Genomic DNA, 121,896 nt, shown 5'->3' with positions numbered 1-121,896 from the left:
CCAAAACCAGCTTTGCTGTCTACAGGTGAAGGGCTATTGACCACAGCTGGGTGGTGTCCTCCAGGGATGGGGATGTCATCCTGCCAGTGATATTTTGAAACTTGGATGGCTGCTCTGAGGGTTAGGGGCCAGCAGCAAGAGGGGTCACCACCATTTTGGGCAGAGGTAATATATGAGGCTTCATAAGGGAAGGCAGCAGGTACCCTGACTGGCTGGAATATGTTCATGCCTCCATAACAAAGAAAGACTGCATCGTGGGTGGTTTTCTTTGCCAGTTGTGAGGCACGCGAAGCCACCTGTTAAACTGCTTATCACGCGAGTTTTCAATCGGAGGAGGCTTAGAAAAGAAAAAGTCCTGCTTGTGGAGAATGCGGGCATCGATCCCGCTACCTCTCGCATGCTAAGCGAGCGCTCTACCATCTGAGCTAATTCCCCTCCTCACTAGCACATTCCCACCCCCTCCCCGCGCGCCGCCGGCTTGTTGTCAGGCAGTTTGGCGCCCGCACTGCCCCCCGAGGGGCGTGGCTCCACGGGCTGGCCAATGGCGAGGCGCAGGGGTAAGGCTACGGGGAGATTGACACCACAAGCTCCCATCCCCTCCTGCCGCGGCCTCCTGCCGGCTCCGAGCGCCTCAGCTCTGGATTGGGTGCAAAGGGTTTATTTTTAAAAGGAACCTGCTCCTTCTATTGGGCGAGGGAAATGTCTGTCAGGGTGACGTTACCTTGTTGCTAAGTTGGGAAGCGAGATGCACCCGCCCCTTGCGTTGACTGGCCAGCAGGAAGCCGAGAGCCCGTCCCCATCCCCTTTCAACCCTGTTGCAGTCGCGTAGCTGAGTGACTGACACCCGCCGGACTGCCAGTGAGAGGCCGGGTTCCGCACACCGCCCAATAGAAAGGGGCGAGCCGAGAAGGAGGGTGGTGTCGGGGCCATATGATTGGCAAGTGGGGCGGAGCGAGAGGAGGGCTCGCAGGAGCTGATATGTCCGCCATCTTGGAGCGTCGGTGATGGTGGCGAGCGGTGGCTTTCCCGCCTGAGTGGAGGCAGCCGGGGGCCTGTGGCGGGGGAGGACGCGCTTGCCGAGGTACGGGCCACGATAGCGGCGAGCTCTCCCCGCTACCGCTTCGGGAGTGGGCCGGCGCTCCGGTGGCGGCTGGGGCCTGGCTCACCTCCGCGCGGGGGGCTCCGGACGCTCCTCATGTAGGGCCTGGCGTGGCCAGGCCGGGGGCTGCTGTGCGCGGAGTCCCCCTTTCACACGCCCCCTCTGAGCCCGCGGTCCCCGGGCCAGGCGCGGTGTCCCGCGGGGTGCCGCGGGCCTGGGCGCGGCGGGGAAGGCCCGCGCCACTCCGGAGGCAGCTCTGCCCGCCCGCCGCCTCTTTCTTCCCGCGGTCGTGACGCTCGGTTCTCTGGCAGCTGCTCCGGAGCCGCCTCCTGGCGTCTGTGTCGCTTCGCCCCGGGTGGGGAGCCGGCCGGGGGGGTAGGGAGGCCGCTGCCCTTCCACCGCAGCTTTCGGGCGCGGGGTGCTGGCGGCCGGGCGCGGCGCGGGGCGGAGCGGCGGGGGGTGGCGGGCGGCGCGTCGTTCCCCGGTGGACCGGAGGGGCTCTGAACTGGGTGTTTTGTCGAGATGGGGGAAGCGGCCTGCGCTGCTCCGTCTCCCGGCAGGCACTTGTGCTGCTGCTGTAACTTACAGAACTTTATTCTGGTTACTGCTATTTTTCGGCTAATGAAACAGATAAGCTTCGCTGATAGCTAATTTTGCATTCACTTTTATTCTTTAAAATTAGCGTCTCAGTATTTCTGTGAGGGCACTGCCCTTTTTAAAATCTTTTTTTTTTGTTTGTTTCTTTTGGGGGGGTAGGTTGTAAGTGTTTGTTTGTACTTTTTAACAAGGCAGCTTCTTTCAATTAGAATATTTTTAAGAGCATAGCAGTGTTTGGGTAAGCTTTAACTGCTGTTAAATACATTTGGCAAAATCTGACTTTGAATCTGCCAGTTCTATTGGTTTTGTTTTGCTTTAGTTGCCAAGAACTTCTTGAAGTGTAAGAAGGAATTAGTGTTGTAGTTTTGTGTCTTGTATGACAAATACAACTGGGGCTAAAGATCATCTTTGTCAGGATAAACGTTATTTAAGTTGGAACAGCAGGATACTTTGAATAGGTGTGTTGCTATTTTAAAAAGTGCTCTGAGTGGAAGAATACAGAAAACTTAGAAGTGGGTGGATAGCTCTAGGAACTGTTCCTTGTGAGGTGTTGACAACTTAAAAATGAAAGGTTGTATTACTGCTAGTGATATTACTTAAGTTTAAAATCTCCTTCGGTGGAAGGAGTCTAAATGTACTCTAACACTGTACACTGATGAATATTAAGCTGGTTTAAAATTTCCAGGTGGTATATAAAGTACCTTGTGAACTGCATAAATACATGTGTGCTGCTTTATATTTTTTCTGAAATGCTGAAAGATGGGAAGTCTCCCTGTTTCAGTTTTCCAAATAGATTACTGCAGTTATTTGAACGGCAGTGTGTATTTTTGGTACAACATTGTAGTAAGAGTGTGTAGTTGCTTAGCTCTGTGTTATTTATATTTTCAGTAGTGAGGCATGGGCTAATTGTAACTTGCAAGAGTCTTTATTATACAAATATAAAAGAACACTACAGGCTTATCTTTCAATATATAACTTATTAATGAGACTTAATGCAAATTTGATATCCAGTCCGCATTTATTTCTTGACAGTTTGTAGTTCTAAGTACTTGTTCACCTAAGTAATTTGTTTCCTCCATCTATGATATTGCTTGAACGTAGGTGATGCTTCTCATTTGCTTTCTGTGTGAAAAGCAGAATGCCTATGCAGTATTGAGTCCTGCACTTCCTGAGTTACTAAAGTAATTTATCTTCTAATACTACTAGAAGACTTTATTTTGGCCAGAAGAATTGCTGAAGAGGCCTGTTTACAATGAACTTAAGGGAAACACTGAGTTAAAGTGGAAGTTGTAGTTTAGAAACTTGGGAAAAGCAGCCTGTTTAACAGGAATGTCTTTAAGGCAGTGCATTATAGCTTCCTTGCAAGCAAGTTAGATTTATATATAAAATGCTGTGACTGCCATATCTTTGGATTCTTTTAAGTATAAATCAACTAGCCATTATTATTCCCTTATGGAATTAAAGATATTAAATAGTTTGTATCTCTCTTCGCAATACTGCTTGGAAACTGTTTGCTCTACTTCTGTTGACTTGCTAAAGTGAGAAAATGTGACTGTTTCCTTCAGAACCCTTCTCTGGCGCTTAACAGAGGTGATGCTGTGGCCCATATACCAATAAGATGATTTTCTAAGTGTGAAATTCAAGTGAATTAATAGAACGGAATCCGAATTTAGCAGTATTAAAGCAGAAAATTATGTATGTAGTTGGTATTAACAGATGGTTATAGAGGGGACTGTCTTGTTATGTCTCAACAGCTTTGCTTCTCTACTCAGCTTAAGCTTGAAATGCATGTACTATGAAACGCAAAAGAGCTGACTGAAAAACAACCAGTATGGGATTGAAACAGTCAGAAGGGAGAAACCCTTTGAAGAACTGTCTCCCAATTTCCTTTCTCTCCATTGATGTCCCCTTTTGTCAAAGAGCTTAAAAAGCCTTGAAATATTAAAACTGCAGTTAAGATCACTCTGTATCAGTATATTGAAATAAGACACTTTGAGTGTTCACTTTCAGTGTTCCAGCATACTACACAATATATTCATTAGTAGGAGGCTTGCATATTCACTTCTCACACCTAACTGTGTTAATTTATGGCCTTTGGAAGTTATGATGGAAACAGCTTTTCTGCTTGGACAGAAGAGGCACTAGTATGAGCTTAGCGATCTGTTTCTGTAGTAAGGTAGGATGTCTTAAACATATTGTCTACCATCTAGATTCGGCTCTCATAGTAGCACCTTCATCTCTGACCCTAAAGATTGCTGTGTACTCTGTTGTTTCAGTGCCAGATTTAGGAGTAATGTATTACCTCAAAGTAGACACCACATCCAAATTCTAGAAGACCAGATGTGTGATTGGGTTGTCCTAAGAGCAAGATCTGGAGCCATTAGTTTTGGCAAAACTTTCCACAATAATAAAGCAAGTAGGGATAAATGAGAAATAATGTCTTGTTTGTCTCATCTTATTTTGTCAAGTTGGAGGAAGAGAGCAAAGAACTCTGTAAACTATTTGGTGATCACATTTGATCCTGGTATATTTTTTTGGGTGGGAGGCAAGCCTGAAAGATCAATCAGAAAATATGTAGAGAATGTGAACATAGTGTTGAAAGCTTTGTCTAGCATGTTTAATTGTGTTTTTGTGGTGTGTCAGGGTGCCAGCATCTGTTTTAGAAACCATATGCTACTAAGCAACTAAAGTAAAATGTTTTTCTACTCTTGGATATTATATGCAGCTCTATAGCTAGCTTGGGACACTTCTCAGGAAACGGGATAGACTGAATTGCTAGGATCAGGAAGACATTTGGTATAAGCTGTTAACAGCTTGCTTGTTTGTAGAATAGTTCTTCACACAATATTGGGAAAAAATCTGTTACTGTAAAATAGAAAACTCTTTATGATCTTTGTTTATTTAATGAAGTGCCAAGAAGCCTGTTTGAGGTGGTATATGTGATTTGGAATGGGTGAAAAAGTTCCCAATGACCCACCCCTCTGACTATTCTTTCTTCTTGCAGTTACTCTGTATACTCATCCCCCTAATCCTGTTAAATGAATGTATCTTTTCCTCTTCCATGAGGCTTAAAATGGGATGCTTAGTGCCAGAATCTATGAAATATGTCGCATGCCCGCAGTGGAAAAGAATACCAAAAGGACCTCAACGTACAGCTGTATGGAACTATGAAGCCGTAATACACTCTGCTGGAGTGGTGGTGTATAGAATCGGTAAGGTTGGAAAAGATCCTTAAGATCGAGTCCAAACATAAACCTAACACTGCTAAATCCACCACTACGCTATGTCCCTAAGTGCCACACCTACATGTCTTTGAAATACCTCTAGGGATGGTGACTTAACCACTTCCCTGGGCAGCCTGTTCCAATGCTTGACAGCCCTTTTGGTGAAGAGATTTTTCCTAATATCCAATCTAAACCTCTCCTGATGGCACTTGAAGCCATTTCTTCTCGTTCTATCGCTAGTTACTTGGGAGAAGAGACCAACACCCACCTTGCTACAACCTCCTTTAAGCTGTAAAGAGTGATAAGGCCTTGCCTCAGCCTCCTCGTCTCCAGACCAAATATCCCCAGTTCCTTCAACCTGTCCTCATAAGACTTGTTCTCCAGACCCTTCATCAGCTGCCTTGAGCTGCTGGAGCGTGTCCAGAGAAGGGCAATGTGTTTCTTGTAGTGAGGGGCCCAAAACTGAACACAGTATGTGAGATGTGGCCTCACCAGTGCCAAGTACAGGGGCACAATCACTTCCCTACCCCTGCTGGCCACACTATTCCTGATACAAGCCAGGATGCTGTTGGCCGCCTTGGCCGCACTGCTGGCTCATGTTCAGCAACATATTGAATATGTTGTTAGGCATCTTGGCAAAACAGCTAAGATCATCTATGAAATTGGTAGTGAGGATTTGGTTAAAGATATGAAGGGAGGTGGAAATGAGTAAAAAACATGTATGTATGCACAAGCATAACCCACCCCATAGTGAGATTTGAGGGTTAGTTTCCTTGGCGGAATTTTTGAGAGCATTCCCATTTCATTTTTAATGAGATGACGCCAAGTGTTTATATACAGTCTAAGTTGTGCATCTGCAAGGAACATGAAGTATATAGCCTAGTGGTCTCCATCCTGTGTCCACTGGCTCTTCTGGAAAATAAGCAGTCAAAGACTGTAGGCCAACTCTTGTCAGTTGTGCCAAAAGATAATGTTAAACATAAGCCTTTTTATGATGACCAAACAGGTCCTGGGTGAGGATCCTGAAAAGGCCATGTGATTTCTAGTTTGGTAACAAAACATGGTTGGGATTGAGGATGGAAAATGCCATTTTTTTTTTAAGTAAAAACTAGTGTATTTTTTCCTCAGTTTATTAAATATGTTCTAGAATATAGCAATTCCAGGACTAAAAGTGTTCTCATTGTTACTATATTTCAAGAGTATCCTAGGCTTCTTTTACCCCTGCTATGCAGTGGCACAGTCCCTTCCTTCAGTGACCATAGGCAGAACTTCTAACTGGATCCAAGTATATAAAGTCAGATTCTATTGTGCAGGTTTAACTTATAGAGGTTTTAGGAATGAATCTCATTATTTCCCAAACTAATAGTGGAGAGGAAGACACTTTCTGTAAACCTATGCATAAGACCCTAGTCCCTGGTTAGGTGATGCATACTTCTCACTTGTAGTAGTGCCCTAACTGATAAATTAATCAAAAACAAGTTAATACGATTCCAAGTAGTACTTTATATGGTGGCTTGTAGGCAATGCTAGTACAGATGTGACTACATCTTTTCTTTATTGTACTGTAACTGGTTTGAGTGGTTGAAATTGAGCAGAAAACAAGAGAGTAATAGATGTTTCTAAAGGCTTGGTTTGCTACAAATTGATATTACTTCAATGCCACTTGCATTGTGAAAGGAGTATCAGCCACTGCTACCACAGGGTGGAATTTTGTGTCTTCGTACCAGAGTGGTTATACAGTTAGTGTTTCTCATATAGAAACTGCAAAAATACAATGCGATTTGCTTTTGTGTAAGTATAGTGGAAATCAAGCCTTGTGGAGCTTTTTTTCTTTGAGGTTTTTTTTTTTCTGAGAGTTACACTAGGGCAAAAATCATAGGCAAGGTCTTGGTGGAAAACTCTTCTTTTTTTTTGAAATGCACAGTAACCTTACCTTTAAAGCAGATGTAGGGCTCACTTCATATTTGGTTTGTTCTTACCATGTACTACTTTGACCAGCCTCCAGTCTAAAGAGCTCAGCTGGAAGCTTTAGGACTGGTTTGAACTACAATAATTCACATTACTACTTCTGTTACTGCCTTGACAGACTTGCTAGATATCCAAGTGTTTTTGGAGGCTAACTCTTCTAGAAAATACTAAGTAATGAATTACATTTGTTTGAGAAATTTAGCTGCTGTCACCAAACATCTTGAAAAAAAGATGGAAAGTTTAGAGACTGCTAAAACAAAGCTGTAGTGGTGGCAGGAGCAGACCCACTTCTGGGTAGGTGGGTTTCCTGCTGATGTTGTAAGTGGCTTGTATCTACAGGAAACTAACTTCCATTTTGTGTTGATATTGTTCAGCATGCATTCCAGATAGAAGTCCATTTGAAAATTGTGACAGTGTAGTGGTTGTATTCCCATCTTCTGTGTTTACCCTCCTGTGTTCTTTCTGGAGGTTATGAAGGAGGTATTTGTTACTGCTCATGGCAATTCTGAGGGCTAATTTTGTTAAGTGGTTTTTTTTTCCCTGCCTGAGAGTGACACCTCTAGAAATTAGACTGAACTGGCTGTGAAGTAGTCAGCTCTTCCTTTTGACTGTGACAAGCAAGCGTTCATCAAAGGATCCTTCTATGTGTGTACTTGATGCTGATGATGGGCTCTTTGTTATAGCTTCAAGTCACATTTAATGGCAAAAAAATACTGTATGCTGAACGTTGTATTTAGATGAAATTTGTCTGCTAAAGGAGGTGATAAAGATAACATTAGTGAGTGGTCTGCAGTTCTTAATGGTCAACATAAAAACGTAAATGTGTATTTTCATGGTACTTGCCTTTACTGTAATGATTAGTGTGCTGTCTTCTTAACAAGTTGTGCTTCAAAGAAGGGAAGTGGAGGAAAGTTTAAAGGCAGTGCAGCTAGAAATCCAGTAGTTGGTGAAAGATGGTGTAAGACCACTGCACAACTTGTTGACCTCTGCAGGTTGTAAGAAAAGATAATTGTCATGGCTGTGAGTCAGTAGCATTCAGTGCTTAATTTTAATTAACTGTTAGATGCTCGCAAAACTTTAGAATTCCTTTTGACATACTGAGTCCTTCTTGTTGCTTTACTAGTGATGTTATGGGATGTATGTCCCCATTTAAAAGGGATCTGTTCTGCCATCAGATTTTGAAAGCTGTGTCTGTAATTCTGTAGCTTTGTTTTCTGGGCTAAGGTTCTCTTCTGATGTCACTTATAATCCAACAGTTTATAGATTTCACTGTGAGACCAGTAATGTGTGATTGGGGTTGGAACTTACAACTTTACTCTTTCTCAACCCATTAGAGATGTTTACCTGTTTTTATTTCTCAGTAGTTGTGCCAGGTGCAGTTGTCTATTAAAATGATTTCAGTCATAGATGGGCATATAGGTTTTTCTCCTGTGGGTGTCTGGTCCAGTATGCTCTCCTGCTGTATTTAAGTATTATTTATTTTTAAAGAAGGAGCCACACCTAGCTTGGATGCTCTGCTTCAAAAATGCACTTTATAAATAAAAATTAATCACTAACTCTGCAGATACTGAATAGGGAACTTAGTTTCCCGAATTGGAATTGTAGAGATGAGACATTGAAGGCAGGCAAAAAAAAAATTCTGAACCAAGATGATCAAAGGAGTGGGAAGCCTGATATACAAGGATAGGCTGGGAGAACTGGGCTTGTTCAGCCTGCAGAAAAGGAGGCTTAGAAAGGAATCTCATCGCCATGTGCCAGTACTTAAGGGGCAGCTACAAAGAAGATGGAGACTCCCTTTTTACACTGAGTCACATGGAGAGGACAAGGGCGAATGGACACAAGTTGCTCTTGGGGAGATTCTGATTGGACACCAGAGGGAAATTTTTCACAGTGAGGACAGTCAACCATTGGAATAACCTCCCCAGGGAGGTGGTTGGATACCTTCAAGAGTCATCTGGACGTGGTGCTGGGCCATCTTGTCTATACTGTGCTCTTGCCAGAAAGGTTGGACTAGATGATCCCTGAGGTCCCTTCCAACCTGTGATTCTGTGAATCTCTTCTGTATGTGGGTGTCTTAAAAAAAAAAAAAAAGATTCAAAGCCTGAAAAGCATATAGGTTGTTTGATATCTTTTTGTAGTATAGGAAACACCTGTTGGTGTCTATCTTTTTCATTATAGGAAACTGGCTTCCTTTTAGGGCATAACAGAAAGCAATGATGTTAATGCTAGTACAATAGCTTTTTCTTTGAAATACACTGGTCTAATCCTCCCCTTCTTTGAACTTGGAAATTCTGAAGTTTAACTCTCACTCCTCAGAAAAATAAGCTAGCTGTAAGGCTGGAGACTAGAATGCAGTGGTGTTGTTTTTCCCCTCCCATGTTGAAGTTGTAGCCCCATGCAGCCAAGAATGAAATTACTGATAGAGTTACAAACTTTCTATTGTATCTGGTACTGATCTCGTCTTCATGAGAGGGAGGGATTACAGGTTATCTCAAGGTCTATAATTTCTTTAATTTATTGGAGATTGTGAAGATTAAGGTCTTCCCTGGATATGTGAATTGGTAACTATGATGTTATATAGTGGAACTACTAAGCAGCAGAATGCAAGTAAAAATGGTAAATGTGTTTTACTGTTAAGTGGGTTTTTGTAGAGAGAAGTGATCTCAATTTTTTCCTTAATTATAGGAAAAACTGCAAGCAACAGCCAGTGAATTCATCCACCCAAAACGAAAAGCAAACTGGCAGTTGAAAATAAAGTTGGAGAGGCAAAGAGATGAAGTTGTCTCTTTTTTTAATTGCCGATAAACCACCTGTAAACTTTTGTTTCTAGACTTTCAAGCATTTTAAACTAAGTTAATTTCTGTGCCACTTGCCACACTAGTGACATGACTTTATGGAATGGAGATAAGGCTTATTTGACAAAATCTGTGTGGAACCTAAGATGTTACTTAAAAGGACAGAAGGCTGCTATGGTTTAACCCCAGCTGGCAATTAAGTACCACCTAGCCACTTGCACACTATCCCCTGGTGGGATGGGGGAGAGAATTGGAAGGGTAAAAGTGAGAAAACTTGTGGTTGAGATAAAGACAGTTTAATAGGTAAAGTAAAAGCTGTGCATGCAAGCAAAGCAAGGAATTCTTTCACTGCTTCTCATCGGCAGGCAGGTGCTCAGCCGCCTCCCGGAAAGCAGGGCTCCGTCATGTGTAATGGTTACTTGGGAAGACAAACACCATCACTCCAAACGTCTCCCCCTTCCCCCTCCTTCCCCCAGCTCTATATGCTAAGCATGATGTCATATGGTATGGAACATCCCTTTGGCCAGTTGGGGTTAGCTGTCCTGGCTGTGTCCCCTCTAAGCATCTTGTGTAACCCCCAGAGCACTTGCTGGTGGAGTGAGAGGCAGAAGAGGCCTTGACTCTGTGTAAACCCTGCTCAGCAGTAATGAAAACATCCCTGTATTATCAACAGTGTTTCCAGCACAAATCCAAAACGTTGCCCCATATTAGCTACTGTGAAGAAAACTTTATCCCAGGCAAAACCAGCGTAAGACTTAAGTTCAGGTCTTAAGTAATTTGACTTAATACCTTGCTGAGCAGAAACTTGCTTTTTAGGGCTAAATCATGTAATGCTGTTATAAATTAAAATGGTAAATTTTATTTATATATAATTAAAGTTCTGAGCTAGCATTTAAAATTGCTTGCTTTCTTTGAAACTTTGTTCCTCAAATCCCTTGAGTAGGCATAGGGCACAGAAGTATCAATGTAGTTTTCAGTTACTATAAAGTATCGGTGTGGTTTTTGGCAACTATTTGTCTTGCACTTGAACTAATTATAACATTGTTATTTCAGTAAATCCTAGTTAAAGTAACACTTCTTGGTGAAAGTTGAGACCTCTTCCTGCAGTGGGAGAAAACTGTTCACAGATATATTGGTAGGTAGAGAAGGGATTTATGGGAATGAATGGATGCTAGAAGTGTTTTGGTGAATTACTATGTAGCCCTGTCTTGAAATGGCATGAAGAAAATGAGAGCGGAAACATAGCCAATTGAAATAAGGGTCATTCTGAAACAATGTTGTATCCCTAAACTGTGGTGTGTTGCTTGAATGGCTTTTTTAAACTCTGTTTGCATGCATATATTAGTGCGCTTACAGTATTGCACAGGTGATGACCACTGAAGTGTAAAGACTTAGAATATGAAAGTAATCTCCCTTTGAAAGCAATTTTCTTAAGAAATGCTACTAAATCATTGAGGTAGACTTGCTCTGTAGTTTGCCACTTGCAACTACAGTAGAGTTTTGAAAGGCACTGTGTAACAAATGTCCTTTTCTGATGTTCCAGAGAGAAGCACTGAAGTAGAGCTTTAAAAAGATAATTTTGAAGATTACGGAGAAAACAGAGTAGGTTGGTCATTTCTGTATAAAGCTGTGGCTTTCTCTTTGTAAGTAGGGTGCGTCTTGCAGTTGGAAGAAAGTGGCTTATTCTGTTAGGCAATCTTGATTTTTCTAGTGTTGTCCACCAAAATAGGAGAGTTCCATTGGGAAAACGTAATCTGTTCAGCGGAGGCACTAGAGGCATCTGCGCCTGAAAAATATGATGTAATTGCAATGTGCATAGTTTGTAAAATGCAGCACAGCAAAACTCAGGTTACTGAAGTAGTTTGCTCCAAAATATAAATTATGTGGGGGTTGGGGAAGGAGGAAGAAAGATTAATATTAACTTAATAGCCACTTCACTCTTTTATGTGCAGAATGCTTTCCTAGTGATCTTTCGTTATTTTGATGGGTTTCTAATTTCTAGAACTTATTTTTGCATATACCCAAATAAAAATTATAGTAATTAAATCTAGGTGATATTTGGTGTATTCTTCTAATTCAAAGCAGTTTTTCCTTAGTTTTGTATGCTGAGTATCTCGGAAAAGTAAAGCTAGCCATGCTTCAAAACTTTGGCGGGCTCCCAGAGGCTGCTGACTTCCATTTCTGAACTGCAAATGATCTTAAGTACCTTTTTTAACAAGACTAAGATTTTTGCATAAAAAAGAAAGCTCTTAATAGACTTGAATGCACTGTCCATACAGAAAGAACACTCTGGTGTTCTGATTAGATGTTGCTGAAGTAAGCAGCTTTTTTCTACCTCCATAGATGCACCTTGAAATTTGGTATGCATCCAACTTTCAATGTCTCATCAGTGTGGCGAGGAGGAGGATGAACTTGTTTATCTGAGCAGTTAAAAGTTGTTTAGAGAAAATAGGTATGCTTGCATGGTACACTACAGTGCCTTGCTAGAAATGTCCAAGTCAGTTATGCATATGCTTTTGTTCAGTGTGCCATGCCGAGTAGTGATTTGGGTTCAGAAGCTGGGTGGCTGGTTAGCATGCTGTTGTACTTGGGTTAATTAAGGGAAGTGAGAGACTGGACTGAGTAGCTTTGGTCCCACAGTGTCTGATGCAGCTGTATTATCTTCTAATAGCACTGCTTCTGGTACTACCTTAGGGAACTCTTTATCATACTATTGCCAAGTGTTGGTAAGCATGTGAAAGCAGTAGTCTTCTCATCTCCAGCCTGCTTTTTTTCAGCAATGTTCCATCTGTTTGGGGCAGAGTGAGTGAAATGCTGAAAGTTAAAGCTGTGGCTCGAGTCATGCACAGCACCAGTGCAGCCATGGTAACTGTATCCCTGTGATCTAATGGTAGTGTCTCAGACTTGTAAAAAAAAAAAAAAATATTCAAACCCACACACTTTGAGAGTCCTAACTGGGACAGAATAGAATAAATGCTTAAGAAACCTCTGCTAAAATTCTTATATTTAACCTTAAGGTTGTCTCCTTAAGTTACAATAGCTTTTCCTTAAATGTTCAAACAAAAAAGTGTTCTGCGACTCAGTTGGTCAGCATTACTGATTTTTTTACATTTCCACAGCTGTAGTGAGTCCTGAATTCCTATACTTGCAGATTATCAGGTGGTTGAGAACAGTAGAACTGATGTTGAATTGTCCAAATTCAGCCTTACATGTCTTGTTCTTATTTATCATCAAATTCATGAGAACTTTTCCTCTGCAATCATGCAGCAGGCCTAAGGTGATAGAATTTGGGGCAAAGATGGAAGAGACAAATCCTGGTTGCCCTGACCCTAATGGTGGTGTTCCCTCTTCCTTGGCCATGCTGGCCCTGGTGATAGCACTTTTGAGCTGTTTCAGCATGTGACTTGGCAGAAAAACTCCTTCCCTTCTTCTTCCACCAACTGCATTTGTCATTTCATAAAGTACATTTTTCACTTGGAAATGTCTTGGCAGAAGTTTGACTAGTGTTGGGGAGCCAACAGGGAGACTGCACAGCAAGGGCTAGTGCAGGGCTTCTTTGCGTAGCCTCTTCTACGCTCTTCTAGCGTAGACTCTTATAGTGCTCCTGTCAGAGCTTGGGTGGAATTTCAATCCTGGTCCTCATTCTGAGTGTGGATGGTGACATTTCAGCATACAAATGTGCCCTCTAAGCACACTAAGTTCAAAGGCTTGTTTAAATAGAAGTTTTTGGGAAAAGATGTTCTTGCTTAACTTCTGTAGTAAGCCCTAAGGTACGAGTGTTCTAAGGAGGACACGGTATTATTTTTCCCACCAGACATTTGGAGAGGTGGGGTAAGGAACAATGATGAGTCTTAAATGATGATTTCACAGCACTCTGCCTTGAGCATTAACATTAAACAGTTTTGTGTTCTGAGATTGTAACTTCACTGGGGAATCTTTCTGGGCCAATAAGCCAGTGGAAAAAGGGGAAAAAATATGCTATTTTCTTAACTTAAGCCCAGTGTTAATAAAAGCACTTATACTTGTTATGAGTACAGTATGGCCCAAAGAGGGAATAGAACTAAACCATGCAGTGGCCTGTGCTTTCCACTTTTAATTGTGGTCCAGGCACCTTTATTGTTCCTGAAGAAATGCTGGTGTTCTGCTAGTGATTTTGTCAAACTGTCCCCATGATGGGGTTGTGGGGCCTACATAATGAATCTGGAATTTTTTTACTGTGTTTTTCTACATCGCAAAAACCTAATCTTATGTGGCAACTTTATTTCAGATATAGTAGGTTGTATAAGTTACTGTTTTGAATGCATGGAACGAGTTAATGTAAGAGCAGCGCTATTCAGTAGTTTGCAGTTCTTGCACTTTTTTACCAGGATGCACAAATGTTGTATTGGTTTCTGTAAGCAGAGACACCTGCTTAGTTTCAGTGTTTGCCCAAGAGATGCATGGGAATGGTTTTAGAAGTAGTCATGTTCCAGTCCATACAGAACTAATAAAACTTTTTTAGCCCTGTTTATGACAGCTGGTCACATAGTGGGTAAAGTCTCTATCTAAAAAGTGTAAATTCGTCAGGTAAGACTGTAGAACCAGCTCTATGATGCTGTTGCACTTCACGTGAAGATGGATGCTACCTTGGATAGTTGTGCCTTGCTTTATTTTTCAGGTATGTCAGATAAACGTGAGCATGGGTATGTTCTATTAGTCGTGATGAGTTGTCAGTTTTACGTTTGAGTATAATATGTATACATGGCAATGCTTCCATCCTGCCTTTGCATCTTATCTTTAGGTTTAAATTTTTGATACTTTTATCATGGCCCCACTTCTCTCTGACAGAAGTACCATGTTAGTGTGGATGAAATATTGCTGGACTTGAACTTCATCCAGTCAGTTGATTCTTTTCTTATTATTTTAGGGAAAGAACTCTTGTTTTTCTTCTCTTTTTTTTTTTTTCCTTTATCCATACTGCAGTCCCTTTCAGTGCCTAATCTGTGCTGTGGAGGAGAACAATCTGATCTGATAAACCATCTCTACTACTGAGTGGAAGTCATGTAAACCAAACACTCTGCTCTTGTAAATTCTGAGGTAGGCTGAAAAAGTCTGGTTTGACCAGAGCAGGCTCCTGGTGGAACACTGTTCCCAGGGTATGCTATAATACTTGCACTGCTAGTATCTTGTTAATTTTGATTACACTGGTGTTTTTATTTTCCTGTATAATCCTACTCTATTGAATTGAGAAGCTGACTGTTCTGGTGCTAAACAATGGTATTTAGACACTGAAGTTCTCTTTTCAAACAGAGAAATATCAGACATCCTTGTAAGGGGAGTAATAATAGTGTTTTTTGCTTGGATAGTTTTACTGGCAATTGAAATCTCTGTGGATAATATCTTAACAATTTGTAAACTCTTCTGAAAGTGCATTAAGCTAAGTGGACTTCATAGTTTGCTCCCACATGACATAATTGAGGAAGTGACGTTCTTTCCCTGCTTGGAACTCTACTTCTGAACACAGGTGTGTATTTGAAATGCAGAAATGACAACCAAGGAAACTTTACTAAAGCAAAGTAAGCCCAGTGAACTGGTTTACCTTTTCTGCTGTAGTTAGTCACTTGACTCAGAAGGGATTGGCAGATCCGCTTGACATGTAGAGCGCAAGGTCTAAGGATGAAAAAGGCATGTGACCTTTGAAAGTATTATGGTCAATGTATTACACTGACCTTCAGTTAATATGTATATTTGTTACTAAAATAGCCTTAGAGGAAGCTGTTTAGTCTTTGTGTTCAGTAAGGCTTGGAGTCTGTGCCATTGTGAATAAAATGTAAATGTGATGGCTTCTGGTTCCAGAACTGTTGGAGATAATAATCATCATAGTATTTCAAGCCACAAAACTTACTAGCCCTAACAAAGCTAAGAAAAAAAACCCTTTTATTGAGTGGTTTTTAAAACTAGTATGCAAGAGTTCCTTTTAATTCAAGAGGAATTTATTTGTAGTATATGTCTTTCGGTTGACAGACATGATCTATTAAATCATCTGCAAAGGTCAAGAAAGAGCTTTGAAGACGCAGCTTCTTATCTTTAACATGGAAAGTGTAAAGTTAAGTCATTCTTCTCTTTGGCAGAATACTTGAAATGCTTTTGAGGTGCATGGTTTGGGCTTTTTTAAAGCTGAAGATATATTTGTGACAAGCTCTGATAGCAGAGCTTTTCAGCCAAATACTAGATTGTCACTAACATGAAATAATGAACTACTTCAGCCAAATATTTGCTACCCTTCTTAGTTGGTAGTACTGCTACTTTTTTTTTTTCCCCATTGACAATATTACCCATATTCCCAAAAGAACAGAAGTCTTGTCTTCCTTGAAACCTGTGCTAAAAAGCAAAATCAAAAAGCCCTCAGTAACTGGTGGAAAGGGAAGGTAAATTTTTATATTACAAACTCATCTTACAACTGCAAGAAACAGCTACATCAGAATTTGATTTGGTATTGACTAAAGCACAGATAGGTTAATTCTTTCAATGTTAAGCAAAGTAACATTAAAGAGCTTAATTAGATATCCATAACTGGCTTCCAAGTAACACTTACCTATCAAAAGCAGAGGTTGCCTTAAGGATGAATTTTAGGTGACAAGAGTGCTGTCTTGAAACAGTTGGTTACTTTGTAAGTCTATGTGGACTGTGTTGGTTTTTTCAAAGTTAGACTGATTTCGAATTGAAGCTGGCTGAACTGTTTATACAGACATGCAAAAAATAACTGGCATCCTTAATGCTTGGATATTTATTTCTGTGCAGGTTTATGGATAAATCAAATGTTAATACAACAAGAGAATAGTTACAATGACAGAAAAGACTGCTGCAAAAAACTCTGGTAATGGGTATTTCAGATCTTCTAGATGAAGATGTTACTGTATATGAAATTGGTAATAGTTTATTAAAAAAAAAGTCTGGATTCATGTTAGGTTCCACAGTCAAGTGCAGATTATAAAGGCATTTTTATTTTAATGAGGCAATGAAGTTTATCTCCCAGAAATAAAGGGGGATGTTTAATTAAAGTTGGTTTAAAAATAAGTCTTTTGGTATGCTGCACTGAACTGACACTTTTTTCCTAGCAAGTTGTTTCCTTCTTCAGTTCATGTCTTCTTCCCTGCAAAGCAATGCTTAGTATTCATGCAGTTATTGAGCTATTAAATAGAACCTGTTAACAGTATTAAATTATAAAATGTTTTTTTTGTCGTTGTAGGAAGAAATCTGCTTCATCTAATTCAATCCTAATTCAGTCCTGCTAATCTGCTAATACTGTAGATTGAGATTTTTTTGCTGTTGCCAGGATACCCTGTAATGGGCAAGGAGCCTGAGAGAATACAAATCATTCTGTTTTTTTAACTTTTAAAAAACTTTTTTGTGTTTAACAGGTAAGAAACTATTAAACTTCACCTACAGCAGTAGATTTAGCTTCTGCATCTATAAAGCCTTATCTTAAAATTTAAGTGGTTCCTGAATGCTTTAACTTTTTCATGTCCCTGATGTCCACTAAAGGCATTTACCTGATTTCTGTAGGTTCACATTTACCACCTTCTAAGCTGCCCTTCCTTCTGCAGTTCAGACTTGGTGGCTATTCCTTCCCTTTCCTTGCAGCTTTTCTCTGACTACTTTCTAGCTGGCTGTTTCTAACTTTGTCTTTTAAATCACTCTGCTGCTGCACTGCTTCTTTCTTTGTCCTGCTTCAGTCTTACAATGAGAATCAGGGGTCACCTAGACACACTGTTGTGGTTATTCTATTTGTTTTACAGGGAACATGTTTTAAAGTGTTTTGGTTTTGTGCCAGGAGGTGTATCTGCTGCCCAGCCTCCCAATTCTTCGGAAGAGTTTCAAAGCAAATGTGTTCATGAACTGATGTATATTAGGTATGAATGATGTTTAGCACTACAGGTTATTATATTGAAGTATGATAATACTGTCTTCTGCAATTGAATTTTTAGTACTAAACTGCATGTTTTAGTATAAAATTGTCTTCTGGGTAGCTATGTGTTGTTCAGCTTGCTTTTTATAATATTATGGAACCATCTGCTTTTCTCAGTACATAGCTATCTTCATTTCTGTTTTGAAGATAATTGGGAGAATTCAAAACGTGAAGGATCTAACTGAATTCTGTAACCAATGGATATTTTAAATTTGTAAGTGTTTGGCTGTTGAAGTGGAGTTACTAGAAAATGATTTATCTTTTGTACCTGGGCAGGGATGATCAGTGTCTAATTGGTAGTTATTGCAGGTAATTAAGATCTATATTTATTAACACTTATTAACCTGTGGTTTGAGATAGTGTAGGAATTGACAAGGATACACTTGTTGCTTGGTATAAAATTACTCTTGTAACTTCATTGCAAACTGTAGATGTCAGCTGATTTTTGTACTTTTGCTGGAAGGTTATGACATCTTGAATTTTGAGGGATTGGTGTCTTTGTGTAAACATTAACTAGTTTGGACTTATGTACTTCAGCATGTCAAAAGAATGGATTATTGGGGTATTCAGTCATAATAAGGGTGTGTGTATATATGCAAGCTATAGATATATATTATGCATTATGTAAAAATACATATTTAAATCTGATCTAGATGGAAGTGCAACTAGTGTACATAAAGGGAGGCTAATGTGATAAGTAAGGGTGAAAGTGATCTCGCTTCTGTCTCAATTCTTACCTGTTCTGCACCCAAGCAGGCTCCCTCTTCCCTTGTCTGATAGGGGAGTGAAAGTTGCTACTTATTAGATAATTTCCTTCCTTGTGAGGAGGAGGTGGCAGCTGATAAAGAGGATGTTATGAAAATTACTGTCTTCATACAGTTTTCTGACATACTTCTCCCAATCAAGAAAGGACTACCACATGGTGTTTTTGCTAGCATTTCACTTATGTAGTTACCTTCTGAAAGTATACTAGTGAGCTGAGGAGCATTTGTGCTGTAAATGAGTTTTAGGGGTGGAAGGAACTGTACATTAGTCAATGAAGACGCTGAAGTGTTTCTCTGGTATTTGGAAGAAGGTGTAGTGTTTTGTTTCATCTGCAAATAGTTTTTTGGTATGTAAACAGTTCAGTGTCCATACCTTATGTACAAGGAATACACCCCCACAGTTCCTGAACCTTACAACTTAATGGTCTTGCTATGATGATTATAGAATCATAGAATGGTTTGGGTTGGAAGGGACCTTTAGAGGTCTAGTCCAACCCTCCTGCAGTGAGCAGGGACATCTTCAACTAGATCAGGTTGCTCAGAGCCCGGTCCAACCTGACCTTGAACACTTCGAGGGATGGGGCATCTACCACCTCTCTGGGCAACCCCTTCCTCTTCATAAAAAAATCTCTTCCTTACATCTAGTCTGAATCTACCCTCAGTTAGTTTAAAACCATTACCCCATGTCTTATCACTACAGGCCCTACTAAAGTTTGTCCTCATCTTTCTTATAAGCCCTGTTTAAGTACTGAAAGGCCATAGTAAGTTCTCCCTGCAGCCGTCTCTTCTCCAGGCTGAATAACCTCAACTCTCTCAGCCTTTCCTTGTAGGAGAGCTGTTCCAGCCCTCTGATCATTTTTGTGGCCCTCCTCTGGACCAGCACCAACAGGTCCATGTCTGTCCTGTGCTGAAGGGCCCAGAGCTGGATGCAGCACTCCAGGTGCGATCTCACCAGAGCAGAGTAGAGGGGCAGAATCACCTCCCTTAACCTGCTGGCCACACTGCTTTTGATGCAGCCCAGGATATGGTTGGCGTTCTGGGTTGCAAGTGCACATTGCAGGCTCATGTCCATCTATTCACCCACCAGTACCCCCAAGTCCTTTGCAGGGCTCCTCTCAATCCCTTCATCCCCCAGCCTGTATTGATATTGGGGGTTGCCCCAACCCAGGTGCAGGACCTTCCACTTGGCCTTGTTGAACCTCATGAGATTCACATAGGACCACTTCTTGAGCTTGTCCAGGTCCCTCTGGATGGCATCCTGTTCTTCTGGCGTGTCAACTGCACTGCTCAGCTTGGAGCCATTGCAAATTTGCTGAGGATGCACAAATTCCAACTGTCTGTCATTGATGAAAATATCAAACAGTACCAGTCCCAATACAGACCCCTGAGGGACACCACTTGTCACTTATCTCCATCCAGACATGGAACCATTGACCACTACTCTGGATGTGACCATCTAACCAATTCCTTATCTACTGAACAGTCCACCCATCAAATCCATATCTCTCCCAATTTAGAGAGAAGGATGCTGTAGGGGACCATGTCAAAGGCCTTAGAGAAGTCCAGACAGATGACATCAGTGGCTCTTCCCTTGTCCGCTGGTGTAGTCACCCCATCATAGAAGGCCACTAAGTTGGTCAGGCAGAACTTGTCCTTGGTGAAGGCATGCTGGCTGTCTTGAATCACCTCCTTGTGCTCCATGTGCCTTAATGCAGCTTCTTGGAGGATCTGTTCCATGATCGTCCCTGGCACAGAAGTGAGGCTGGCACATACCTCTTACTACATCGGGCTGCTCAAAGCCCCAGCCAACCTGACCTTGAACACTTCCAGGGATGGGGCATCCACAGCATCTCTGGGCAGCCTCCTCCAGTGTCTCACTGCTCTTATCCCTAGAGGCTGTTCCCTCAGCCTGCCCCTGTGTGCCACATGCCCTGGCCCCATACCATCTCAGGGGCCCTGGGCTGGGCCCACACCCCACACATCTTTCCTGGACTAGGGAGACCAGGAAGGGACAGAGGAGTCCACATGCAGTTGCTAAAGTACCAAATAAGAGAAGAAGAAAGCATTTTTACTATTACTTTCTTGTTTTATTGTTTTGGGTTTTTAAAAACTGTTTACTGCCCATCCTTGAAAAGAACTAGCTAGAAGGGACCTTAATGCTGCAGGCCAGTACTTCTTCCTGGCAGAGCTGCAGTCTTCTGCTTCTCTAAAGGAACAACTGTCTCTAACTTCTTTGCTTGATCTGTTGCTATTCTTCATGTACCACTGCGGAGTGTCTGGCTTCATCTTCAACCACCCATCGGGCAGCATTCTTGTCCTCAGACTGACGAAACCCACCTCCAGGCTCCAGGGACCTTGGTTGCTCTCTGAGGGACTCCTTCTGTTGCCCAAGTGCAGTAGCCTGGTGGAAGCCAGGTTGTCTCATCCCCTTTTCTTGGGCCTCAGGGCAGAGGAGATGGCACCCCTTCAGGAGGGGTGGGGGAAGGGGTAGGCAGATCGGAAAGAGGAGGTCTCACCACCACCCGTGGCAGTCAACAAAATATTTGTTAATGCTGGGAGATGGAACGTGTGATCGTGTGGGACAGCCAGGCATGGAGGCTGGGCCTCCCAGCTAATGCCAGGTGTGGAGGCTGGGCTGATGGTAGGGTGCTGGCTGGATGCTCCTGCAATGCTGCGTTGGTGGTGTCATGGAGGGGAGCCCTGGCATGCTGCAGTGGTGCCAGGAGACCCATCTGGAGGTGGATCATCCACTTCTGTCGGTTCTTGATCTTTCGGTGGATCTACCTCCATGGGTGGCTATTGCTACCATATAGCTGATGGTGTCCCCGCCTCTGATGCTGCTTCCTCTTTCTACATGTCTTCTGCAACCATCTATTTGTCTTCCCATGCAAAAGTGGGCAGCTACCCGCCTTGCTGCTGTGGGACCTCTTTGTTCCAATGATCCCTGGAACCCCAGGGCCTCAAAGCTCAGCAAATTGTGGGCCAGCTGCTGGGGTCCCTGTATAAGGCCCAGAAGAAAAGGCAGTGAGGTGGCTCATGACATCAGGAGGCCACTGTGATGGGGATGCATGTGGCCAAACATGGCTGTTCTAGGAGTTGGGAGGGCTGTGGCCTGAGAGATGGCCTCATGTGGGAGAGGGAGGAGGGTCAGGGGGGTCCGAGGGCCCCTTTCCTGGGGATTGCTCCCCTGTGCCCTTCTGTTGCCCCTTGGGCACAAGAACTGCCCTTCACCTCCTCTTGTGTGTCTGAGCTCCAGCCCTCTTTCCATCCTGTGCTTGGGCTGCCCTGGATGAGTTAATGGTAACGTATTGCAGGAGGGTCAGGGGTCCTCAGTGACACACATCCACCCCACCCCCCACCCCCCCCCCCAACTTGGCTCCCCACAGGTAGTACAGCCCTTTGCTTGATAGCAGCTGAGAGGGGGTAAAGCATCCAGATATCCCACAGGTGGAAAAGGGAGGTGCAGCTGGCCTGCGCAAGGTCTCCTGGCACTTCATGAAAGAATTATTGATGGGTTTTGCTTCCTTTTCAGTATCTTTTCTAGTTTGCTGTGCCATTTTGGGAATGGGAGGACAAGGCCTGTGCACAGTATTTGAAATATGGGTGCAGTATGTATTGAGTTGTTGAGGTAAAGGTGTTTGTATTTTGTGTTCTATTTCATTCCTTTTAATTTCAAACAGTCTATTGGCTCCCTCCTCTATAAAGTTTCTTTGAAAATTCTAGCTTATAATCATAGAAATCTAATATTAGTGTAAGTAGTGAAGTATTTGTCAAATTAATTTCCCTTAGGGCTCACGTTCTTGGCCTGAACAGGCTGTTCTGACACTTAAGAGACTGCTGCATCTTACTTTACATTCCCGTGAGATTTTTATTCTATGTCAACTTGATCTTACGTTTTGGTTTAGGAAATGTAGAAACTCTACCATGAAAACTCTCCTGTATTGCTGGATGTAATGTGAAGTAATGCAGTTACATCTAGGGACTTGGAACGGTAACTTACAACTCTCTAGCTAATAACACAATGAACTTCACTGCTTTAATTGAAACTAAATTTAATTTCAAATAGGCTATTGGGTAACTGTGGTCTCTATTGTATTATTTGAAGTATTTAAAAATAAAAGTAAGGAGTAGTTAAGAGCAGAGTTTTTACACTGCTTAAAAAACGTACTATTTTAATGGGAAAGAATAATCCTTATTTTTCCCCTGAACTTCCAGTGCAGAAGCAGCAATGTAAATGCATTGCTGTATATGAGAGATTTTCTTGCATTCATCAAGTGGAAAAAGTGGGGAATTCAGTTATGGCATAACCATGTCCTGCTGTCAATTACCATTAATTTATGGATAAGAATGGTTTTGGTCCAGATCTTCAAGCTAGAATGCAGGTGTCTTATTTTTCATATTTTGTTCAAATTGCTCTCGATTCCAGACTAAATCCATAAGTGCTTAATTTTCCCATTTAATAGGTCTTGGGATATTTTAATGCTTTGAGGAATTGTGCCCCAGCCTGCAAAGGAGAGGCAGTTGTAGACAGCGGGTTTACAATGGGCGATGCTCTGGTTGAGTGAAATACTTTAAAAAGTAGCCACAAGAGTGTCATATCTGTCAATTTGGGTGACTGGTAATTCTTTTTAGCTCTAAAATTTTTTCAGATATGCACTCGTGCTTAGCTTTGTTTGAACAGATGGTCCATTTCCAGTGTCAAAACAAGCACTTTATAAATGCTAGTATGGTGTCTTATTACTGTCCATCATTTGGAGAAATGAAGGGGGTGGAATGACCAAAACAAAACAAAAACCAAACACAACCCACAAACAAAAAACCCCACCCCCAAACTAGAAACTAATTAAATATACCTAGGGACTAACTGGTTGACCTGGTTGAGGTCATGCGATGCTGTCAGAAGGTCATGCTTAGCATTTTAAAGAAATGTATTCAAAGGTCTTTAAAATGTTGGTAAATTACCTTCATCATTACTTTGTCCTTCCCTAAACATACCTACTATTACTTGCATGGGAAATGCTCTTTATCACTAAGAATTAAGACCTTCTTGAAAGCCTGTGGTGGTACCAAGAACTCCTTCAGTGGTTGCTCTCCTTGCATCTAACAACTAAGTTGTCTTTTGCTAGTTACTATGCAGGAGTTGTAAAAACCTGTAGCCTACTTCAGCAAAACATAAATTAGTATGTGTTTCAATCATGGAAAATTTTGTTGGCACAAAAGTAACTTGATTTTTTTATCTGTAGTATCTGTAGCGCTTGAACTCTGTAGTAAGAAAATATGATGGTACATAAAGAAAATTGACAGTGATGTTCTGAGTTCAGATTTTTATAATGCAACCCTTATAACTCTGTATGTAGCATTTCTCAGACTTTCATATATTACAGAATCTTCAGCTTGACACTGATAACTTCTTTTTGAAAAGAAAAAAATTTCTTCTGCTTGAAAAATGAAACTGGGTATTGCTGTAAAATCTGCGAGGCTCCTACCAGAAGCTCTGTGTATATATATGCTTTAAACATGCAGTTGTCAGGTAAAATAGCCTTCAGCTGGCTAGCTGAGGTCCTTTTTGGTTTTCCTTCTGCACTGGTCTAAATCCTTATGTCTGCTTGTACCTACCAATACTCAACTGTTAGGTGGAAGTATGAGGTACCAAGTTGGAAGTAACTCCTAGTACAGTGTTTCTCATGTTTGTTTTAACTAACTATGATCCTTAAAAGTTTAACTTGAATCAACAGCTTACTGTAATAGTTTTCTTATTTACTGAAGGGACTTCTGGATGCTTTAAAGTACCAACTTTTTTTGATGGAGATGTCAGTTAAGGATTTGGTCTCTAGAAAGAACCACAGACTAGTTACTGTTAAACAAAATACCCACAGTGTGATTTTCTTCAGCTGTAGTGGGCAGAAGACTTCTTTAAGTCAGGTGCTTACTACCTGGAAGGTTATTTCAGCATTCATTCAGAGAATAATCTGTTAACAATATTAACTAAGAAAACAAAGCAATATTTTTCTGAATGCGAGGTGTTCCTTAGGATCCTGATTTTCTAGACATAAGGCCTAATTCTGACTTTGTTAATGGGACTGAAATTTGGAAAAGCATGAAGATAAAAATTTCAGGAATGGTAGGTTTTGGGAGGGATGGTAGAACAGTAGGCTGTGGGAAGACTAAAAATAACTTCTGTTTTTGAAAATTCCCTTCAGAACTATGGTAGGTTGATTCTAGATTATTGCCAGTGATAATGCCTAAGAAAATTCTCTTCTCTTCAGGGTTCCTGGACTTCCTCTTTGGCACATTTTATGTTGTTTATTTTTCCTTATTTCAAAGGACCTGGGCTCCTGTTGAAAAGTGATGGAATAATCTCTGGCCGGCACCTGACATGTTGAGGGAGCACCCCCTAAAAGAGATTGCCTGGGAGACAGTTTGTGAAATAACGCAGTAACATGTTTGCAGTAGTATGCTTCTTTTTTTTGTTGCTCTTTTCCATTGTTGAATTTCTCTTGAAATAAGTTACTGAGAAATACACTGAAGCTTCTGAAATGAGCTTTAATCACTGCAGAGGGATTTACATCTGGAATTAGCATTGATAGTGTTTACTTGCAAAGATGCTACTTTCACTAATTGGGGCAAGGGGAGGGATTTGATATGCTTTCTAGAGGCTTAGGAAAAAACCAAGCAAAAAATACCCTGTGACTTCAATAATGCACTAGTTTGACTTGCTTACAGTAAGTCTGTGTGTAGCCTGAATACCCACAAGCTAGTGTGTTTACTAACAACTTCGTATAATTTGATTTGATCAGGGGTTTTCAGCCCTGCTTGTAAGTTTACTAATACTTTTAGTAGAAAAGAATGTTTTTTTGTTTTTTAGCCACTTAATACTTGCATGGGGTCTCAGATGATTATAAGTACTGATACTGCAACTGAAATTATCTGTACCTTTTCCTGATTGATTTTGTTGGACTCCTCTGTCTTTAAACGGAAAGCTATACAATCTAGGGGCAGTTATATATGCTTGTAACTTCTGACAAAAGGCTAAGCAAAGTGAGGTGGTATTAAGTAATCAGTGTGTAATAGTTAAAGCAACAATGAAACACCTACAAGCAATTAAAACTTATCCATAGTGACAATACCAGGCTTTTCAATATTTAGGCCAAATACTGGAAGTCTTGATGATGAAGAGAGTAATGAGTGTTTTGCTGGATCCTTGGACCTGTATCTGTTTTCTGACTGCTCAAGTATTAAATTTGACACTTCACTGTTCTAGTAGCCATAGTGTGCATGCTGAATCCATTTTAACTTGGAAATAAAAGCTTAAAGCTGTCTACCTCTTAGTTTGTATAAGACTTAGATATGGCTATTTTAGTTTTTGTAGGTTTTTATAAGAGTGTATCACAAAAGCATAGTTTGATTATTGACTTTAAGCTTGCTCCTGCATACCACCTGCAGCTTACAGAAGGATTCCTGGTAGAATAGTACTATTCCCTTACATTCTCTGTGATAACTACATGTCCTCACAGCTGATGGTGTTGCAAGTGCACAGCAATAACAAATGTATCAAATTAATCCTTCACACATAGAAGGCAGTTACTAAAGGAGCAAAAGTGTTTCTTTCTTTATGTAAATCAGTACTACTGCTCAAAACCATGCCACTTCCAATTATAAGGACAGAAAAGTTTCTCTTACTGTTCTCTAGTATCTGTAGTATCCCTTTCAATGCACTTAAATTCTGCATTCATGTAAGACCAGTTGATACTGTGTGAGAGGTTAAATGTCGTGTAAAAGCCCTGCTTTGGAGAGGGGGAAATGGAGCAAACGCTTGAACTGAGCTTAATGAGAAGTGAAAGCAGTTTGGATCTATCAGATTGAAATATTATTTTCCTATAGCACAGTTGTCTCAGTAGCAACTGCTTGCAAGGTGTCTTAGAGCAACAGAATTAACATGGAGGTTCCAAAGCATTTTATAAGGAAAGGTTAAGTTGCTCATCTTTATACATTTCTGTTATGGCCTCTTACAATGTTTTAGTGGTTGGTGTTACTGCCCTTTCACATGTTTGCATAAGATATATTTTATTGTCCCTTGTTCTTCCTCCCATGTCAAGTTTGTGGAGGGAGGTACAGTGAGAGAGTAGGTCCTGTGTTGAACCCTTTGTGTGCTGTCTGCAAGTTAAATCATAATTCTTCCACCTTTATAGGTGTTTTCTTCAACAGTAGAGGTGGTACTCTAGTGCACTTATGCAGTGCCCATCTTATGTTCTCCCAACTGCTGAGCAAGTTCTGACCTGGTGCATAGCTTAAAAACAAACGTTGGGAAGAACAAATTCAATATATTGAAATCGAAAGTTATGATTTTTTTCTTTAATGCAGATTAGCGTCTTCCTGTCGTGTTGCCTGGAGCTGCCTAACTTAGTCTTTGGATGTTAGAATATTGGCTATTGATAAAGGTATAAAAATTACTATGGAGTATTCAGTCCTCTTTAATCCAGCCTGATTCTGTAGCTTTTTGATTGTCAGCATCTACTGTTGTCTCATACGAGTTCTAGAAAGTTTGTATGCATGCAGGCACCTTTAGGTTAGAAGCTATGAAATACCACTGTGAAGTGTTACTACAGATGCTGCTTAAATAGACTGTAAACTTAATGCTTTGTGTGTATTCTTATACAGACCAGCATGTTTTGGAAATTTGATCTCCATTCGTCATCCCACATAGACACACTTCTAGAGAGAGAAGATGTAACACTGAAGGAATTGATGGATGAAGAGGATGTTCTGCAAGAGTGCAAGGCTCAGAATCGCAAACTTATAGAGTTTCTGCTGAAGTCAGAATGTTTGGAAGACTTAGTTTCATTTATTATCGAAGAGCCACCTCAAGATATGGATGAAAAGATTCGATATAAGTAGGAAAACTTTTGAGGGTGGGGGACACTTGGGAAGGTGGAAAGAGGGATATCTTACTCCAGTTAATTTGGTAGTGTGTTCTGAATCCCTGCATGCTGGTATGTAGTACAATACTGGTATATTTAGGATAAGCTTGTTTTCAAGGGGCTTTGTAGAGCTTTTAAATAAATCATTCTAACATTTGCGTCTTTTTCAAATGGAAATCTCTTATCCACAAATGCTTCCAAAACCAATTGCTGTCCAAAGGAGGCTTACAAAAAAAAAAAATCAAAACTCACATGAAGAGTCTTGTAGATACGCTTGTTAATAGTTGAATAAATAACCCTGTCTGGGTTGTATAGTTAACTGCTTAACTTTATTGTATTGATGACTGATGAGATGTTTTGAAGATGCTTGTTAGAAGGTCTGTAGCACTCCTTAGAAGAATGTATTTAACATCTAATTGCTGGTGTTTTCCTTTGCAGAGCTAGAACTGTAAGAATTGGGTATGGCCATGACCTCAGTTAATTTGCTGAGAAGGTCCAAACTCAAAAGTCAACCTAACAATTTGCGTAAAAGCACTTCTACCCTTTTTGGCCCATTTTAGACTTGTCTATGTAGAAAGCTGCTTTTTTTCTTAAAACAGTATGTAAAAAAAAAAAAAAGGAGTTTAGCTTAGTTCACACTAGTTGCATCACTTCACCATTTCTGGTAAACCAAGCCTCCTGGAAGTGTTTTTAGTAGAGTTTGAAATTGAATTATCTTTCACTTAGAAACCTTAAGCTGCTGATGCTGTCCAAAATTACCTTTAGTGTGAGTAGGTGATAGTAATGTCAAATGTGGGAAATTACTGGTCTTGATGGCCTCTTAGTTTAATTACTCAATGTTCTGAACTGTACTTCTGACTGTCACGAAGCAGTGCTAGCTAATTTTGCAGCCTTTAGCAGACTTTGACTAGTTTACTGAGTTTCTACATAATTTTAGATATATGTAAAAAAAAAAAATCCTGAAGGTATTCCTTTTGACCTTTTTAATATAATCCCTGTTAGAAAGAGGCAAACGCACTGCTCCCTCCCCAGTGTTGGTCCAGTACTATCAGTCTGCTTAACTTCTTGGTAACTCTTTTCCCTTTAAAAAAAGAAGTGGCCTGTGAAATGAGTTCAGTACTTGAACAGATGGACTTAACAATAGAACAGATGGATTTAACAATAGATCTTGAAATAAAAGCTTGCCCTTTCCTTACCCCTCTTCCCTAGTGTTGTGCTATTGCTATTGAAGAACAGAGTAGTCCATTTCTTAAACGAAAGAAAAGAGCTTGTAGGCTTGAATGTGCAGTTTGCTACCTTGCAGTCATTTGCTGCTTTAATTAGTGCAGGCCAACCCTGCTTGAAAACTTGGTCAGAAGCCTTACCAGGTTCTGAATTCAGGCCTGGAAGTACGACAACTTGGAAGTATGAGTTATGGATGATTTTTTTGCCTTTTCCCCAGATATCCAAACATATCGTGTGAGCTGCTTACATCAGATGTATCACAGATCAATGACAGGCTGGGAGAAGAAGAATCCTTACTTATGAAACTGTACAGCTTCCTCTTAAATGAATCTCCTCTAAACCCTTTACTGGCCAGTTTCTTCAGCAAGGTGCTAAGTATTCTCATAAGCAGAAAACCAGAACAGGTGAATATTTTCAAGCTCTCCAATTTAATAAATGCTCTAATAAAGTTGTAGTACTCAGCAATGCTGCTTTAAGACTGCACATTTGAGGGATAGCAGTGGAGTGAAAAAAGTGTTCAACTTCCATATTAGCTGAAGACGCTAACTTTTTTATGGTATGCACATGATTCAAATACATCTTACTCATCCAGATATATTTTTTATGCTTTGATTCAGATTTGCCTGAGCTACTGTGCAGTCAGTGTGTGAGTGCTTACCTTTTGGCCTAGCTTAGCTCAGTATTTTATATGGTGATATTTGAATTAATTCTTTTAGAGGTGGAGGTGAGTGAATTCAGTCAGCAGGAGTGGGTCTGATTTGGTGTGAATAATTGTTATACAACAAGGGGAGAGACATTTGGAATCCTTGTTCAGAAATGTTGTTGTACTCTGTGTGGCCCAATACTGCAAACAGCTGCAATGAACTGGCTCTCATACCTGAGCAAATGAAGGTAGCGACTCTGTTCTCTATCTTTAATTTAGCAAGCTGTGTATTTATTTGTTGTTACGTTATGGTTTTGCTCTGTTGAGCTTTGATCACTAAGCAGGGGTGAGAGTAATTCATACCAAAAAGGAAAGCTGACTGTGCATTGGATTATAAGTAGTTTATGGTCAGCAAGTTGGCCTTGAGAGGAGGACCAGGACACACCGCACATAGTATGGATCTGTCCTGTGCCACTTCTGCTACTCTGTATGTGTGTATTATTTTATTATGCCCTGTACTACAAGCTTTAAGTGGTAAAAGTATTTAAGAAGTTCAAATTTATTTTCTCCATTTGGTAGGAGACAAACTAAAACTGCTTGCTGCAATTTACTATGTAAAATACAGATAAGCATATGTTAGCTTGCTTCTTTTTAATTTCTAGATTGTGGATTTTTTAAAGAGGAAACATGATTTTGTAGACCTCATTATTAAGCACATAGGGACCTCTGCTATCATGGACTTGTTGCTCAGGCTACTGACTTGCATAGAACCTCCACAGCCCCGGCAAGAAGTGTTAAATGTAAGTGAAATGTCTTGAAGGATTTTTGTCTGATGTCTGAGCTGTAAGATGGCTTATCTTCTGCTGGTTTTACTAAGTTTATTTCTTAAATGGGCTCAAAGTAGATGTGCGGGGTTTTTTTCTTGGAGCTGCCAATACTTTTCTAGTGGAGTCACAGCTTTGGTGGGGACTACCCAGAACCTGAGTGGCTGGACTACTCCCCTGGTCTTTAATATCTAACTTAAAACTGCCAGATGCAGTTATGAACACTCTTTTTTTTTTTTTTTTGGCATCAGGAAGTTTATTTAAAAATTATACCTAGGGCTTTCTTTTCTTCACTTGCTCAGAAACACTGATTTTACTTTTGTCCTTTTTACTGAAGTCCTGTTAGTCCTTGTTTAGAAATATTGGCAGTATGACTCGTGGCAGTTGTTGAACAACTTATTTTAATTTCATTAATTTTAATTCATTAACTCACTTGGATAATGTTCTTACTAACACCCACAAACACTTTTACAGTGGCTAAATGAGGAGAGAATTATCCAGCGGCTTGTGGAAATTGTACATCCATCTCAAGATGAAGATGTAAGTATTGGTCTGGCACTCTTCTGGGTCTGTCTGTTCAGCAAGTTGCTGTACGACGTAGTGTTAGAACTTGTAATTTTACTGTTTTCTGCTTGCTTTTTTTTCAGTAAGCTGATAACAGTGTTTAAGCGTGGTAATTTTGAGAGAAGGCGTGTGGCTCTTCTCCCCACCCTGTTCTTTCCACCTCCTTTTCTCCCCTCCCCCTTTCACATTTTTTAAATTGAGTCTAGCATGTTACTACTTTTCCAGTGAAAAGCTGTTTTTCTGTTCCAGAGGCATTCAAATGCATCACAGTCACTCTGTGAAATTATTCGTCTAAGCAGAGACCAGATGTTACAAGTACAGAACAGTTCAGAACCAGACCCACTGCTTGCAAGTCTAGAGAAGTAAGTTGGTTTGCTGAACTTCGTAATTTTTTCTTCAGTTCATAAATAACGTGATTTTTTACGTTTTGACCTTGAAATCCTTCAGAAATGGCAAGCCTTGCCTTTCAGGTGAATTTTCTTGCCTACCTGTTCTCTGTTTGTACGATTTTAAAAAACTCAACAAGTAAGCAGAGCCCACCTGGATGACTTCCGTGGGGGGGTTTGTCTCATTAAAATAAATTCTGTATTGCTGAAGTTAGTGGGATCAGACATGTGGAGGTCAGCTTGATATTGTGCAGGGTACGCATGGGAGACTTTGGGTTTGATCTGTTATTTGTTTTAAGTTAATCTAAGTGTGTTTCTGGTAGAGGAGATTCTCCTGTATTCCCTTCTCCCCTTTGCTGCTTTTGGGTTTAGGCTTGTGTGGCTGTTATGGTAAGCTAAATCAGGTTTTTGGTCTGACTGAAAACTTCCTTCTTGTAGTGTTGGTGGTCAGATCAAAGAACTAGATCTAGGGATATATGGTTGGGGCAGAGAGGATGGGAGTGATTGTCCTAGTGGTACCTGCTAGCTTGAAATAGCTACTAGTTTTCTTTGTATTATCCCATTATTTCACATGGGCAAATGGTAGCTACTTCTGTTTAACAGCTGTGTCCCGAAGTAGTGCTATATCTGATGCCAGTGCTTTCCTTTTCAGACAAGAAATCATAGAGCAGCTGCTGTCTAATATCTTTCATAAAGAAAAAAATGAATCTGCCATAGTCAGTGCAATCCAAATACTCTTGACCTTGCTTGAGACAAGACGACAGACGTAAGTGTTCTTATTTTGCTTAAATTATACTTGCATAATTTAACTAAACTACTGATCAGCAATAGCAAGTGTCTTCCATGTACGTACGACTGAACCATTTTTGTGGTCTGTTGTAGCTGAAGTAGAAGCAAACCAAGCAATTGATTGGCGTTACTACGCTTTCACCAAATGAGTGGTCTTTCTGCAGTTTTTTTCTAGAAGCTAGTTTGAGTGCCACTTGACAGATCAGACAAATTATATTTCATCCATTAGTTTCTGGATACAGCGAATAGATTAAATATGTACAGTGCAGTGGGTGGGTATTGACTTTTAAAAAGTTATTGCAACTTCACTTTGAGAAACTGCTGAACAGATCTGTGGTACATTCAACTTATATTGTTCAGGATAGATGAGTGAAGCTCTTTATCTGCCTCAAAAGAGGAAATAGAACAGCTGTAATATTTAATATCAAAACCATATTGGAGACTTCAAGCACAATAAACCTAAAAATGGTAGGGCTAGTGTTTGGATCTTGTTGAACCATTACTTCACACTTCATTTATATTTGTAACCTTCTGTTACTTGCCTCCTGCTCTTTCACATACCTTGAGAACCGTGACACTCAAAATCATACCTTAAAGATGTTTTACAACTAGTTTTGATACTATCAGATTTTGCTTTTGTGTGTTTTAGATTTGAGGGCCATATAGAGATCTGTCCTCCAGGCATGAGCAATTCAACATATTCTGTCAACAAAAGTGTTTTAGAAGCCATAAAAGCACGCCTTTCATCCTTCCATGAACTCCTACTTGAGCCTCCAAAAGTAAGTGAGACCTCATCTTACCAAATTGAAACAAGACTGTTACTGTGTGACTGTATCTTAGGCAGGTTATGATAAACAAAATCTGGTTCGACAACTTTCGGGCAAGTGCCCAGGCTCCTTCCCAGCCTGTTGTGAGCTTTGCTTTTCGTTGTTGTCCCTGACCCAATATGTTATGCTAATTGATGTGCTTTTCCAGCATGAGCTTTAATTGGCAGAATAGTCTTGATGCAATTACTTCTTCCTGAAAGCAGTAAAGTGGTTTGCTCTATATTCTCAAGGTGGGTCCTGTTTTCTGCTTGGAAATCCTATCTGGATAAGGAACATGGACTATGGATGCCTCAGTTGTTTGGAACTTTGGCATGGCCCACATGAGGCCTGCACAATTCATCTAGACTGGCCCAGGACCCAAGTAGAGTAGCTCCACGTTGTGTACCCTGTGCTCTGGGCATGTTAAATTCTTTGGGCTTTTAAACTGATTTAAGCAACTTACCTATGTCATGCTGTTGCAAAAGATAAATACAAGGTGTATAAATAGGGGGTTCACCTAGAATCTGTTTATATTTTTCCACTCAAATTTTCACTGGCAGAACTTCAGCTGGAGTACTGTACCCTGAAGTGGGTCCATAAGAGAGAAGGACCTGTGGGTTGAAGTGAAAACAAAGACCAGAGGCATATAAAATATTAGATGAGGGGGTGTCAAGGTAGTGTTAAAGTTTATTTTAGCCTGGAGAAAATTAGATCTCAAGATTTCAAAACGCAGCAGAGGTAATAAAATGCAAAGAAACTGTTTTATCTTTATTGCAACAACATGGCAAGATACAGGTCTATATTACAGTAAAAGCAGGGTCACATACGATACATGAGTATTTTCTGATGGTTGGATGTACTTAACATTTGAATAAATCATCTAGTGAAGTTATTGAATCTGGTCATCTGTTGGTTTGAGCACTAGTTAAATGAACCTCCTTAGATTTTTGCCTTATGTGAGGAATGGAATAAATGAATTAGCAGGATGTCAGTCTCTGCAAGGGTGGTGCTGGTCAGGCAAAAATGACATCCAGTGTTACAGAAGGCAGTAGGGGCCTCCTTGTCAAAATATGTTTGTGCCTTAGGATAGGAAGACACTTTCATTATGCAGCAAGCAGGGGAATTCATATTTGCTACTAGATTTTTTAGCTGTTTGGTAGCTAATACCAGATTTTTCTTATTGGCACGTAGTTATGTGACAATAGTTCTAGTTTGTTAACCAGCTAAAATTTCAATGTAAGAACCACGAAGCTTATGGCTGTAATACAAGGATCCATAGTGCATGGAAAGAGATTATTGCTGTGTTGGAAGTAACTCTTTCAACTCCTTCAGAGACTACAGATGGAGCTTGTTTAGTGTATAACACTAGAATAAGGCACCAGAGAAGCTTGTTGCTTAATGAAATTGATTTCAGGTATATGAAGTTAGGGTTTTTGAAGCATTATTTCGAGACTGTCCACTATAGCTGTACATCGATTAACCGGTGAGAAATATTTCCTAGGAAGTCTACCCTAATTCCTTGGGTAGAATGCATCTACTTTAAGATCCTGTCTGTAGTTAACAATCAGTTTTTACATTGTTGTTTGTTTCATATAGCTGCTTTTAATGCTTCCTGTCTATGGAGTTAAAATAAGCTATAGTGTTCAGAACTAAAATCTTTTTTGCAGGGTGAAGGTAAGGCTTGCTGAAGGACTGATTGTATGTTTTTTTTTTTTAAGCACTACTGTGTCATTGTGCATAGTAATGATGAGCTGGTTTTTTTAAAGAGATTTTAATGGGGTTTATGTATGTACTTTTTTCAGAAAAGTGTCATGAAGACAACCTGGGGTGTATTGGATCCACCTGTGGGAAACACACGTTTAAATGTGATTAGATTAATATCTAGCCTTTTACAGATGAATACAAGCAGTGTGAATCAGGAGCTTATAGAGCTTAACAGCATAGGAGTAATATTGGTAAGAACTTTATGCCGCTTTCTTTATTTTTATGGATTGCTATTAAGATCTTGTCTGTTTTTTCTGTCACTGCAGATAACTTGTAGTGTATTTTCCAGCCTAACTTTTCAGCCTGTTTGTGTTGTGGCTTCTTTTGCACTGTTTAAGAACTCCTAATATTGGATTTTACTGTTAAATTCATCGTTCTGAAGTAAGCATTTTCTTCCTATCACTTGACTGGTTCTTATTCTCTACACCTTCATAAGTACATGAAGTGGTTTTCTTAACAAACTTAGGTTTTTCATCTGTGTTCTCAAATTTTCAGCCATGTTCAAGGCTTCCCTGCTGTTTTTGTACTTTTCCTAAGCTGTTCCCTCAAAACCCCTATTCCTTTCTTAATAATATATGGGACATAAAATGGAATTTCAGCACTGTCCTATAAGAGGACAGTTACTCTTGGTAGCTCATACACCTTCAAAGCAAGATGTTGCACAAAAAACTTTCAGTCAGTTAACTTGCTGCTTTTTCCTAATGTGGAATGTGTACCTTGAGTAGTTCCTACTTCAGCTATAGCAAGACATACTCTTTTGTGTTTAGGTTGACCAAAAAATTCAAATGTTGGTATGAGATTAAAAACAACTATCAAAACATGCTAGAATTTATACTACAGTTTCTGAATACAACATGTAAACTTTTTCTTCTAAGCAGGCAGTTGCAAACTTAAAGTGAAAATATTTTCTCTGCCCCAAATTGTTTTATGTTAAAATACCTTTTTCCTTCAACTAATTTAATACAGCTATGGTTGTAATGTCTTCATCTCAATTTCGCCACACAACTTGGGTTTGTGGACAGGTGCTAACTTGCATACAGCGAACTTCACTGTAACTGAAGATTTCCTAGATGTGTTGTCTAAGGGAATGTACATGATATGAGCATTTGCATGTTCTTATAAGTAGATTATTTTGTAAACTAAATTCAGTGAGGGTTGAACATGCTTTTCTGTAGCAATTTTTACATAAAGAGGAAAAGTAGTTAGAGCCATATAAACTTCTCAGTGCTTCACGCTGTTTGCTGAAACAGCACGTGGTTTACTGTGCAGACTTGACTGTTAGGAAAAGTGTCTAATTCCAGTAGCATATCTTTATGAGAGGCTGTCATTAGTTTAGGAGGACTGAAGGAAAATTGGAGATCTTTAGCCATATTTTGAATGAGACTTAAATTGTTTAATACCGTTCCAATCATTGCACATATTTCCGTAACTAATTTCATTTTACCAGTGACAGTGATCATTTAAGTTTTGCAGTAAGAAGTCCAGAATAACCAGACATAAAGCTTGGGAAAAAAAATCTTTCCTATGTTTAAGAGCAAAAATGTGGAGAACAAGGAACATGACTAAATAAACACTGCTAATTGTATCTGAACCTCAGTATTTGTCTTGTGTGAGGCATTTAATAATCTTAAATGGCATCTAGATTATCTAGGTAGCCTTCTGTAACAGAAGAATAAAATTAGTAGACGACAGGTTCAAAACACGTAGAAATGATTTGGTAAGGAATCTCACTGAAGTGAGGAGCACGTTATAAGTGGTGGTGTAGATCCTAGAAGGTTAAGTGAACTCAAAGAGAAGTCTGTCAAGGGCTACTAAGGTCAAATAACACTTCTGACTCTGGGTGGCAGCTAGCAGAAAGAATGTTAAGTGGGGAGTATCATTCCTCCCTGTCTGTCTTTTCTGAAAGTGCATTATTGGTTATCCATGGGATAAATCCAGTTACAACTGACTTTTTGTTCTGACCCCATATGATAGCCCTTGTGTTCAGATACAATAGCAAGCACGAGAATTAACATATTTGTAGGTCACAAATTTTCTCTTGCACAATAATACTTATTGAAGAACTTAAAGAACTGGTTCTTTTGTAGTCATTCAAATGACTTGCTAGGGTGAGATTATTGGTTATGTTTAATGAAAAGACCTTGGTTTGTCTAAACCTTGTTGAATTTGTTTTTCAGGACATGTTCTTTAAATATACATGGAATAACTTTTTGCATACTCAAGTAGAAATTTGTATTGCATTGATTCTTGCAAGTCCTCTTGAAAGCACAGAAAATGGCACAATTACAGATCAGGATTCCACTGCGGACAATCTCTTATTGAAACATGTAAGTTGCGGTTTTTCAGGGAATCTATTGAATTTTCTTGCCTCTGGGCTATCGTAGTAAAATTGGGATATATTTTATTTATGTATAGAATGAATATGAATATTTCTCTGTTTTTTCTTAAAATGTCAGTTTGGGGTGTTAAACCTGGGAGTCCTTAGAGGAGATTTTTGCTACCCCAAAGTGAGTGTGTGTGCAGAGCTGCAAATATGTATTTTCCTTGAAGGAGAAGTTCTGCTTATTTTTAAGAATTAAAATTGCTATTTCAATAGCTTTATGCTACTGCAACTCAGCAGATAGAAAGAAGTAGAATTAATGTAGGTTTAGCTTTTAGGTTTCTGATTGCTGGTTCTGAACTTTAAACCTTTTGAGAATGTTCATCCTAAACCTGAAATTAGTTGGCATGTAAGACTGTGTTTGTTAAAATCAATTGTAAAATGTGTTCTACTTTACTGTTACTAAGCATATTTTGCTCTTTTGATAGCTCTTCCTTAAGTGCCAGTTAATAGAACGAATACTTGAAGCATGGGAGATGAATGAGAAGAAACAGTGAGTAACTAGTTTTCTCAGTCCCTGCAATTGTCTATATAAGACTTGAATTGTGAAACAAATGTATGACTTATTCATAACTGATCTGGCCAGTTCTAAAAACACCTGTAGGTTAATGTTTGCATTAAAGCTTTCTCTCACACTGCTTTTTGGCGGCATTCTAATGCATTTTCCCATGACTCTTTGAGGAGACACTATTTGTCATTCTTGCTGTGTTTAAGATATTACTATGATCTTCAAAGTCTATCCATATCCAAGCACAGAAACATATGTTAAGTTTTGAGAGGACAGGAAATATAAGCAATTGAAAATTATTTATAAACACATCAAAGTATAATACGTATTGGGGAGCAACAGACTCTGAAGTAGTAAAAGCCAAGTCCTCAGCAATGGGCTACCTTCTAAAAGTATGTGTTTGTGCAAGAACAAGAATGAAAGTTTCAAGTAGCTAATGTTGCTGGAAACTGTGTTCATAGCAGGAGAAAAACCCCTCTAGCTTCACCTGAGGTGGTAAAACAGCTCTCTGAAGGCTCGTAAGTTTGCCTCAGGAGATGGTGAACAGTAAATGTTAGCTCTAACTTACCAAAATACTGAATTAGCTGACTGGGATAGTGTTGCTGGTTTGCTGGTGTATTATTTGAGACAGTTCTACTTCCCAAAATATGCCTGTTACTATTTGATGTGAATCAGTAAATATATGGCTAATGTAACTGACCTGAAAATAAGGATGTTCAAGTAGGTGAAGAGGGTGCTACAAAGAGGAATGTGACTTAACTGTAGAAAACATGCTCTCCCAAATGTATTTTGTATCATAGTCTCCTGAGGTTATAGAGAATTGTCAACTTCTTCACAAATTAGACTCTCAAAGGAGAGAAGTACGGAAAGCTATTTCCATAGATCCAACCTAGAACTATCCATTGATTGAATAAGAATGTTCTTGATCCAGGGCTTACCATAGGGATGGATGAATTAAATACTTAGTCTCATGTTTGCAAATACAAATTTGGAAAATATTGTTGGAAACCTCAAATTGTGCTTTTGTCTGGAAAGAATTTATTTTAGTTTGTGAGAAATGAGCAGGCTGTAAGTAATTCACCCTGTTATCCAATTTTGTACAGGTATGACTGCAAATATAAGTTTTTAAGAAGAGGTATTATTAGCTTAGCTGCTTCAGGAAATGGATTTTTCTTTTTATGCTTTTGTATTCTGTCAATGTTATTTTGAGCAGCTCTAGGAGCTTGAGAGTGGCTGCTTTTTGCTGGTAAATATCTGACATCTGACATAGTAAAAAGCTGTTTGATTCACTCGGATTGATAAGCATTTGCTAACAGGAGATACAATCATGCTCTAGCCTTTTTGGCTAGGCAATGGCAACTCAATCCACTTCGTCTAATGCAAGTGCTTTTTATGGCATAGCCTGTATTAGAAATTATAACCTTTGCCACCATCACGTGTTGCTTGTTTTGAATGTACTTGTTACCTAAACAGTCAAGGAAGTAAGACAGGAATCTCAAGCTGTTTCTGTAAACAATGTGATACTGTTTCATTCATGACATCTTGCACTGACGTAACATCATTTCAGTTACCTCCTGTGTTAGATGATGATAGTGGTGGAAAATCAAGTCATGTGATTTGTGTTTGCATAACATAAGCTACTTCCTGAAGTGCTGTCACTTTACAAAGATTTCAGTCAAGTTCATGGGAGGTTGGTCTAGTGTGTCTTTCTGAGTGTGTCTTTCCTGGTTTGTTTTTTTTTTTAAAAAAGCACAGAACTTTAAAAAGCTGACACAGCAAATGTCAGGTTAGTTTGCAGCTAAATGTTAAAAATTCAGTCCAAGTCAGAGCTCTCGCTTCAGCTTTTAGGTCAGCTCTAAATTGGTTCCAGCTGATCATAGCTACTCAAAGCACTACTCTAAATGCTGGTGATTCCTGTTCTGACAAAGCAATTCTGTCACAAAAATATTCAAACCACCTTGTAATTGTACCTCTGGTATGCGCTTAAATGTTGTTCCTAAACTCCAGGAAAGCACTGATCCTGACTTAAATTTCAGTTGGTCATACCATTCCATCCCTGTAGGCTAAATGTAATGTTAAGAAGCTCTGCAGTACAAGGACACACATTGGATTTAAGAATTTTTGTTTATGATTACGGACTCAAAGCTCAGAGAATGTTCCCTGTATTGAGGTTTTGGAAAATAGTGTCAGCAACAGGAATTTCCTAAAATCTGTGGAGCTGTTGTTAATTGTCTTTATCAAGGTAGTGCTGTACATTTTTTCTTTCTACACACAAACGTGAAAGCAGAAATAATCTGTTAGATACTCTGCACATCCTTCTTAAAAGACTTAACAAGCAGGTAAACTACCAAACTAGCTCAGTGTAGTCAAACCAGTTGGTATCAGGAATTCTTCAGTATTTTTGTGAACCTTTGGTTTTAGGATGCAACTCTTCTGCTTAAGAATCAATACGTTATTTGTGTTAAGTAACTTCTTGACTCTGGTAGAGTGTTTTATAACAAAATATAGTAGTACAGTTGGTCTGAGTGTGGGCAGTTGAATTCCTTTTGTCTCTTGCAGGGCTGAAGGAGGAAGGCGGCATGGCTATATGGGTCATCTTACAAGGATAGCAAACTGTATTGTGCATAGTACAGATAAGGGGCCAAACAGTACACTAGTCCAACAGCTCATTAAAGGTAATGTTAATGGTCTTACGTTTGTCTTCGTGGCTTTCAGTATCAAATTTTGAGGAAATGAATCAAACTTAAATTAAGGCAGCAGTTGAATAAAAGAAGAAAATATTACTTCTGATGCATTCAATTTTAAACCAACCATTCTTAAACATATGCTGAAGTCCTTTTTAGTTTTTTTCAAACAGTATCAAAACTCCCTGGAATAAATGTGAAGAGATGCTCACCTGCTTGATTTGGACTTGTTTGCTACATGGAGCAATCCTTATGGACTTAGGAGGATGTATATGTCCTTTGCAGTATTTCTGGTAGAGCAGGAGAGAAAAATTAAAAATTAAGTGATGCTCTGTTGTTGATAATATTAAATTGGGGTTTTTGTTTCCTATGCTAGAGCTTCCAGAGGAGGTCAGAGAGCGATGGGAGACATTCTGCACAAGCTCTTTAGGAGAAACTAACAAGAGGAATACAGTGGACCTGGTAAGTAGTGATACATAAGGTATCAAAATTTACTTGGACCCCAGTTTCTTTTTGTCATTAGCACAGCCAGTCTTCCCAGCTACCATGTACTTGTGTCAACAAGTACACCTTGTTGCTGAGCTATGGAACTGATAATTCTTTAGTTTACTTCTCAACTAAAGCTGTATCATTAATATTTTGTATGGGAATCTTCTAGTAGCTCAGTTTGTATTATTCATCCCAGACAATCGCCAGGAAGGAAGACTTTTTTTTTACAGCTTCAGGTTAGTGTCCTTGAAAACTCCTGTCTGCTTGAAGCATACAAATTAAAACTGCAGAAGCAGGTGTTAATTGCTTTATGTACAGTATGTAAATGAGCCTGTAAGTTTAATGCAAAAATGCTACCTGCATCCCACTGCATGTGTTAGTGACCTTGCTTAAGTGAAGTAATTTTACATACTTCTGTTGTACACCTGTTACATTTCTTCTGCTCATAGCAGTAGTGATTACACTTCTACTTAGGCTTAGCTTTTTTCTAAGTGTATGAAGAGGTTTTGTGTAATCGTGTTAAATATACAGTTTTAAGAGTAATCACTTGCAGAGGCAGTTTCCAATGTCAACAGACTGATTACTAACATACCTGACTTCTCTAGGAGTGCAGTGCTTTGCATGTGGCTTCATTACCTTGTGCTGATGATATATTAATTGGGCTATTCCAGTATAATATAGCAACTGGAACATAATGCTAATGTGATGTGTGTGGCAATAGAAGCAACAGGAAATTAATCTGAAACTGTGCAATTTGTGGAAATGACCAAATGATCTACAGATGATATTTTTTGCGTGAGCCTGTGAATGCAAAGTAGTTAATAGTACTTGTAAAATAACAATGTTTTCCTCTTGCTAGAAACTAATTCTTGGTCAAGGCCAAGAGAAGAGTCATCTAAAGAGGCAGAATTTTAAGTTCATTTATAATTAATAACATCATAATTGGCTCTTCAGATACATAATCATTTGCTTGGGTGTACTTGATGTAATAACAGTTAAACATCATTTAAAACATGTCTCCAAACTCCACAGTCTTCAGCTGAATAGAAATACGAAGCATTAAAAGAAACTCTTGTATCTAAAATGCCATCTGGAAGATACAGTGTTGAATTTCTAAAGTTATCGGCTTTATTTCTGCTTGTGTGATCAATTCTTATAAACATTGGATTAGCATTTAGTTCAAAGATAAACAGTCATGGAAAGTGCATTGTGGTGTAAGAGACAGTAAAAAGATCTCGGAAGACTCAGCTTGTTGTTTTACTCAGTCAAGTTTAAGTTATGATTATTGCATGGGTCTATGCTGAAAGCCCAGCCCCATGGTATTTCTTCCCAGTCATACTGTCCTCTAATATCCATGCTTTTGATCTGTGACTTGGTCTCCATAAACCTGTTCTCTCCATCTATAAACCTGGATAACTTGATATGTCTGAGTGAGCTCTTCTGTAAGCTTATGAAAGCATCCTCGTTTAAAACAGCAGCTTACTAGAACTACTGTTTATACCTGAAAAATTATATACCTAATTTGAAGTGCAGATTTTCAGTGTCCCCAGTGCAAGATCTTAAGCACACCTTTCTTAATATTCTGTGGACTTAGAGTTATATTTATTACTGGGTAGATGAGTAGACTGATTTATTTGATTCAAGGTTTTCCTGTCCTAAGCAAGCTGTTGAGCAAAATGTAGTTATGGGTGATATAATAGTTATGCAAACAGTTCCTGACCTGAATGACCAAACTGTGGTTTACTGTTTTACTTGATTTCCTTCAGTCAACTTCCTGGATTTACTAAGCTTAGATTATCTGATCTTTATGTGTATGCATACTCTTACAATGTGAAGTTCATTTTAAAATATGTAAATAAGTTAGCTGTGTGAAGGCTACGGAAGTAACTGATTTTGTGAGTACTTTCAGTGCTTCAGTGATTTGGTGCTCAGCAAAGAAAGGTCTCTTACTGTAATGGCACAAGGTATGTCATCCTGGGGTCCCATGCATAATGAACTGCTTCTGCAGCCATGAGACTGTTCTTGTATCAGGGAAGTTGACTGTAAATCTATCAACACTATCCCTTTCATTCTCTTTCTCCCTCTCTAGTCTTTTCTAGCTTGCAGACAAGTTCTTGTGGCATTTTCTAAAACAACAGTAACTGCAGACTTAAGTCTGCTACGTGATTGCTTCTTAGAGTTTCCCCAAAACACTTTACAGGAAGCTTTTTTTTTGTTTTTCCACTGCTAATTGTCCTGTTAGAAGGTAGGCAGTGCTTTGCTAAGCTTACCTACCTACACTTACCTAGCTGAAGATAAAATACATGTGGAGTAATTGTTCATTTTCCCTTTAGACAAGGTGCATTAATGAAGCTGGTACAGTGAAGAATGCTATACAATTTATGATGCTAGGTTTGTACAAGAGAGACTGTATAACTTCAGGTGTGTCTTCATGGCAATATCCTTCCAATATTAGTCATGATATTGAATGTTTGTGAGGCATACTTAAAGACTAGTTGAGGAGAGTATAATTCCCCTAAGACTAAAAATAACAATCTACAGGACAAATTGTTTGTTGTTGCCTTAAAAGTCACCGTATGGTTCCTTTCCCTTAAGGAAAATCCTTTTCAATATTACTGGGAAATGAAGTAGAAAAATGCCACACATTAGAATGAATTATTTGCAAAAAGTGCTTGTGCTGTGTGTTAGTGTTAGAAAGTGACTGGTCTGAACAGTGAGGAGCTTAAGTAAAGCATTAACTACTGGAATTTGCAGTGGTCATTGCCACTCCCTTACCTGGCATAATTCTGCCATTTATTTATTAGGGTGGAATAATGCTAGTATCTTCTTTCAGGTTTGTGCTTCAGCTACAGCAGCTGGCAGAAAACAAGAGAAGCAACTAATGTGTCTTAGGCTTTATGTCCTGTTGGTTCCCAGAGGGAGAGTTTGAGGGAGGAGAAACTGTCTCGCTAAGAGTTCTGAGCTTGTTTCTGCTATAGCAGTAAGGGCAGGATTTCTACTGGGGATTAACTTGTTCATTAGTAGTAACTAAAACTGTATAAACAACAACTTGGTTTTTGGTGTCATTTTGCCCAACAAGTTGCAGTTGTAGAAGGAGTAGTTGTATTAACTTTTGTCCTCTCAAAATGTTGCCAATTGAGGGGCACTATCTAGGGCAGCTCAGCTTGTGGTATGGAATGCCATATAGTTAACTTGAAGTGTGTAGACTTTGCAAGAATATTTTAATAAATATACACTGAGCACTAACCTTCAATGGACTTGGTCTGTCATTTGATAACAGTTCTTCTCCAGACACACCAAGCCCAGAGATCATTTGGTACATTACTATTCTTCCCACCTATTGACAGTTTTAGTGTTAATAGGTCAGGTTTCCTTCAGAAATTCACTAACTTGAAGTTGGGGTACTTCTAGAATGAAATTGCAGCATAAGGCTGAATGGTAGATGTGCAAGAATAAAACCTCCCAATTTTTTTTTTAAGTAAATGTTATACTAGCAGAGTTAAAAGCATGAAAGCACAATATACTTCAGGTAAAAACTTTCTTCATTTCTCTATCTCCTGCATGTGTGTCCTGACTGTAGCATTGTGGGAGCATAGAGAGGCATCTGTCTTTTATGAAGCCTTGTATGTGTTTCAGTACTCCTTTTGTATAGACTTGTACTTTCTTCAGAAAATAAGAAGAATCTATGAGCCACCTGACTTCACTTGAGAATCTGTAACATGGAGCTCTGTGGGTGTGTAGAGTAATGCAATATGTTATAGTGCCGTATAAATTTTGTCATCTGTAGATGTGCTTTATATTAGTGATCCTTCAGAGTATGTGTTAAGGGTCAGCTGTTGCTACTGTTAGTTCAGCTAATTGCTGTCCCAGCTGAAATTGCTCTTGGAGTGCTGTTCTGTTTGAACATGAGTACTTCTAAGAACATGTTGCTTAGATAGCAGTGTCACTGAACAAACTACTCCCACTAGTTCTATGTCAGATCATCAGAAAAATATCTTCTTTCAAGTGTGATGTTCAAAACAGCAGTTGCTGTGGCAACAACTCCATGTTTGTTTCTGCAAGTACACATTGGTTGTGAACTTCTGAAGATTAACTCTTTTGTCTTTTTGTAAATGCTGTAGATACCTAAGACAGTTTCCTTTTCATTTTTATATATTTTATATATAGGAAAGAAGGAGGATCTCTATGTAATCTAGTATTTTCGTGGCTACTAATTCACTTGCGCTGTTCAATATATTTCATGCAGTACAAAGACACGATGCAAGTTTTGTCTCATTTTGCTTTAGATAACTGTCAGCTGTAGGACTGGCTTTTTTAATGTTAAATAGTCATTCTGAAGTAGTCAAAAGGTTTGGCATTTTGGGGGTATCTAATACTCGTGTGTGTTAATGTGTTAATGCTATTGAAATATTTCAGTGACTATTTTATGTGGTATAGCGGTTGGGAAAACGAAAAAATTCAGTTTCTTGTTTTGATATGAAACTGAAAATTCATCTAGATAGTCTGAGTATGCTTGAGTGTCTGTCCTATACTATGCAAATGACTGAATTCCTTTGTATAGGTTACTACCTGCCACATTCATTCTTCCAGTGATGATGAAATTGACTTTAAAGAAACAGGTTTCTCACAGGATTCTTCCTTGCAGCAGGTGAGTTGAATTCTTCTAACAGTGTAAGTTGTTCTTTCTGTAAAAATAAATAAGAAATTTTTAAAAAGCAGTGGAACTTGTAGTTCTATCACAAGTAAATACAAATCCAGAAAGTTTAAAATAAAACTTAGACTTTTGTGTGCACACAACTGTTTTATCAAACCCAGGGCTATGGTTTTTAACACAAGTCACAATATCTTGGTGTGTCTTCGTTTTTAGTCTTTGATCATGCAGTGTATGCAGATCTCTACTCATTATGCCTAAGAACACATTTTATGCACCAGCTGTCTAGCTACGATGAACAGTTTCTATGTTAACTTTAGTTCTTAGTAGACATAGATGTTTGAAATGATGGCTTCTAATTGTGTTTTCTAGCAAGTGTGAATTCCTATGAAAGCAAATATGGGTTTGTTTGGTGTTGGTAATAGATTTTTTTTCTTTTTTAAAAAAAAAGGACCCTTATTTTGATGAGGAAACAATGAATATTGGCTATTTGTTACATGCTTTTACTGTTCGGCAAGATGTCAAGCTCTGCAGCTGTCACATCAATATAAGTGAAGAGCTAAGTAGGCTCCTGTGCCAGGTTGTATCTAGCAGCTTGAATGTTTTTAACTTTATAAGCCCTTGATACATGGCAAGCGTACATAGCCAAATCTCCCTGAACTAAATTTCCAATGAACTTAATCACTTATTTTTAAATTCAGTGTGTGCCTTTGACAACTCATTTGTGAGTGTTTCAAAGATGAGTATTTATAATTTAGTTTAATGAAGAAAAAAAAAATTGAGACTGCCTAGGGAATCCGCAGATCAACCAGACTGAAAGCTTAAGTCAAAGCTGTGTCCACATTGAAGTTTTGATGCTATCATAGCTGACTAATTGATAAAGATACTATTTAAAATGGTTATTAAGAGTGTTTTGTGATAAGCAATTATGGAGTACACTGCCATTTTGAAGAAGAATGACAGCATTTCTGTAACGGGACTGTCCAATCTGTAATATGCATATCTCTCATTTCTTTCACTGGTGGTGAAAGAGCAGGAGCCATGCGGCACAAGATTGTAGATAGGTCACTTGTAGGGAACACATTAGTTGTCTGGGTTATTAACCAAAATCTTTCAGCTCACTCTAACAGCTATGTCGTAACTACTTAGTCTAAGACTGGCTTCAGTGCATCTTCTATAGATTTTATTAAAAGCAATTGCTTACCTAAGTTTGAATTGTGGGTGGTGGCTTAAGTTTTACGAATCAGATGCATTTGTCTGACTTGGTGATTTTGTACATGTGAGGTGCACCTGAATACAAATTTTAGAGCTGCTACAGATAGCATGCAACTTATAATGAGGAAGTAAGATCTTCAAATATCTCTGTGCTTTTCATGCATCCACTTGATGATCTGCCATGCTGAGGCAATCCCAGCAGTTCCAGGTAGTTAATCTGGAGAAATGCAGATGGTCCAATGCTCTGTTTCTTTCAAGTTTGTCACTGTTTTCTTAATCTTTTTTTCCTAAGCCAGGCTAGTGAAATATGCAGTCTAAAGTAGTCTTGTGAAGAAAGCAGGATATTAGACAAGATAAATCACTGATGGGAAATGCACTGAAATTACTTAAAGCATTCTCCAGCTGCAAAAATTAATTCATAAAGGTTTCTCTGGCTTCAGCTAGTATACCCTATTCTAGACCTATAGTTAGAGGAAACATAAGGTAAACTTGAAAAATTCAAGTAGACCCATTAGGAATTGGATAAGGGAGGAAAATACTAAGGAACCTATTCATCTTCAGTTTATTTTTGTCAAATTTAACTTCTGCTTTTATGGAATTACATTTGCTATGACTTCTTTCTTTTGACATCAAAATCTAGTTCAATACTGTGTTCTTCTAATGGAGACCCTTTGTTCCAGAAAGGAAGGGTTCTAAAGATACGCTTTTTGTGTAGGTTTCTGATCATCAAAACTGATGTCTTTGAAAATGTGTTTCATCACCTGGTTCTGGATTGTAAGGTTTCTTGTGCCAGCAGTATTTAATGTGCTGTCTTACTGTGGTTCTGGAAACTTTTACTCCAGGAAAGCATTATCCTGTTCTCCACCAGCTTAGTAGCACTTTTTGTCTCTTTTAAGCATACTGAAAATATATTGGAGAATGGGATAGAACTGTCTAGCGTCTGAGATATGCAAGCAATTCATAACGGTGTTTTATATACTTGTAGACAATTTTGATGTAGTGCTAAGATTTCACGCTAGTTATAAAGCTAGCTGATGTCATAAACAGAAAACTAAGGCATGAGGTTTGTCCTGGCGGGGGGTGGTCTGAATGGTCATACCTTCTGTAAAACAGAACAAGTCTAACTTCTTTTGGGTGTTTTCTTCCCATAGAAGTAATTCATTAATGTCTTTCAGTCACACGTGCTTTTTAATATCCATAACAGTGAAAATATTTTACAGCAGAAGAGCTCAGTAACCAGTGTAGAGCAAAGTAATTATCTTATAGGGAGGACAGTCAGTAATTGACTGTCTACCTGTGTCATGTTGATATACTAACTGTGTTAGTATCAAATCCTAAAACTAGCAGATAGTAATGTAAAAATTACATCAAAAACGTAAGAAAGGTCTTGCACTAGCGCGGTTAAGCATAGTGACCCTACCAGTCATGAGGGTTTTTCAAACCCATTCCCAGCCCTGGTAGTGTCTTGCTGTATACCTCCTCATCCTTCTATATCTTCTCGCTTTTACCTCCACTTTTCATAATGCCTTAATCCAAACTTGCTTTTTTTGACCATTCTCTTGTTCTCTTCCCATATTCACTTTGTTCAGCTTTACCGCCTTCTTCAAAGGTTTTGTCTCTAAACTGTGCCCGTTTAGTTACCTGGGCAAGAAGCCAAGAGAGTTGATGTGACAGCTGTATTTCCTAGTGTATCTTAGCATTGGCTGACTTTACACATGGATAAACACTATTAAAAGTCCCTAGAGAATGTGTGATAATTCAATTATAGTCCTGGGAAATAAGGACTGCCTTATGGATAGGAGAAAATGCCTATGTGTACCTTAATGTGTGTATACCCATCTGCTGCCAGTTGACACTAGTGTCTTTATTAAAAAAAAAAAAGCAAAGCACAATTGAGTCAGTGACGCTGCACTGAGATAAAATGTTCAATAGTTTCGTTCTAGCTGTTGAATAGCCATTGCTGGTGTGTGTGCCTGGGACTGATATTTCTAGTGATAACTACATGGTAAATATCTAACTGTTCATTAGTATCTATATATGATGTACTTTTCTGGTTCTTACCATTTACAACTTCATGTTATTTTGAACAAAGACAGCTTTTTCTTTTATCTAGTATACTGTGTTTTTTCACTTCTTTGGGGTGCATTTGGAAAGGTGCTGGTTAACATGGTTAAACTAGAGATTTAACTTTCTTATTGAGAGCTGCTATTAGACTGGCTTTCAAGTCAGTAAATGTAAGTAGGTGTGTAGTTAGTGTTACCATTTAAAATCCAAATGTTAGGACAAATAGTTTTCCTGTCCTTTATGTTTAGACTAGAGACTTGTATTTCTTTGGAGCAAAATGGGCAAATAGGATTTAGAGTATTATTAGAATCATTATATCACTGTCGTTGGTCCTGGGGTTGCCAGGCCTTTTCTGATTATCAGATGCAACAAATGACGTCCAATTTTATTGACCAGTTTGGCTTCAACGATGAGAAGTTCGCTGACCAAGATGACATCGGCAAGTGAGTATAATGCTATACTGGCTTTGACTACAGTCTTGGGAGTTTCTTTTCTTACTGTGTATTTGGCTGTGCTTTTGCTGAGGATAAATACAAGCGTTTACTAATGTGAGGCACTTGCCAATCAGTCCTTTGTTTTTGTACCATGTATGTGCATTGATAGAAGCCTCCCTGAACAGTTTACAGAAGAAAGCAACAGGTTATCTTCCATTTCTAATGTCCTGGTTGTGCCAACATGAGAGCACAATGCTTGTGAATAAATAACTAAACTAAACTCTGCTTTTGAAAGCTATGTCTGTCCAATGACATGGTATTGTTGGGGGCAATTCAACTTTCTCAGTGCCTCAAGGTGATTTCCCCCCCTCGCTCCACTGAATCTGTGTGCCTGACCAGACGAATAGCTCTACTTTTAGGTTTTCCTAGAAAAAATGACAGGGACAACATGTCTGAGTGTACTTTTCTGTAGGGGACAGTAAGGAAGGGCATTGTAAATCTACCTTTGTTTTCAAGGATTAAGTCAGTTACCCTATTTGTAGAAACAACTCTTAAGTGATGAGGAAATGAGAACAATCACGGTGAGGTTAAAAGAAAATGAAAACAAACCCACCAAAACAAAAATGCCCCCACCCACCCAAAAAAACCAAACCAAAACAAAAAACCCCAACAACCCAAACCTGAGCTCTTTCTTCAGGTCCAAGTAAACTGATGCCATAATGGGACAGGGAAAGAATGGGGCTTCTTGCTGAAAATAGAGTTAATCTTGATTTTTTAAGAATTCATGGATTGGGTTGCAAGAACGTGCAGATAAGAGTAAAAAGTGTTACTTGAAGATGGCTTCTAGAAGGGTAAGATACAATAAAATGTCTCAGCGCTCTTCTGTAAGATCCGTTTAGTAAGTGACGGTTGACTGAAGCTTGCACATGCCATTTAAGAAGCATTACTGCCTTTTTACACTGCATGATCTGCTGAGATTACAGATTAAGATGATGGGAGAGGAAGTAACTTTGTTAGAAGCAAGTGGATTTTGGCAGAGGTAGGAGTTGAAATTCCTTTAAGATTGTGCCTTTGGTAGTGTGTGGTCTTGGTGGAAAGAAGGCTATTTGTGTAAGCAGATATCTTGATTTATGGTAGGCATACTGACAATGTACTCATGAATTGAATTAAACTGTAGAAAAAGTTATGCCTTTTGTGCAAGAATCAAGTACAGCTTAAATTATCTGCTTACTGTTGCACAGTAATTCAGTTGGTAACTTGCACAGTAATTCAGTCAAACTTAAAACTTGTGTTCTTTTAGACTACTTACCTTGTTCTCTACTTAGTATTGCAGTGAGGGTTAGAGGAAGAGTAGTACGGGCTCTGCTGAGTGCGCTGCTATATTTGGCTAGAGCAAGAATGTATTAACTCTTCTGAAAGTCTGGTAGTATTTCCTGTCTCTTCCTCCTCTTGTTTCTTTTTGCTTCCCCTAAAGATTTCATTTTCCTAATGCTATTTTTAGTCTAAGACATATTTGTAATTACTTCAGTGAAACTGCTCAATGGCTTAATATGTGAAGATGTGTAAAGCCTAATATTTTTCAGTTTGGAAAAAAACTTCAGTGATTGGTTTAAAGAAAATATAGAGATTCTTTTTTCCTCTTCAGGAAACAGAGGTTGATATTACGTTTTTCACTTTCTTCCTGTTGAGAAGGTCCTTCTGTAGAGTGGTGAAATTAGAAGGTATAAGAACTGCTAACAAAGGATTTTAAGCTGTTTTGTGGTAGGCCATAGTCAGATTAGACATTCTTTAGGCCTACATTTTTGTCCAGCATGTAACAGTACAGTATTTAAGATTTGCATATATAATTATGCTTGCTAAGGCTTGTTGCATCTTCACAGCTAACTATAGGCTAGAGATGACATTGTTTTGTATTTTTGCTTAAAATATTTCACAGTTAGAAAAACTGTGTGAATGCCAGGCCTCCTCAATGTGGAATTTGACTGTTTTATGTTGGAAACTACTTTGTCTTTAATCTTACATTTTTTAGATTGTTGGAAAATGAGAACTAAGAAATGGTATGTCTTCCTGTCATAATACAGCATCTTGTTTTATTGGCTACATCTGTTTTTTTGTAGTGTTTCTTTTGATCGGGTCTCAGACATCAACTTTACCCTCAATACAAATGAAAGTGTAAGTATGTGTTCCTTTACTGTCAGAAAAAAATTACTGCTTTTTAAACTTTGGTGTGACCTCAGAGTTTTGCTGGTGGTTATATTTACTCCTTTGATGTGTAATCTTTGGAAATAACTACCCTACCTTGATCCTGTATAATGACATTTTTCTAATTGGAATACTGATCACAAAGAACAGTAGTGTCTTAGAATTGCTTCTAATTTCTATGGCCAGGTTCAAGAACAGGCTTGGATCTGATCTGCGCATATTGCACACTTGAGTTTTATGGGTAGAACCTATTTCAGTCTTCCAGTGAAATTGTGGTGACGGGAAGTAAAGACAGACTTCAACCCTAGACATTATTTGTCAGTTGAGCTGAAATGAACCCCACAACAGAAAATAAAGCTGGAGTACTTGGTGGTCTGGTTATATGAAAAGCTATTCAATGCAATTCCTGTGTGCTGCTGTTGTGGTGTAGCCCCAGTCAACAACTAAGTACCACACAGCTGCTCGCTCACTTCCCCCCACCCCAGTGGGATGGGGGAGAGAATTGGAAGAGTAAAAATAAGAGAACTTGTCGGTTGAGATAAGAATAATTCAGTAATTAAGACAGTAATAATAACAAAATAAAAAAGAAAATAACGAGAGGCAAAACTCAGGGTGGGAAAAAACCCCCAAGTGATGCAATAGCTGACCACCCACTGACTGATGCTACTAGTCCCTGAGCCACGATCACTGCTTCCCCCAGCCAACTCTCCCCTGCTAGTACACCCAGCATGATGTCATATGACATGGAATATCCCCATTGCCAGTTTGGATCAGCTGTCCTGGCTCAGCCCCCTCCCCTCCCAGCTTCTTGTGCCCCGGCAGAGCATGGGAAGCTGGAAAAGTCCTTGACTAATGTAAGCACTACTTAGCAACAACTAAAACACGCGTGTGTTATCAGCATTATTCTCATACTAAGTCCAAAACACAGCACTAAAACAGCTACTAGGAAGAGAATTAACTCTATCCCAGCCAAAACCATAGCAGTATCTACCCCTTTTATTCCATACCATTTATGTCATGCTCAGGTCCCACACTATCCAATACAACCTCATTAACCACCACTCCCCTTCCCATCCTTTGATATAATACACAGATATTGTTCCATTAGTCTATGTCCCACCCCTGTAAAATGTCCACAAAATGTCTGTGGAGTTCATTTAGTCCACGACTTTGGGCTCTGTCTGTCACAACAGTCTCTTTCAGGGCAGGAGAGGTGGTGTGTGTGTGGTGTTGGATTGTTGCATGCTGACGTCAGCCTGTGTTCCGTCACTGCTGCACTTTGCTCGGTTAAATCAAAATTCATTCTCTGTTAATTTGGAAGATTCCTACTGTGATACCATTGGTATGGCATATAGCAACCACAGAAGTGATGGTATACGATACTATACAGCAACTGACGTCATACCATTCACCTCTCTGGCTATTATCACCCAAAATCAAATCCCCTTGAGGTACATGTCGGACTTCTCCATCCTCCCGCATCACCCACCAAGTGCACCCGGGTCCTAGAGCAAAAGCAATCCCACAAATGGGTTTGCCTTTGCCCAAGACAGGAATAATCCAGACTGTTTGCCCCAGCATGTTTTTTACATGCACTACAGGGACTCTATCCCCTTCCACAGTACCTAAGTGTGTTGATTGGGCAGGGCTGTCTCGACTGGCAGATCCCCTAGTGTTGGCAAACCAGGTGGCTTTTGCTAAATGTGTACCCCAGTGTTTAAATGTCCCACCCACCCCCCGTACTGCTCTCAGTGGAGTCTTTAACAGTCCATTGTATCGTTTGATTTTCCCAGAGGCTGGTGCTTGGTAGGGGATGTGATACACCCACTCAATGCCATGCTCTTTGGCCCAGGTGTCTATGAGGTTGTTTCAGAAATCAGTCCCGCTATCTGACTCAATTCTCTCTGGGGCACTGTGTCACCATAAGACTTGTTTTTCCAGGCCCAGGATAGTGTTCTGGGTGGTGGCATGGGGCATGAGATATGTTTCCAGCCATCCAGTGGTTGCTTGCACCACTGTAAGCACATGGCACTTGCCTTGGGAGGTTTGGAGGAGTGTGATATAATCAATCTGCCAGGCCTCCCCATATTTATATTTCAGCCATCGTCCCCCATACCACAGAGGCTTTAACCGCTTCACTTGCTTGATTGCAGCGCACGTTTCACATTCATGGATAACCTGTGCAATAGTGTCTGTCCATGGTCAAGTCCACCCCTTGATCACGAGCCCACCTGTATGTTGCATGTCTTCCTTGATGGCCTGAGGTGCCATGGGCCCATGGAGCTATAGATAATTCACCCTTATGTTGCCAGTCCAGATCCGCCTGAGCCACTTCAATCTCAGCAGCCTGATCTACCTGCTGGTTGTTTCGATGTTCTTCAGTGGCCTGACTCCTGGGGATGTGAGCATCCACATGCCGTACCTTTACAACCAGGTTCTCTACCCGGGCAGCAGTATCTTGCCACAATGTGGCGGCCCAGATGGGTTTGCCTCTGCGCTGCCAGTTGCTTTGCTTCCACTGCTGTAACCAGCCCCACAGGGCATTTTCCACCATCTGTGGGTCAGTATTAAGACAGAGCACTGGCCACTTTTTATGGTCAGCAATATCTAAAGCCAGCTGGATGCCCTTTACTTCTGCAAACTGACTATAACTAGCTACGGTGAAGAAAAGTAACTCTATCCCAGCCAAAACCGTGGCAGCTGTTCTTGAACATGATGGAAACTCCTAGCTATTCTTTAATGGTCTGCTCAATTTGTTAGCAGCTGAGTAAAACAAGCATCACAGAGTGTTTTCCTGGCAAGCTTTAAGTTGTTAAGAGATTCTGGTTTTCTGCTGCTTTTAGAGAAATGTTTTTCCCCCACTGGTGTTTAGATTCTCTTCAGAACAGTCGTATACTTCCAGAATGTTTGCTAATGTAAGTAGAATGATTAATCATAAATAAAGATTTTATTTATACTTTTTGTTGTATTTAGGGCAATATAGCCTTGTTTGAGGCATGCTGTAAGGAGCGGATACAGCAGTTTGATGATGGTGGCTCTGATGAAGAAGACATTTGGGAAGAAAAACACATTGCATTTACACCAGAGTCCCAGAGGCGTTCCAGGTAAGAAGTGTGATTTTCATCCAGATAGCAGTATAGTGAGCCCTCAGTACTGAGCATGTCTTTTGGTTCAGGCTGACTGTTAGCACAGGCTGTCCAGCATAACTAGCCATTTCTAGTCTGTAGAGAAGTGAGTAGAGGGTTGGCTCTAGTGTCTATCTTCCAGCCATAATTTGCAGAAGATTGCAACATCTGCCTTGCCAACTCAGCCCTTATTGCACTTCAGCTTCTGAAGCTTGTTTTTTCCTGCTGCTTATTCTTTCCTGCTGCTTTAAAACCTGCTCAGCCATACTTGCTTTGGAGAAGGCAGTTCAGGTCCACACCTCTGTAGACCTTGCTGTTGTCTCTACAGTACCAGTGTGGTTGTCCAAACTGCATAGGAGGCTGTGTTGTGAGGAAGGAGCATCTGGCCCCCAAAACTCTGGGCTATGCAGTCTCCCTTGATATGTACTGAATTTTGTCCCAGAGTAGTCTTGGCTCTTATGACCTTCTCCATGGCTCAAGTCACAAGTCTGATCTCTTCTTCCCTTGCAGCCCTTGAAATGCATGTTGCTAATACCTTCTGTTCAAAATAAATTTTTTTGTTTGATGTTGTGGTTTCTTAATGTGACATGTTTCAGGGTCATCCTTACCTTCTCACATTACCTTGCTTTTTATGTTAGTTGCACTCGGCAGGAAGGGAGAGATACCCATAGGGTTTAAAGTATGTATGCCGTCTATTTTAACTGGACTGGAATACAGTTGGGGAGATTGTAAAATAGATTTGTTAGATTTGTGGTTAGATTTTAAAATAAATTCAGTTGTATCTTGTTAGATTAGGGTTGAGGAGAGTGTTGTATTTCAGTGCTTCTATTTAGTGTGAAGAGACCAACAATCTCTGTATGCAGATCTCATTCCTTGTTTTCCTTTTCTGCTTCCTTTTGCATGGCAGGAGTGAAACCAATTTTTGTCTTCTACTTGCAAATGGGGAGAAAAAGATAACCTCTTTACATGATCAAGTGAAAAACCTTAAACCTTGGTTTTTGAGGGAAGCATGAGGGGAATACTAACAGCTAACAAATTATACCTCAGTTACTCTATTGGAAATGATAGCTGGTGTAATCCTCTTTAGCCTCAAACTCTTCAGTATTTTGTTATGTCCAGGGGCTGATACTAAATACAGAATGTAAATTATCTCTTTGTATTTTTAGTTCGGGCAGTACAGACAGTGAAGAAAGTACAGATTCTGAAGAGGAGGATGGAACAAAACAAGCGTTGTTTGAATCACACACCAATACAGAGGACAAAATGGAAGTAGACTTAAGTGAACGTACGTAGCTTTTCTCCCAGCTGCTTTGAGTTACAGGAAAATGTTAGATCTAGCAGTCTTATTTGGTAGGACTTCTCATTTACCATTTTTGTTCCAACTGTCTTAATAAAGTAGTCTTTCCCACTGTAAAGACTGCTTGCAACAGAGCAGAAATGCTGGGAAACTTGAATTCCTTATGTGTCTTGAGTCAAGTTACTTAGTCTCTCTAAAATTCATGTTTCTGTTCTTCAAGAGGAAGAAGAGGAGGTATCAGAAAGGAAAGGGTGAAATGTAATCTTATCTATATATCTTGAATGCCTGCAAAACTAACAGGTGGTTAATCTTCAAACCTAGAATATGGTTATCTTTACTGTAAGTCCTTCAGACCAACTTTTCACCTAATAGTGCTCTTTTGAAAGACTTCCTACAGAAGCCAAGTGGATTTGCATTGGTCTGGTTTCATGTGTGAAAGAAAGATGCGTGTCAGTAGACTCTTATGTGGAAACTTAACTAAGTAATTGGTTTAAAAGACTGCACATTCAAGTCACAGTTAACTAAACTGGCTTTAGTTAAACTGGCAATATCTGTAGGTAAAAGCCCTGTGTTTATCTAGACTGTAAGGAATTATATTAAAATAGAAGGAAAAGTTAAGGGTTTTCTTTTCTTTTGTCAGATTGGTGTCGTTGGCATCTGTGTGTCAAACAAGTTTTGATCCATGTGGGTCTCCTCCCATATCTGCCTGGGTTGGAATTTCTAATTGCTAGTCAGAGCTTCCTTTTCAGCCTGTTTTTTTGTATGTAAGTGTTAATGAAAAACATGTTTCCCTTGGGTAGGTGAAATATTTTTAATTGACCTATCCTAAATTAGATGCTGTTAAGTCACAGTTTCTGCAAAATTTAAAATCCAATAAGTATTTTAAGTTGTAAAAAGCCTTAAACTTTTCTGAAACTTAGCAGTGGTGTTAGTGCATGAGAAATTATTTAGAGACTGCCCATGCCTAAGTTGACGTGCTCATTTTCTGTGTTCAGGAAAATGTGCATAGGAAACTGAAAAAGGGATGAAAACTCTCAAGACTTTTTAAATATAGAAATCAGTTTTGAAAATTATAATAAATGTTGATGTTAGTTTAAAGAATAAAGTGGGATTATGCTTGCGATCTAGTATGGTTTATTGTTGTCGTTCTTCAGATAAGATGTATCGGTTTTTAGCAGAATATTCTGAGTTACTGTTTCTAAAATTCTGCCTTACTAGCAGAATTTCCCTCTTAGGCAATGCATTCATTTTTTTTAACAGTATGTAAAGGATTCTTCTGCATGTGCTTTAAAGTCTAGTTATGAATTTTGCTGCTTTTTTTGGAATGTACATATAGAGAATCAGTGTGTTAAGCATATGTGCACTCATGTTCTTTATTTAAATTTGTTCCTAATGAACTTGTTGATGTTTTTTCAGCACCAAACTGGTCAGCTAACTTTGATGTACCCATGGAGACTGCACATGGTGCCAATCTGGATTCTGTTGGGTCTGATGTGTGGAGTACGGAAGAACCTATGCCAGCAAAAGAAACTGGCTGGGCTTCATTTTCAGAGTTCACATCTTTGAGGTAAGAATGTTAGTGATTCAGGGCAAGCTCTTCACTAAACATGTAATGGCGGTTGCTGTTTGGTTTCCTTGGGGTATCCATATCTACCCAAGCCTGTGTTGGTGGTGTTCTGGTGGAATACAAGGTGTGTAGTGTCTGAAGGGCCCCATGTGCTATAACAGTATGTCTTTGCGTGATCTATCTCATTTTGTAGGATGGGTGCATCCTAGTGTGTCGTTGTTCTAGGTGGGTTTTAAAGAATATTTGGGTCCTTTTATATTTTATATTGGTCTGTGACCAGAGGTTGGACTGTGAATTTTTTATTTTTACTTTGTAGTGTAGACTGAACCCAGTGAAGGGTTAATGTGAACTGTGGAATGTAAAGGTCATAAAACGTCTATGATGATTCTGTTTTATGGATGTTATAAAACAGGTTTGGTATTTTGTTTTGTTGTATGGTCTGGTTTTTTAAACCCATATGGTTATGCAGCTGTGATGTCTATGTTAGGCAGTTCTGCACTATTTTCAGAATGCCTGAGATGTACTTTACTCTCCCGGCTTGAACTCTATATAAAAGAACTGAAGTCCTCTGTGTAAGTACCTAATGAAATAGATGTAAATTTTGAGTTGCAAAATACTAGCAGTCAAGAACTGATTCCTTCTCCAATCAGAAGACTCTTCCATATTATATATGTGTGTGTCTCAGTTGTCTGTCTGGGCACTAAACAGCTCGGATATAGAAGTACAATTTTTCCAACATAAACCAGTGTATTGTTTCATGCTTGAGGCAGGTAAGTCGATAACAGAATTATGGGTTTAGAAAACAAAGATTTGGAGTTGGCACATTAGTGGATAGAAAAGACGTTTTCTAAATGGTGAGAAGTGTTTCAAGTGGCCAAATCTTGTCTCTTGAGTTTCTTCAGAATGAAAAACTTCTAGCCGTACTGTATATACGATTAAGTAGTAAAATCACTTCTGTTGTGGATGATGACTGTGTTGCAGTTGAACCATTTTCAAGAGCCTGTTTAGAAAGTCAGTTAAAAATGTTGGAAACACTACATGGAACCAGGGATACTTGACACCTTATTTACCAGGGACATCTCTGCTACTACTTGTAATCAAACCAAATAAAACAAGTAACAATAAAACTGCCACAAAACATGTACCCAGTCTGCTTAATTCTGGTGGATTTCGGGTTGCTAAACTTCCATTTAGCATGTCTTCCCAAGACTCCTACAAAAAAACACTTGCTGTCATTAGTTTCAGTAGCGTTCTAGGCCTCATAGCTTTGATACAGAACTAAAAATACTGTTTTAAGAACATTACATTGTGGTATTCAGAAATGTTTCTAAAGCTTTTTTACTTTGTATTTGAAGCTCAAAAGATTCCTTGAGAAGTAATTCTCCTGTGGAAATGGAAACAAACACAGACCCTATTGATCCCTTGAGTGCAAATGTAACTGCTCTTGCAACACAGCTAGAGAGTAAGTACACTGCATTCAGAAATGCAAACAGATTGGTTTTTAAGAGCTGTACCTGAGAAAGATCTCCCTGAACTTTAAAATTTAGGTTTCCAGAGATGTGTCATCTGGCTCTGCTGCTGTTCTGCCAGGTGACGAAAATGACTTGTCAAAGAATTTCTGAACTCTTAGAATAGCTTCCTATTTAAAACAAACCAGTGTTACTGTTACCTCTAAAAAGCCTGCACATCATGAACAGAAAAACATTAAAGAAGCTAAGCGTGTTGTATTAAAGAACCCTAACCTGTGTCAGCACTTAGTTATCTGAGCTGATGCCTGAGAAGGGTGGTAGCCTGAAGTCTCTTCCTATGTGGCCATAGGCCAGTAGCCTCAATGTGTTCAGATTTCCCCTTCCTGCTCATCCCTTACCAAGTTACCTTCACTAGGCATGCACTAATTCTTTCTTCTACATGTATGATCTTGTTGAAGGCCAAACACGCTGATTAGCTTTCTGTATATATTACTAGTAGACAGAACAAGAAGTGCAGATGAGATGTCCAGGGAGACTGGACTTCCCAAAGGCTTGTCTGCACACGGAAGCTTGCTGTCAAATATGTACTCTGTGGGCTTGTGTAATGAATTTGCCTGTATGGAAGAACAACAATACATCACTATAATCCTGCTGAAGTCCTGTTCAGGCAAACCTGTTGCAGTAACTATTGGCAATCTAAATCATTTAAGTGGCTTGTAAAACGAAAAAAGTTACAGAATGTGACTTTTCCTTAAGCCACCTGTAAGAAATACTTATGGTCTATATATGTGTATAGTGAGGGTTGCAGGAAGGTGACTTTCTCTGTAAGGAAGAATTCAAGAAGTGTACAAAACTGCAAAAACATCATTCTGGTTATATTGGCCTGTGTGTGCTCATGAAATAAAAACATAACCAGTCATGTACTAAATTACTTCTGTATATCTAGCCCCAGGAAGTGTTGCTATGGAGGCCAGCTCAGATGGAGAGGATGATGTAGAAAATGCAGACAAGGTAACTGAAACAGTAATGAATGGCAGCATGAAGGAGACACTGAGCCTTACTGTAGATGCTAAAACTGAAACAGCTGTTTTCAAAAGGTGAGAATACCTGTTTATTGTCTTCCCACCCTTGTAAAAGAAGCACTGTTGATGGAATGCTATGTGTTATCAAAGAGTTCTTTGCAAGTGATAATTCCTGAGGTTTTAAGTAGAAACCTTCTTCCAAAGTAATTGTTTTGAAATTTTACTTCCGGTTAGTTACTATAATGTACAACTTTCCTTATCAAGTTTTAGTTTCAGTGGAAGACTGACTCAGTAACTTTTGACCCTGATGCACATCATTGTGCACTTTTTATGTGCTATTACTCTTTTAACATACAGCTAATTGCACATCAAAGCTAAGCTTTTTAAAATTTTGCACAGAGTAGTTAGATTTGGATTGGAATTCCACCCCTCTCATCCAGGAGGATGGAGGACGGAAGTTGAAAGCCAGCCAGGTACTCCTCTTAAGAGTAACTCATCAGACAGTTGGGGTGATTACTGGTGGTGGTATGGATGGTGGTGTTAAATCTGTCTGGACTTACAGGTGGCTCATAGAATTCTAGAATAACTGGAAGAATAAACTCCTTAACTTTGTTATCTTCTGATACAAAGTGTTTAATTCAGGAATAACTGTCTTACAATATGGTTATATTTCCATATTACATATATAAACAATGTGATCCTTTTTTGGGAGTAAAGCACACTTCTGTTTTGTTTACTTGAGATCTCATCCACTAAGATCTTGTGATCTTAGATTTAATAATCAGGTGGTTTTTATTTAGTATCAAATCTTTATGTAGATAAACAGAGACTACACACTGATCTGCAAGAAGCTGGTATGTCATGTGCCTCCCCCCACTGCCCCTGGTCTTGACAAATCAGAACATACTACTAGCATTTTGACATGCAACCCTCTTCTCATTCTTTTAGAATAATTTCTTAGTATATGTCCCTATTCTAGCTCTAAATATTGAAAATAAATTATCCATATGTCTTGGAAGTGGCTTTAAAAAAAATCCCAGTCCATTTCAGTAGAAAAAAATTTCCCAGTGTTAGTCCTTAAAATGCCCTTTTAAATTCGTTTTACTTTGTCCCATTAGTGGTAGTAGATAAGTGCTATTCATTTTGCATGGTTCAGGAATTGAAACATAACAGCTTTCAGTCATTCTTGCTTCCATCTTTTTGATTATTGACGCAATAACAACTCTAGTTTCTTTTGGCACCTGACTTGACTTCTGATGTTTTTTCAATACGGAGGAGGGAGCATTTATGGCTGCACGGCACTTATGGCTCAAATGGCATTGTTGGAGAAATTGAATCAAAGCAGTTTAGAGGAGGATTTGACTCGGTGCAGACTGACGTGGCATGGAACCACGGTGCCTTGCTGACTTAGTAAATGATGCATCTGCTGTCCAGCTTATTCTGTATTTTGAGCAATGCTTTCATATGGTCTGCGCTGCTATTGTGTTAGATGTTTAAAGTTGCATTTAGTTATCCATGGTGTTTTTACACTTCTCCTTAAACTGCTTTAGTTCACACGTCCTTTAAGTTCTGTGACTTCTGGTACTGGTGCAAAAACTAACATGAGGAGGCAGCATGTGGTGGCAGTTCCTGCCTGCTTTCCTGGAATTTACCTGCTTGAGCTGTGGAGTAAGCACTTCAATTTATATAGTTAAAAGGACACAGAGGTACAAAGGGAGGCAATACCACAGAATTGCCCAGGCCAGAAGAGACCTCGAAAGATCATCTGATCCAACCTTTTGTAGGAAAGGGAGCCCAGATGAGACTGTCTAGCACTCTGTCTGATTGCATCTTGAAAACGTCTAGCAATGGGGACTCTGGGACATTCATTTTGAAAGGGGAGGTTAAGGATATGTAGAAGGAGGCTGAAAGGTGAGGTCTTAAATATGGAGACTGTTTTACTCTGATAGAGCTATGTGGCCTCATACTGAGTCAAGGCTTACGTGGCTTTCTTTAAACCCAGTTTTAAATATGCCAGAACAACAAATGGGAGAGAAAAGTAGTATGTCCTTTGGAATAAATATTTTTAAGAATGTTGGGGGCAGAGGAAGGCTAGATTAAGGAACAATTAGAGTAACAAGAGGAGGTCCTACTCTGTCTGGCCTGTGTACCTGGCTAAGCGGACACTTCCTGACCTAAGGTTTCTAAGACTAAGTTTCTGCTGATAGAAAATTGATGGTGTTGAAGTCCATGTTGAGTGGAGGAGGAGCATCACAACCACAGTAGTTCATTTGTGGAAAGCTGCAAAGGGCAAAAATGTGGCTTCTAAATTTAGTTAAAAATGGAGAATGAGAAGGGAAGAATGATAGCAGAGACCCTTTTTTTGAAAAAAAAAAAAAAAAAAATAGGTCAGTTCTGATGCTGATGGTGGCAAGTATTTTATTTTGAGACTATTCAGAGGGTATCAAGGCAAATGAGATGGGGAGACCAGGTGGGGAAGACTGGATCTTGATCAGAGATTGCAATGCAAAAGACAATATTTTTACAGGCTCTGCAGATATAAGGAGGCATGGGAGGAAAAGAGGAGGACTCATTGAAATTTAAAGGATCCATTGAAAGGAGAACTGTAAGAATAGGAAGAAGAATCAGCAGAGGAGAGTGGCTTTAAAATGTTCCTGACTTTTTGCATAAATAGATTTATTGCCACAGAGATATAAGATTGATGTTTGCGTCTACTTCAGAGCTACCTTATAACTATCTCTTGCAGGTATATGGTCAAATTTGTATTTTAGTGCTCTCATAATGGTGTGGCTGAGGTGGGAAAGGGTGGAATAGAAAGACAGAAAAGCTTTGATTTAGAGGCAAAACACAAGTATTTGTTTGCTAATGACTTTTGAGGCTGCTTAGTTACATGGTAATGTGTTACAGTGTGAGTGTACTGCTTTTTCACTGAACTATGTTTCATTTTGTCTCTGAGAGGAAGTTTGTGAAATAGATTGGGCTGCAGTCTTAGTACTGCGTAACCCATACATTGTATTTCACTGTAGAGTTATTAGGGAGTCTAATAAAGATGGTGATGAGTTAATGATTCTGCTGATGTGTTTCATGGACAGACTTTATTAATGCCAGTTTCTGAGGGAATCTTGAATTCCTTTTATACTTTCTTCCTTCCATTTTTGCATACTTCTGGCTTCAGAGTGTTGAAATCTTACCGGTACGTATAGTAAAGGATCCATGACTGTTACCACTTCAGGCATCACACGCATTCCCTCTTTCCTTTCTGATGTTATTTGTAATCACTGTATTTCCCGCCCTTTTATCCAGTCAAGGTTTAATGGACATGAACACCAGTGCATTATTAGGTGTTTGCAACGTCTAGAGCCATGTGCTTGATCATCATGTTGCAACCATTACATAAAATCCATTTGCATGTGAAATATGGACCTGTCTCCCAGTTTTCTCCTGTTGCCTGAGATTTCCCTATAAGTAAACTTAAAATAACTTCACTTCTTTCCTTTTTTTTAAGTGAGGAAGGAAAATTGTCTACCTCACAGGATGCTTCTTGTAAATATGTAGTAGAAGAGAACACAGAAGTTGCAGAAGAGGCTCCTTCAGCTCTGCAGCCTACTAATAGCAGTCCAGAACAGAGGTAATTGCATTCAAGGATGCTTTCAATCCTCTAAATAGCAGTTTGCATGTTTTTCTAGTAGGATTGATCTGAAGAGATTAATGAATTCCTGTTAGTTATCACCTCTGAATTTAGTTCAATGTAAACATGTGCTTGCATCTATTTTATAAAATCCTCACAATTTAAATTTTCTGTTGATTCCAAGACTCTTGAGTTGTGAAAAATGTACTTGCCTTGTATTCTTTGTCTTGCAGGATGTTGTAAATATCCCCATTCTGTTTTGTGATATGTTACCAAGTTAGACTAGTGTATTGATACCCCTATGTAAGTGATACCTTAAAAAAAAAAAAATTAGGGGAATAAGTTTGACTTTGTCCTGAAAATTTATGTAAGTTAGGTCTAACATTTTTTCATTCTGTATTCTACACTGTGAAACAGCTTGGTGGGAGTCCAGTAGTGCAGCTGTATGGAAAGGAAATGGTGCATTAAGTCATGCTTGTTTGATTGTGAGTCGGTTATTATTTGCACCTGTGTCTTCATCAGGTACTAATTTGAAAATTTGTAGATGTGAGAAGACTTTTTCGAAGTACATAAATAACTTGTTTCAAATAAAATTTGCTTGAAATAGGGAGCAGCCTGAATTGCTCAGCATACTTACTGGAGGAAAGAAGAGACATTTTCCTTTGGCAGCCCAGCAGCTAGTGCAGTCTCAGAGAATAGGAATTCAAGATGCAGTTCTGAGGGGAACACCACCAGAGAAAGCTACTCTTGCATAAATTTGTTTCTCTTAAATTGTCAGGTAGTACTGCTTTCTCAGAAAAGGCATTTAACAGTATTTCTCCTGTTTCATTTCCTGTTGAAGTACTTGTTTGGGTTCTTTTCCTCCCAAGTTACAATGGTATGGCAACATACATGATCAACTTGTTTTAGTATGGCTTCACCAAAATCAAATGCTCGTAGGGTGACATTAATCACCAAATGTTAGAAATGCTTAATGCAGATGTTTCATATCTGAGCTAGTTTCTAGACTTAGAGCAGGATTCATCTTTATCTTGAAACCCTAAAACAATGAAGAGCTTAAAGCAGGTGAGATGATTTTCACCATTGAAGGCAGTGTTCCATTATGACCTTGCTCTGGAACTTAGGTATTCATAAGTACTTTTTTTACTGGTTTACTGGCTTCCTAGCAGAACTAATGGCGCGTTGAACATCAGGTACAATCCCACAGGCTTGATTCTTGGTGTTAAGGCAAAGTCTGGTATGCTGCCATTTCCTGTTTTAGATGTAATTCAAGGGTGCCCAGAGGAACTGTGCTGTCTCGAAGAAAATCCTTGTAAAAGCAAAACCTAAATGTGCATTTACTAAACCCTGAGTAGTCTGTAGGGTCTGCTCCTCTCCTTGCCAGGCAGGGCTTGGGGGTCAGAGCTGTGCATGCTGCCTTCTTGTTGGGGAGCTGAGGATGTTCTGAAGGGAGACAGGATTTTGCTTAATTAAAAGCAATTCCAGGAGTCACTTTTGCTTTGCAATATAAAAAGGGTATGATTCTGAAAATCAGAATTCAGAATACATATATACACACACATATTTTCTGGATCTGCATTTAACTAGTTTTAATAGTTTCACAAATCCTGTGAAAGCAGTAACCATTTTTAAGACCTGATGGGTGCTATGTTATGTATCTAGCTTTCTAGTGAAGACAAAATTGAAATGCTTTTATAAGCAAAGATTTAGAGTATAGCTCTACATACAACACAGAACTCTAGTCCATGTTCTGATGCAGACTGAGAAAGATACCAGCATGTTTGACAAATTTAGATTGTTTTCTAGACTTGTTTATGAGCCAGTATGTCATACCTCTGTGGTGTTACACTAAAACATTGCTACCTTTTCCTGTGAGCCAAAACTTTCTACTCTGCATAAATTCCACAAACTTAATCAAGAAGCAGATTCTAATCAGAAAAAAACCTACTCTGTACTCTTAGCTAAATGGGAAACCCAGAAACTGTCTTTCGCAGCTTCTTCTATGTCTAGAGGTACTGGTTTTATTAAGACAGTATTTTTAATGCGGATAAGCATTAAATGGTAGGGGAAAAGTCTTTGGGTACTGTGATTGCCTTTTGAGTAAAGACGCTTGTCTAAACCAACAGAGGGCTCTCGGAGCTAGCAGTTTGCTGGATTGCTTTTGAGTTGCAGGAAAACTCAAGGAACCCCTTTCATTGAATCCTGCTGGCTTCACCAAAGTTCAGTACTTTCTCTAAAGGTGGCTGTCACAGCAGATCCTCATAGAAGCGCAGCATAAAGATAAACATAATGGTGCTTTTGGGGCTCCATGCATGTATGACTAGTGGGAGGAGTCCCCTAGGTAGGTCTTTGGCTGGTGGCCAGCAGTAGCAATCTCTGCTAGGAGCCCTGTTCTGTCACAGACTTTTTTCCCAGTTAATAAGTGACTTACTGCTGTGCGGACGGTCAGGCTTCCTGTCCATGCAGCACTTGTTTCTTACCTTCCAGGTTTCTCTAAAAAGTGTTTACTTTTGTCTAGTGCTGTCTGTCTTTTGTCTAATGTGTACATATGTTTTTTTAAAAAGTGTTTTTAGACCTTAGCAGCCAAAGACTTAGCTAGGGGACTCCTGCTGGTCATGTGCATGTAGAGCACGGACCCAAGAGTGGCTTCTCTGTGATGTACACCATCAGAGAACAGGAGTTACAGGTAACTTTTCTCATGTGTAGTTCCAAATGGTGTTTATATTCTTTAAGGGAATCTTCAGATGTATTCAATAGACTTGCACTGAATGGAAGTTGAGATTTTTTGCCTTTGCTTGCAATTCTTAATGTTCTCATGCGCTACTGCTTTGACCTCTATTTGTGTTAGTCCACAGCAACTGAGCCCATGTTTACACTAAACTTCTTATCTAGAAATGTACATACTGTAATTGTTTTCACTTTTGCAGGTTTGCTTCTTATTTTCCTCCATACTTCCTGAACTTGTCATGCTAATGGACTGACATTCGAAGTATTTGTGAAATGGCAGTTTGTAGATTAGAGTAGTAACTAGAGCAGTGTTTTTTAAGATGCGGTTTTTCCTATTTTGTCTTAGCTGCCTGCTTTCAGATGCAACTTTAAATACTCCTGGTATAACATTTCTCCTCACAGAATAAGATTTGGAGAAGTAGCAGAAATGTGCTTTTTATTAGTGAATCTTTTGTGGAGATATTGCATCTCTAGAGATCACTTAGTAGCTCAGTTAATAAAGATCAAACACCCTTCAATGGTGTGCTTGCTTAATTAAAGTGCTAAGCTTAATTAGGCAATAAGGACTCCAGAAAATAAATGGGATGAGCATGTTGTTAGCTTGTGTTTCCTCTGTATAACTCAGGGCTCATGCTACATGTGATCTGGGGTGTTGGTTTTTGGGGGTTTGGTTTTTTGGTTTTTTTGCACCTACCTGAATTTGTTTTGGATCCGTCTTGTTTCTTGTGTACTTATATCTTTTTTTGGCCTCTTAGGACTGATCAACCCACCTATTTAGGAGAGGCATCTGTTAATGGCCCTGTATGATACGTGATGTCTACTACCTTGGCTGAAGAAAATGAACTCATATCCAGGTGTTTGAGTGTTTCTTGAGGATTTCATCTAGACCCTGTTGAAGCCAGTCACTGCTGCACTAATTTCGCAAGGGATCAGGACCAGCAACATTTATATTCTAGATTTTAAGACATTGTACAGAAATTCATAAGTGTAAAAATATTGCACATTGAGAAATACCAATAATTTTTGCGTATGTTTATATTGTATTGTTCTAAATAATGGGTGGCCTGTGAAATAAGATCCTGCTACCCATGTAATGACAGTAGTGTTACTATAGTTAAAATGGCTGTAAGAATAGTTTTATAAAAAAGTGAATACACAAATCTAATGTATTTGAGACATAACTATTTGACAATTAGTGTGACCAAAGTATTTAGCAGTTTTCATACATTTTTCACCTTGTAAAAAGAAAAGAAAAGAATTCATGTTTCTTCTGAAACTGAAATGCCCTATAAATGTTATTTTGGTTGTTTAGCTTACAAAAGTGATTTAAATAAGAATTTTTTGGTGTTCAACATTTTACAACAGGTTTTTTAATTGGTAATTGTTTTCTGTATTGTTTAAAACAGATCAAAAATGTAAGTCTATTGGTAGAGATTTTAAGTATTTATTGCTACAACTTAGTTGACAAATTGATGTTACTGTAAAGCCATATGTTCTGTTAAGTCTTGTTTGCTTGAAACAATACCTTACAGGTGAAACACTAGAATATTTGAAGTGCACATGGCTTGTTGTGTTTAAGTGATTCACCTGCCTTTTAACCCATTCACCAAGATTTAGTTTAATACTGAGCATTATACAATGGAACATTTCAGAACAATCTGCGTATTTAAAACGCTATAATCCTTTTAGACAAGTCAAGTAAATGAAATGCTCGTGCTGCTAATATAATTACAGTACATGCATTTTAAAAGTATATAGTGTTTTTAATACAAATTTTGGCAGCAGAGCATGTTAATTGTTCCTTTCACTGTACTGATCTGTGTGAGGCTTTCATTTGTATGTTCTAAACCAGTTTTTTCCCAGCTGGTTTGTGTATATATATATAGTGATTATGGAAACTAATTCTGTGTAATTTATAATTTTCTATGTCAGTGTAAAATTCCAACAGCCTTCTCAAACAGAAGCAATATACTGTATATTGCCACATCGTCTGGTGAAAGGGTTAAAGTACTTCACCTCCTGCACTTTTAGATGCAAATCCATTTTTGTTTCTGTAATAGTTACATTCATTTATTTTTTACATCATTTGTTTTCCTGACCAGTATTTAAAGCCAAAAGGATACTCTAAACAATGGCCAATGATTTATATTAGAAGGCGTCCCGAGCAACGTGCCTAAACATTACATTGCATACAGAAATAAAAAAAAACCCCACACATATGTATAACGGCATTGCCCTTCTCACTTCTTCTATTGCATTTGCTGCAGCAAATTTCAGTGGCACTCGTCATTGCAAATTGTTACAGACTGATCAGTTGTGTGAAAGTGGAGGGGGGGGAAAACACAGCATCACAGGTGGAATTGGTAACTATGGTTGCTCTTTTGTTTGTACTTTATAAATGATGGAATCAAGTTGGTTTCTAAGTTGTTTCTTCTTTGGTTCAGAATTGCTTCCAGATCAGCTTGACCAAAAATATTTTGTATGTTAGCTTTAAGGTTGGCAGCTGTCCTTTTATCACTGTCTGATCTGTTATTGAACAAGCAGTTTTGGAAACAAAACCACTCATTTCGACACATCAACTTCAATCCAAATAGAAATTCCAAATACAGGAGAGCAGTATGTTGGCTTACATAAGCTTATAAGGAATAAAGCTTTTTGTCCTTTTCAGTGGGAGCTATTTGTCCCTTGCCAACAAGTTGAATTAACTTGCTATGTAGCCATGAAAAGTGAAGAACATACTGGCGGCAAATCCATTGAAACTATTTCAGCCCTGTTGCCTGCAGTTCGGCAAAGCCTTCTAGTATGTTGTCCTTCCTTCTGTTAATGAACTGTCATATCCATCTGCTATCCAGTTCATACTGAGCGCAAAATTGAAAAGTTGGAGTATTTTGTCCCCCTTCCCTCTGTTCCTGATAGGTAATACCAGTTGAGTGGAGGTGTGAGTAGTGGTGGTGACTGGAATTCACCCTTCAGTGTAGTTTACCTTCTAATTAAAGGGTGCAGTAGAGGTAAATTAGGTTGGCTTACTGATTGGCTAATGCTGATTCCAGTGGTCTTGAAGGTTCTTCCTTACTGTTGTGTTTATTGTTAGTTTTAAGAGCTTGTGTGGGAGGTGAGTTAAGCCTGGGATTTAACCTAGGTTTGATGTAGTGTGAGCTTGTTCTGAGGAGGTGGAGGGGTGCGTTTTACCCACTGTATTACTTGTACAAGGAATCCTGAACTTGAAGGGAAAGCTGGGGGGGGGTGTGCACGGGGGGGTGTTTACACACCCACACCTTTTGCCATCTTTTACCAACAGTTTATGCTGCTCAAACAGGCCTACAAAAGTTTGAATGTACTTGGAGAGTTCTGAATGGCTGTGTTACCCAGCCTGCTTAATCAAATTTGACTTGCATGCAGTGGAGTTTGAGTCGTCTTTATTTAAAAGGTATTCTAATACGTTTGTGAGATGGATTAAAGTCTAATACCTTTGTACAGGTTTGACTCCCTACAGTGTATTTAGGAGCAGTTAGGATGAAATAAGCTTGATTTGAATGGCTCATACTGAATATATGCATTGCCACATTTCACAGTGCTCTTTGAAATGGCTAGAGGCTTTGTCACTTGAAACTGAGGAATAGTGATGTCAGTTGATATCAAAGGGCAATGGATTTAACCCTCAGGCTTTCAAGTAAAGAATTTTTATTCAAGCCAAGAGCGTGTTGCAAAAGTGGATAAACCAGCAATAGATGCAGTAGCTTATTGCTTCTTCAGACCTCAGTCTCTGTACTTTGCAGAGTGGGTGAATCATGCCTTCTTGACCAGTTAAACCATTATCTTAAAGTGTAAGCCTTGACTAGCTTTTATAGCAAGATTATTCCATTTAAGTAAAAGTGTAAGCCATCATCTTGACTAACATTATTATTAATTAAGCCAGCATTCCCCCAGTTCAGTGAGTTAACAGGTATTCACTGCAAAGACAATAGGATAGTTGAAACAATATCATTATATCACTGTAACTGCAACCCAGCATGACCATGCTCTTGAGTGAAACCTACCTTCTTGCTCCTGTTATGTCTTGTATCTACCTCTTAAACGGTGAGTTCTGTATTGTCATCTGCATGCTCCTGTGGAAACTTACTGTGACATTCATTCCAAGTGTGAAATCCACTGAGGAGTTATGAACGACTTATGAGGAAGACGAATCAGGTTGTTACTATTGTTTATAATGAACTTCTCTTCCTCTTTAAATGAGCTTTAATTTCCTTGGGGATCGTGTTGTTTTCTGACATAGTCTTACACAGTTATATCAGGAAGTAGTTATTGTATATAACTGATGGCTCTATTAGTATACTTAATCACTTCAGACTGTCTCAGTATAAGTAGCGCTTTCTCCAGCGTAGCGCAAGTGCTTCAGGTTTCATTATAAAAGTGTCTGTGTTGTCTCCCAGACAGGGATGGAAAACAGAAGTTAATGCAGCAGCAACAAGCCTTTTTTGTCAAGTTTTTAACTTTCCTCTTTTAGTTTCTGCGTCTTGTGAACAGGTAAGGATTTGGCATCCTTCTGTTTCGTTATTGTTTGAGTATGTACGGTTTACAGCATGGAGGAAGACTACGACAGTAAAATTAAAATAAAAAATACTTTTAGCATAGAGGCGCCTTCCTGCCTACTTTAGCTAGGACAGTTGGTGAAATCTTTTGGACTTGCACAGACCTAGCATGGCTTTCTGGTTCAAATTATTCCAAGCCTGTGATTTTGTCCTGTGCTTGGTTCTGGTTAATGACTTGTGTGTAACTACACTTACCTTAATGACATCGCAGGGAAGTCAGTGTGTGCTTCTTACTCTTCTGCCCCAAGCTGAAGCAGGAACAAGAACTGAACTTTACACTGTGTTGCTGGTAGTATTTTTCAGAATTTCTCTCATAGATGACTCTGGGCTTAGTGTTTGATGCATCATTTCCATTGGAGAGCAGAACTTCTGCATTTTGATCTTTCCTTAATTGGTAAGTACCTTGCAAAATGAGGTGGGATTCCCTTTAGTTCATCTTTCTGACCATAGCTTAAGTACTGTAATTCTGATTCTAGGACCTTCTTCAGAAGGAGTTCTTCCTTCTCATTCTGGATCTCTTTTGAGTGGTATGGGTGCTTTCTTGTGACCTGTGTTCTTTGCATCTCAAAACATGGATTCTGAAGACTAACTTGGATCATGATTGTCTGGAGGCATACAGTCATCCAGACTAAGAGAACCAAATCTTGCCTGGCTGTTGTTGAGTAGATTTTGTTGCTTTTGTCATGAGAATCGACTTATCCATTTGCTCAGATAAACTATCTGGTTGTCTCACTACTTTAGTCCATGGATGATAATTAGGTAGACTGGTGGTTGGTTCTCAAGGGTGTAATAGAGATACTTCATTTTTTTTCAGATGGAATCTGAACCTGTTACTTTACAGATCTGGTGGGGCTGCTTTTGAACTCCACTATGTGCTACTCTTCCTGTCTTTCTTAACTGGGGCTGGGGTGTCTTCCCTTCTCTTATCTACATCAATTATCTGTCAAGGGTCGTCACCGTTTTATCTTGGGTAATAGATTATCCTGGTTCTTTGCTGGGCACCAAAGCCTGACTGCACGCATTGTAAATAAAACCTGCTTTTCCTTACACCAGACAGAATGAAGTGTTTGGAAAATCCCTCTTTGCTATTTTTTCACATGAAAGATAACAGACAGTGGCACACGATTGCTAAGATAAGCCTACTACTGACTCTGCTAAAACTCAAGTGACCTTGTTTCTCTTGTTCTCCAGAGCACCTTTCCTGCTATATCCTTATAGAAACAGTTGTTTGTTATTAATGCTATATTTATTAAAAAGGGTTCTTCCGTAGTCACTGCTAAACTGTTGTTCTGAAATGCGCTTTCAAATGCGAAGGGTTCTGCTTTGCAGTGAGCCATGCTGGACTGCACACACTGATCAGCCAGCGTTCAACTCGGAAGAGGCAGTAACTAGCAATTGCTATGTTCATGGGACTGTGGGGTCCTCTTTCTCTGTGGTCCTTTCAGAATTAAGCAGCTTCAAAAGATGATATAAAGGGTTGAGGAAGTGTGCAGGTATCTTTTTTTTTTTTTTTTATGCTGGTGCTCTGCATGTCTAGTTTGAAGTACTCTAAAGACAAGTCTCTGAACCTGTGAAGTGGTGGATGACTTCCTGATAACTAAATCATTTCAAGCATGTTATCTACATGATTCATACATCATTCATATTGATTGCTATGTCCAAGCACTTAAGACCATTTTTAACTAAGCTGTATAAATAAATATATAGGTACACACTTGCATGCGCACATGTCAATGAGTAGGATATATTCTCTTCACATGGCCAGCTGCAGTGTGCATGGCACGCTTCTGAAATGCACTGAACTGTAGAACGCTAGGAAGAAGGAAGAGGCACTTGTGCATACGGTACAGCCCATCCGGAAGCACTTCAGTAAATGTAAAATGTTTTTTAGGCTCCTGCCCCTGTACGTGTAGGCTCTATCGGCGGTCTCTGGCCAGGCTGAGTGTAATTTGATGATAAGAGGAACCTGTGCCTCTGGTTTCTGTGGCCAACTTTAACTTTGTTAAAGAAGATTTCTCTGCTTCTCTCATAGTCCAGCTGCTTGATATATTTGAACCTTTTTGCTGATATGTTTATAGCTTCCCAGAAACCAAGGCAAAAATTTGTATTTTTGATTATTCAGTCAATATTTTAGCCAAAAACTGGTTCATCGGTAAACTTGTACTGATGCTGATAATCTATTAGGTTATTATTAGCAATTATTATTATTAGGTTATTATTAGCAATACTTCTGTATGCTGCATTAAATTCTTCTCAACACAATGGTGAGATCCAGCTGTTCAGCAACTGTCACTGGTGCTATCCTGAAGAACACACTGACAGGTTGATGCAGCTTTGAATTTGGTGTTGCACAGATGGAAACAGTCATAATACCCTGTGTGAGAAAGGTAGGGTGTCTCTGATGTGGTGGAACAAGCCTCCAGCTGCTTCAAGGAGCGGGCTAATGCATCCTGATCACAGTTCAAAGGAAATATTTACCTGCGTGGTTACCTCCTGCCTATTAGGAGCTGCCTGGTGTCTGCCCTTGACTTTGCATGCGGGGCCTCCGGGCATCCCAGTGTCTGAGCTGAGGAGGCTGTACAAAAAGGTCTTTGCAGATGACGGGGCTCTGCAGGAAGCTCTCCCCATATAGCAAGGGCCTACCTAGTGGGAGTCTCGCAATTATGAGGTGGAACGGAGCATCTCAGAAAAAGGCTTTAATTGTAAAACTAGATGCAGGTTAATGGTTATATTAAGCTTGGATTTGCGAATGAGGCTGTTTAGTGCTCTTCTGAGCTATTCTCTAACATCCTTTTCTGTCATATGAAAATAATACGGACTGCGTTCTGAATGACTGAGTAGCCAGTTCCTTCAGTGAGAGGGGTAGCTGCTACTTCCAAATGCTTTCTTGTGCCAAGCGGCTGGAGAGGAATAAAGAAGGTGATGTTGGGGTAGTGTGACAGATTCATGCAGAAACTCAATCACCCTGTTACAGTGAAACACTTACTAGGAGCAAGAAATTCTTCCATGTTCACAAATGTGCAAAGTCTGTCACCAAAAGCTTGTAGGTAGGCAACAGAGTCGAATGGGAGGATCATCGCTATTGTGCATGTCAAGATACTGGCTTGAAAGAAATAAAGCAGATAAATAATGAAGTTAAGCTTTGATGGTAGGGGAAGGGGATTCAGAGATCTTAATCTCAAGCAAGGTCTTGTTCCTCTTTGGTCATCGCAACACTTAAGTGAGCTAGAAAAAGAAGGTTAGATCCTTCTAGCTGGCAAACTGCCTGCAGAACAATGAACAGCTGTAACCCAGAATGTCTGAATGGCCTTGTGCTCCAGGGAGAATTTTTTTCAAATAGTTTATGGCCATGATGCCCATGTCAAGTTAATCATGAGCGAAAAAGATGAAGTTGTGAGTTGCACTAGAAGAAACAAGCAGGATGCACAGTAACTGAAACCTCTGAATAAGTTGTTAATATGAAGTTGGAATATGTACTGAAGTAGGACCCTTTGAAAGATTCAGAAATTCAAAAGATTGCTGCTGCTAGACAAAAATTATGAGGTGGTTTGTTTTCTCTTGACATCAGTTGCCTTAAGAGACTTATTCTTCTATCTAGACTTGCTATGAGGACAGCAGATTTAGTCTTTGCTTACATGTAACAAAAGATACGGACTCTGATAATAGGGAATGTTTGAAAGCATAATTAGTTAATTTTTAAGATTATCTTTGAGACTGTCATAACACCCAACCACATATATTGTCAAGGTATTCCACAGGCTCTTATCTGACTATAGATCTTACATGGCTTCTGGACTTTAGATTTGCTCCAGCTTTGATCCAACCTAGTATGTCTCTGAATACCTTTGACAATCTTCACTGTGTGTTCTCATGACAAAAAATAAAAAGCTTTTTTGACCCCAGAGTGGAAAGGGTAATGGGGCAAGAATGGTTTTTTTATAAACAACATATGGCCTTGATGTGTACTACCAACATCTAAGAATGTTTTCGTAACACAAAAATAAGCATAAGCTTTTTCTACTAGCTCCAGCTTTTCAATTGAAGAGAAATAATGATGTTTACTACTAAGCTGACATGCATTCATTAAGTCCTCAGTGTACTGAATATGTGTGTAAGGGTTGCTCACTGCTTTTCTGCTCCCTAGCAGCTTCTAGGGTGGCTGTGGACGGAATTGATGAAACACTGCAGTGACTATACTGCATGTATAGTGCTAGAACTTTGAAACAAACTGCTTCTACTCTAAGAAGGGGAGAGGCGAATCGATGTCAATACTGCCCAATAGTCTTCATTGCAGGAGACTTGTCTCCCTTTTGCTTAAGAGCTTTATCATCAGGGAACTGCAGTAGAGATGAGGGGTTTTTTCTATACTCATGACAATTACAAATAGGGTGACAAATTGTTCCAGCTTTGAATTATTTTTACAGTACAAGTAGCTCTTGCTTTCTATGCATTAAGAATACTGGCAGTATTGCATTTAGCATTCTCTTTTGCCTGATACCTCCTGACAGATTTGACAGAACTAAGATTTGGGACTGTGCAAGGGAAGAATGATTGTTGTTAGAACTGCAAAAATCACATACTCAAGACACAAGTATTTGACGTAAATGTTCCTTTTTCCTAGATGTTAGAGGCTAAATAGAGGTGAAGGCTGATAAGTAAAAGCAAGTATATCTAAAGCTGAAAGAGGCAAATCAAAACATCTCTTCTGCAAATCTGTGTAACAAAGACTGGAATTCCACTTCATTCCTACTGCTATTGCTTAGAGTCCAGTAATTTGCCTCTGACTGGTTAATGTTAGTTATATTGATCGACAGGTTTTGATCTGGATAAAATAACTTACTAGTAGCAATCAAAAAAGTATCCCATTTTAGTAGTCTAGCTTGTAATTGATAAAAGGTCTAAAATTCAGAAGTGGCATATATTATATAAATCAAGGCAGTAGATCTAACAAATAAAAAAGCTGTTCTTACCCCATATGAGGCGTGAAATGATGCAGAGAATGGGTTTTATGTCTGTCTTGAGCTTCCTAGCTACCCATACAACTGCAGGGCCTTGCATCTGAAATTGGGTTTTTGCAAAAGCAAAAGTTAAGTACATCGCCACATCTACAGGGTGATGCATCACACTCACCTTTTTTTTGGATATCACTTAGTATACTGCAATTTTAATTGTCTTGTTTGCCTCAATGAGGGACTAGGTCACAACTGCTTAGTTTAGTTCTAAGAGTAATGTGAAATATAACTAACTGCTAAGCACTGATTGGGAGTCCTCTAGCAACCCAAAACTCATCTACTGCTGAGCCTTTAGACTCAAACTTCTTGTAGCCTTGTTTCCCTAGGTGGTTTTGCTCTTTTCACTCCCTCTAACCCGTGTAGGTGTGCTAGATCAGTTCAAACTCTGGGTCTGTCACATGCTACATGAATAGCTCAGTTCAACTTTGAGTGTTATGCTGTGTAATTCCAGATCATCTTTGCTTGAATTCTTGTTCTACTTCTCTCTCCCCTTGCCCACGTCTTGAGAACTGGCAAAATGGTAGAAATCCAAATAGGATATTGTTTTCCTTTCTGGGACACTGAAGCCTGACTCTTTAAGGAGAAGAAAAGAGCCTCTTCTGCTGCAAGAGGAGTAAGAACTGACAGCTGGGCAGTGAGAAGAGGTTTGCTTGAGATCTGGTGCCCAGGATGATGCAGAACACTTAAGGTGTGGCAAAGTCCCAGATTTCCAGCCCATGTGGCTGTCAATGCTCAGCACAAGTCTTAATTTGCAGTATCTCCCTTTGTTAGTAGCCAAGGCTTCAAAACCTTCAGAGCCGTGCAGCCAAGTTGCAGCCAGAAGTGAAAACATGGCTGCTTGGCACATCCCATGTCATTTGGTTTTTTCCACTATGCATTTCTACCCGCTTTCTAAGCTTTTAAAAGATTCTAAAGCATTTCCTAGAATATGTTTTACTATTGTCACTATCTTTAAAGGAAGGCATTTGTTCCATTTAAAGAGACAAATTTGTATAGATTAATAGATTAACTTAAATAAAAACATGAATGCTTAAATGGGTTTGAGATTAAAGCCTTTGCTAGTTTCATCAAGTTTTACAGTTGTATGACTTCAGATAATAGTGGAGGCGTGTTCTCAAACAGCTGTTAATGTGATAGTAAAAGAGACAGCTGCCCTTTCAAAAGTGGTACAAGGGAAAAGAAAGGCCCCCCTTTTTCATAGATTTGAGGACAGCTAATAAACAGCATAGTAAAACTCCTCATCCATATATCATCTATCACATTGTACTCACCAAGACAAATCTATGTCTGTTGTGGCCACGAAAGAACAATTTTATCTTACAAGAAAAGTTTTTCAATTGTTAATGATGAAGTACACCAGAATCATCTTACTAGTGTGGACAAACCCGTGTTAAAAAAATAATAGAAAAAAAATCCAATAAAAACAAAAATCAGTGCTCTTGGCTGTAGTGCTGGAAATCTGTCAAGGAATTTGTAATGCTCTTCATGCACTTAAAATCTCTTAACAAGTCATGAAATGGAGATTTAGACAGAATTGGGCACTTTTTTGTATTGGTGAAACATTTGCTGTAGAAAGTGCATTTGAATAATGACCAGGATAATACTTTATTTTGTAAATCATTTATCCATTAGACCAGTAAATGATAACTTTGTAGGGAGTGAAATCCAAAGTGAGGGCAAGAACCATAAAGCTTTTAAATGGCAAAAAGACAAAACTTCGAACTGAGGGTAACCTGAAGAAGCAGCGACTAGAAAAATCATAGAATTGTTGATCTTAAGGGTCTTTTCCAACCTTGAGTCCAACCGCTAACCTAGCACTGCCGAGTCCACCACTAAACCATATGCCCAAGCACCACGTCTACCCTTCTTTTAAATACCTCCAGGGATGGAGACTCCACCACCTCCCTGGGCAGCCTGTTCCAATGTTTGACAACCCTGTCGGTGAAGACATTTTTCCTAACATCCAGCCTAAACTTCCCCTGGTGCAGCTTGAGGCCATTTCCTCTCGTCCTATTGCTTGTTACTTGGGAGAAGAGGCCAACCCCCGCCTCGCTACACCCTCCTTTCAGGTAGTTGTAGAGAGCTATAAGGTCTCCCCTCAGCCTCCTCCAGACTAAACAACCCCAGTTTCCTCAGCCTCTCCTCAGAAGACCTGTTCTCTAGACTCTTCACCAACTTCACTGCCCTTCTCTGGACATGCTCCAGCACCTTGATGCCCTCCTTGTAGTGAGGGGCCCAAAACTGAACACAGTACTCGAGATGCGGCCTCACCAGTGCCAAGTACAGGGGCACAATCACCTCCCTGCTCCTGCTGGCCACACTATTCCTGATACAAGCCAGGATGCCATTGGCCTTCCTGGCCACCTGGGCACACTGCTGGCAAAGGAATTAACTATTCTATTACTTCAGGTAGCATTGCACAAATGAAGTGCCTCAGGTGCACATGAATTCCAATCAATAATTTAAAAAAACCTGAATTTAAACGTATGTTCTACTTCTTTTATTAGGATTAGCTTTCCAGAGCACAACCCCATTTCTAACACTATATATCACAGACTTGTGAGGCACAACTTCCCTTTAACCTTTCATGTTTTCCAAAGCAATCACACTTACCTACTTTTCTATTTTTTTTCCTTATTACAAACTACACTTGCTTGTTATTAGCTTGGTCTCCTTAAAAACACCTAAAAATAGGCCTTATGCTTTTGCACTCCTCTAGTACAAAGTAGTGTTTATCATCTTATACAAAGAACAGTTACCCTCTGATGTCAGAGGATTTCTCCCTTGTGTGAACCTCTTGGAGGCAAATACAACAATGTAAACATCGCTATACCAACCCCTGCAGACTCTCCACCCAAAATCCCTGAGGGTGTATTTGAGTAACTTATAGTTTTTCCTTTCATTGCTGTTCCTCCTTTGATTACAAGCTAAATGGTTTCTCCTCATAGTCAGTCCATGATGCCTCAATATCATTTTTTGTGGTTGCATCATATTTCATCATGCCCACTCTCTTCATCTCTTTTCAGAAGTATTTTCTGTGAGCCTTATGGCAGGATATGATCCACCTGTTGGCTGCACTGACCATGTAGCGATAGTATACTTCTGTAACTGAGATGAAAGAGCATCGAAATTTGGGTCCTGAAGTCTTGGGTTGTAGAACATTCTTGCAAAGCTTCTATGCCTAGTCATCCACAAGACTAGGAGTCTTAACTGTGCTCCCTGTGCAGGGTTTGTAAGTATCTGAGTTCACCATATTGGGTAGAAAGGATGAACTGGCTTTTTAGTGGTGGTGATGAGCTCTAAAAAGAAATACATAATACTCCTGGGTATCCACAGGTAAAAGCTTGGGGGGTTTTTTAGAGATTTATTGAGGTGGGTTATTGATTTTATGTGCCCAGGCAAACAGGATGACTATTTCTTATAACCACAGATACTGCTGCCATTACAAAGGAGTTGAGTATTTGTAAAGTTATCCAAGCTGCCAAAAATTAAAAATCTCCAGACTCTATTTAGAGCACTTTGGCTTCTCAGAAATGGGAAGATTTTGCCAACTAAGCCTTCTAAAACTTAAAGAATATTTTCTGAAATCTAGAAACATAGATAGTATCTTCTGAGCTCACAAATAAGTTGCTCAGATCTTTTGAACAAGGTACCATGAAGTTTGTGTTGTCAGCTGATAAAATGAAAGTTAATATCTGCAGTTCTAGATGGGATTTCAGATTTGTATTCTGTTTTCTACTGGTCTCTCTAAAAAGCCCCCAACAAAACAAAACCCTTTGTGGTCTGTATAGATTAAGATTTTGATGCTTTGATATGGGTAAGGATCAGGCTTTTTATATCTTTACAATTAAGTTATTTTGTGAAACTTAAGACTCTTCTATGAAAGGGTGAGGGTACTGCCATTAATGTCACATTAACCACAGAGGCAGATCATAGTGATGCATGTAATTCATATGAATGATATCATGGCAAATTCCAAAATTATGAGGAGTTTTATGATTACATCTGGAACTTAGAAAATGAAGAATGATGAACAAAAGTCATGAGTTGATGATACTCTGAAATGTGAAAAAATAAATCGCACGCAACTGAGTAACTTTTTTGACTAATGGACATTTATGTGAAATCCGAAGTAAAAAAAAGCCAGCTAAACTGCTGTAAAACAAAAAGGGATCACCAGGGCTCTTCAAAGAGCAGATGTTCTCTTTACTTGTATCTGTGCATCTCTCTGTGTAAGTTGAGATCAGTTGGTTTGCCTTTACTGATCCTGAGATGATATGATTACATTTTTATGTAGTCAATGAAGCTGTGAGGTGTAAGGCCAAACATCAGCTGAACATAAATCAGTCATTCCAAGCAGCTGCAAAAAGCAAACTGAAGTGTAGCAAACAAACACATGAAAACTCTACTCCATCCACCATAGGCAAAAAACCTCAGCTAGAGAACTTGAGAACACCTTCATGTTTTTAGAAAAATGTACCCATTTGGACAGAGAACACAGGAAGCTGCGTGAATTATAGAGCTGTAGTAAATCTAACTTATGAAAAACCCTTGTAGAAATTATTGGTTAGCTGTTGGAAAACTGAAGGGAGAAGGAAATCTTCAAATAGGAAAAAAAGACTGCTGAAAAAAAAGTGGTAAATTTTGGTCCCTAAAGCTGCCTTTTCAGCCACCAGATTCTAGATAATTTAATGTCCGGCCTTTTGGATTGGCACAGCAAATAATTATTGTTCCTCTTACAGCTAAGGGGTTGTCTATAATAAATAGTGCGAAAGCCTACAAAGTTTGCCTTCCTGATAATTTCTTTCAAACCTCCAAAACAAATACAAAATGGACCTTTTGACTCATTTGTTTTACTGTGAAATGCAGCTTGTGGTCTACATATCAATTTAGATATTAAATTTATCAATTTAGTTGGATGTTCTGTTGCAAATAATCAACATCCAGTAGAAGGAGGTATCAGACTATATGCAAAGAAGGAAAATGCAGATTTATTAATTTAGCTGAAATAAAACAGTTCTTTCAGAATAACTGACTTGGAAATGTTTTGTGTCTTGTTCTTTACCATGCAGTTCTTTGAAAAAGAAAATCAACTTTGGCATCTATTGTAGTGAAAGAATCTTTGATACAATAATATAGGAAAAAACACTAATGCAGGCAACAGACGAGTGATTTGAAACAGATGTGAAATTCCCTCTATGTGGAAAATTATAGGCACTGGTGATGACATTAGATGCATATGACTAATCACAGTTAATGCTTGCTGTTGCCAATTAGCTTTATTAGCACAAGCAATTTGAGAACAGGATGACATTACTTTAATTACTGTAAGCAGCTTGTTCATTTATTGAGTAGCGTGCATTTAGAAAAGGGTTATTCTATCTGCAAATTAATCATAACCCTCTTTATCATTAGACATTCAGGAACACTGAGGGAAAAAGACTTTACCATGCAAATAGAAAAAAATGGGTGATGAAAGTCTGGCAGTAATTTTAGTATTTTACTACTATTTATTTTTTGATAAAAAGACAAGCTATTGTATGATTTCTGTCTGAAAGCAGTACATGAGTGAGACAAAATTTCAGCCATTAGAGTTAAGGCAAGACATTATGACCATTAGGTGGTAGCAATGCAAAAACAATCTTGTGAAGCTGTACAGCAAAAATGAGGCTAAAGGTATCTAGGGAAAAAAACCAACCCACACTCTAAGCTACACAAGAAACACAGCTTATTTTCTCCTTTTTTATCATATGGAGTTATGTTTATTGATCTGTGGCACAGGTATTAATTTTTCATACAAATTTGCATGCGGGAATACAGTCCCATTGGGTTGAATATACATGATTTCATGAGCAAAGTGCAAAAAGAGCCATTGTATAAGTATGTTAACTCAGAAATGCTATAGCAAATGAAACAGAGCTGTAGCGATGAGATGATTTCATTCGCACCACCACATTGGCTCACAAAACTATTACACTGGGATGAAGGTTTAACTCTCCTGATATACCTGTGTGAACAGAAGAAAAATTTTGCTGGTAGAGCGTACTGATGCTGTGTCCTGCTACCCTCTGTTACAAGCCATTACACGAAGCAGGCTCGTTGATCCTTGGCCTAAATGACAGAACGTGAATTGTCTGAAAAGACTGAAGTGCTTTTTAAACTTAGCTTTATTGAAAAATAACTGATCATCTTTCTTCTATAACCTGAATATCACTTTCCATGTGTGACTTGATTCAAGTAGAAGTTTCCAGCATGCAAGAACTCCTATAAAGTATCTCCCTGAAAAGCAACAAGCTGTTAATTGTCTTCTAGCTTTATATTAACTTATCTGAATGCATTCACCATTCAAAAGCTTTGTAAATACAGAGTTATAGTTGTCTGGACAACATGCTCTGCACTTGCAGAATGCCAAGGGTATCGATAGTTGAAAATGCTGAAAGCACAGAGTCAGTAGGTTTGACGTGTACAGCCTTCATAGCAAGCAACTTAACGTAGCCCCAGGAACTGAATCAACAGAAGAAGAGACACTGCAAACATAATTCAGATGTGCTGCCCAAAAGTAATGTAAATTATTAAACAATTACATCAGTGTTCAACTTTGCGATGTGTTTGATCTCACGCTACATTTGGTTAGTCATCTGCCCATGCTCTAATTTCTTCTTGGCACATAATAAACTCCCCCCTCCCCCCCCCTTTCTGGAGCAACTCTTGCTCTGGCAGACTCTCACAACTTATTCCCAGGGTGAGTACGTTTCTCTTCAGCATGGATGCTCCCTTCTTAGTTCTGTGCTGAAGACAGTGCTGTGGAGCTGTCTAGCAATACATACAAATGTGTTAAAGGACAGAGGGGTGTATGTATATACAGACACCCAGCAACGATCTAAGGGAAATCTTAGGATTTCAAAAAATTATAGCATTTGGCAACTTGTGTCTGGCTTGCCAGGTGCTTCCTGCTTTTTTTTTTTTTTTTGTTAGGTTTGTTTCGGGGGTGGATCTAGCAAAAAATGATAGAGTAGGAGAAAACTGGCATGGAAGACTGTCCTGGTTTCAGCTGGGCTTGAGTTAAATTTCTTCGTAGTAGCGAGTATGGGGCTGTGTTTTGGATTTGTGCTGGCAACAGTGGTGATAATGTGGAGATGTTTTAGTTGTTGCTAAGTAGTGCTTACACTGGCCAAGGACTTTTTCAGCTCCCCGTGCTCTGCCAGGGGCACAAGGAGCTGGGAGGGGACACAGCCAGGACAGCTGACCCCAACTAACGAACGGGATATCCCACACCATATGACGTCGTGCCCAGCGTGTAGAGCTGGGAGAAGAAGAAGGAAGGGGGACGTTTGGAGTGATGGCGTTTGTCTTCCCAAGGAACCATTACGCGTGGTGGAGCCCTGCTTTCCTGGAGATGGCTGAGCACCTGCCTGCCCATGGGAAGTAGGGAATGAATTCCTTGTTTTGCTTTGCTTCCGTGTGCAGCTTTTGCTTTACCTATTAAACTGTCTTTATCTCAACCCGTGAGTTTCCTCCCTTTTACTCTTCCGATTCTCTCTCCTGTCCCACCAGGGAGGGAGTGAGCGAGGGGCTGCGCAGTGCTTGGTTGCTGATTGGGGCTAAACCACGACAAAGACAAGAGCTAGAGGCTCGCTGTCAATTTTGTAGGAGAAAAGAAGATAAAGATAAATTGTGTAGGGTAAAGGCAGTTTTAAGGGAAAGCCTGCAATATAGCTGAATGACTGAAGGGAGCTCAGGGCCGTATAGCCTGCACGATGGCTGTATTCAGGGTCCATGGAGAGGCATGGCGTCATACCTAACACCCACTGCTAAGGTAAAAAAATCTACAGCTTGACTGCCTGCTAGAGGGTAGATAAGCACACAGCAGACACTTAAAAGAGAAGTTGTTCATGTGGCCGTATTACTGAATGAGCTCGACTGTGTGCCTGCACTCATCAGCATCTCAAAATGCTCATCATATGAATACACCACGGATTTCTGTGTCACATTCAAAGGCCAGCCTGTGTAATTATAGTTCATCCCAATTTTCCTGTGCAGTTTCTACTCGCATACAGTTGTCAATAGCCTAACAAAGATATATTATGAAATGTTGTGCTTTCATGCATGTGCTGCATCAAAGTGAATGTCATGGTTGAAAAAGCAACACCAGTAAATGCAATTTATACCAAACCAACTGTATGGCGATCTAAATCCCCACCTGATCTACTGCCTTAAAAATTTCTGCAAGAGGGGAAAGTGAGGAAGAATGGGAGAGTCTTATGTTGGCTTTCCTTCTGAAGTCATAATTAGGGAAGGAACAGCCATCATATGTTTTTGCTTAGATCTGACTATAACAGTTCTAAATTACATTTATTATAAATGCTTCATCAGTGTTACAAGGTAAAACTACATGGAGAGGTTTCCTAAATAAGGTTGGATATATGTTGAAAGTTTGGATTTTTTTTGTCTGATCCCAACTAAATATAGAACCACAAATGATAAGCATCACAAATTTATGAAGACTTAATACTACAGGCAAATGGATGCAGAAGAGGATAATCAGAATTTACAGGTAATCAAATAATATATTATGGTATCCAAACAGAGAGTTAGAACCCTAAATTTAGGGGTGTATTTTTTTAAATTTAAAAAATATTTAAACACTGCTTAATAAGGAATCTTGGTGGTTAACACCTCCACATACTGCATTCGGTATAAGGGTAATGCTTATTTAAAAAGAACTGATGTATGACTGGGACAATAGATCTACAACCGCCCACCCCTAACCAGTGTTAATACAGTCTTAAGCCAAGTCCTGCACAGTTCTCTCAAGCTTTATGGACAGTTTCATTGGCAGGGTGGGGTTGGGGACTGGTGAGGGAACAGTTCAGAACAGATAAAAGAGAAAGAAAAGGCAAAGAGTGAGAACTATTTCAGCAAAATTCAGTATGGAGAATATCCAAGGAACTGGACTGAGCAATAAAACAGTATCTAGAGAACAGAATGATAAGGATCCATAGAAATGCACACAAATGAATGTAATTCACATTGCTTACAGTGGAATTATTCTGCCAGTGAGACAACTATTTTACTATTTAATGTTTTCCAAATAGACCATGAATTAGTATTTTGTTTTAAAAATGCTGTCTTGAGAAAAGATGAGTCTGCTTCTTAATAGCCCAGAATGACTCACAAGGCTTCATGGTTGATACCAATTGCATTTTAAAGGTCTTCGTTTACAGAAGCCTAATAAAAAAAGTATTTTAGACACCTCTAAAAATTGAAATGCCTTTCAAAGCATTAAAATTTCCCTAAATATCACATACATTCTTCAAATAGGAGTTAATGCAGGAATAAAATGCAAATAAAATAAGCAAGATAGCCATAAATATACACAAAATGACTAAATTTCATTTATATAAACTATGAATGTCATTTTCTAACTGTAGGCCATACAGTGATAACTGACAGAAAAAATGTGATGCTCTTTAAAGATATGGTAACAATTTCTGAAACCAAGAGCAAGATCTCTGTGGTGACGGAAATCATGGAAAAGAAAATGATCCAGCTATTTCTAATATCTGAGGTTCAGATCAGAAAAAAGCAGAACTGTCACTTGAAAGGGTAAGTTTTTTCTTAGGCCTCAAAAACTGCAGTAAATACTAGTAGTATACACCCAGTAGCTATACTGTACATTTGCACTAAAAGAAACCAGTTATAATACATGGCAAGTTGTGCTGGTTTATGTAGTCAGTGAATCTTCTAGCATTTTAGGGGTTTTTTTTCATTAGCTGACTTTTTCGTACCTGGGTTACAAGTCAACAAGGAAAACATCACATCTTAGCAAACGGTTTGAAATTTGAAACCACATTCATTAATTGAAACAATTCAATGAAACTGTAGGACAACACAAAACACGTTTTTTTTAGCTTCATGGTTACGTTTTGTTGTTAACAAGCCAGTTTTCTTCGGGTTAAAGAAATAGGATTTAATCAACAGCAACATTCTTTAAAATTACTTTGCAAAGGTATTACTTATTGTTACAGTTACATTCAACTTGCATAGTAAAGGAATAAAATAAGGAAAAAATGATCACTCGTAGTGTCAAATCACAGACACACATGCCATTTAACAGATGGGACAGTGATCATTCTTCCATTTTGTTCTTCTTGAAGTGTTTGTTTTTCCCAGTGAAAGCCTAGAGTGAACTAATTCAAAACTGAGGCATCTCTTTTTATCTGAAGGGAAGCAAATGAAAAGTGCGTGTCTCATTTTTACCTTGCAGCAAGGTCAACGTTCTCTGATACATCCAGAAGATGGCTGCTGCTAAATAAGGCAAAAAAGCATTTGCATTTTCCCCCCACACTATACAATGAACTCTTCCACTCACTTATGATCCAAGTTTAGTTCTTAAAATACCAAGGAAGTCCTTACCAGTTCTTTGCCAGTGGGACTCCAGATACTCTTTTAAAGTTAATAAACAAAACCTGAAAGATTATAAGCTAAATTGTGAAAATATCCTTTACAGATTTCTTATTTCATCATCTTTCATACATCACCTTCCTCCACATTCAACTGAAGTCCAGTTTCACCTTAGTCTTGAATTCACCAGTGGAAATAATTGCCTACTTACAAAACATATAGCGTGTAGTTCCCGTAGCAGTTGGCTGCTGGACTTATTCTACTTACAAGGGTAAGTATATTACCAGTAGAGTAATATACAGTACTAGAATATTGATTACCAGCAGAAATTTTTGAAAGGAGGCTACATTTACAAGAACTCAACAAACTTTTGAACAAAGGCATCCAGGAAGCTGGTGCAGACAGTCTGCCACAGCCAGATCTTAAGCATATTGAAATACATTGAACATATATTGAAGCTGGGGGCAGCTGTCCGGGCGGTGTCCCCTCCTGACATCTTGTACGCCCCCATGAGGCAACACAAGAAATAAAGCCTTGATGTTGTGCAAGCACTGTTCAGCAATAGCTGAAACATTGGTGAGTTATCAACCAAATGAGCTGCTATGAAGAAAATTAAACCTATCCCAGCCAGAACTAGTACACCTGTAAAGATGAAAACAAGTCAGAGTAGACAGCTTAAAGCACAAAAGTCCTCCCCTTATAAACAAACACTGTAGTCTCATTTTTCCATGAAGTAACTAGATTTGGAGTGTTGCAAGATATAATTTTGACTACTTGGTAAGTAACTACGTGTCCGTGTCCACAGTGTAGGTGTTTACATAAGAACTAGCTGTTCAAGTTGCCATTATAGTTGAAAGACAGCTAGTCAATGGAGTCCAGAAAGTGACCTGTCTTGTCTTAAAGTACACAGTTATCCACAGTTAGATGTATTTGTACACTAAGTTCCAATGGTCGTATTGAAAGAGGTGTCTTAACTCTGATGGAGCTAAGATAACTGACTAGCTATTATGCAGCTGCCTAAAGGTAGATAGAGGAAATAAATCATACCCCCATTTTTCCCACATATTTTGACAAAAGAAAATTTTGAATGTATTTTTCTTTAACCTAGAGAGATGTCTACAAGTCCAAAGACAACATTTTTCCTTATTTTCCCCCAAATCCACTTTTGCTCAGATACCTGTTGTTCCTAATTCAAAATACCAGATACAATCATTAAAATCCTCAGTAATTTAAAAGCTCCTATTAGGAAACAACTCTCCGTCCCACAGAATGTCATCTTGTAACTGAGACATCTGTCAAAATGTGTAGTTTTTCAGTATTGTATTAATGCTTTGATTATGAAACACTTCCTTTTGACCTTCACCAGAGTCTGTATTTACTAACTTCCAAGGACTAGAGTAAGCTATTTTGATTAGCAAATTGCAGATGGGAAAGCAAGGGTCTATTTTTATGCATGTGTGCGTATCTTTATCCAACAGTGGAGGCAGTCCTTTTGGCCACCCATGCTATTTCATTTATTTGTTAAATTGTAACATGTGGCTCATGCCAGATTCTGCAGCTACTGGTACCAAGTCTTTTCACAAAGATGTATTAATGATACCCAGGACATCTAGAGAAAAAATAAATTAGAAACAGAATAAGCATAATTATTCCTATTTTTGTCATTCTAGCAAAATCTACCTTGATACAAGCGTTTATTGCAGCAATGTTTATGAAATGGCTTGTTTTCTTCTTGAAGTGCTAATGCACACCATTTACCTTTTCAAGACAGTAGATATCTAATGAAAAACAGGCATAAGTATTTTAACAGTCTATAATGTTTGTTATTTCAGTATATACAAAGCTTATTTGATAAATATTATTCGATTATACAAGAAAACTAGTAAGCTAGCTGTCTGCCAGGCATATTTCTGCCTTTTTTTTGTTTGTTTATTTAATTTGCTTTATTCAATTATTTAGGGAAAATGGAGCCTGTAAATTTCCAGTAACAATTGAACTACTGTAAAGAAAGAAAGAAAGAAAGAAAGAAAGAAAGAAAGAAAGAAAGAAAGAAAGAAAGAAAGAAAGAAAGAAAATACACAGAGAAGTATCTAACCGTTGAACTAATGTGAAGAAAAACTGCCCATTTGTTTTACCTCAACATCTTACATTTAAAGAATTAAAATTTCAGATGAAGAATGACCTCTTTATAGTCTATGTAAAAAGAAAAAGTACAATCCTACAGTGAAGACTGGCTTATGAAGTCAGACAATTTTGGCTGAAGGTCTGAAGGACAAACCTATACTTTTGTAAAAGTTGGAAATAGTTTTTTAAAGGCTTCTAGGTAATGTAGGCAGGTGGTGGGTTTTTTTTTTGTTTGTTTGTTGTTTTTTTTTTGTTGTTTTTTGTTTTTTTTTTTTTTTAATAAAAAGGCAGCACACCGTCTAACTTTAACATCTAAGACTCTTAAGTTCTTAGCTGCTCATATTTTCAGCAGATAGGAATTACTAACAGATATTCAGAATCACTTTCTTGAGACCTCGCTGATGCCTAATTTACATACTTCTACACCTGACGTTAGATGATGTGAAACTTGCTTCCTGAAAAATGCAATATTATGGTTCTGAATACAGCCATCAAGACATATGCAATGATGTATTCTTGAACCTATAAATAGCTTGAAATAATAGTTCCAAAAGAAGTATGAATCATTCTTATTTTAGTTTTATTGCCAAATGAATATAATATCATCGACTAAGATGGTAATCATTTTACTCTGAATTGCAACACACAAAAAAAGTGATCCAGTAGGGGTGACTTGGAAAGTACTAAATTCAATATTTCTTTCCTGTTACATGTCTGAGCAAGATAAATGAAAAAAGTAAACTGTTGGTTCAAACTCTGCAAAAACATGAATCCCCAAACCTTCTGATAGCATTCTTACACTGATAATAAGCATGTGAAAGTTGATTAAAATAGGCCTGTAGACCAGTACTTCTAAACTTTACCATCCAGTTGAAGTGTTCAACCAAGTAATGATTTTTCTCTATTTGACAAATAGAATAAATATTTCTCTCCCCATGTAAAAACCAAAAAATCCCCCTATAACTCGCAGGAAACACAGAATGAAGATAGTAAACAGAAATATGGTAACATATTCCCCTGGTACAGCTGGATTTGAAAATGTTGTACATTTATTTTTGTTTGCCCAAAGAACAGACAAAATTAAATTAATATGGATGGGGAAAACGGAAGGAATAAAATGCAGGCCAGGTAGAAGATAGGGGGTCTATGACAAACTTTACATCAAGATTCACATATCTAAGCAATTTCTTGAATCTGACCTCTAAGGAATAGCCTTGGTGATAGCCCAGCTCATCTTACTGAATCTTAAATGCAACAGGTGAGTCTCACGTCTTCCAAACAATTGTTAGTAACAATTCCTTTATAGGCCATTTCTCCCTTTCTCACCTGTAGAATTAATTGTGATTTTGCAGTAAGGAGAGAGTTGAGAAACTGGGCTCAAAATGCCAATGGAAACAAAGGCCTCAATACCATTCTACCTCTTTGCTGTTTTTCTAGTCACAGAAATGTGTTCATGTTTTCATTTCCTCTCCCCAGTCATCAAGGGTGCCGTGCTGGTGCCCACACCATTTGTATTTCATGAATGATAGAATATATTTACCACGTCTGACAAGAGATATAGCAAAAATATTTCAAAATATTATTGTTGAAATTATCCACTATTTTATTTTAAGGCAAAACCTATACCCTTTTTTACTATTTTTATATACATGATATGTGAGTTTGGAAGACATATTTTAGTAGATCTGTATTAGAATTAGCTCTTACAAACTTTATTTGCATCATTTATTATGGATGAATTGAGGTTACTAGATGCTTACCTTTCACACTCATATCTATGTTATTTACCCATATTTGATAGATTTAAATTTTTAAAATTTCAATGAATTATGACCTTATTTCCCTTCAATAACAGCAAAGGTTTCTGCTGCATTTATGAATTTTTGGACAGTGTCTCTGGCAAGTGCTGCTTTGCCTCTGACAGCTGGCCTAGCTAAAAATGCTCCATTCCACCCAACTACTCTGAACACGGAATTCCGGCTAAAGGTCAGGGTATGCTATCAGCTACACTAGCTACACATTTTCATCAAAAGCAAGCACAGTAGCAGATGGACAGTAAAAGCGTTCAGTCTCACTGGCCTTGGGGGTGAGATGGAACTATCCCTGATTAACTTTTTTGTCTTTAGTGGAAAGAGACATGGACTAACAAGGGGCAGAAGTGCAGCCGCAAGGAATCATATCAAACAGATAAATAAATCAGTTCATGAATCAGAAGTAGAACCCATGTGAAACATCACCTTCATTCTTCATGAACAGAAAATGATGTGAAGGCACATCTGTAGAAAACTCTCCAGAAGACATCCTTCATTATGGTTACAGTCCAAATTATATCAGCCCAAATTTTAGCAACTATAGGTTCATGCCATCTGAGAACAGGAGCCAAGAAAAAGGAATATCACACCTAGCATGATCAGTCTTTCCAGATCTGCAAATTCATATGTCATCCAGGTATGGGCTTTTTTTGTAGTTTTGCTCTGTGTTGAGGTGTTCCTTGAAATCATTATTCGTTAAGTTCCTGCAAGTGTTTCTCAGGTGAACCAGAAGAAAATTAAATTGCATACCAGAACATGATTGCTATCTCTACAGAGTGAAGAACCATTGAGACAGAGAGCTAGCTTTTGCAGTTTATGTGTAGAGAGATTAAGCTGACTGAGGAACCAGTAACAGTTTAGTTGTAATACAATTAAGCCAGTAAGAAATAATTTACTCTGCCAAGAAATTATTCTTGTTCTGAAAGTTCACAAGTTCTGGCAAAGCATTTCAATCATACATTATGAGGATAAGCATGATACACTAATCTCATAATTTTTTGCATATTGAAGTGTAAAGTAAGTTTTCAAAAATTACCTTTTACCTGACAAAATAAAACTTGAAATACATGCACCAAAAAATCCATTTAAAAAGCAGGAAAAGATTGAAAGAGGTGTGACGATACGAATAAAGAAGTCAAGCTCACTTGTGGTGAGGGAATTAAATTGTGGCAGTTCTATTAAAATTTGACAAGAGTGCATTGTACTCCTACAACATATTTTACAGCAATCCCTTCATACTTCGGAACTGAAATAATCATAAAAGCAGAAGACATTCCCTTGTATATACACAATAATATATCCAACAACCTGGACTAATAGGCTTTCTTCTGATATCTGAACTTGCAAGTTGGTGCGATATATTCCAGAAATTTTTTACCTTCCTCCACAAATCAGTGTTTCTTCTGTTCTTATTATTTAAACAATTCCAGCAAGCATTCTCTAAAGACTGGATCATAATGAGGTCTCCACATACCTGGGGAGAAAACAAGATTTAAAGAATGATAGTGAAATGTACTACCTATTAAAGGTATCTACTGAGGCTTAAAGGTCAAATAAGTCATGCTGTCTAATAAATAATATACAAGATTTGCTAGAATAATGGTCCTTCATAACTCTTTGACTGCAGACCTTTTTTTTTTTCCAAAGGCCTTTTTGCATTGCCTAGTACGAGGAGAGGCAGCAGAGAAAATCTAGCAGGTTTATGTACAGAAAGTCTATGGAACTTAATCCATTTACTTACCTTTATAAACTTTTGAGGCTATTAACAAAAAGTTAGATTTTACTGTTTTCTTGTATATATATAAAAAAAGAAATCAGCTTTTTAATCATAGTCAATGCTTTTCTAAACTTCCTTTGGAGAATTTAAAAGAAAGCAACACCCCCACCCCCCAAAAAAAAACCCTAAACCTGACAAGGATAATTTTCTGAGCAATATATCAAGAAAGTCTTAGTGTGAGAAGATATTTTGCTCTTCTTTTTTCTCCTTCATGAAACTTAGGTATTTACACAAATCACCTCTATAACCTACCTGAGCAAAACTATCAGAAGAAAAGTTAGCAAAATGGAGTGAAAAAGAAGGGTCTAGAGAAATAGGGGCTGTGTGGCAAGAGGTGTACAACACGTCAACCTACAAACTCTGTGATCTCGAACAGAATAAGCCATTAAATTGAGAAGATAAAGGATACTGTGGGGTTTTTCATAATACGTGTAATATCAGCACTTTTCTATAACCAGGTGTAGGAAATGGGGTTGCTTTCATTAAAACAGCCCTTAAAACAACTTGAGTCTGTTTCTTTGGGTTTTTCTCTGTGGAATCGTCTAATACTGAAACAAGGATTGATTGGTAAGAAAACAATATTTCTGAGAAGAAAAAAATACTACATAGGAAATCTTTTTGTCTTAAACAATTAGGTGGATTAGTGTTGTAAGTACAAGAAATTGTAATTATTCTGTGCTAAAGAGAAGGATAAATGGACTCCAGTGAGGAAAAGTTTCAAAAAGAGATTAGGGAAGAGCTAGAAACATAATTTCTTCCCATTAAATACATCATTACCAGAGGTTTAAACTATACGTTCTGCAATTTTATTAGCAATGATAAGCAAACTAAAAAAATATATAAAATCTAGATGCTAATGCAGATAACTGAGCTGCACATGAGGCAGTGAGACTTCCAGTAAACCATGACCAGCTTCTGTAATCAGATAGCTCTTAATAGTGCCTTGCTTTTGGTGATCTTTTTAATTTTTACCTTATATTATATTGGGAAAAAAACTCTTCAAAAGTATTTTCAACTAGATATGTAGATCTTATTCTGCAGCTCATAGGCTGTATTTTTCAATTTGTGATGATAAGGTATAAGGCAAAATGATGGACATGATGACAGATCATTCTGTGAAATTATGAAAGATAGTTTGGAATTAATTTTGATTAAAGTGTCACTAGCCCAAAATGAAAACTACAGTTGCTGTTTTCACTAAAGGACTGCTCATTTAGAGTCATATATAGTACAGTCATTGTTGTTAGAAAGGCAAGGGATAATTGCTAACATTCAAATGGCATAAACCAAAATGCTAAAGAGTTAAATCAAAGGTCTTCTCTTATCATCCAGATTCAGTTTCCAGTTTAAGACAAAACCCCCCACTGGTTACTGTTTTTGCAACATCTTGATTATACAAAAATGGTGACTTTTTAAATATATATTTATCTGAGGAAAAGAGACATTTAATGGAGGCTATGTGCTCTGTTTCATGCAAACTCTGGGTCACACAAAGTACTACCAGAAATTGAACTTTCCCCTGTGCTACAGCTGCACAATTTGGGATATGCACAATGAGAGGATGAAAGTCAACAGACACAAGTTGCAACACAGGAAATTCCAGCTAAATAAAAGGAAGGAAAAAGGATGACCTGGAGATAGTCAGACACTGGAGCACGGGCCTACAGAAGTGGGGGAATATCTCCACTTTTGGAGATATTCAGACCTCACCTGGTTAAGGCCCTGAGGAACCAGGTCTAGCTGGACATTTTACCAGCAGGAGGCTGAACTAGATAGCCCCTAGAGGATTTTTCCAATTTAATTACTGTATGAATCCATGAAAATTAAAAAAAAGATAAATTAGTAATTCAGCCATCATTAATGAAACCTGGTTTGCTAGATTATGCCTTATGCTTGATGGCATGCTTCATTTTAAGCCTTTTTTTACAAAATCATGTGTGGGAAAAGGACAAAGGAGAATACAGTAGAGTAATACTATGAGCTCCATTTCTTCAGGAAAAACAGACTAAAAAGAACAGAAATGAAATGAGACAGGGATAAAGAGACTACGAAAAGGAGTCATGATCATACAGCAAAGCAGAAGAATGACAGAGGAAGTAATAAAGGATGTAACAAAAGGTAAGATGACAACACGTGAGGGAAGCTAGGTAGTAAAGATGATGAATATGTTGGGGGAGTACATGAGGTTAAAATGCACAATCACAACAGTAAAAATCCAGATTATGTCATAGCCTAAATAGGTTTGAAATAATTCTAAGAAACGCACTGTCCCTGGGTTTTGTTGACGCAGGCAGAGACATATAGGTAGACTGGCGAGATCATGTAGTTGAAGTGCTACTCTTCTGGAGTATTATGTGTACCTGCATTATTCCTGACACAGTCACTGAATTTCTTCTCTACAGAAGCCTCCACATAAAGCCTCTACCATGATATTTCTTATAACATTCTTTTTCTAACCATATAGTTAGAAAGTCTTTCCTAATACCAACCTCAATATTTTTTCTTGCCGAATAATCCAGCTCTACCTTCTTCTAGCCACCATTAGGCCTGGATAACAACTGATCACTGTTTTCTAACATGTTTTTTTTTTATTTTTTGAAAGATTGTCATCATGGCTGGAATAATGTGCCATTAATTTAAGACCCTGCAGGTAAACTACATGTCAAAGCTTCCATAAAGGTCAATGGATAGTTAGCCAAAAGAGTCATTGGAAGCTAGTGCGCTAAGGTACTTAAAAGTGGAGTAATTTTTGACCATATTGATTCTCTCCCCACTATTATGGGAACTTGATATCATACTCATGTGTAAGTTCCTATTGTTAAGAAGCTGAATCCCATCCTGTGTGTCCCTATTCTTCATTCTCAAGCTTTTTCTTGGGGTGGGCAGGAGGAGTGATTACCTCTGTTCCTGTTTATTTTCTGTAATAAGGAAACTTGGGGGTGGAGGAGTGTTGCTAAGGAACTGAAATTAGTTTGATGGGAAGCAATCCCCCTACACAGACATGCGCACCAGCCACAGAAGATTTTGTTTTCTACCTGCCCCGATTTACTTCTGTTTTGCTGGGACTGTTTAGTGATTGTTAGGGAATTTTTTCATTTGCTTGTTTTGAAAGCTAGTATTTCAGCAGACTGTGTGAGCCCTCTCTACACCTTAATAGTCTTTTATTTGTGGTTTTGTTTGCTAAGAATCCTTCAGCCTTCTCTTATTGCCCCAAAATGCAAATAATCTGGCAACTCACATTGTCTAAACCCTGGTCTAAATCAAGAGCATGGGCTCCCTCTGTAGCCAGTGGAAAGAACAGGCACTTTACAGGGCAAAAATACACACGCAAACAACATGTAAACTGTTTTTTTGATATTGAATTCATAAACATTCGTTTTTCAGCAATACAACACCATTGCCAGTGCAATGGTGTTTTATTTAACCTATCTTATGCATAATATCATTGGCATTTTTATTCTGCAAAGCCATGGAAAAGGTCACATACAGCACAGACATACTGACTTTTCTCCCCCTTATTCCACTGAAAATAATAAAATGTATTAACAAAAGATTTTCAAACAAAAAAAAAAAGCCAATACCTCTACCTTTATATGTCAAAAATATTGATGGAAGCTAGGATCTTGAAAGATGTTAAGCCCTTCTTTTCCTACTGAGACTCAGAAATGTTGTGTGTTAAGCACACATCAGGCTTTCAGTATATATCCTACCAAATATAAGAGACGTTTTGCCTCCATATGAACCACAGGTGTGAGCAAAAATAACTTTAACATACTTTTACCTTTGCACAATCTCTTTGAACTCTATGTCTCAACATCTCATAAAATTACTGTGTTCTCTCAGAGCTGAAATTCCACATTTGAAAGCAGGGCCACTGAGACCTGTTTTTAGCCTAAGATCAAATTATTTTGGTTTTGGAGGTTTTTTTTGCTTGTTTTGTTTTTTGGAAGGTTTTTGTTGGGGAGAACAACTTCTACCTCATAGTTGCTACTAGTGTATTCTTATCACCGGGGCGTCACAGAGGAGCCTTCCAGAGGAGAACAGAATAAAGTTTTTTCTCTATTTATTTTTCCATTGGGAAGATGTGGGAGAACAGTCTGTTCAGCTATCACTTTCAGCCTTCCTTGCAAGAGATCAAATGTGCTCAAGCCTTTCCACTTCTGGAATACAAGGCAAAACATCAAATTTTCCCTAACCTGTTTTCAAATTACACAGTGGGTTGTAAGATGGAACGGGTTATTTCTTATCAAAGCAGAACAAGACTAATTGGGTGCATTTACAGTAGGATAATGAAGGCTGTGTAATATCATCCTGCTAATTCCATTTTGTGCTTTAGTAAAATAAAAACTAACAACAACAAAGATACAAGATCGTATTTGGTAACTGAATATCTAACTTTCAACATTCTGCCTGATTTTCTTATACTTAAATGAACTTAATATAAAAATATTTTTGGAAAATATTAGATGTAAATATTCTGTAGATTCTTTTTGCATTATTGTGAATGTACTTTGTGTCTGAAATGCCTGCTTGTGAGGCTTTTTGTATTATAATATTGCAACATAGTTGTTAATGAAGCAATTGGCATTGTGACCTGTTAAAAAATAAAAGCCATGAAAGCACTGACTAGTTTTCTTATGGATCCTTACTTTAGGGCACATAATTTGGTAACTTACTTATTGTAATTTAGAAATAATATTTTAAGTGGATAATAGAACTTAGAACAGCCCAGGTTATAAGGGACCTTGAAAGATCACCTAGTTCAACCTATTATATAGCACCCTGTCCGCTAGACTACAGTGGACCTTAAAACCTCAGTGATGGGGACTCCACTAAGTCCCTGGGAGATTGATTGTTCTCACTGTAAAAAATGTCTGTCTTATATCAAGATGAAACCTCTCCCAGTGCAGCTTGCCTCTTGTCCTCTCCATGTGGCTCCTTGTGAAAAGAGAACCTCCATCCTCTTTGTAGCTGCCTTTTAGGTACTGGAAAACTGTGATGAGATTCCTCCCCAGCCTTTTCTTCTCCAGGGTGAAAAGACCTAACTCCTTCAGTCTTTCTGCATGGAACAGGTTCTCCAGCCCTTTGATCATCTTCATGGCCTTCCTTTGGGCCATCTCCAGTTTGTCTGTGTCTTTTTTGAATTGTGTGGATCAGGACTGGAGAAAGTAAGCCACCTGTGGCCTAACAAGCGCTGACTAGACCAGAATGATCACAACTCTATCTCTGCTAGTAATACCCCTGTGAATGCAGCCTAGGATCCGATTTGCCTGCCTTGCTGCAGCGGCACACTGTTGACTCCTGTTTAGCTTGTTGCCCACCAGGACCTCCAGGGCCCTTTCAGCAAGGCTGCTCCCCAACCACACAGGTCCTAGCCTGTACTGGACTCTTTGGTTATGTCATCCCAGGTGCAGCACCTTGCACTTGTCTTTGTTAAACTTCATACAGTTCTTGCTAGCCCACTCTTCCAGCCTGCCCAGGTCTCTCTGTAAGGCAGCTCACCTTTCTGTCATGTTCACCTCATCACCAAACTTGGTGAAGGTACTTTCAATCCCATTGTCTAGACCACTGACAAAGATATTGAACAGTGTGGGGGCAAATAACAATCCCTGGGGGGCTCCACATGTGACAGGCTGCCAGCCTGAGCAAAAAACATTGATCACCAGCCCATCTCACAGACCACCCACCCGATCCGTATTGTGCCACTTTGTCAACGAGGAGGCGATGGGGAACACTGTTGAACTCTTTACTGAAGTCCAGGTCTCCCCACATCAACAGAAGATGTTATTTTGTTGCAGAAGGTGACCAAGCTAGTCAGGCATGATTTGTCTTTGGTAAATCTGTGTTGGCTTTTCCCAATCACCTGCTTCATCTGGCTTGTAATAATTTCCAAGAAGACTCATTATTTTCCCAGGGACTGAAGTAAACTATGGGCCTGTAGTTTCCTAGTTCCTCTTTTGGGTCCTTCTTGTAGATGAGTGTCACCTTTGCTCTCTTCCAGTCATCAGGTTCATCCCCTGATCTCCATGGCTTTTCAAAGATTATAGACAGTTACTTTGCAACAATGTCAGCCACTTCTCTCAACACCCCAGGGTGGATTCTGTCCAGGCCCATAGATTTTATGTGGGTTGAGACCTTGCAAGAAGCCTCAGATCAGCCCTTCTGCCAACATATGTGTTGTCATAGCTATTTGATCCTATGATCTGGGGTCCAGCTATGCCAGTAAAGACAGAGGCAAAGAAGGTATTGAGAACCTCTGCACTGTCAGCATTATTAGTGACTAGCTTCCTTGCCATGGTTAGTAATGGGCCTATGTCTTCCCTGTGCCTATACTTACTGCTCACATCTTTCTTGTTCTCGATATCTTTGGACAATTTCAGATCCAACTGATCCTTAACCTTCCTGACTGCATCTAGCAAAAGGTTCTTGTCATCCTCAGTGGGTATTTGGCCACCTTTCCATAGCTAGTATGCTTCTTTTTTGCTTTTTAAGCACACACAGAAGCTCATTGCTAAGCCACGGTCATCTCTTGTTCTGCCTTCTTCCTTTCCCTTTGTAGGGGATGGACTATTCTTGTCCCTCCAGGAGATTGTTCTTAAATAACTCCAGCACTCACTGGGAGTTATTTAAGCTCCTTTCCCCTCCATGGATGCTTACCATGAAATCCCTTATAAGCTATATAGCTATAGCTAGGCTCTGAGCATATAGAAGCTGGCTCTCCTAAAATCCAGAGTCTTTGTCCTGCTACTGATCTTTAGTGTGTTCAACAGGATCTTAAACTCCACAATGTTATGATTGCTGTATCCGAGGCTACCATTAGTAATGATGTAGTCAAGGAAGACTTCTTGGTTTGTGACCAGTAAATGTAGCAATGCGCTGTTCTGAGCCGGCGTGTCCAGCATCTGTAGCAGGAAGCAGTACTCAACGCATTCCAGGAGCCTGATGGATGACTTGTGCACCACTGTATTGTTTTCCCAACAAATGTCCAGGTAGTTGAAGCCACCCATGAGGATCAGGTTTTGTTGGCCCAAGACTTCCTTGAGCAGACAAAGTAAGGTTTTGTTGGCCTCATCATCTTGACTGGGAGGTTACCTAATACGAGATCCCCCTTGGTGACAATCCCTCTAATCTTGACTCAATGACATTCATAGAACTTTCATGGTCTCCCTAGCTCACCACCATACACTCAAATTTCTCTTTTACATAAAGAAAATTACACCGCCTCGTCTTCCCTTCCTATTTTTCTGAAAGAGCTTGCAGCCACCCATTGTGGTCTTCATCATGTGAGTTTTCCCATCAAATTTCTGTGATTTCTATGACATCATAACTCTCTGACTGAGCATGGACCTCCAGCTACTCCTGTATGTTACCCAGGCTATGTGCAGTAGTATACATGCACTTGGGATGGCTGGTCTTGGGTCTTTTGCATTTGGAGGGGGTTGAGGAGCATTTCTCACTACCCTGGTGGGTGCACACATCCAACCTCTTGCTTATGAATATGCAGGTGTAACATCTTTGGACACAATCCCCCAAGTTCATTAGTTTAAAGCATGATTCACTTAATCAGCCAATCTGCTAGCAAAGATTTGTCTGCCTTTTCTATCTGGTAGATCCCATCTCTCCCCAGTAGGCTGTATTCATCAAAGAATATCTTGTGGTCATGTGGAGAAGTAGTACAAGAGAGTAGTCTGTTCTTTTAACCAATTGTGGCAATCTCCCTGTGACATTCCATATCTTGGCTCCTGGCAAGCAGCAAACTTCCCTTCAGTGTATAGCAGGTTGGCAGATGGGTGCCTCTGTGCCTCTCGGCAGTCACCCACTACTAGCACTTGCCACTTCTTTTTGCAGCTTTTAGCGTGTGCTGCTGGTGCCATTTCTCCCTGTGAACCTTGTTCATTGGCTTTGTCCACTGCCCAGGCTTCATACCTGTTGCTGGTTGGTACATACAAGGAAGGAGAGTGAAGTGATAACCTGTTCCCATGGATCACCAAAGACCATAGTGCCTCACTCTCCAAGGTACTGTCTGTTCGCTGCTGAAACTCTTTGTCTGGTAGGCCTTAGAGGTCAGTGCCATGGGGCACTAATATCTCTTCTTGCAAAGTCTCAAATAATAGTCAGTCTATTTCTTGTTCATCCTTAATACTTAATACTGCATATTAACTTCCTCCTGCAGCTCCTCCACCCACTGCCTGAGTGACTCTACCAGAGCACATCTTACTCTTCTACCCTCCTCCACCCAGGAGGGGAGGTGCAGTCTTTGCAGCAGCTTCCCTGATAGGAAACTCTCTCGGGGTACCTGCCTCCACTTGTCCCAGGCTAGCCTGCCTAGGTAGTTGATTCCTGCCTGCTGCAGAGGTCACTCCTTGCCTGGTCTCAACCGCCATGATTCTGACAGATTCAAAGCACTGCCTAATAAACCCTTCTAAGTCCCTGATGATCTCAAGCTACTGAGCAGGCTTGCACAGCCGGCAGCTAGCTGGGGTGACCATGGGGGCTGCAGCCTAAGTCTGCAGGTGAGCAGAGCAGGCAGCAACCCGATAACCGGCAGTGTGTGTAGCCCTTTCTGCATGCCTTTCCACAGGAACCGCTGCACTCTAATCCTACATTTAGATTAATCCATCTTAACCTCCAGTCTAAACTACAGTTTAAGACGATGTGTGGTAATTATTTATATTTTGCAAACTTTGTTCATCCAGTGATGCTGAAATAAAGTCCCATTCAAAAATTACAATATTTGCAGATTGTTGGTTTCATTCTGATTTAAATGCAAAACTATAATTTAATAATAGGAACCTTCCTCATCATGCCTCATAAGCATATTTTAAGAGCTTTCAAAGGCACTAGAGAAGCTCTAATTGAGTTATGATGATGTTGTTTTCAAATAAGGAACTAATATTATTTTGACCATAGGCAAGATTTTTTAAAAGCAGTGAATCTTCAGATTGTTTATCATTAAAATGCACAAAATATATGAAGATTATTTCATGTGATGTAAAAAAAAAAGATATCATATGGCATGATGCATCTATATAGAGTTATTCACATATGTTCTCTCAGTAATTAAATTGAGAAACAATATAATAAGTGTATGATTCCACACTGAGCAGGAGGTTGAGAAAAAAATACTTCACATCTCTGTTGCCTCTAAACAAGAAAAGCTTCTCAACTTTTGGTTGGGACTGTCTTACCAGGAGACAGTTAGCTGTCATCACGTCATTTCTCATCAGTGGGTAGGCAGTAATTCCCACTGAGATCTTGCAGGAGCAGAAACAGCTCCCTTATGCTTGATAGGTGCGAGCTTCCACTGAGTTTACTATTCAAAGGAGGAGGAATTCATTGGCGAGATAGGAATTAAATGGAAACTTAAGCCAAGAACCAATTTCCTTCAGGCAAGCATCAGAATTCAGAACTTTGGTAAGGAGCCTCTGCATCTAGAAAGTCGTGAACCTGCCCTCTGAGTCAGAGGTTCCAGGCTGTTACAGGACTCAGCCACAGCTGCTGCTTCCCAAAAAGTTGAGCTCTAACCTTAGCAGCAGCTGAGCACCAAGCTCTGTTGCCTCTTACATGTAGAGCTGAGACACTGTATTTGTTTCTGAGAAAGGCAGTGACTCTGAAGCCATCTTCCTCCTTGGCCTATGAAGAAAACTGCTGGTGCAGAGGGTCTCCCGGAATTTCAAAGAGGCTTCTGTATATAGTTGCTTTGCCCAAATAGCAGTGGTCTGGGGATGCGCAAGACTAGAAATGGCAGTAGGGTGTGCAATCTGTATTGATCCACTACTGTCAGAATTTGAAACCCTTGCAAATGGTATTTCTTAGAATATATCAAATTTTCAGTGTTTTTCTCAGATAAACCCTCATCAGGAGAGCCTCTGGTTTAGTCTGACTTCTTTAGCATATGAAGCATATGTAATTGTGCTGGCTGGCAAGCTGCCCTTGATAGATTTGAGCCTATTGGCTAATTTTAACTAAATGCGACAGATACATTATTCTCCTGTAGGTTTTATGAAGCCAAAATCAAGACTAAGGGTTTTTTATAATTTCTCACAAAATTATTGAGGTGTATAGTAATTAACTTTCAGAATTTTCCTCTGAAGTTTTCATTCAGTTGTTTCTTTTTTTATACACAATTAATCTAAAAACAATGGGCTTCTTGAACCAAAAGTAATTTTTAAAAGATATAAGATGATCTAACACGTGGTAGTCACAGTCTTGTTGCAATGATATATGTTGTGTGAATAATAGCTCTGGTAGCACACTGATATAATAACAGGAAATTATTAGTTGATATCAGTGTAATTCAGAACAGAAAATAGCCCTTCATTCAGAAGGTATCTATAATATTTAGTTCTATCTGACACTGAGCTGCAGGTGGTAAAAAGGGCAAAGGATTCACTCACTGAAAATTGCCTATATTTTACAGAAATTACAAAATGGGAAAATGGGAAGAAAACAATAGCAAAGGCTTTGGAAGGATGAAGAAAATGACCCTTCTCTTATTACTATTTTTTAAAACATGTTCTCTGTTCTACATCCATTAAAGAAGAAACAAGTCATATATGTGAGAGGGAAAAAATAATTAAGAGGTTTCTCAAAGACTGAAGGGGGAAAAATAATCAAAAGGTTTCTCAAAGACTTAAAGAGCAAACTACTTTCAAAATGATAGTTGCATGTTGAAGTTCTATGTCATTATAAACGCAAACAGTATCATCTTTAACTTATCTGTGCTTAGGTTAACAACGAGCAAATATTGAAGGGTGGGGTAGTGCTGCTGAATAGAAGGAAAAACTCTAACTTTTCATCCCTGTGACAGTGTCCTCATTTACCACCAAAATAACATTGTATCTTTGAATCAGTGAAGCAATTCACAGCCTTGTTGGCAACTGGAACGCCTTACTGCTTCTCGATACTCGGATCTGTCAGTGCCCATACTCTGTTGGAAATAAATCTGTGCCTTTCCGACTCAGAATTAGATTTAGCTACAGAAAGCCTTGCATTTGTGGTCTCCATGCTCAGTGATGGTAAATCCCTGTATTCAGGGTTAAAGCACTGATCTCACGAATCTAAAATTGTTTCCAATGCAGAAGAAACAGTAACACAAGTTACTGGTGTCACTGCATGTTAGCGATGCCCTGGTAAATATAGAATTGGATTTGAAGATGGACATCATCAAACTTCTGCTAAGAATAATTTCTGTTTAGCTGGATGATGAGAGTCCTCTAATAAAACATTTACTTTCTGTAATGTCAGTGTTTCACTGGAATTACTCCAGTGTATGGAGACAAAATTTTCTGGTAACTTAACTCCCAAGCCTAGAATTCATTGCCATTGCTCATATAATATTAGAGATTTTGTGTACATAGTTGAGGATGGTCTTAAACAATATGTTCAGACTTAGACTTGATGTTACCTGAGAAGCAGGAGAAAAACCTCACTCATTTTTCATGCACTCTGTGAATGTAGTGGGTTTTAATATTTGGTTTTAATATTCATCGTTGAGTTGCTAAAACCAAATCTGGCTATACAACTTCAACGCAGAAATAGCAGACAAATTTTTCCCTGCTTCATTCATCATATTTCAGTAAGCTTGACAGTGAAGGGGGCCACTGCAACTCCCTTCCAAAATATGCTGCAAAATCCACCTTTATTGAGTATTTTTCCTGAATATTATACGAAGTAACCATTCTTGATGGTTTATGGTTTTTGTTACCTAAAAATAAAATAGGTCATCCTACCTCATAAATTGTATGTAAGACCATTTTTTACCATTAAACACATAGTAGAATCCTTAGGATTTACCCCTTGTTCTCAACATTAAATGTCCAGTGACAAAAATGCAATTAATTTTTGTCCCAAGCCCGAAGTTTCAATGCTCTCGTTTGTTTAATCCTTATTGTCGTTTCCTTAAAAATTCAAAACTTTTTACTCTGGCTGAGAACAGTATTCTCCCCTGTGTTTTCATATAATTATTATGAAATGCTGTTACAATTATAGAATAGAGTATGTGTTGTTGTGTGAGATAGCCAATGGTAATCCTGTCTCTCATGCATCAATTTAGAGACATTAAAGACAGTTTTGTTATCAGTGCTTATTGTTCTATTGACTTGAGTAGATTTTAGATGAGTCACTGTGAGTTTGTCTGATGGTGAACCCCTGGTGAGGACTAGGCATTACCTAACAGCTACTGTAAGCCTTTACAATTAACCAAACAACAAATAAATCAGTGGAAGAATTAGTATGTTGAAGGGTCACCTCAGTAAGAAAATAAACCATGAAGTCACAGAAATGGCCATTTTTCAAGCTAAGCTAGGAAAGGCAGGCTTCGGACTACTTCGAATTCTTCTGCCTGAGCAGTGAGATTTAAAATTCCTATGGAGTAAAAAAAGACTAATAACATTCTTGACAAAGAAAATTGAGGGAATGAGAACATCAATTGTAGGAATGACTGATAAAATTATTTAATTGACACTAACCTAAAGATAGATTTAGGAAAAAAGTATGATGGGCAAGTGATGGATTAAGCCTTTGAGTATATAAAGAGAGGCTTTCTTTTGCATCTAATTCTAGTGGAGATGAAGAGATCATTTTACTCTGTAATTTGACAAGAAGATGCAAGTATTGTGATGAAAAATTGGAATAAAAATTACAGGTTCAAATACATTGTTTCAAATACTTTTTACAGGAACCTGAAGAACAAACTGCAGTCAAAGATAAGAGAATTAACACATTTTTGTAATATCGCTTGAATGTAAATTTTACCATCTCTTGACATAACTTCTGTAGTTTCATTCGAATATCACAAAGAAAACATTTGTGTCACCAAGAAGTTCAAGTTTCTGAAATGACTTTGGGCAGTTAACAGTTGAAAGCTATGAAATTCATCCAGCAGTGCATTTTGGATAAGGTAAAGGAAAACAACACTTTACAAAAATTATATTGCTATTTTCCAGATCTATCTAGCCTGAATTGGGAAGATCATGCAATGGCTGACAGAACATCCTCAGCAAATGATAAAAAGCATCAAACGAAATCTACAAAGTTAGGCTTCCCATTTATGTACATTAGCATTTAAGAATTGTATAAAATAAACTTTATTCAAGCAGTTTTAGATCAGAGATCCGGTAATATGGCTAGACTAGTGTAACCCTACTGCTCCTGAAAAAAAGGTTAGGAAGCAGAACTACAAGACACAGCTTCTGCTTCTAGCCTGGTTTATGAACATTCTGCTACACCGAAATAAAATTGTTTGCTTTTAAACTGGTCAAAGATAGGTGTATTGCATTGTTTGATAGCTGTCTCGGCTCCACATTCAAGCTCACATACACACTGTGTTAAAGTTTGTAAAGAATCTTAAACAGCTTCTAAAAAAGGAGCTGGAAGCATAACTTATTCTGTGCAACATCTGTGATACTTTTCTTAATGAAGGTGAATTTGAGGGACTTGTAGTGAATAAACTCATCTATTGCAGAGACAATACCATTTGGCGGGGGAAAAAGGGAACTAACATTGGAATCTCTGCCTTGTAATTCAGTTTTGCACACCCCAATGCCAGCTGTAACCAAACTAAGATAAGCAAACTGGTGAAACTTCGCTGCTTGTAAATTAGCAGACCGGGGCTGTTCTAATGGCTGGGGAGAGCTACATCCTTAGTGTTTCACATATAAACTTAAAAAAAATAAATAAAAGTGATATTGGATACACAGCAGCAAGGAAGTACAATAACAGAGTTTTGACTCAGCTCCTTCTGCTCTGATGCTAGAGCAAAGGGCATGAGTTAAAAGAATTTTAAGGAACAGCGAGTGGCCTGGCCCACGGGGAGCTCCAGGGATTGCAAGCCGAGCAGGAGGGGTGTGAAGTCCACAATATTCCCAAACGCCATGAATCTTGTTAGCCAGCATCTCACACAGACGTTTGTATTTAGCTCTGCTTTTGTACCCGAGTCTCTGCAAAGTGATCTGTATTCACTTTACGCCTTCTTATTCCCCACCACCAAGGAAGCCCTCGGGACGCTGCGGAGGGTGCCAGGCGTGGGCTCTGCCCAGAGCCGAGCTCCTCTCCCCGCTCACCAGCCTGCCCAAGGCCAGTAATCGGCGGTAATTGCCCAGGCTGTTATCTCCCTGCAGCCTGCCTCGTGCTTCCAAATACCTCTAACTGAATTGCTGTAATTTTTGCCCTTCCTAATGCAGTGGGTTGGCGAGGGGGGGGAAATGACCCGGGGGAGGGGGAGGGGGTGGGCGGCTCTCGGCTCCCCCCCCGCTCGGGGGGGCACCCCTCACCTCCGGCGCGGCGGTGCTGCAGCCCATAAAGAGCGGCGGAGCGGAGGGTGGGTGCGCAGCTCTGTACCCGTGCGCTGGGGCCATGCAGTGAGCGCTCGCCGGCAGGACTGCAGCCCCGGGACAGACCGCCCCGCCGCCAGCGCCAGTTCCAGCGAGGGAGACCCACCCCAGCTCAAGGTACTCCCCACCTCTCTCCCAGTGGGAATTTGGGTGCCAAGCCGGTAGCCACAGTGGCTCTGACCCACGGGAAGAAGGTTCACCCCCGTGTCCCGCCCGCGGCGGGGATGCTCGTGTGCTCTGGCGGGTCTGGAACTGGCAGGCAAAGCGGTAACTCAGAGCATTTACCCTAGCACGGTTTCTTTCCAGATGCAGAGGTGCACTGGTCTCCTGTTTCTGTCTTTAATCCTTTGTGCCACCCTGTCAGAAACATTTGGACTGGTTTTCTCAGTAAGTACTGGTTTTGCTGTTGGAGGCCCTGCCTGTCTGTTGAGCAGCATCTGTGTCTTGGCTAGCAAGCAACGCTATACCTTGCAGTGATGTACACTGCATTTAGATATAGGTGTTGGACAAGATGCAGCACTCAAAACATTCTGGGCAGTACACAGGTTTTTAGTTAAGAATTTGGGGCTTTTTGATACTAACAACCTTGTAACAAATAATATGACTAAAGGGAAAAAGGGTGTCTCGTTTATAGACCAAAATTGAGTTGATGTCCCATCTGACACAAATGGTGGTGTACATATGGACTTTTTTTTTAATAAAGAGACTCATGTAAATCCAAACAATAAAACATTGCTGTTTTTTTTTTTTAAGGTGACTATTATCAGGTGGTCACATAAACATGGAGTATAAAGTAAAAATTTCTGCCTCCAAAGTGTGATTTGTAGTTTCACATATGGTGTGAATTCATTATACCACATGGACATCAATAGCAAAACTATTGACTTAGATGGGGAGGGGGCAAGAGTTCACCATTAACATTTTCTTCCATATTAATGGCTTTTATTTTTTAGAATATTTATTGATTTCAAGCCTGCAGAAGATAGTTTCTGCCAAGAGAATGTCCATTTGCGTGTTGTTTGCTTTGTCTTCAGGAAGCACTGTGTAGATCATGCAATAACGTACTCGCATTTATTTTTTTTAAGGCAAAAGAAAAAAGGGGCTGGACTTTGAATAGTGCTGGTTACCTGCTTGGGCCACGTAAGTCAAGCACTCTTTTTTGCATTATTTCAAAATACAGCAGCTTTGTTTTTTTCTTGTAAACCAGTTTGCTGTAGTGTGCAACTCACTTTTCTGGTGAATACAGTAATTTTGTCTAAACCTGCAAGACTGAAAAAACTAATTTGGGATAATACTTCTTTAGATATTTGTTACATGCTTATCATAGAATTGAGTTGTCTTAGACAATAACTGTTCTTTTCTAAATCAGAATTGTGTTGTGATGTTTCATATCCAGAAGCGTATCTGGTCACTCTTTGTGCTTCTGAACTGCAATTTTAATATGAAAATTACTCCCCCCGCAAGTGTTACAAAATCTTATAAAGTCTTAGATGTCAAAGGAAGAATGACAAAATGTCATTTTAGCACTTCTCAATGTATTTCAGCTTTCACCTTTAAATCTATTTGAAAATGGCTTCACTAACTGGCTTCATTATATTATTTTTTCAATTAAAGCAAAACAAATTAAAACAATAACATGCAAACTCGTGACTGTACATAGTAACAGTTCACTATATGAAAAAATATTTAATGTACAAACAAGATATATCTTCCTATATCTTAAACAGGAACACATCGTTTACAAAGATGGAGAATTACAAATGCAGAGCTAAGCTGACTCAAATATCTGTCGTTTTACCATTATATCTTGTTCATGTAAAAACACTCATTATCAACGTTTCTATATTTTCAGCCTCAGTAATACATGACAAATACTACAGATACTTACTGTGACTTTCTTCATTCTTTTTAACTAACTCTAAGAACACATAAAAGACTAATGCATCTTAAACATATTAGCTGGTTCTGTAAATGTCTGGAAGTATATTTTCCCCAAAGCAGATCTAACCAAATTGGCATATACTGTGGGGAAATGTACTTGTCAAAGTGCCATTTATCTAAGACTGGATAATAGGAATCATCCTTTGTTGCAGGTCGTATTGATCAGCTTTTACTGATAAAGGAAATGTCCATTGCAAGGGGGAGAGAAGAGGCACCAGGGGCATGTAAGATAGTTTACATGAATAACCTTCCAAAACTACCTGCAGTTTTCTTTTAAGCAAACTCATCAGCAACATTTTCTAAAAACAGAGGAACAAGTAGCAAAACCAACTTCCCAAATGACACATGAACATACAAACTTACATCATCTTTACAACTTCCTCTGAATTCAGTAACACTTTCATAAAGTATGTAGTACAGGACTGGGTCTGTAAATGATATCATAAGCACAAATTCAGAAGAAAGGTTATTTTATTTAGTGACACATTAATTGCTGCTTTGTCATTTTGTACGTCAAAAGTGCCCATTGTGATATTTTCTTTGAAATCCATGAAAAGTAACCAACATAGCAAAGGTTATCATTAAGTCAATTAACTCCTCTGATTTTTAATTTATTTATCAGATGCAGTAGATAACCACAGGTCTTTCAATGACAAACATGGTTTCACTGGTAAACGTGAAATACAGCCCGATGAGGATATTGAAGCAGGTAATGAAATTCTGAAAGAAAGTATGGTTGATTTGGTTTTTATGTTCAGTAACTTATTTACTGTTATTGAGTTAACTAATGACCTAGATACAAGGCTGTTCTGTACTTTAACAAAAATCCTAATAAACATATGAAAGGAAGAAAAATGAAATTTGGCTATTCAGTGCGCTCTTTGTACACAGTCACAGTCTAAAACAACTTGGAGACTAGGGAAAAGTACCATACTTATGCTGCTTTTAAAGTATAATAGATCATATTGCTTTGAAAAAGCCTAGTTTTTTTTCTTTTCATATGTTCAAATAAGCTTTTCAAATGTCACCCTAGACACTTAAGAGTTTACTTTTTTCAGCAAAGAAGTGAGCCCATAAAGGAACCTTTCAGTATGGAAAGATATAGTAACTGGCAATTTTTTTTTATTTTACCACTCCAGAGCTGAAGCCAGGCCTCAGAACAGTATGGCACTGTTTATGTAGTAAGAATCGTAACTATTAAAAAAAAAAAAAAATTCATGTTGAGTCTCACAATATTCCCTGTATTTAAGCCAGATGGATTATCTTCATTAACAGGTAGAGAACCTGGTCAAAACTGAAATCAAGTCAACTTATGGTTTTGAGGTTGCACACACCAGAACATTGTAAATGGCAATGAAAAGGATGCAGCCTTGCTCTGGATTCATCATCCAAAGCTGGGTGTCTACAATATATGTCTAGAGTTCTTTTATAAAATGAAGCTGGCACTTTCAGGATTTATTCTGAACACCTACTTCAGGATAAGATGTAGAAACTTCTAGAAAAACCTGTTCCTTTCTCCTGAGGAGAAACTAAATCTGCTGCAGACATCTCAAATAAGCTGGAATGAATCTCATCTTTGGACTGTCAGAGTGATCTGTTCTTCACTGCAACCAAAGAAAACAGTACTTACTTGAGTAATATTGTGTTCGTCGCTGCACTGATGGGGGAAGGCAACCTCCCAGCCCCAGAGTTCTCGCAGGCTATTGTAAATCCACCCAGCACAATGCAAACATAGCTAACACTAATTAAGTTAATAAATAAGGCAATGTGCTTATTTACAATTTCATGGACATAATTACTTTGTCAATAGAAGAGTAATAATAATACATTTCTTAGTTGTGACGTTCTCAGAATGGCTGCCAGTTTAGTTCTGGCACATAGTTACATGGTGGGTTTCTTTTTTCCTTGGTTGCTTGATTTGATGGTTTGTTTGTTCTTAAGAAAAAAAAAGGGGGGGAGGAGGAACCTACTTCCTCAAACACTGGTGTAAAAACAATGTGAAAGATTACAAAAGCCTTCCTAACAATGCAGCTCACACTGCAACATGTCACCATTTGTGGATATAATACCAGCTCCTTGACAGGAATATGTTTTTTAAGACTTATGGAACTCTCTTGCCAGGTACTGCTGCACCTCCACAATTACAAGTAAACTCAACCAAACTTGTCTGGATAGGATCTGAAAATTATGTAACTGCCTCTGTCACGAATCTCATTTTAGATGCTCTTCTCTCATCAGAAGTTTTCTTTGAAGCTGAAGTTTATTACAGAGTTCCTATCCAAAGGAGATTTGAACATAGAAAATTGATAAGATAGCCAGAATTCTTATTTTAATCAAAAATGAAGACATTTTTTTAATAGTTAAATTTTGGTGACTATTTACAAAGTATCTTAAAATAGCATTACATTATTACTATAAAAGAATTCATGCAAAGGACTGCTCTCTCTCCTTGAAGGGATGCTGCAAAGTTCACAAGGTCTCTAGATACCCTAGAAAAACTTGTAAGCTAGTTACATAACAGCAGGTCCAGGAAAAAAAAATAATCTGAGCATAATTAGGAAAAATCTTTAAATTATAAGAGCATTACAGTTTCCTTACTAGAGTCTGCAAGAATTGGCTATACAGAATTAAGGTCAATAGCAAAGTGTATAGAAATACACATGTGCAATATCCTCAAGTCACCAAAGAAAAAATAATTATCCAATAAATATCACATTGGTAATAAAATCTGGGTCAATAATCTACTAATATAATAATGATTAATTATAACAAAAATAACAGGTTAGGTGGGAATGAAAATTAAGACTTCAAATAATACAGGTATTAATGTAAGTTATAACAGTATCTTTCTGTCAGTTCAAAGACTGGAAGACAAGACTTTCAGAGAGTCAGCATTTAAGAAATTTGCATTTGTATACCAGAAACCTCTGTGTCACTTACAAGTACCCAGCAATATTTTTTTATTTGTGCTATAGAGCTCAGTCTGCCTTCTGGCCTGTATGTCACTAGAGGCCTAAATCTTCTCTTCCATCATGGATGAACTCCCCCAAATTCACCTGCTGCGAAGTTAGTCTTTCAGAGTCTTTTCTGAGATTAAGCACAGCCCCTATAATAACATCAAATGGCAGTATTTTCAGTAATGTAATAATGGGCTGTCAGTCAGATACTGGTACCCATCTGTTCTGTATGCAGAGAACTAAAAATCTTGGTGAAATTACCTACCATTTGTTTTCTAATATAGAACAATTCTCCATCCTGTAGATAAAAAGCAAGATGGCTCTATTCTTTTGTGAATAGAAACAGAAAACTTACTTCTCAACCTCTGAAAGTGCAAGCTCTCAGGGAGCTTGATAAATTGGGCCGTTTAAAAAGCATCAAAAAGCCTGCTTCCACAAGATCAAAGAGGAGTATGTTGCATTAGATACATATGCAAAAACATACCTTTCTGAGCTTTCCAGTAAAGCCCCAGGTCCAGCTTTTAGGCTACAAATAACTTCTATATCACCTGAGTGGCTTATTAGGAACAAAGTCAGACTACATGAAGAACTTTTAACTGTTTTGCAAAGCTGATGAATTTGTTTGCTAAATATACTTTTCCCTCCTATCTCAGGCTACGGGACACAAAGGAGAGAGTTGAGAACAGAAGCTAACTCTCTTCAGCAACAGAACTCATCAGGCCTTAAAAACCATGACCATTAAGGTGTCAGAGCAGCTCCTATGCTGCAATAACATACAAAGCTGGGCAATTTTGATTCTGAGAATTGCAGTTACCTACCTTGAAGTGGCTTTGCTCTTCTATGAAATGAGATTTTCCATTAAGGACTAGAAGGAAAAAAAAATTTCAAATAGCTCCCCCACCCCCGCCGCAGCAGGCATATTCATAAACCTAGCCACAATGTCACATACAATAGATCTATACCATGTCAGCACTAAGTAACAACCAACTTGTTTTATAGGGAATCTTGGAAGACCACTGGCTGATGAAAACATTCTGCGCACAGTAATTGAATTTTTGACTTATTTGCATCTTAAAGGTTAGTGAATACCTTTTTAATCTTTCACACTTTCTTCTGTGAAATTTACTAAGAAGCCAGGGCTTGCCTTGAATGTACAAATCTACTGCAGATTTGAGTGTGCAAGACTTTGAACAGCATCTCTGGTCGTGGGGAGGAACTGTCAATTCCGTGTTAGTGCACTTAGGAATAGCCCTGATTCAGAGAGTAACAGTAGTCCTGCCAAACTGCAGGTCAATGTATATCTAACATAGCAGGGTTCTAATAACATTTGATTACTCTGGTCACTGTGAAAATAACAACAGCCACAACTAAAATTGTATGGACCAGGCTTTTAGGAGAGTTGAAAACAAACTAAATACAGCCTGATTACATGGGAGTTGGTATGAAACAATTCAATAACAAATTAAGTCAGACCTCAGTTTAACGCCAGTTTCTATTTTAGTGACAAAAGAAATACATCTGCCTTCTGCATGTATTTGACAATAAACTCACATCATAAAATTGCAACAACACTAAGCTGAATATGGAAAACAGCTCAAAATGCTGCTAGTAAAAACTCTGTGGAGTCTCAAAATTGCGACAAGAATTGTAAAACTGAGCTTACAGCTGATTCTATAAGAATGGCAACTGTATTACAACATTAGGTGAAGAAGAAATCTGGCTGCTTCTGAGTTTTCATTAGTTTTGCTTTTATAAAAAAACCCCACAATTCTGAGCTTCTAAAAACTGCTTCGGCCCTTTGAAAACTGGCTACAAAATGTTCAAAAACATAATATATACTTTCCAAGAAAACAACAAATAAAAAGTTATTTTTACTGCAGATGTTTGAGGAAATCTGTGTCTTAGAAAGCAGACAATTCAATAAATCCCTAATTTCTATATTCTTACCTTTGTGTACAAAAAAATTATAAACAATTTTGTGGCAAGTGTATGCTGTGGAATAGTAACAAAGAACTGCGTGTTACATTTGTACTTTAATTTCATTATTAAAAGAAACTTTCAAGAGATCTGTTTGTTTTCTGCATATCTAGGAAACACAATTCTAGATCTCTTTGGCATCATTTTGTAAATGATTTACATCCACCCAAGTGAAATAATTCTTACCTCTTAAAATAGCAACCCAGTGTTTATTGAATCAGCTTTGCATTTGAAAGAAAAACTCTTTATGGTTAGTACTAAGGGCCTGAGATAATGTAAACATATATTTAAAGTAGATTATTAGCATGTATATTTACTGTGGACAAATTAGTAGCTTATTTGTTGTGCCACTGTGAAGAAGAAGGACTCCTAAATGCTCCTTTACCCCTCCCTGTGAGCCTAGGAAGTAAAACCAACAACTGGACAAAACAGAAAGGGTGTGAAACATGTTGAGCTCAAGCATACAATCTCTGATGAGTAGGCTAAGAGCTGCTAAGTTGGGCAAGAAAACAAAATGCATCTCCTAGAAATACAAATTACTCATTCCTTGGGACAAATGAGCAAAAAAGGCTGTATTGTAACTCTAAGTAACAATTCCTTGTTTAGGATAGTGATGAAAAACAGCTGCTTTTATTCAGAAAAGAAGGTATCTGTCCTCATAAAAAAAAGAATCTCCAGATCATATAACATGGCTTTTCCCTGAGATAGTTCTTGTATTCCCAGGTTTCAAAAGAGACAGAATGTTATCATATTATTCCTTAACAATATTTGTTGGCAAGACCTAGTACAAACTCTTATACAAAATCGGAACTGTAGGTTTAGGAGGTGAAAAACATACTTTATGGTAGACACACTTGAACATTTTTGCTCAAATGAAACTTTACCACATTAAATATATTGCTTAGATATGTTCCTTTGGGGTGGAGGGTGAAAACTCCCACTCAGGGGTTTCAGATTCAGGGAATGGCTATTCAGATTAGACACACATTTCAATCTGCAAGATAAAGTGAATACTTTAACTGCTAAGAAGTACCTTGGTGATAACTAAAAGCAGCCCTCAGCTTTTTCCTCTTCAAAATTGCTCCCTCCAGCTTTAAAGCTTTCCATATGGACCAGGCTGTAGGATGACAACCGTAACTGGGTAATATGAAAACTTTTGAGATGCTGGATTCCAACAATATCAATTGACATAATAAAATTTATCTAATTTCATTGTCATTCGATCATTGCTGTTTCTAAAAAGTAAAGTTATAGCAGGAAGATATTATTAATATTCAAAAGAAAAAACTAATAGTTTATAAATTATTAAAAGTTCAAGGATTTGACTCTGATAGTTGAGAGAAGAAAAATATTAAAAGGTATACTACTATAATTGAATTTCATTATTTAATTGTTAAGATTAACGTGCACACATACATATGCCTTAATTCTCTTAGTTTTGTTTTTGTTTTGTTTTTTTCCTTTTTGCAGAGGTGGGAGCACTTGACAAACTACCTTCACCAGAGGAAACAAACCAGTCTTGAAGAAGAATGCATTTTTATTTTGTTGTAGTGTAGATTTAGATTGAATTCTAAACAAAAGATCCAAATGAGCTGAAGATCAGAAGTACTGTTTGCATTAGTCTGATAAATGGTAAACAGCATTCTGCCCTCTGTTGTTTTTTTTGTTTGTTTGTTTGTTTGATGGGGTTTTTTTTGCCTTTTTTTTTTCCTCTCCTGTGATGTTATGGTGTAAAATTTTGCCTTGGTAAAATTTTTCTGTAGGTAAACGATAAAATAAAAATAAAGAGCAACTACATTGTTTCATTTTAAAATTAAATACATACCAGCGCACAATACATCATATACAAAGCCCAGGTTAAATTGTAAGATTACACTGCATCTATACTCTGCAAAATTATGGTAAAATAAAACATAAATGCTACATACTGGGTACTTTAGCTAACTGAGAAAAAGAAGAACAGTGACTTCAAACTGCTGCCATACTGAGTCTTTTTAGGTTACGGAGCTGTCTGTATTTCTACACTTCATGGAAGCCTAACTTCCTGTTCATAGTTTCATAGATGTGAAATAAACTTGTGTTCATTTTAAATTTCACATCGATCACAGCATACATTCACACAATACAAATTTAACTTTTCTGTACAGGTAATAGGTTTACAAAAATTTTATGTGTAGGATTCCTACTCCTTCGTCGTCAAGAATACTGGATTTGTATTCTTTAATGAAGAAACTCTCCTGTCCACTCCAAAAGGAAAAAATATTTTATGAGATGCTTTAGCCTGAGTCCTGCAAAGCACTTGAATACACGCTTAATCCCTACAAAAGAGCTGTGATGTACTGGGGCCAGAATGCCAGGCCTACACACAATAAATGTCATATCAAGAATGAAGAAAGGTTTGAGAGGATACAGAATCTCAGAAAGGTTTTTCACATTCGGATGGCTTTCACTCTGCATAGTGTGATGAAATATCACCCCTTCAAAATGCTATCCACTAGAGTGCACAGACTGACAGATGTTTTGCAGACCATTATTACAATATCTGTTTTTCACTTTTAGCACAGCAGAATCCATTCTAGATGCCAAGCCACTAGTCTCTAATTAGAACCCACAAGATTATCTCACCTTGTCAGTCAGCCTGTGGTATTCCTGATAATCACTCAGCCTCTTATCTAATGGCTCATGTTCACTTTCCAAAGTGTACAAAGTACACTTTTTATCAGATCCAACAAGCTTTTGAGCAAGCCCTTCAGACAATGTTTTACTGGGCTTTTGGTTTTGTTTTGTTTTTAAAAAGTAATAATATATACACTGCTAGTATACATGCTGCTAGTTCAATGTTATTTGGTAAATTTATGGGCTTCCAAAAATGTGAAAAAAGAATAAAGTGAAATTTAACTTCTGTACATTAGTATAGTTCAGTAATTCCAAACTTTCCTTTTCACTAGTAATGTCCACATTTCCCTTCATAAATTTGAAGCAGAGCTCACTAAAATCAAGAGGCATTCTTTTCATTGACTTCCATGGACTTCAGGTCATTGACTGCTAAGAACCAGTATCCATCTGCAGAATTCAATAACAAGCCATCTTTCTATGACAAAGCAGCTGAATCTATGATCAAATAAAAAGATCATAATCTTAGCAATGAACTTCTTTTCTTTTGAAATAGGATAAGAAATTGAGTTTAAAATTAGGAAACAGTTATTACTTAAATCAAATTAGCATACTGTCAGCTCACTGAAAGTGGAATGGTCTTTTAGAATATTTATTTGAAATTCTGAAATTTGAGATTATTTGAAATACTGAAAGACCAGTAGGATCAAGTTCCTTGGAACACTTACATCACTGTCTAAGCAGGGAGGCCCACAAGTTCTTACTCATTGTGCTGCACTGCTACATGCATATATTATAAAAAACAACAAAGGATCATTATAATCTGATTACCAAAAGCAGTCCACATACTTTCACTTACTAATTACTGCTTTCAAAGATATACTGGTAATATACCAAAAGACAGAGAGAGGTAAAATTTTCTTCACCCGCTACAGCTCTTATCTTTGCAAAAACAAAGGGGGAAAAAAAAAACCCACCACCAAACCCAATAAAGGCGCAATCTTCTGGATCAATTTCAGTAACTTTATTATTTGATTAACATTCTTATTTTATTTAAAGCATGTCTTACATCACTACACCTCAGACTTAAATTCTGCAAATATTTGGAATGACATCTCCAGAATCAGCCTTTCAGACATACATCTTATAAAAGATGGCCTTTAAACCACAATTTGAAAGCAATTAGTTTCAACAGGGCAAAGAGACAATAAAAAGATGTGACAAGTTGCAGTAGAAAATAATAAAAGAAAATTCCTGACCATTTCCTCCTCATTTTATTTATTTATTTACTCATTTCCATACATTGTATCCCAGTTTTGTGTAGGATTAGGTCAAACACATATCTGCACTAAAGACAGAAACCAAAGCCTAAAAAAATTTGTAAAACTTTGTTGTAATGTTTACCAGTGATAAGAAATTACCCAGCATGCAAATTTAACTCTGACAAGGAACAGAAGGCTTGCATGATGCTGAATGACTGGACAATAAAGTGGCAGATGAAATTAAATACTGATGCAAGCAAAGTAATACACACAGAGAAAAGCAACTCTAATTTTGCATACAGATAATGAGGGTCTAAATTATCTCCGGAAGAATAGCTTAGACTCATTGTACACAGTCCACTAAAAATGTAATTTTAAACCTCAGCAGCAGTTAGAAAGGCAGATGGAATGTTAGGAATTGTAATGAAAGTAGCCAAAACTAAACCAGAAAACATCATCATATCACCATTCCCAACTTTGACACCAGGTGCAGTTCTGGTCAGCTTATTGCAAAAAAAGCACTGTAGAAACAGAAAAGCTATAGATTAATATCTTCAGCAATGGGGAACAACTTTTATGTACAGAGAGACTAAATAGATTGTAACTTTAGCTAGAGAAAGAGACTAGTATGGAGAGAGAAAGGAGTCTTAAATGTTGTGGTAAAAGTGCTTAGCAAATACACTTCTTGCAACCCAGCATTTAATGATTACCTGATAAAATGATCAAGTAATACAAGTAATATTTTTAAACCCCACCCCCAGAAAAATAAGTCCTTTTCCATACATCTCATGATGAAATTGTGGCACTTACAGGCACAGGATGTTGTGGAGGCCATAGATTCTGAAATGAAACAGTCATATTCATGGAAAAAAAGTCCTTCAAGGTCCAAATGAAACCATTACCTCAAAACCTCTAATTAAATTGTTTCTTTGAACACATTTTGGACATGCGTGCACCAAGCTATAAAATGACCCTTAGAACTTGATCCATATTTCAGGGATTAACTAAACAGGGCTTCTTCATCTGCTCAGCATCTGATGCCAGTTTACGAAGGAAACTTGGAAATTACAGTTCTGGCTAAAAATTCTGCAGTAATTAATACTACCTATAACTAAAAAGGTATAATTTTATACAGTGCTTCACCTGTCACGTAGTCTCATTGAGACTTGTTTAAATGCAGATCAGTTCAGCATAAAAGAGGGAATTTCTGGTGGCACAGCTGACATAAAACAATCTATTCAGATTAGGAAGTCATTAGGCAGCTGACAGGATACACGCGTTTCCCACCTGTCTACTTATGTAAAGGTCAGACTGCAAAAATAGCATAGAAAAATCAGATGGGACTCAGAACACTGAGGATATTTGAGGGGACTTGATACTGGGGTTGACATAATTCTGCTTTCAAGTTTAATGTTACCATAGTTAAAGCCAAACTACAGCCCTTTTTGCCTGCCTAGAGCACTAACGTCCTAAGATAACAGAGAAGCTTGGTGTGAGCTAGTTTACAAAAGATTCTGACAATTTCTTTTGCCTTTCAAACAAGATGAGGAGATATGGTATGTGATAGTATGTGAACCAACACATTAATAACTCACAGAAAAAGCGATGGAAGTATTTTTACATTTTTTCAGAATACGTGATACAAAAAAGCAACAAGTTAGAAATGGACACCAGGAAATATTTTGTAATTTATCCAGGATATAAACTACCTCATGATATGTCTAAGGCAGATATGAGGATTAAACAAAAGTTTACAGTTGAGTGTTATTAGCAGAACAAATTATTTTTCTCCAGTTAACAAAGTACATTAACAGAGTGCAGTACTTCTGTCGCTGTTTTCTGTTCTCTCATTTGGTTTTAAATAAATGCAAATAATAATTCTGATAGTTAATTTTGTGAGGACAGCATGACATGGACCAACCATAGAAAAGTAACTCACAGATCGCTTTACTACTCAGATTCAGTAGTTGGTTATACAAATGTCTGTTGCTAAGGTTTTTAACACTTCATAGTATAGGGTACTCGTCAATTCATGTGCAACACTCAGCACCTCCCAGGAACGAGCTTTAAAAAGCCAGAGCTGAGCTACAGATGTGAATTATTTTATCTGCTTGCTTGTAAAGCACTACATTATTCCCAAATATTGATCAAATTCCCTTCAGATTCAATTAATGTATGTTCCATCGTCTGTGGTATTATTTCTAATGGAATTGATCCCCACAGGTTTTCCACTAATTAAGTACATATGAATCATACAGCCTTTCTGAGCACTGGCAGATATAAGCCTCATACAGAATGTCTGTCTGAGGGGAAATTCCAAAATACAATCTATCTCAAATCAGGACAAAATGTTACCATTCAGTTTGCAAAGTTGGTTTTTGGTTTGATTTTTTTTTTGTTGCCTTTGGTACAGTTTCTAATACAAATATTGACTATTTATCACTTACAAACAATTAATTCAGAATGGATTGCTTCTATAATTTTGCCTTCTGAATGTTTATAAGGTCATATGTTTCCTTGAAATTATTCTATTCCATTACAAATCATTCTATCAGAAAATAATTGATCTGATTTATGAACGCTATGGCTATTTTTCACATTTATCAATGTTAAAGGTGGTATTTCTTGACAAGATTTAAAACTGAGGCTCCGATCATCTATGTCAGTGTAAGTTCCTATGTCATATTCATAGAATGAGTATCCTTTGCTTACTAGTTATTCAGACGTCAGTGTAGGGGAATCACACACTGCTTCCTTAAGCTCTTTCTGCAGTTTTATAGAGTTGTCCTATTCCTCTTGAACTCCTAATCTGAAAGATAGTAAATTTAGAAATCATTAGCTTTCTGGTGGTTTTCACATCTATTGTTCTCTGCAGCTATTAAAACCCTATTCAAAGTAGTCTCCAAAGATTGCATGAGAATTTTATGCACCTCTTCTGCAAGTCTGGGGACATTTATACTGAATAACTTCTTTTAGGACTCTTCACAGGAGCTTTAGGCACTTGAACTAAAGAGGGCAGTTCTGCTAAGTGAAGATATGAATGACCTTCTGCTCTCTGCTAGAGAGTGAGCTCTGGCTCCAATCCAGACTAGCATTTTGTATTAGGCATTTTGATTTGCTTCTTCAAATCAAGCAGAATGAACCCAGGCCCTAAGACTTAGAGAACCAGTTGGAGCAGACAGGAAAAATAACCATGTTCTTACAGAAAAGTGTTACATTTTTACACTGCTTTTCAAAACACAGTTTTGCAAATTATGTCTGCTTGGCTTTCATGCTGGTTACCTACTTAGTCACTGTTTAAAAATACAGCTCTTCAAAGACATATGAAGGTCAAATCCTGACCTATGAAACTCAGTATAGAGGTACTGATAACCTTGAAAACAGGTTTATTTATGTCAGTTAAGATCTGAACTTATCCAGTGGAGCAACAGTATAAAAAAAAAATCTCAGCTCTTATACTGAATATAAATTCAGAAATAAAAGCTCTAGTTACCCTCATTCCATAAAAAATACTTCTCCTTCCCACTTGCTGCAAAGTACCTTGTTCATTAAATCCTCTGTCACTTTGGGCTTTCAGGACCATCTACTGATTCTAGCCCTTAAAGAAATGATACTGCGCCTGTGTATTTCTTAGAAAGGTCCCCACATCTGTGAAATCTTGATTTATTTTATGTAGTTCAAACTACATAAAACTTTCTTTAAAAAAAATTTACATTTTTCTTTGCCTTTTGGTCCCTTTTTGTTTGAATTCTTTTTTCAGTGGACATTATAGACAGTGTTTTATCTCTCACCACAGCCCTCAAACATCTGTGTCCAAAACTCAGTTTGATTAAACATAATTGTTTTGTTGTGTTAATCATTATTTTGGTATTCTTCTCCCCACTTTAGCTATTTATTAGCGTAAAACACAGTAATTACCCATAATTCATATTTGTGACAATGTTGACAAGCCAGATAGTCTGAGCTGGGTAAAGGGAAGCAGATGAACACTTTTTTTCCTTCTATGATCTGTAGTAGCTATTATGTATATGCATTACTCTTTGCTCAGCCAGATAGAAAGGATGCTTTTTACCACACCACCTTTTGAGAATTCAGAGTGGAATCATATCTGTGAACAGATTTGAGATGATATATTTTTCAGAAGAATCAAAGCAATGAAATATTCTAATCCCCTATTTTCAAAAGTTATTTGAGGACAGGTTATTTGGAGGCATTAATTTATTTTGAGATGCAGAAACACACTTGACTGGATTTATGGGAGTGTGTAAGGAGGTCAGGTTGAACAAATTTTAAATTTTAATTATTTATATGCAATCTGAACCATGGTTAAAGCAAGAACTTGTGTGCCCTTATAAATATAACTTGATACTAATCTGAATCTTAGGATACCAAAAACATTTTAAAATCTGAGCCTTTATAGGTGACAGCCTGGAGAACGCTACTAACTTGTGCTATCAAAAAGTGGTCTTAGCTACTATTGGTTTACATACATCTAAGCACAAATGTGATGTTAGCCAGAAAATAAAATGATCTCACCAACATCTCAAGGCCAAAAATCTGCTAGCAAAATGTCAAGTTAAATACAACACTGCAATTATAGGCTCTGAGCCCATACGTAACATGGGCCATATCTTTTGCTTACACAATACAAAACACCCTGCACTGGCAAATACAGTCAGTCAAGTGTGCATATGCTGTGGCAGTGCATGGGTGCCCGCAGCTGAAACCTGACAGAGGCTTGGCTGGGTGGAGTTTATGATCACCTAAATTTCCTCTGACAGATTATAAGACTTTGGCACTGTAATGCTTAGAATTGTACGTTTCAAGATGGTTACTACACCCTCTTTCACTACCCTTTTGGAGTCCTTTCCCAAAGATAAACAACCACAACTTGCTAAACTTTGAGGGAAACATGATAAGGGTTTCCAGAAGAAAAGGTTCAAGTATTTGCAGGATCAAGATTCATAAGCGTTTTTTTCTCTCTTTTAAAGAAATGGGTTTCATTTTAAAATAATACACAGAACATGTCAGCATTGTTCATTCTTATTGCTTTAGTTCTCTAATTTTTGTGCATCCAGGTGAAACCAAAGGACAACTATAAAGCAGAGAAGGCTGCCAATGTAGAAGACTGCAGTACATTCAAGTCCTGTTCTGAATGTAATAATAGATGGCCTAAATGGCCACAAGGTGGTAATAGTGCTCTACATGAAAAAGTTTAAGCATGTTAAACAGAACAGGTTTAAATCAATACAAATGTCTACTTTACCTAGAATTGTAATTACCTAGTGTCTTTAGAAATAAGGAAGAGAAAACAACTAATA

General features: G+C 38.6%; 2 protein-coding genes and 1 non-coding gene across 24 annotated transcripts; 2 read left to right on the top strand and 1 right to left on the bottom strand.

Moving 5' to 3' along the window:
* Positions 1-362: 362 nt before the first annotated feature.
* Positions 363-435, bottom strand: TRNAA-AGC (transfer RNA alanine (anticodon AGC)). Its single transcript has one exon. It is a non-coding gene; the product is annotated as a tRNA-Ala (tRNA).
* Positions 436-938: 503 nt separating this feature from the next.
* On the top strand, positions 939-68,198 carry PPP6R3 (protein phosphatase 6 regulatory subunit 3). Of its 21 annotated transcripts, none has more exons than XM_075094402.1 (28): positions 956-1,081; positions 16,912-17,083; positions 17,462-17,575; positions 21,928-22,023; positions 23,780-23,925; positions 24,720-24,847; positions 27,054-27,286; positions 28,755-28,941; positions 29,843-29,980; positions 30,479-30,544; positions 30,818-30,930; positions 31,607-31,720; positions 32,393-32,522; positions 34,352-34,504; positions 36,491-36,640; positions 37,122-37,186; positions 39,761-39,876; positions 40,262-40,347; positions 44,936-45,022; positions 48,650-48,747; positions 50,856-50,910; positions 53,914-54,044; positions 55,232-55,350; positions 56,779-56,929; positions 58,285-58,391; positions 59,345-59,495; positions 62,926-63,048; positions 66,531-68,198. In XM_075094402.1, exons 6-28 carry the CDS (start codon positions 24,836-24,838, stop codon positions 66,580-66,582), a joined length of 2,637 nt encoding a protein of 878 aa, XP_074950503.1. In that variant the 5' UTR covers positions 956-1,081; positions 16,912-17,083; positions 17,462-17,575; positions 21,928-22,023; positions 23,780-23,925; positions 24,720-24,835; the 3' UTR covers positions 66,583-68,198. The 21 variants fall into 21 exon arrangements, with proteins under 21 accessions (XP_074950518.1, XP_074950512.1, XP_074950507.1 ...); XM_075094399.1 differs by lacking the exon at positions 956-1,081 and adding an exon at positions 26,757-26,833; XM_075094404.1 differs by lacking the exon at positions 17,462-17,575 and having other exon boundaries at positions 949-1,081.
* A 37,523-nt stretch (positions 68,199-105,721) lies between these two features.
* On the top strand, positions 105,722-114,495 carry GAL (galanin and GMAP prepropeptide). Of its 2 annotated transcripts, XM_075094391.1 has the most exons (7): positions 105,722-105,942; positions 106,132-106,212; positions 106,911-106,965; positions 107,919-107,990; positions 108,389-108,475; positions 111,723-111,800; positions 114,171-114,495. In XM_075094391.1, exons 2-7 carry the CDS (start codon positions 106,132-106,134, stop codon positions 114,221-114,223), a joined length of 426 nt encoding a protein of 141 aa, XP_074950492.1. In that variant the 5' UTR covers positions 105,722-105,942; the 3' UTR covers positions 114,224-114,495. The 2 variants fall into 2 exon arrangements, with proteins under 2 accessions (XP_074950492.1, XP_074950493.1); XM_075094392.1 differs by lacking the exon at positions 107,919-107,990 and having other exon boundaries at positions 105,729-105,942.
* Positions 114,496-121,896: the final 7,401 nt, after the last annotated feature.

Source organism: Phalacrocorax aristotelis, chromosome 5 (genome assembly GCF_949628215.1).
Source record: "Phalacrocorax aristotelis chromosome 5, bGulAri2.1, whole genome shotgun sequence".
NCBI classification, from domain to species: Eukaryota; Metazoa; Chordata; class Aves; order Suliformes; family Phalacrocoracidae; genus Phalacrocorax; species Phalacrocorax aristotelis.
The sequence above is the reverse complement of the archived record's forward strand: the minus strand, read 5'-3'. Positions and strand labels throughout refer to the sequence as shown.

What these genes read in the sequence shown, in the direction of transcription:
- PPP6R3 (XM_075094400.1), top strand. Translation starts at nt 26,807, where the DNA reads ATGTTAGAATATTGGCTATTGATAAAG. An exon ending in ACAATCTCTTATTGAAACAT is followed by an intron (nt 36,641 to 37,121) that starts GTAAGTTGCGGT and finishes CTCTTTTGATAG; the next exon opens with CTCTTCCTTAAGTGCCAGTT. An exon ending in GAGTCCCAGAGGCGTTCCAG is followed by an intron (nt 54,045 to 55,231) that starts GTAAGAAGTGTG and finishes TTGTATTTTTAG; the next exon opens with TTCGGGCAGTACAGACAGTG.
- GAL (XM_075094391.1), top strand. Translation starts at nt 106,132, where the DNA reads ATGCAGAGGTGCACTGGTCTCCTGTTTCTGTCTTTAATCCTTTGTGCC. An exon ending in AGAAGAGGCACCAGGGGCAT is followed by an intron (nt 107,991 to 108,388) that starts GTAAGATAGTTT and finishes TTTATTTATCAG; the next exon opens with ATGCAGTAGATAACCACAGG. An exon ending in GACTTATTTGCATCTTAAAG is followed by an intron (nt 111,801 to 114,170) that starts GTTAGTGAATAC and finishes TCCTTTTTGCAG; the next exon opens with AGGTGGGAGCACTTGACAAA.